A 144,179-nucleotide genomic window follows, 5' to 3' on the forward strand; every position below is an offset into this window, starting at 1 on the left:
CATTTAATTCTATTTTCATTATTTTCGCAGTTTCGTTCTCCTGTCAAGATGTCTCTCCAGACATTTACAACAACATCGAAACTGCTGCAAACTGTGCCTGAAATAGCTGAGGATTTACAGGAGGGAAGTGGACATTTCTCGTTTCTTCTGCTCTCACTAACAAAAGAATCGAAAATCAGCACAAAAGAAAGTAAATGGAAAGAGTGAAAATCGCTTCATAAGCAGCCACAAACTCATCCCCCAAACGTGCAAAAAGAAAAGAAAAAAAAAGAACATGAAACTAATGAGTTTCATGTTTTGTAATTGTGAGGTAAGTGTATAAAGCACAGGTTTGCATAAACGGTTCCTCATTTTATTAATGTGTGTCGAAAAGTATTACAGTCAGCATTTTATGGAAAACCTTTAATAGTGTGGCAGTGTATGTGAAATTGATCTGAAGTGGCAGAGAATGTCTTTCTTGTGTTTAACTTTAACATAGGCCTGTAGGCCTATGATTTAAACACTAAATTCTGCAGTGTTGCAACTGCAAGCAAGTCTCAAGATTAAATATGCAAATGAACATCACATTAAAAGCAGGCTTTGTCGGACTGAACAGTCTAAGATCTTTATATAGCCTATGTCATGCTGTGCTTTCTTGATCCAGAATATTTGGATTGTTTATCATGAATTGACTGATTCACAAACTGATTAATCAATATAGTTTGAATCATTGGCAACTTATATTTGTTGGTTGTATTTACCTTTGAGTAACAAAGAAAAAACAATTAAAGTCCCCTTGTAGTCAGTAATTTTAACACTTAAAACTCATCTTTGATCACCAAAATTACACATTTAAAGGTTTTTTTTTTTCCTTAAAAATGATTCATGCCTTAAAATGGCTTGAATGTAACTCTACACCCTTGCCTCATTTAGTAAACGCATGAATATGCAAATTAGCCCCGCCTCCACTCACTCGCACTTGGTTACAAGGTAGTTTGTGACGTCAGAAACACCAGCGATTTTGAGACTGTCTTTGCTTTGCACATGGTTAGTCTTAAGCAGTGGTTAAATTGGGCCGGGGCTCTCCGGGGCTCAGCCCCGGCACATAAGCCTGCTCGTTTGTGCCCTGATGTGCCTGTTTGCAGTCAGTTGCCTACTGGAAATTATGTCACATAAAATTTGATGAAAGTGATGCCTTTGAAAACATATTTCTGATTATAAATGAAAGATTTTTGAAATGGCATGTCTATTTTGTCTCGGCGGAGCTGAGATGAGAACAATCGGAACACGGCCGTATTCTTGTTCAGCTGCTTAATCTCGTTGTCAGTCGACCATGATCGCGCACCGCTCGCGCATAACATGCGCATCTAGGTAGGTTACTACTCAGAACTCCGACCAGGATAAATGTACGCAGAAATATATAATGAATGTTCCTGGGAGATCCGTAGTTGCGCGGGATGTGGAAGCGCGCAAAAGTTCCAGAACCTTCTGCTGCCTTGAAAAAAAAAAACAAAAAAAAAAAAACGAGCTGCTGGCCGCTGCAGCAGATCAATTTTGTCAAGTTCAGCACAACGTTGGTTGTACAAAAAGTGCCCTGGCCTTGAATGACAAGGTAAGGAAAATATGTTTGGCACATTGTATGAGTCACAATATCATAACAAGGTAATACAATGTGTAATCAAGTGATGTCAATTCCAGCGTTATGGCATACCTGTCAACGTTTGGGTACCAAAATACGGGAGACCTGGGGGGGTTTCAGTTCAACCACGCGGTTTCATGTCATCTACACACCCCATCGCCAAATCATAGAAAAATTCAGTTAAGACAGTTGTCTTCATCTTAACAATACACAACAAATCAATGTACAGAAAAACAGATTTCTAAACTAAGGTGTAGGCCACAAATCTGTGAGTACAGTTTGAACAGGTGATGTTGTGTAATATTCAGTTACTGTAAGAAACTGTTCCAGCGGGTGGAGTTTACTGGTAGGCTACTGAATATTACACATCACCTGTGTATACTCCATTAACTGGAACAGATTTTCACTGGAACTGAATATTATGTCCAAATATTATGTAATCAATCACCATATTGTTGTGTAACTTCACCTATGGAACAGTATTTCACAATTTTTCACAGGAACTGAATAGCCTATTACAAACAACTATTGCAAAGAAACGATTTACAAAACAACGAATGTGAAAGCGTGCACGGATTATGAATTTGTTCACTGTTACCTTGTACGTAGTTTTTTTTTTTTTCTGTATAGTTTTTAATTTTGTTAATAAATTTTGCATTCTATTTTGGCTTTCTCGTGTGTCCCTATTTTTGTTGTGTGAGTTCTTTTTTTTAAAGTTTTATAAAATAAGTAAGATATGGCTTGAATGGTTTAAAAGCATTAGCAAGAATAAAAGCGCATCATATAATGTAGGCCTATATAATATTTGCAGTAAAGCTTGAAATATAAATTCTCAGAAAATGCATTTAATATTGAAACTGTTTATATATTCATACTCACTTAATAAAGGAGTCCAGACATTAGAAAAATATCAGTCTACACATGCGTTTTATATTTAATATGAGGGAAATGGGCTACACATGCCGTGGACGTGACTCAAAAAAATCTTTAACTTTTAGGTGGCAAAATATTTTTTTGTAATTCTGTGAATTACACTGCGCAAACCAAAGTACTACCCACCGGATGAAGAAGGGTCGGCTCTCCACAGAACATGACATATTCATTTTATTTTATTTTTCATGCTCGCATTTATGAGGAAAAAACAATGTTACGGACGGGACAGTTCTCCGTTACGGACATGACCGCTCTGAAAGCAGCACTAAAAGACTGTTTAAAACTTTCACTGAGACCAGAAAGCAGAAAGCACAAAGCCTTTCTTTAAAATGAATTTCGTTTTGTATTAATGATATCTTAATTTTAATCAATGTTTCATCAACCAATTGCCAGGATTTAATAATTAAGAAGTAAATATAGCAGACAATAGATAAACACGACACTGAGGCGCCGGCGCGTGAACTGGAGCTCATCTCATAAATGAACCGAAACTCAGCGTAAGGTAGCCTACTTGCCTGACAGACCTGAGAAATATCTATAGAAAGCTTGAAATGTCTTCTTTTAAACAGAACAATTCAAAACGAAAGAAAACAGACTGCTGCTTGTGTAATCCGTATGAAATGTGCATTTCTCTCTGGTGCGTTCACTACTGCGAAGATCACGAGTCAGCATTGTCAACTTCATCTATGCAGGGCACTGACACAGAAAACACTTGTTTATTAATAAACAATTAAAATGTCTCGTTGCTATATTTTACATATTCATAATCATTATTTTGAGGGTTCTTAGTGACAGCTTTTAGGTGCTTTATTGGCAGCGCCACCCTTACATGTTACATGAACGCGTCACCACCGCATCAGCACCCGAAAACAGGAGATTTTTTTCAATCCCTGTTTTGGCAGGGGAAAAACTGATCAGAAAATGTAACGAAAATGTAACGAAACGTTGTAGAAATTTAGTGGAGTAGAAAGTATAATAATTGCTGCAAAATGTAACGAAGTAAAAGTCAAAAGTAGGCCTATGCACTATTGATTCTACTTAAGTAAAGTACAGATAGGTAAAGAAACAACTACGTGAAAAATGTAGCCTACTTCAGTAAAGTAAACTCAATTTCTCCATTTCTTTGCACAAAACTCTCCAGAAAATGCCATTTAATGGTTTATTTTAAAAAAAAAACATTCCAGGGGGGCATACCCCCGGACCCTCTTAGGGAGAGCCCCCCCACATAATAAATCCCAATTTAACCCCTGGTCTTAAGCATATTAAAAACACCAAATAGACATATAAACAACTTTAAAAAATCGATTTTCACCACAGGGGGACTTTAAATAAGTAAGAACAATTAAAGATAGAGACACAGAAAGCGATTTGAAACTGAAAGCATATGAAATGGTCAACATGACCCATTTTACATTGAACACTGAATCAAATATTTTATTGTAACAAATTTATTTAAAAAAAGGTAAGTTCATTATTTAGGCCTAACAAAATATAAAACTAACATGAAAATGAAAAATGAAAATAAAAACAATAATTAAGAAAAAATGCTTGCACTTGTTCCAGTAGGTTTTACACTAAGAATGTGTCCAAATACTGTACTTATTAATCTCATTATTTTGCATAGTATTTTTTTATTGTTTTATTATTTGAAACCTAACTTTGTTTTCATATTAATATTCTTCAATATTAATTTTTAAAGTGTGATTATCATTTACAGTACATGTTATAAAGCAAATACCCCATGCAACAATATACATATGTTTAGGTCCCATCAGATTTATAGCAGCACGCATGATTTCTTGGAGCCCTGTGGCTTGGGGTGGAGGAAGGCACGAACCGCTTCCGTAAACACCTCCTTCACCCCGTCCTGGTTGAGCGCTGAGCACTCCATGTATTTACTGGCCTGGATTTGTTTGGCCAGCGCCGCCCCCTGCTGCTGGGACACCGCGGATAGGTTCTTCTCTTTCAGCTTCTTCAGCACCTCTGCATCATCTCTCAGATCTTTTTTAGTCCCCACCAGCAGGATGGGCACATGAGGACAGTGTTCTGACACCTCGGGGTACCACTTTAGCTTGACGTTCTCGTAGGACGAGGGGCTGGTGACGCAAAAGCAGATGACGAAGACGTTGGTCTGTGGGTAAGAGAGGGTCCGGAGACGGTCGTATTCCTCCTGTCCCGCGGTGTCCCACAGGTTCAGACTGATGACTTTAGAGTCTACCGCCAGCTGTGCGCTGTAGTTGTCAAATACAGTGGGAATGTATTCTTTGGGAAAGGCGTTGGTGGTGAAGGAAATCAGGAGGCAGGTCTTCCCAACGGCACCATCTCCCACCACGACACACTTGATGTTCTGCATTGTTGTTCTGCCTTCAGCTTCCAATAACTGAAATGTACACAAGGACTAGTTTTAGCATTTGCCACATTGTTCCAAACGTTCTCTGATTTGGAAGCTCCCACATAAATCATGCTTTGGTAAATCTTAATTATGACATAGGCTAAGTTATGATTATGACATAGGCTAAGTCATGATTATGACATATCATGCCAAGTCATAGCTATGGCAGACTAAATCATAATTTTGATATAAAAAGATATTTTTACATATAAAGTCAAAATCTTACTTAAAAAGTCATAAAATCTTACATAAAAATGTCAAAATTATGACACTCAAAATCATAACATAAAACGAGAAAATTTTGAAGGAAAAGTCAAAATTATGACATACTAATTGGAAATTATTACTTAAAAAGTAAAAAGATTTATATAAACAGTAATAATTATGAGATAAAAAGTCTTATAAGAAGTCAAAATTAGGAGATAAATGTGAAATTATGACAGTCAAAACACACTAAGTTTAAATGATTACTTCTAAAAGTCATAATTACGACATTTAAAAGTAAAAGGTATGACAAAAAAAGTCATGATTATTAGATTAAAGGTCTAAATAATGACATATTGGGTCTATCTTACACCCGGCGTAATGCGGCCCAAGCGCGATGCAAGTGTTTTTTGCTAGCTTCAGCCCGACGCAGTTATCATTTTCACGTCCTGCGCCACGTTGTTTAAATAGCAAATACATTTGCGCCCATTTGTGCGCCCATGGGCGTGCTGGTCTGAAGACGAGGTGTGTTGTGGCGCATTGCTGGCAATTTTTTTTTGTTATTTAAAGAGCATGTTAGTAATGTGTGCCTATAGGCGGGTCCACAACGCGCGTACACTCTGCTTATTGAACACACAGGGACGCACAGCAGCACACAAACATGACAAATATTTAAAATAAAAGGATTACAATGTAAAAGATTATTATTGTGTACATAAAGATATGATGAATCCGGCTTGTCCCGTAGATGGTCTGCTTGCGCACTTTTACCTCGCGCACGAGCAGATCCGTTTGCGCTCTGGAGACGCGTTCGGTCTTTCCACTATCAAATTCCGTCATGTAAATAGCGAATCTGCCATGCCGTGCGCGCAGCTGGCTTTTAAAGGGAATGGGAGATGAGACTCTGATTGGTTTAACGCACGTAAATCCCAAAACACACCCATTACTCATTAAGAGAATTGGGACAACCCTTTTAGACCATTTTTCCCGTCGTTAAACTAGCATAAGTGGATTCGGACACGCCCTAAGTGAACTTGCGCCCTGCGCTTTAGACCATGCGCTTAGATTGTTAAAATAGGGCTCGTTAAGTCATTATGTAAAAAAAAAGAAAAAAAAAAGGTGAAATTATGATTTAAAGGCGCAGTAAACTATTTTTGAAAAACGCTTATGAAAGTGGATCAGACTGAGTACCACAACACACTATTAGCCAATCAGCAACAGGGGGCGTGTCCACTCATTATGCGGGAGTAGAGAGAGTGAGCAAGAGGGAGATTTGACGAAAGACTGTAGAAAGAGAGATGTCTAGGAGATATTACAAAAGAAAAAATGTCAGAGGAATATCACTGGAAAAAGAAGGGTTATGATCAAAAGCTTTAGGACCCGTGTTATAAAAGCTTCCCAGAGCTGGAGAGATCCAAGCGGGAAGGCCTGAAAATGGACGCCGGGGTTTCATTGTTTCTGCTCCATACATGAGTATCATTGGCGACTTACAATGAATTATTGCTAACTATACTCATGTGTACTGTATGTTAATTTTTTATACTTCCTTGTCTTTTGTTCATCATCTTTGCATTTTTTTTGTGAATATTTTTTCTTACTTCTGCTATGATAAAAGAGATGATTCATGCATTTTGGGGGTGGAGCAATGAATGGATGGGTGTGCTTGTTTGGGTTGATTTCAAATGCCAACACTGTTTCAACAATGATTTTGAAAAATTGCACACTGCACCTTTAATGTCACAACAATCTCAATTTAGTCATAATTTAGACTTTTATGTCATAATAATGATATTTTAAGTCAGAATGACTCTTTTTAAGTCATAATTTTGACGCGGTTTTTCATAATTTCTTTTTTAAATGTCATAACTATGACTTTTTCAGTCTCACTATTGACTTTCCATCTCATAATAATGACTTAGGATGTCAAAATTTCGACTTTTTATGTCATAGATATTTAGCAACTGCAATGTTGTGTTCCATGCGAGATTTGAAACAACATACAAAACTGTGAATATATCAAACTTGAGTTGTCAGTATTAGAAAAAAACAGTCATACCCATGCTAGAAGACCATCATGGTTGTGTAAATTATGCTTGACTCAGATTATCACGTGCATTTGAGGTCAAAATGACCTCCCTTAATACCCAGTACCCACAAAACATTACATTGTTGTCAATGACCTTTATTTATATCTTTCTGAGAAGAACAGTTGCGCAGAGCTGATGGGGAAGTAATTCATCTCACAAGGGTGTGTGTTAGCCTCTTCAGAAACAGTACAGTAAGGTAATAATCTTGCAATATTCATCATAACATAGATGTGCATTCTCATTAGCTTGAAAAAATCTACACTTTATAAAAATAAAGGTTCCAAAAGGGGGGGTTTGTATAATGCCACAGAAGAAGCATTTTTGTTTCCCCAAAAGTGGAGTGGTGGAGGAGTGAGTTTGACTTGATTAAACTCGAGGTTCTGTGGGGTTCGGACTGGATTGATCCCATTCCTAGAGCTTCCGAACAAATGGGTTTTTGGGGTGCGGACTGATGAGGCAGTGAACCCGAGGTTACCCCGTGAGTCAGTCCTAGAGCTCCTCCTGTCCGATTTTAGGGGGAAATCGGGTCCATTGGAGACGTTCAATAGATTTCTTAGTCACAGACACAGTGTAATCACCATGGGAAAATCTCAGAGTAAAACTGGGAGTTGTTAAAAATATGATACACTGATGTTTTGCCAGATAAGAAGTTTATCTATGTATCATCTTTTTACTCTTTTAATTCATTTTATAACTGTTTTAATATTCCTTGCTTTTATTTTGTGATTATTTAAATTCCTTTCTGTAAAGCACTTTGAATTGCCATAGTGTATGAAATGTGCTATATAAATAAACTTGCCTTGCCAAATAACTTTTCATTGAATAGTTCTTAAAAGAACCATTTTTTCCTAGTATGTACATTTGGATGTAATGTTGTATGGGTACCAAGGGAGGTCTTGAAATGTCAGTTTATGGCTTTTTACTGTAAATTATAAGATTTTTTTTTACATTTAACAGTATTTTACTGTAAAATTGCACAAAATGTAAGGTTACAGTTTTTATCTGGATATGGTACAGAAAAAGGTTTTTACTGTCGCATTGTTACAGTAAAAATTACAGTATTTTTTTACAGTAGGCCTATATATCATATAACAGGTTTAGGGGTCTAAAATAACTTTGCTGCCAAGAAGACAGTTCCTTTTTTAAAGAAACTAGACGAACTTAAAACTGTACTGCTCAGTGTTGTAGGAGTCACGGACCGCCCACAGTCCATTCACCTATCGTTTGATTCAGACTGCACAACTGGAAAGTGTTAGTGTGAAAATCTTAGCTCAAATCAAATCGACTGCAATGCAAATTCCGGGACTCGGAGTGTATTTGTTTTATAATTAGTAAAATTGGAAGTTTTCCAGATGCATGTTACATTTTTTGAGATATTCACTCCATACTGGTATAGGCCTGTATTTTTTGGGTCAGTGTATGAGGCACTTTATAGCAATCATAATAGATATTCACAAAGATATTCGCTGAATGCCACATAGAAAGGAACTGTGGTCATCGCTTTACAGTCTCTGTCTAAGAATAAACTGCAAAGTGTTTCAATGTGCCACAGTCATCAAATCAGTTTATGTGCATCTCACCATTATTTCAGCTGATGCTTTTCACCCTCAAGCTGTCTGATCTAATATTGTACTTTATTATCTAATAATTAAAATAACGCCTGTTTGTTTATACAAATGCTACTGTATCTACACTGTAGGCTTCACATAATGTAGCTTGCACTACAATTTTAAGTAGCACAAGTAATGTGTGTGATTTCATTAAAGTTTTATTTTATCATTAATTGCATTTAAAACATATAAAATGTAAAATACCATTACATAAATATTATTCGGTCAGAAAGCTCTATTTTAAAACCGCACTGAGCTCCATTTGCATATAGCAGAACAAAAAAGACGTAACTGTTTCCAAATGACATCATTGCATTCTTATCACTTATCAAATGTTCAAACCAGAGATTAAATCTGCTCCCGTAAGAATGGAGGTTGACAGTAAGTTTGGGACAGATCATCAAGGGCAAATACGAAATAAAACTCACCGTGCATCATCCAAAAGAGCGTCCAACTGTCTATAGTAGTCTGAATGAAACTGTCCCTAAAAACAGTGGCACAGGGACTATAGGAGGAAGTGAGCACAACCTAGTGCACTGAGAGGAAGTCAGTGACACAAAAAGGCAAAGAGCCAGTGGAGAAGTTCCAAGATGATGTAGGCCATAAATTAATGGGGTGTGTTTAAAAAAAGACACTTGTACACTGTAAAAAAAAAAAAAAGTACAACTTAAAATGTAGTGTTTTTTTGTTGAGATGACTCAAATATCTAATTTTAAGGCAGCACAAATATTTTAAGTTGAAACAACACATTATTAGTTATTCTAATGCTGAATTTGAAATGTTACAACTAATTGCAATTGCTGCAGTATTTTGTCACAAAAATAAATGTTTTACATATTTACGGTAGGAAATTTACAAAAATATCTTCATGGAACATGATCTTTACTTAATATCCTAATGATTTTTGGCATAAAAGAAAAATCGATAATTTTGACCCATACAATGTATTGTTGGCTATTGCCACAATTTATATGTTATTTATATGCAACATGTGACTGGTTTTGAGTATATATATATATATATAGAGAGAGAGAGAGAGAGAGAGATGTCAAACTGAAACTGTAAAATGTGAACACCCATTAGAATAACATTTTGCAGTGTCATTAAAAGGCCACTAGGGGACAGTGTAATCTTTTTTTACAGACACAAACACACTGCAGTCCCTTTGCACAAAGAGGTGAGTAGAAAAAAGAAAAGTGTCAGGAAAGCACAATCACAGCAGATGTCGACGTTCAACCAAACAGTCAGTGCACATATTTCTTTGGCAGCAGTCAAAGGACCACTTCCATATGTCCTTCTGTGCACTACTGAAAAAAGTATTCAAGCTGTGTAATTATTGACTATTTATTGTTGATGGATTAGGCAGAGTGATAGTGCCTAGGCTGTTTTATGGTGATTATTAAAGGCCCACTGAAGTGCCTTGAAAAGCGAAGCCCTTACCACCTATATAGTGCACTATGTGCCATACACCATGTAAATAATAGTAAATGTGTGAATAAGAGACTAATTTCAGCCTTCAGCGTCTATGTATAATGAGGGGGCGTGACGCTTCATTTTCTAGAGAACATTTGATTGGACAGAAAATCTTTTTATTTATTATTATTTATTTTTTATTGCATAACAGAACAATAACAACATACACATACAGAGGATCACAATGTATTCAACTATTATCTATTACATTCATAATAGCGATTGCACAGAAAATCTGATCAGAAGCTGAAGTGCAGAGTGATGTCATCAATTGCTTATATCATCAAAATGCAAATTTTGTCATTGGTTTGGGGCACACTAGCTAATAGATAAGGCTATATTCATACTAAAAGCAAAAACAAAAAAACCCCTTCCATTTTGATTTATCATCTTTATCAACTAAAAACAATTAAATGTAAAACAACACTAGTATTCACTGTATAAAATAAATATAGATTAATTATATTAAGTCCCCATGAAATCAAAATGGAAGTTTTTTTGGCTTCTATTTTCTGTGGAACTGTAGAGTTCTGTGGAGTTTTTTTTTTTTTGTTTTTTTCTGTACTGAGTTTGTGGGAAATCTGCAGATTACAGTTATTGAAACAAGCTGAATCAACTCTAAGCTGCTTTGCATCACTGAATCATTATTTCCCTTTTTAACCCTGTAAAGCTACTTTGCAACAATCCATATTGTATAAAGCGCTAAATAAATAAAGGCGACTTGACTTGACTTTATTCAGAAATCGGTGTAAAAAATGCTCTACAAGCCCCCATAAAAGAAGAAGGTTAGATAATGAGGTTATAGTAAATGATTTTCTATGATTTAGTTATAGCACAAACAGCAGAGCATGGCACTAAACACCAACATCAAGGTCATGGTTTGATCAGGGAACGCAGCAACTAATAAAATACGTAATTTGTAAGTTGCTTTGGATGAAATTGTCTCTTAATGCATTAACGATAACTCTTAGAAGAACAGTAAATAAAAAGTTAACACATGCAGTTTTTAAAGAAACATATTTGATATTAATAAAACAAATATGCCTAATATTAATAAATGTAGCCTATTTTTTTAATAAAAATAAGTTATATATTCTCATATTAAAAGTGTTAAAATATTAACTAAATTAGACCATTATATCATCAGCATGCACCAATGCTATATTTTCTAATGTCATAATCATTTGTTAACAAACAAGTATTCATTACTTCAATGAGCTCATTATATATGCATTAAATTATTACATTGTTTAAACTGATAAATTTTTAGCTAACTGTGACTTTGTATTTACATTTCTGAAATACTTAACTAAGACAGTTACTGTGGACTCATGCACTTTCTGTAAAGCTGCTTTGAAATTAGCGCTATACAAATAAATGTGAATTGAATATCATAATACTAATAAATGTATAATGCATGTGCAAATATCTGATAAAAATGTTATACAGACTAGTCTCATATTAAAATAATTAAAATATTATAACTAAATTAGACCATTATATAATTAAAATTATAAAAATAATTATATATATATATATATATATATATATATATATATATATATATATATAAAATAACAAATATATGTAACAACCTCCACAGTAGATTGTGGTAAATGGCTAAATAAACATACTAAATAGTGAAAAATATCTACTTAATGAAAAACTACAATAAACTTTAATAAACAACAAAGTTTACATTTAGGGCCAGGAGATACAAAATATAATCAACTACATTATAATATAACTAGCTACATATATTATAATACATAATATAAAAACAATAGAAGTCAATGTAAAGTCGACACCATTAAATAAGCGTGTGTGTGTGTGTGTGTGTGTGTGTGTGAGAGATTATGATAGTGAGGTGGCAGGCTATCATAGTGTGATTAGCAGGGAGTGAGTGAGTGACTGCGCATGCGCCGCGCCGCAGATCGTGAGCCCGGCTTGAAACGAAGAGGAAGCGCAGCTCTTTCGGCCTCTGCTTCTGTCACTGACAGAGGACGAGCAAACCTCCGTCCACCTGCCGTATTCTCTCACCGGCGGGACGGGGAACCGTGCAGAACCGTGTGGTCGTGTGTTTTTGGAGTGTTTCAATACAAAAAGCCTCCATGGAGTCTGATGGGAGGAGAGAGCAACTGAAGACGAACCTCAAACACTAGGACGGTCTAGCACGAGGACCCGAGGTAACACAGCTCATTTTAAACGCTTTAACATATGGATTTGCTGTGTTTTACATTACATATGTTTTTTTTCAGCAATTGATTTGGGTGTTTATAAAGGGGGAAATGTGGGTGTCAGTGGCCTCGTGCCGCTACGACGCCAGCTGCGCAATTCAGCCGCATGAAAATAAAGATAATACAGTGCCGTTGGTTATGAATCAGCTATTTATGACTGATTTTTGTTAAGCAAATGTGGGTAATGCAACTCATACTAGTTCAGATCTGCTCTTGAGCTATTTAAACTCATACCTGGCTACGTAATAGCCTACATAGGTTAATGTGTTAATTATTCAGATTATTATTATGTGTTAGGTTTATGCTAACCTTAATATTGTGCATATAAAGCTATACATTCGGACCTTTTAGATGTACAGTATAGTCAAGGAAGGGTTGGTTTACATAGTTTCAACTTATAAGTGTTTACTAGTTGGCAGGTGAGTTGATGAGTAACTTGATGACATTTATTACACGTCATTGTGAAAAAACGTTGCATGCCTCTTAGCCTATGTCTGTGGAGTCCCCAGATAAAAACATGAATACAATAATAATTAACATTTTTTGTTTGGTGTTTACACTCCAAAATTGTCAATTTTGTGTTTTTGTTTTACTGGGGGTCAAATTAACCCCAAACCAAAACAGCAATACTATTTTTTTTAAATCAGAAACCTTTGAACAGTGCATGTAGCCTATACTTTGAGATCAGTAGGTCAGAAGAACGTGATCATTTGAAGGCAAAAAATATCACTTTTCAGGTTACAGAAAGTGATTTATAACAAAGTATCTCAACTAATTGCCTCAAATGACTTTGAAAGCAAAAGTTTAGGTGTGGCCTACGTTATTAATATATTACAATATATTAATATACTTTTATTATACCATAATTTAATACTGAGCAATAAAAAATAGGGACTTTTATCAGTATCTAAAGAACATACTGAGCATGTGCAGATGCAGAATAAGTGTCATAACTAGTGATTGAAGAGGAATAAGGTGCATCCCAATTTGCATACTTATGCACTTTTCTATGCTGCTTTTTAGTATCAATCAAAAGTGCAAGTTTTCAAAAGTCAGAAAAGAAAAAGTGTATTTTAAATGCACTTAATTAAAACTACGTGTGCGCTCAACTGTCACATCTTTCTTTACATAGCGGAGGAGAAGAGGCTTTTAGTCTCTAACTTTGAATGACAAAATAACCTTATAAATGAGAATTCATACTCTACACTGAGTGCACAGTGTACAGGCCTTATTCAGAGCAGCGGTATGACAGGTATGAAAGAGGCTGTGAGGGATAGACTTGCTGTGTTTTCAATGGCATCCGCTGTAAAAAAAAAGCTGTATAAAGCTCTTAGATCACTTATAATTTTCCACTGCTCATGCTCTCTGGGCTTTTTGTCTACTGAAATTTCTCTGAAAGATATGTTTTGCAGCGTTTCGTCAGAAGAACAATCCAGAAACACGGTAAATATCAGTACAACCCACTGAAGAGATGTAGCTCATGTCTATCCCTCACAGCTTTGACTCCTGTTATGGCGCTGCTGTGAATAAGGTCTAAAGTGCGTCATTTGGGACAACACTGTGTAAACCAACCGTGTGTTCCATTTGCCAGCATTCTCCTCTATATTATCTCAGGGTTAGGTTAATACTTGACTTGACTTGACATGCAGGGTTGGATTGTTGATTTGGTGTGTTGTAGTTGACAAGATTTCTCTCTCTCGTATCTAAAACCAGCTCTCCCACTATGGAGCTCAGCAGACTGGTGACGTACTGGACTGTATGTATATGCTTCTTGTTGGAATGTCGAGCGGACAAACTCAGTCAAGTAATCCCAGACCCCTTACCAGCGGACAACGGTGTCTCCGGTGAGTATATCCTGGAATTGCGCTCTTATATTGGGGAAAAGTAGCTGTGTCATCATAGATGAGAGCTGACGGCCATTTCTACAAACAAGATACACTTCAAAACGTTCTGTGCTTTGCAGCCCCCTTTGCCAGTGCCGAATAGACTTATTTAGAAATTGTATGGGGGTCTAAATGTGGCCCGGCTGAGAATAGGAAGGGAATGCATTCTCTGTTAAGCGCTGTGCTCGCTTGAGCTGTGTCAAATAAAGGTGCCTAGAGCATCATAGCGTGTACAATTTCTTCCGTAATGTGTTTTAGGCCCTAAAAAGGTAGTCCTTCCTTAAGAGTTCATCTGGGTTTAACTTGAGAGAAGATTGGGATCTGTTGCTTCTTGCCCGGATGCCTGATCTATGAATCAAACCAGTGAAGAACTAACAAAATTTCTCATAGCTTTCCTTTTATAATTTAACTGTGTTCTGATTTTGGCATGACGTTTAGTTAAGTCATGGATAACCAGGAAACCACAGTCTTTTTTTAATTGTGTGGTTTTTTAGGCCTTTACAATCATGAAATAGTGAAAATATTTACGCGCAGCTTCTAAAAAGATATAGATAGATAGATAGATAGATAGATAGATAGATAATGTATATATGTGTGTGTGTGTGTGTGTATATGCAGGGCTTGACATTAACACTTGTCTAGACAAGTGGATTTCTTTTTCAATTTGACTTGCCCAACCTGACAAGTAGCCTGAATAAAACGTCAACAACCACAAAAGCTAGGGAACGACCAAAAATGCGAGAACGATTCTGATTTTATTTCATTTATTGTTAGTGGCGACTGAAAGTAAATAAGTATAATGTACTGACGGTAACAAAGTTGCGCTGTTGAGGCTTGCGCAGCCTCTCAAGGAGAAATCAAAACAAATGAGCGCAGCACAAAGAAACTCAGTTAACATACTGCGGTAAATTAAGTCACTTACATTTTAGACGCAGTATTGATTGTTTTTGTTCTGTTTCAGCAGTGAAAGTAGTTCCAAACAAAGATCACCGCAGAAAACCATAGCGCAGGATCACTCAACCGTGTTTCATTACTGAATGATTCAACGTTTTGAACGAATAGGTTGAGTCAAAGTTTCAGTGACCCATTCATAAACAACTGCCTCATGCTTCTTGAATGAATCAGCCGTTTGAACAAATATGACTGGCTCATTTAGACAGTCGGTCACCTGCCGTCACCTGCTGGCAGTTTAGTTTCTTCATGTTTAAAAGTATCATTTCCAACATTTCTTATTTTTATATACAAAAAAAATTCAAACAATCTCATAACCTTATTTAATGCATTTGTATTTTTTTCAGTGTAATTGATTTAATTTGATTGATAACAGCCCTATAGTGTCTTATTATTCTAATTCTAATAAAATTCTATTGATCAAATTTAAGAATTTAAAATGAAAGATGAAGCGTACATTTAATAAGATTAAGAAAAAAATTCCATTTATAAAGGTAAAAAAAAGAAAAGAAAAAAGCCCTTGGGATAAATATCACAAATATGCAGATTTAAATATGTCAACGCTGATAGAACACTGATGAGGATATTGCTTCAGAATAAATGTTTACAACACAAAAATACTATTTTTATTCCAGACAAAACAACAATACACTTGTCTCTTATTTGACATATCAATCCACTTACCAAAGAAATGGCTGAAAACTGCAGAAATGTGTTGATTTCTGAAGGGTCCCGAAGCGCCAAAGTTTTTGGGTGTCTTTTTGTGAGGTCCCCTGAGACAGCATGCACATGTGTGGGGATAACTCAGCATTGCCAAATATGATTGGTATGCATTAAAAAATGTCAGGGAAGTAGCGAATCACTGGATTGGTTAAAATAATGAGCAGCATAAAATATGATTTGAGTTGAAAGTGGGTTTAATGAGTACGCTTACAACAAGTAGCGCTGTCCCACTTTTGGTACGTTTAAGATTTCTCATACGCAACTGAAATGGCAGCTTATAAGTCATCAAATTATCACACACAGTTTACTGTGCTGTTACCTTGTGTTGACATTGTGAAACTGCATGATTTGTAAAATATTCGTGGCATGACACACATAATATATTTTAATGCCCACGGGCCCAACTTTGGACACTCCTGTTTCATAGTCACGACTGTTTATAGCAATCTATTTGAGGAGAACAACACAAATGTTAAGTGGACAATTTTCTTAATGCAGTTACTGTTTACATAGCTTGTATTATTACATGTGAACCTGCTGATGTTAGCGTTGGGTTTGTCTATTATCAGTCATGTTCTGGCTGAATTGCTCTTGCCTAATTCAACTTGAAGATGTAAAAGTTGTGCTTTACAATGAATAGCGACGGCCTTCTGGTGGTCTTGCTTTTTCCGTGTTATGTTAACGAATCAAACCATCTGATCTTGATGGCAGCATAATGACATAAGAGCCCTTTTGGAAAACTGCCTAAAGTCCACAGTGTGTTTCAAAGCTTTTGTTGAGCTGGAATAGATCCCAGTCATGAGGTGATACTACACCATTCGACTACTGGCTGAACGAGTTGTACTGTATGTGCTCACTATTTTTCACACTAAATTTCGTGCTGAATTGACCTGTGTGGAGAGTTGCATGCAACTTTGCAAAGTAGTATCTAGGGCTGTCCCTACTAATTATTTTGGTAGTTGAGTAATCGGGCGATTATTTTGGTGATTAATCGAGTAATCAGATTTTTTTTTTTTGTGGTAATAAAAACAGACCTAAGCAAACAATAGCCTTTAAAATTACTTAAATACACAAATAAATAATAACAATGAGGCAATAATAAGTGTTTCAAATTTTTTTTAAATCGAGTATTCAAATTTAATTGAGGAATCGTGACAGCCCTAGTAGTATCACATTAATTCCATGTGGTGTCTTGAAATTGTTTTGTATCTTTTAATACATTTTTGTGTTATCATACTTTAGTGATAAAGATATTTAAAATCACAGTTGGTAATACTTCCACTTCATTCATTCACACTGGGAATGAAAGTTCAAGTCGAGTGCTTTGCATTGTGGGATAGAGTTACTTGCACTCACAGTGTGCACTGTTCTATACTGCACAATCTGGTAAAGGTAGTAGATAATCTGGGTATCCCGTGCATACAGAGAATTTGCATACTTTGCTCGTAGTTAGAGTAGCAAGTTTGCATGTTTTTTCAAATTCGAACATAGCCCTGTTCTGTGTCTGATCCGGGTAAATTATGTCACATGAAACTGGTTAATGTAAATATTTCATAAGGGTAAGAAGTTTGCAAAGCAAATTATCATGTACGCAGTGTGTCTCCTTCCTGACAGTTTATAATGTATATTTTGTGGTTATGGCATATTAAAGGTGAACTATGCATAATTTTAGTCACTCTGAGTAAACGCGTGTTGGTTAGATCTGTTCGATTAAATTTTTTTGTTTAAAATAGTTGACAATTCTTAATAGACACCGAAACAAAATAACATGTAACATGTTCTGACTAAATGTTAATTGCTGCAGTCCATTTAAAAATATTTAAATTGATTTAAAATCAAATGAAAAAATTGGTTTGAATGCATGATTCTGTGACTCGCTCATAAAAATAAATCACTTGTCGCCACCTACTGGTGTAACGATGTAATTGACAGTCTTTTGAAGCAAATACAGTTATTTATAACAAAAGGTGATTTACTCTGTTTTGATCTACCAGTGTTTATATCTGATCTATAAACTTTTATCCCAGTACTTCTGTGATATGAATTATTGTAAGACAGAAATAACAATACTGTGTGGTTTAAAAGACTGTTTGTGAATCTGTTTCATACATATACAGCACACATTTACACAGTAATTGTTAATCAAATGAATGCTGAAATATTATTTGGGGTGATTTTCGACTGACCTCAGAATCATGTGTGGGTGTTTTACAATGCTTTAATAGCTGTATTCATTAAGATGTTGTTACTGTTGTTCTTATTCTTTGCATCAGGAACATTTTATTTGTCACTGAGTATTTAACATTTTTCGAGCGCGCTGAATTTGACAGCATTAAAATACCAGGCCGAGTTGCATGATCATTTAGAAAGATTTTTTTTTTTTTGAGTGGCTATTATGCTAGACAGGATGAAGACATAAGTATTAAGAAGTAACTGAAATTAGCCTTAGATAATAGTGTTGTTCTAGCTTTCCCAGCACTTAATAGGCACATGGGAAATGTGGCAACTTTGCCCCTTTTCAAATTTGTTCACAAGCGTTTAAGGAAGTTTGGGGTTGCAAGATTTCCTGTTCTTTTTTTCCTCACCATAACGTGGCTTCAAACTCATGACAAAATTAACATCAATTGATGAACAACCATTTGAAATGTAATCTACTGACACCATCAATTATATCTGGAGGAAGCCATATGTTGTGTTGTCTATGAGCAAAATGTTTGGGCTGTAGGTTTTATTTAAAAATAAATTCTGCAAGTGATCAAAAGCGACAGTAAATACATTTATAATATGCTACAAAATATTTCTATTTCAAATAATGTATTGTAAATTGTAAATGTAATTCCATCAAAGAATTCTGAAATGTATCAGTTTGCACAAAAACATTAAGTAGTTTCAACATTAATAAGAAATTCTTGAGCATCAAATCATCATATTAGAATGATTTCTGAAGGATCATGTGACACTGAAGACTGGAGTAATGATGCTGGAAATTCAGCTTTGCCATCACAGGAATAAATTGCATTTTAAAATAAATTGAAATAGAAAACAGTTACAATGAATTGTAATAATATTTCACAATATTACTGATTTTACGTAGCCTAGAAATCTAGACGCACCCTAGCGGCAGCAAAATGTATTTTGCAGCCAGGGCAGTCTAGCAACTCTCCATTGACTTTCGAGCTGCAAAAACCTAAATTGGGTCAGGCCAATCACGTCGTGTATAGAGTAGGCGGGGCGGGCTTAACATAATGACGACAGAGTTGCGACGGTTCCCTGCTACTTGAAAACAAAGAATGGCGGCTGCTGGAGAACAGTCTTTCGAATCGGCTTTTGCCGCGACTCTGGAGGACTTGGAGTTACGTTTTTCTTTGAGAAAAGAGCAAAGAACGGCACTTAAGTCATTCTTAAAAAAAGGACGATGTGTTCGTAGTTTTGCCGGCCAGATATGGCAAAAGTTGAATCTATCAACTAGCTCCGCTGTTGGGAAAACGCTCTGGTTGGTTTAAGCGCTGTCCTATTGCGTGCAGAGGGAATTTGAAAGACAGCCGTTTATCCCGTCCCTCGGATTGAGCCGTGTCTATGGTGAGTTGCCAGACCTAACATCTTGATGTAGGTCTGGCTTGCCAGGCTAGATTTTACGGTATTTTTGCTCAAATAGATGCAGCCTTGGTGAGCATAAGAGAATTCTTTAAAAAACATATTAACCTCAAACTTTCTAAGGTTGTGTATTTCCTAAAACTGCAGCTCTTATCCAGCCCTTATTAAACATCCTCCTATGACCAAAAAGTCAAGGTTCAGCGGAGAGCACCTGTACCCGCCACGCCTCCACAGGGCCTTGATCTTTGGAACGCCCTGTCTGTGTCAGGTCTGATAGAAGCGCACCGCTAGAGCTCAGTGTCTCCTGAGGCTGCTGGTCGCGCTCCACAGAGCAAACAACACTGATGCCACTGGCCTGCTTTTGTTTGCAGCCCTGTTGGAGAAGACAATGTACCATTTGGTGCACTAGTTGTCAGACTCCCCCAGAAGGTCTGTTATATAACAGCAGATTGACAGAAGATAACTTGTGGCTTGCTATCCTCTCTCTTTCTTTCTTTTCGAGATACATACGTTTAGGTAATCTGTTATATGTAGTTTGTGATGCAGGTTTATAATGACATCTCTTGACTATCCGTTCTGTAGTATTTGTAATGAAGGGGACTGAAGCATTACATAACACTGTATTCACTGAACCCTGATTTGATGGAGCGAGCCATGTTTCATACAAAGGCGCTGTCTATGGCTTTGACTTTATATAGCTAGTACATCAGTTTGTAACCGAAAGCCAGGAAGATGCTCTTCACAACAGTATGCAAACGCAGTGCAAGTGCTCTGTCCCATTGTATGTTCTTGACAAGCATTCTTATGATGCTGTGTGACTTTACTCAGGGAGGCGATAGTTTCCTTGCTGTTATTCTGGTAGCTAGCTATAAACATGTCAACACTTTATAAACTGTTGCTCGCCATGACTGTATTAGACCTAAAATGCAGAACTGACAATTTACGCTATTTTCTGTTGTGGCAATGATTTGTGTTATGTATCATGATGGAATGCAATCAAGCTTTCGATTTCTTTTGCTAGGGTAGAGTATGATTTGGACCTAAAAATTAAAATGATATAGTGATGATGATAATTTTTATTAGTGGTAAACCTGTCATTTTTTTTCAATTTCTGCATCGGCCGATCAGTGTTTCTGTTTGGAAGCAGGGATTTTATTTTGATAGCGCTGAGAACACCAGCACTTGAACACACAGCGCTGTTTAACAGTTATGTCGGTCGATCCGTGCTTATTAACTGCAGAGAGGAGAGTTCTGCTGTCACTGGACAAGCACTGTTGACAAACTTTAAAGGTGCAGTAAGCAATTTCTGAGAATCATTGTTGAACACTGTTGATATTTGTAATCAACCCAAACAAACACACCCCTCCCTTCATTGCTCCGCCCCCAAAATGCATGAAATTCAAGAGTGGATGTCTCTTTATAATGGCAGAAGCGAAGCAAACAAAGGAACATATAAGGAACACAAAATGAACATACAGTACACAATGTTACTCGCAGAAACAATGCACCCTCTACGTCCATTTTCTGGCCTTCCATAAGAAAATCTTTTCTAATATTAATGCGGGTCCTAAAGCTCTTGTCTGATCATAACACTTATTTTCCCACTGATATTCCTCTGACCTTTTCTCTTTTTATAATGTCTCTCAACCATCTCTCTTTCTACAGTATTTCTTCAAATCTCCCTCTTGCTCACTCTCTCTCCTTCTGCATCATGAGTGGACACGCCCCCTGTTGCTGATTGGCTATTAGTGTGTTGTGGTACTGAGTCTGATCCACTTTCAACAGCGTTTTTCAGAAATCACTTACTACACCTTTAAACCCTTGATTTCAAACTATACTGCACTAAATCCAGTTGGCCACTGTCATATTCATGTCATTTTCACAGTGTGCTGTATGTAAAATCAGTGTTACCTGGTCTTCATTTACAAAAAAAATAGGATTCCCAGTGTGCACAAACTTACCAGATTACTGGTAACAGAGTGCTCTGTTGGTGACAGTGCTTACATCCTTTTTATTCACTTATTTTTTTTTACACAAATTTCTTTATATGTGAAAAATACTGTAATATAATTACAGAATCAAGTTGCCATAATCTATTTATTTCTAGTTTATTAAATACCAAGTAAACAAAATGCCATCATGGGAATAAATTACATTTTAGAATGTATATTTGACAATATTACTGTTTTTACTGTATTTTTACTCTATTCAAATAAACGAAGCCTTGGTGAACATAAGAAGCTTCTTTCAAAAATGTGTAAAATAAATAAATAAAAATTATCAGCTCCTTTTTGTTTTGCAATTGTTAAAAGCAATTGAGAAATGCAATTGAGAAATGTATAGGTATTGCTCAGTTTCTTAATAGTTTGCTCAATTTTTGTTGAGTAAAGCATGTTATAGCCTATAAGATGATGCATTTAATATCCTCAAAGGTTCTAGTTCATTATACTTGATAAGTGATACTTTTCAGAAACCAGATATGATTCTCTTCATATCCCTTTACCATCTACCAAGCCTTCAAGGTGACTTTGATAGACTTATGCCCAATCCCATTTCTCTGTCTAACCCCTTCCCCTTAGTTTTGCACGTTCACGTGGATTACCCCTTACTCTCAAGTGAATGTGCAAAACTAAGGGGAAGTGGGAAGGGGTAAGACAGAGAATTGGGATTGGGCCTTAGACTTCTCTGTGTTTTTGGAGCGCTTTAAGAGAAGTGTCCTCTTAGGTTTCGAAATGGCATGCTTGTGTTATGAAAAGACAGACGCCAAGGTTTATTTTTGGAGCTCATGGGTCTCTTGGACAGGTGCCTTTGAGTTATAATCCTCTGATATACACAAACACAACCGGATATATCACAGCCTACATCAGACTCCCTAGTACCACACACTCTGATCTGATGAAGTTCCCACTTGTGAATGTTCACACAAACTACTTCAGGTTCTCTCACTGCTTTGTGCAGCACACACCATAGCTTTCTTAGCCCTCAGAACCTCGAGTGTGGTAACACAACAGCTGTACAGATTTGTATCCTAAAAATAGTTGCTTGCTAGTTTTAGTTGATACCACAGCCAGGTCTATTTTTAGCCCCCCCTCAAAGTTTGAGCTGGAAACCTCTGCGGACACAGTGGGATTTTAGGACAGCTGTTTGGAAGCGCCTCTGAATTCTAAAATTGGATCTGGTGCTATCATTTTGAACACAGACGGTCTTCATTAGCACACAATGTTCTCATTAAAGAGTGCTTTGTGACCCCTGGACAGTTAAATTAACTATCACTACAGCAACAGTTCATATTGGGTCTTTATCTCACATTTATTTCCAAAGATTGTTTTCTCTGTGTAATGCCAATAAAGCCTCTAGGATTGTGTGATGGCCAACTGATTGTTGGTTTGACCACTAAAAACAATGACTAAATAGCTAGTGGTTATCATTATCCAATAGCCTGCATGGCCTTGGTTACATCATAGGAAAGGACGTTGTTTCAAAGAGAGTAAATTATTATAGTTTGATTAAAGATCACGAAGATCAGGAACATGCGTTATAAGAATAAATGTGTTTATAGCCTGGTTTGTTTTAGTATCTTGCTAACTCTGACTGTTTCTTTTCTTCAGAGCTTTGCCGCATCGACGAGCTGCTATGCCTGGACGAGATCGCCATCCTCAGTTTTGAGGCCATCCGCAGCATTCACAAGCAAATGGACGACGATGCCAATGGAAATGTGGATGTTTCTGAGACTGATGGGGTCAGTGAATTACTTTTAAAGCTAATTCTTAAGTGGTTAACATTTGGTTAACTAGGCAGTTGATATACCTTTGTTCTCTTTTAAAGTCAAGTGTTTGATAAATTTTTCTCATAGCATTAACATTCAAGTCAGCATGACGGTAAATGAGTAATCTGGAGCAGGTTAATAGAACTCTAATACTTGTCACCGCTTGTGACTTGTGTGTCATTTTACATGTTGTCTGTTCATTTACCCTAGGGGCTGCTAGAGTGACTGCCTTGGTTTTGGAAGTATTTTTTAAATATATTTTCTCCATAGGCATTCAAGTCATGAACCAAGACAACTATCATTGAGATTAATCAGAAAATTACAAACTTTGTTTTAAAGCATAAAAATATTTATAATATAGCTTAGTGCTGCACGATTAATCATAGCGCAATCGCGATGTCAAGCCTATGCGATTATATGACGCAAAATGCTGCGGTTTTATGAAATTAATAAATGCATGTGTGGACATGACGACCCATTCTTTCTGAGAGCTGTTTGCCCATTTTCTACACCACTAATAAAAAGAAGACCAGTCAGTTTCAGTTTAGGCAGTGGCACGTGTGGCGCGTATGGTCACGTCGTGACTTTTTCCGGTGTGCAGCGCGGAGAACGGGTGACGATGATGCCGAGCAGACGGACACTGAAAAATTCTACCTCTGTTATATGGCGATATTTTGGCTATAAGATAAGCGACACTGAGCAGAGAGAGCAGGGCTGCCAACTCTCACTCATTCAGCGTGAGACTCTCGCAATTGACACTTTTCACACGCTCTCACACCACACATCCATTTTCTCACGCAGAGAAAAATCGCGAAGCAAAGAGGACACCGACAGACAAGAAAAAAAATATATACAAATTAACATGTATCTACTGTTAGGCTACCTAATATTTATCCAAATGAATCGATATTGAATCAAGATCGGAATCAAATCACAAGATTTGAATTGAAATCATGACATTTGTGTCAAGCAATAATAAAAACAGTAGCCATCAAGTCATTGTACCATGTAAACATTGTAACATGTTGTCAATAAACTTAACAAAATTCTGTTTAGTTACCAAATGTTTTTGACAATCAGACAATACACTTACACCAAAAATGATCCACAGACTGAGTTTAGACAAAGCATATATGTTACATCCTGCTTAAAGTCCCTGCTTGTCTGGACAGAATGCTCAAAATAACTTATTTTCATAAGCATACAAATGTTCTTATTTATTGTTCTATTTATCTTTGTACTATTGAGACAATAACAAGTTTGCAGTAATGCAAAGATGTCCTTATTTAATTGTGTAAAAAATAGTATTTTAATTTGAAAACACTGCATTTAGTTTTTGTTGCTAGTTTGAGTTGAGAAATACACATTTCAGCACTATCACTAATCTGTGTGTGCATTTTCCTTGAGAACCAAGCAAGTTGACTCATGAAACCATTTGTTTATTATATCGTAATCGCATATCGCAATTGCAATTGCAATATTGACCTCAATAATCGCAATGACATTTTCCCCAAATCATGCAGCCCTAATATAGCTGTATAAAATATAAAAACTATATATGTATGAATAAACAGACTTCTTTTTATTAGGGAATTAAATACCCCATGATGTATTGTGTAATGTAAAGGAGAGTACAATAATACTATTGTCTTTAATTGTTTATTGTTAATGGGATTTTTAGAGCGAACAGTCATAGCCTCAAAACTCACAGTTTCACTAAACACTAATGGCGCTTTTCCATTACCAGCACCAGCTCGACTCGGCTCGCTTTTCGCTCCGTTTTCCATTGCAGATAGTACCTCCACAATAGTACCTGGTTGTCATGGCGACGCTGCAGGAAACTGCCGTGACTTAATCTTCTACGCGAGACGCGCGAGACACACCCGCTACCCACACACACAGGACAATGGAGGAAATCGAGTGTATGCTGTTTTTGGATGTTTTTGTTTTTGCTGTTTTTTTATTCAGGATACTCCGTCTGGCGCGTGCAATGATGACGCAGTGAATAGTGACGATTCTCTCTGACCAATCAGCAATCTGTCGTGTTTTCACGTCACATTTTAGTATCGCCTCAGCTCGCCTCAGCCCGCTTAGAACCTCGCCGGAGGTGGTACGAAAAAAAGTACCTGGAAGCAGGTACAGGTACAACTTTTACACAGTGGAAAACCAAACAGAGCCGAGGCGAGCTGGTACTGTGTAGTGGAAAAGCGCCATAACAGTCTCTCTGGCACGACACTATATCCTAATCAAACTATGACGAAACAAACAAAGGTGACGGGAAACACCATCAATCAGGATAAAAGTGAAGCACAATGGCATAAAGCACAAAGTCAACGAGGCACGAAGGCAGTGGATGAGTGTTTGGGGTGATCCTTATAGCAGATTAGCAGAGGTAACGCCCATCTGGAACACAACACAGAGAGATCGTAAACACACGAGGATAGTTGTATAAACACTAAATATCTCATGGTCTTAGCACAAGAGTATCGTGCTCAAGTCAACTGCATCCTTCCTTCCTCCTCTAAGGATGTCTGTAAATAATAAGATTTGGCTAATTCATCCTGTCTAATGCTCTTTCCAATGGTCTGGGCTTGTTAAAGCATTAGTACACGATGGGTTTTATCAGCCTGTGTGACATAGTTCAGCAATGTGTGTCATGGTTAGTGTTATCTTGCTATTTGTGCTGCAAGATGCAGGAAACCAGAAACTATCTCACTATGGTATTCTGAATCAGGTGGTCTGAAGAGGCCAAAACCGCTAGTGTAGGCCCGTGTGGAGGTGTCTCGCAGAAATAATGCTCACAGGGTCAGCCTAACCTGTTACTAAATAAAACCACTGATTATAAGGGATAAAAAGAGAGGAATTTCTGGTCAAAATCTACACTTGTGCATGTCATCTGCACAAGCTTAGAAAATCATGTTTTTGTCCCTCATCTTAAAGAACTTTGCCCTACTGGTTCTGAGGAAATGCAGTGGTAAGCATTATACCGCCTAAGGAGATGACGTGTAGAATAGTCTTATGACTGGACGTAACTATGCTCATTTTCTTTACAGTTATCATTAGTCATATCTCAGATGTCATTGATCCATTCCCAGGAGGCTTTCAGTAACAAATAAATGTGAAGCAGTGGTTTCACAACTATTTAGGAGAAATAATAAGTCAGGATGGTTATGATACTAGTCCAAGAACCAAATTATCGATTAGTTTATCTAGATGTTTTTGGATGTGTTTAGATGCATTCATTTAGCTTGCTATGTAATATCTGTTGGACCATTTGCATCGTATTCACGTTATTTTTAACTTGAATGTGCAAGGCTTCCATTATCAGCTGCTACTTTATTTTAGCTCTGCTGCTTGATGCTGCAAACCTGTATTTATGTTTCAATCCTTTATCATAATCGTAATCACACAGGTTTATAGTTTTACTGTTTACTTCCACTTGTGATTCTTCTTATTTACCTAATGGATTGAGAAAACCCTGTCAGTCCAATCCCAAGTACAAGGTTTTATTTAAATTTCTTTTGAAGCGACATTGTCACAGCCATACACTTTTTAGTTGTTAAATGACATTGCATCTAGTGATGTTTTTGAGCATCGTGCCATTAGCACTTTAAAGCCTACTGTATCATATTTGAGCCTACATGCCTTCTGGCCCCTTATTGATATGTCATACTTAGTAAGTAAAAGGCCTTTTAATAAACTAAATGAATAACTTTTATATTTTTAGTACGGCTGTTCTTTTATTTCAAAAATAATAATCATGATTATTTTGATCAATATTGAAATCAAGATAATTTAACACTATTATTGGTGGGAGATATGATCAAAGTCATGATATGATATGAGTATTTCATGATACGAGTAATTTTAGATATCAGTAAAAATTCACAATTATCGATAGGCTTTTTCAGCAATAATTAAATGACACAATAATCGTTTTGCCTCAATTGTCTAGTTTTCATAATCGTTGGAAGCCAAAATTGAAATTGAAAATCAATTACGATTAATCGCACGGCCCTAATTGTTAGTTATATTTCAAGATTAACATTTACTGGACTGAAGCAATTTAGGTTTACGTGATTATCCATACATTACTTTTTAACAAGTCAAATATGATACAACGAGCTTTTGAGAAGCATTTATTTGTACATCTCGTAATCATTATTGTATTGTATTGCATTATATGTTTTGCGCCCCACCCCATAATTAAAACTACAGAGCTTTGTTAAACTCAGCAACTAAATGTCTCAATAATGATATTTATATATGTATTTTATGTAATTATTCTTCTATGCTGTTTTAAAAAGCTCATTGATTTACAAGTTATCAGAATTTAATCTTACTTTTTGGCCATATAAATAAAATCTGCACCAAATTGAATATTTTTATTTTTACTCCATATTTTACTATCATAGCCTACTATATGAGCTGTAAAGCCTGATGTATCAAATATGATACAATCATAAAAAAAAGCTTAAATATTTTGTCTAAAGGTTAAATAAACTGTACCATCTCAAATTAGATTATTTCATATGTTCGTCTTTACAGGGTTAAGTTTGTCAGGTACCATTTTGTTATTAGAATTCTGTTTCACCCACATCGAGTTAGCTTAGCCACTACAAATTTGAATTACCCCACCAGTTAATGTTGAGCAACATTAGCCAGCTCAAAACCGCAAAGAAATTCCCAACAGACCAGGCCTGTTCATTCTTGCAGCAATAAACTCACACATTTGCCTTTTGTACCATCTCTCTTTTATGAATGATGTCGAACATGATACTGCTTGTGATTGTGAACCGGTGGCCGTTTGCCCAAGGAAAGCCAGTCACCGTGTTCGTTGGATGTCGTTTTGGAAGCATACGCAGCGGAGCAGAGCCTGCCCCTTCCTGGCATCCTTTCAGTCCAGCGATATGTTGTGTAGGCGTTCTGTCCTGCCGCCTCCAACCTTCTCGAAGCAGCATCAAGGCAAATCTGATGAAATGGCATCCACATATTTGCAAAGATCCTTGTATTCTTGTGAGAGTCCAACATTTAAAAACTATGATTTGATGGCATACGATGCAGTTTGCAATCGCAGAATTGAACCGTTAGATTAGGTTGCGCTACTTGCTGTGTTTGTTTCCACACCGCATAGACTGAGTGCTCGACACTTGTCTTTGAGTGGGCATGTCGAGGAATATCTTGGCCTGTGTCTGAAAACTATGACTCATTTACATTTATAAAGGCATGGGGAAGTGACAGCATTTCCAGTGAAATGTTTGCTGCTGTGACATGTTGTGGGGGAAAAAAAGTCAATCTTGTCAAAAAGCCAGTTCATGTCTTAATGTGTCAGTTGTAACAATTTGTCAACAGCATTTGATTTTTAGAAAGCAGGTGTGATTGGTCTCCATCTAAATATTTACACATTTATGACAAGTCTCTCACAGTGGTTGCAGTTTAACCACAGTTTGAAGCTCTTTACCATCTTAAATATCCCTTGAACTGCTCTCTAACCTTCTGTTGTGTTATGTTGTGTAATCATTGTTGCCATCTGCTGTGTCTGAGCAAACCGAGCCTTTGCTCCGCTAGATGTTCACAGCACTCGACGGCATTAATACACCCAGAATATCTTAAAACATTACGTCTATAAGATAGACTTTGGTTTGGCTCTTAAATGTTCCCTAGGGTAAACAGTTTATTGTCATTTGAATTCAGTTCTGGTCATTTGCTCATAATGGGCAAACAAACTGTCAGTCCAGTGAGTTTTGGGTACGGCTTTCCGCCATGGAAACCAAGTGACCGATAAAGTGCAGAATATTTGGATGGATGGATGGATGGATGGATGGATGGATGGATGGATGGATGGATGGATGGATGGATGGATGGATGGATGGATGGATGGATGGATGGATGGATGGATGGATGGATGGATGGATGGATGGATGGATGGATGGATGGATGGATGGATGGATGGATGGATGGATGGATGGATATACAGAACAATATATATTTTCATTTATTATTTTTTATTTTAAATTGTATATTTTTATTTTTGTTTTTATTTTATTCACTTTATATACATGAATGAATGAATGAATGAATGAATGGACAGAACGATGGAGGATATTTTATACATTTTATTTTACTTTTTTATTATCATTTTTTTTATTGCCATCTGATACCATCACTGTACCATGGTACCACTATAGTAATTTAAGGGCTGCGATAAATGTCTGCTTGAGTTTGTGCAGACCTTGAAAAAGAGTACAAGAATTTGCACAGAGCTCCTGTACAACTTCATAAAAGAGAAAAATAAATGTCTGCTTCATCAGCTAGTGGAGAATATAGTGATTGCATTCAAAATCTTCATTTTCTCCTGATTTCTCTGGGATCCTTGAGCTGCTAATTGGAATAGATTTCCTTTTGTTCCCTGTTATCTGACAGTTTTTAAGAGAGGACCTCAACTACCATGACCCCAAAGCCAAGCACAACAGTTTCCACGGTGACGACCAGCTCATCAGCGTGGAGGACCTGTGGAACGCCTGGAAGAGTTCAGAAGGTGAGCGCGACTGTTTCATAATGAGCCATTAGCGCAAAAAGCCGTGAGTCATGGTTTTCTCACATGCACAGTGGAATATGTTGTAGCTTTTAATGAAAAACGGCTTATTGGTTGACCTTTGCTAATGCAGACTTACATTCTTACAAGGTTTTGCTGACTTTAAAGGGGCATTCCACCCATAGGAACATTGTTTTTTATTGAAAGTGGGTCATATATGTAGTCGAAATGTAAAATAAATTTTGAATTTGGTGCCTTCGTGACTGAGGAAAGACAAAAAATAACTTCAGGACGCATTTGTATGAAAGACAACAACTCCCACAATGCACCTCATTGCACAGCTCCGCAAGCCACTCCCACTAATCCAGAACAGCGCATATCTGCCTATAAGAGAAATCACTCTTCCGTCTACAAGGCTAGCTACCACCAGAGCTTGAAATTCATTTCACACAAAATGTCTAGTTAGTTGGCGAACTCATTAGTGCATTACTCCTCGTTTGTATTTCTTTCGAAAAGGTGAATTATTGCATGGTACCTGGATGTTCAGTCAGAACATATGCGGTGCGAAACTAGGATAGTTCACAACACAAACGTCCGTGTCCTCGTCTGATTCAGAGATTTCGTCCAGGAGAAATTGTCATCGTTGAAATTCTTTGCCGTAGACGGACTCTATCTCTGTGTTCGTAGTTGCATAGTGAGATCACCGGCGCCACCAGTCCGCCCTAACTCGAGCCAGTCCGGGCTCCTCGTCCGCGGCAGGCAGGTCTTCTGCCTCGGCTGCTCTTCGCTATAATGCGGCTTGTAAAGGTAGCCACAAACACCTGATTCAAGCATCAGACTTCCGAAATCCTCTTCTATATCATATTGAGTACTCTCCTCCGCTATTGTCATAACTTTACATCTGTCTCCACAGCGCCTGTTAGCTTAGCTTCAAACAAGATGGAGGATATTGCTTTCAGTTTCAGAGAGTAAAGTCCCACCCACTGATCTGTAATAGGTCTGTAGCGTGAGCGGGTCCCGCCCCTGGCAAAGAGTGGAGAGATGAGGAACTAGTGCTTGTAGTCTCAACAGAAATCCCCCCCCTCTTACACTTCCTCCGACAATGACGCAAAATGACGATTTTTGCGTCATTGTGGGAGGAAGTGTAAGAGGTAAATAACGTATTTCTCCCGTCTCAGGGGAAAATGAGAGAGTGTTGCACGACCATTCAATAGTATGACTGGGTTTCTAACAATGCAAAGCTTAGTGCAAATGGGTGGAGTGTCCCTTTAACATCAGGGACAGATTTTTTTTGTAGGTCAAGTTTTTTTAGTTGACTGCACAATGTGCCTCAAACTATCCAGCTGGATGAAATACTGCATAAAAAATGGGTTAATTATTTAAAATCTATCCCAAATTCATGATGATACCACACACTGTTACCAGGGCATTTTTGGACATCATAGTAAGAATATATATTTCTTTTAAGTTACTACCTCAGTACCATGATAATACGAAGGTAAATGCATATAGAAAATAATTATATATTTGACAGTTTTGAAACAAAATTATCATATTATTTTTTAAAATACTTTTTTCACAGTTATTTTCCAGTTAATAAATAACAATAATGAATCAGTCAGTCGTCAATCAATTAAAGTAACATGGTATAATCATAATACTAGTACATTGTACTTTTTGTAGGGCATGTGTTGTGTTAAGCGGTATCTTAAATGGGCCTCTTAACAGCGGAAGTGTGTGAACACTTATGGAGGCGATTTCACGGTTTTCAACACCTCCTCTAAATCCAGATAATGTCCAGATCCGCTCCAGAACACTCAACCTTCTAAGTCCTGCTTATGAATGTACAGCTGTGAATGAGATCTCGGGAAAACGAATGCCATGTTCAGAAGGGAGTATAAGGGTACTGCTTTTGGGCCAAAATGTGTTTCAGGTTTGTTTCTGAACACCCATATATTAGTGTAATTTTGGACAGCACAATAAATTAGTTCAAGTTCAATTTTATTTATATAGCACATTTACAATAGCCACTAGGCTGTTAAACAACAAGATTAAAATAATTAAAAGAAGAAAAACATGCATAACAAAAAATAAAACAAAAATAAATAAAAGCAACATAGCTAAGAGTATCCATAAAACAGGAGTAGCAAAACAGTATCAGACTCAAATATAAATTAGTAAAACCAACCGAGGAAAAATAATCAATATACTAAACAAAACAGGTCGGTTTTAGCCTATCATGTTTCATAAGGAAGGATAAAACGCTTCCCAAATCTTTTGTTGATAAGGTCAGCAACAAATTTGTATCAGCCCTCATCCTCAAATCATGAACAAAAGTATGCAAGGTAAAAGAAAATATACTAGTTATTCAACAACTAGTCAGTTAATATGGAAGTGGCATATTGTAATGTTTCCTCCCATTATAATCAATGATGCAATGATAATTTAGTGCAATAACAAATTATTTATACTACCATTCAAAAGTTCAGGGTCAGAGATTAAAAAAACACTCAGCAATGATACATTGAATTAATCAAAAGTGACAGGAAAGACATTTATAATGTTACAAAATATTTTTTCTGTTCTTTTGAACTTTCTATTAATCAAAGAATCCTGAAAAAAATATCCCAAACTTTTGAACAGTAGTGCAGGTTATAGTTATTTAGCCTATTTATATGTTAAAGCTGTTAGTTGTACTTTTGAATAATAAAATATATTTTAAAAATGGGTTTGCGTGAACAGCTAGTTTAACACAAATGAATGAGAAGTCAAAGTCACACTTATTACTTGCACTTCATTCATCTGGAAATGAAAGGTCAAGTCAAGCACATTGCATCATGCTTATGCTCTGAGTGTGCACTGCATATTTTGGCAAATATTATATTCTTGGATCTGACCATAATGCTCAGACGACCGAACAATGTCTGTCTTGGGTTTACTCATTTTCTCCTTTCGCTCTTTGGTCAGTTTTATTCTGCATTGCAGCTCTTCCTCAAAGCACAGCTAAAGAGCCAAGGTTATGAAAGCTGATCTGTCCCAGCCAAGACACACACACACAGAACAGTTTTGTGCCAGGGTCAGGCGAGAGATATACCCTTAGTGTTTTCTTTGAGAGCTGGCAGCGTCTGCTTTTTTCAAAGGTGGTGTGACAGTGAATATCTGTTATTTATGCCAGTTTATACCATGGTCTGGGTGAATACTCGATTCTGATTGGCTGCAGGGTGTCCGTTAAAAAGAGATAATGGACACCTAGGAAAGGCGTCCCGTCAATTTGCCTGATGACAGTTCTAAATGATTGCGCTGGCTCAAACTCACTGATCAACTGCTGTGGTCGGGTCGCTGTGGCCACGTTGCTTGGCAACGCCTGTATACGGGAGATATTAAATAGTGCGCTCGACTTAATAAATAAAAACCCTCACGATTTTTACTCTAAAACACATTAAAGTATTATTAATTGATTAAATATTTCTTTCTTTCGTAAGTAACCATGGTATAAGCGGGTTAATGCCCTTCGAGGTGTCCATTATCAGGTTTTAATGGACTTCGGCGGAGGCAAAAGCTGCGCGCCGGACGGTTCACGCCTCGCCGTCGTCCATTAAAACCTGATAATGGACACCTCGTCGGGCATTAACCCTTACGTAATATTTATACTCCTGTAAAATTTGATGTCTATATTGGATTGTTATTATGCCAGCTGTCACTCTGCTTAATATGCTTTATTTTTGTTTGGGGGTGGGGTGAGGTTAATTCAAATATCAATGGCAAATGTATTTAGGCCATGTTTTTGATGTCTGAGACAAATTTTAGTAATCGTTTTAGATTTCTTTCATCATGGGCAGTTTTGATCGCTTGGTGTGTCATTCTCAATGGCAGCTGATTAATTGCGATGATCCAGTGTCTGCTATTTACTTGAAGTATCTCCTGAGATTTTAGGTTAATATTTCAATAATTTAACAACACACTTGCTTGTTCACAGTTCTCTGATATCGGTTAATAGTCATGTGCCTTGCAGGTAAACAAATAAAATATTTAATCTTTTTATTAGGAGTTTTATCTTGCCAACCCCATGCAGTTGCCTCATGAAAACCAGTTTGAGAAACCTTGTTCCAAGTAGGGATGTGCCAATCAAGTTTTTTTTGTGCCTCCGATCAGAGTTATTGAATATTGATCCAATACTTGCAGTTTCCTAGTGCTTGGTGCATACTTCAAGTGCATTACAGTTATTCAAATCAATCCAATGTATACAGGGATATGCAGAGTTTCTCAGGGGCTCAAAAAGGGGTGTAGCCTATATCACTACAGAGTAATTCCAATATAACAATTACTACAGTAATATTTATAGGCCTGTGTGTGTGTGTGTGTGTGTGTGTGTGTGTGTGTGTACAGTTGTAATTGGAATTATTCAACCCCCATTGCAAATCAGGTTTATTGGCAAAAATGGTTTCAATTGGTTTCCCCAAATTCAACTGAAAATGCAAACAGCTGAAAGTAATTGAAATAGCTCAACACAACAAATGTTTCAACTGGTTTCCCCAAATTCAACTGAAAATGCAACTTGTAATGACTTCTGCAGAGACTTCTGAATAGAATCCCTCACAACAGCACAACTCAAACACAACTGCAATAGGGCTGGACCCGAATATTCGTTCGGTGGGTTGGTATTCGATTTGAAAATTTGACATTCGAATATTATTTTTTTTGTATTTTTTATTTTTTTGCACACCTGGGATCCCCCGCGAAATGGTTCTCATTCGCGCTTGAATAAGTTCTCGAAATAATAAAAATGCAAACGGACATACCGACACATAGAGATTCCTGCCTTTATTAGAGAGAATAATATGTTCAGCCCCCTCTCTCCGAAGCTTCGAATATTCGATGTTCATTACTACCGAAGCTTCGAAGCTCAAAAAATGGTATTCGGACCAGCCCTAAACTGCAAATCAGGTGTTGTCAAGCACACCTGATGCAACGAATCAAGGGCTTCATTACTTGCACCAGGTGTGCTTGAGCTAGAACACATGCAATATCTGCTGTTATATACTACTGATATAAACTTGTATTTTATATGTACAATGAGCAGAATAATTGCGAAAAAGAAAATGCCATTATGCCAGTCAAGGCCGAAGCAAGACGCAACTTATAACAGTGTGTTATGGCACTGACATCTCAGATAGACTGACGGCAGATGCAAATAAACAGTAAATAAATTACTTTTGAGTGATGTACTAAACATGGATGCTCAAATGTACGTGTTACACTAGAACAGACCTCGTTGATTCTGGCGCATCATGCATGCACATTTGAGCTGCTTTTCTGGCATTCTTTAATGGCAGAAAGCTGCATACCATCACCTACTGCATGACACCTGCGTGACAGCTGACGTCAAATAAAGGATTGGGCTGATACTGATCAGTTAAAAAATAAAAAAAACTTTAAAAAAACAAATACTGACACTTTTAGTCACACTGCCCTTTTCCCAGCAGACCTCTGATGATGTAATGATTTGTTTTTTAAAAACAGTCACGATTCTTACTAAATTAAAAACTCCATTAGTATACTCATTTTAAGTCAAAACCACCCACTTTTGGTCGCTCATTGTGTTATACAGTGTTTTATTAGCTTGTTTTGAAACATGTATTTTGATTCATGATGATGTTAATGAGGTTGGCCTTTGTGTTTCTGTTCCCCAGTGTACAACTGGACAGTGGATCAGGTTGTGGACTGGATTATCAACTATGTCGAGTTGCCACAATACGTGGAAGCCTTCCGGAAGATGAATTTCAATGGTACCGCCATGCCCCGGTGAGTAAGTTAATACACACTTACACACACACACACACACACTTACACACACACACACTTACACACACACACACACACACACACTTACACACACACACACACTTACTTACACACACACACACACACTTACTTACACACACACACTTACTTACACACACACACACACACACACACTTACTTACACACACACACACACACACTTACACACGCTTACACACGCACACACTTACACACGCACACACTTACACACGCACACACTTACACACGCACACACTTACACACACACACACTTACACACACACACTCTTACACACACACACACACATACACACCGAATGCATTTCAGAGGGCATTTACACCTGGTCTTTTCACAATCGGATAGCTATCCGATCACAGAAAACGCATGAAGTGGCCAGGTGTAAACAGCCCCATAGTTACAGGCTAACTTCAGCACACATTACACAGTAATAACTTAGCATTGAGACCAGGCTATGCTTGAGCAAACAGTTTATGAATAGGCTACTACAAATGATGGCCGTGAAAGAGACTGTCAACGCATTGAGTCGGATATGTATAGTTGGTGAATAGCATAAGCTACTATTAGGCCTCGTTTACACTGTCAGTGAAATGTGACCGAATTCTTTTTTTTTTTTTTTTTTTTTTTTCTTTTTTTGCTCATTTGAGACAGATCGGATGTGTTCTATGACCATGTAAACAGGAAAAAAACTTGTGCATTCGGATATTTAGAGATCGCTTTCAGGCCTCATTCATATGTGGAAATAAATCAGATATAAATCAGATATGTGCTAATGCGACTGTCATGTAAACAGGCAGATCGGATTTTCTGAGGCATCAGGCAAATATGTAAACAGAATATGCTCCCACCAGTCCTAAAAGTCTCTCGCACACAATAACTGAAGCATATGTGCAGGCTTCAATGATGGCACTTTTCGTCCTCCTCCACCTCAAAATCATGGTGATGTTTGACGAACTTCGCATATCGCAAAGCTAGCCTCAAGCATATTTTGCATTTGTCCATCTGTGCAAGAACCCCCTTTAAGCATGCACGATGTTTCAGATAGTATGGCAAGTGTAAACATATGAATTGGATATTGGTCACAATTCAAAGAACGTGTAAACGGATGGTCTAAAAAATCTTAACGGTTATCGGTTAACGACCGATAAAAGATATAATATTCAGAAGTAAACAGTGTTGCTGACTTACAGATTCAGTTAACATCCACAAATGCGCAACGATTCAGGGAGCAGGCTCCGCTGCTTTCTTCGACCCTCTCTGTCTCTCAGTGTGAGAGGGGGATTGGCCAGCGGCTAGAGCGGCAAAAGCCAATGTGTGCTGCTTTTACCAATATATATTTAATGATATCTTTTGCATTTCTAATCAACGTCAAACTTGGCACTGCACTTACTCGTACCCGTAGCAAGACAACTGTCAAGTTTGAAATCCATTGGAGTAACGGTTCGAGAGATATGCGAATAACACACACACACACACACACACACACACACACACACACACACACACACACACACACACACACACACACACACACACACACACACACACACACACACACACACACACACACACACACACACACACACACACACACACACACACACACACACACACACACACACGGAAAGACGTTCCTGTAATTGATGGATGGATGGATGGAATTTATTCCTGTGGTCAAAGCTGAATTTTCAGCATCATTGCTCCAGTCTTCAGCGTCACATGATACTTCAGGAATCATTCTAATGATGATGATGATGATTTGTTGCTCAAGAAACATTTCTAATTATCAATGTTGAAAACAGTCTTCTGCTTAATATTTTATATTTAAAACAGCATTTATTTGAAATTGAAATGTTTTGTAACTTTGTATATATCACTGTAACATTGTATATGATTTTCTGTCACTTTTGAGTTCTTTAAAAAAATCACTTACAGACAAAATCACAACTGGTGCAACTAGCTTGTGTTAAGTACATGAGAGACTGTGTGCTCTTTGCTTCTAACATACAGGTTAAATTAGTTTGGTCCGAGTGTGACCAGAAACACTTTACATTTGTCCTAACCAAGCATTTATTCCACTTTTGGTGAGACAAGAATCACTTGACCCTCAAAACTTGACCACTGTGAGCATCATCCTTGGATTAAAAACATGTTTATTATGGTCAAATGTTTAGCTCAAACTCATTTTTCCATTTGACTAGATTGATGAAAACCTGGCCTCTTATTGAGTGCCCATCTGCTGCACTTTTGCATGCATTTATTTATTTATTTATTTATTTATTTATTTTTCCTTCTAGATTGGCAATGAAGAATGTCACTCTGACACAAACAGTTCTGAAGATTCTGGACCGGAGTCACGTTCAGAAACTACAGCTTAAAGCTCTGGATACGGTTCTGTTCGGAGCCCCTATGAGTGAGTGTGATTTTCCCTCTGGTAGAGCATCATGCTTAGAACAAATGTCATAAATCTAAAACATTGTACTTAAATCTTTCATATTTGGATGTTTAAATATTTTCTAGATTTTTAGAGTTCTGCTCCACCTTATGCCTGCTTAGGTGGAGTTATGTTTCACAGATGTAATCTTATCTTCTCTTTTAAACACATGTATAGTGTGTTGTCTATTACATCAGATGATTGATAGTCCAACAATGCAAATAAGCTCAGAAGAACCTGCTTAACCTTTTGGTCTTCAGATGTCTTGTAGTGAACCATGAGCAGTTGTTGCTTCATATGGGAGGAGCAGTAAAAAAAAACATGGCGTTTCCTCGGATTTGGGTTTGCCATCTGAGAAACAGACAGCTGTTTATTTTTGACTTCTCTGGAAACCTCTCTATCATCCAAGATGGCATTGCCATGGAGGATGTATCTCTGTTAAAAGCCTTTGTATGTGAGAAGGTCAAAGAAGGTCAAAAAGTTGTGGTTTTCACTAGGTAGAGACTGGGTAGCTGCAGTACCATTCAAAAGTATGTGGTCGGTAAGATTCTTACTTTTTTTTTTTAAAGTCCCTTATGCTCACTAAGGCTGAATTTATTTGATAAGAAATATATTAAAAACAGTAATATTGTGAACTTATTACAATTGTATTATATACAATAAAATTCAAATAACTATTTTTCTATTTGACTATTTTAAAATGTAATTTATTATTTATTTTGTATAAAGTTATTATTTATCCTTTGATCAAAGCTGAATTTTCAGCATCATTACTCCAGTTTTCAGTGTCACATGATCCTTCTAGCTGTTTGTGAATGTAAAAGGTCTGCAAAGTGTTAAAGATCAAAGTGCAAATAAAGTTATTGTTTAACAAAAAGAAAGAAACGATTCTGAACTGCCGAAACGTGTCATCAGTAATTCTACTGTTACTTCCTGCTCAAACCTATGTAGGTTTTAAGTATGGTAATGGACATTTCTTTTCCGATGCGCATTGTAAGCAGTAGACCAATTACAACAGACTGGACCGTCTGACCAATCAGAGTAGACTCGGAAAGGAGGGGTTTAGAGAGAACGAATCCTCGAAGGATCCGTTTTCAGAATCTTGCAATGTATATTATTAGAGAATTCTTTTTTTTTGACCTTGGATGCATGTAAACCTATTGTAAGAGACAAAATTAGGAAGCTTTAAAGTGCCCCTATTATGCTATTACACATTTGAATGGTAGGATAGAGACCAATTTATTTTTATTAGTTTGGTCCAGCTGGTCCTAGACCAAAAATACCTCAAGACATTGCCAATTTTCTGCAATATTAATTAATGCAATTTCTTCCATTTTCTTCTTTTTACCGTGGTCCGTCTCCTCCTTTTTAGATGGTCTCTGAAACCAATTAGCCAATATCCACAGGTCTTGAGGCTCGTAGTCATCTGCTGTAGGCCGAGGGGAAAGCTCCAGGGGTTGGACAGGGAGGGTGTAGACGGTTACTCTGTATTCTAAGCACACGTCTTTGGCGCACTGAAACGGATGCAGCTAGTGTCTACCCCTCCAATATGCTGGTGAACAGGTTCAGCATGTTTAGAGATGTTTGTAAAATGCGCAGGCTTTAAAGAGAGACTCTCTTTTTCTTTTTCTTTTTTTTTCCATTGGCTTCCTTTTGTTTCAGCAATGCCTTTTTGAATTTACCCAAACACCTTTTCCCAGGAACACATTCTCAGACAATCTGATGCATTCCTGGCAGCGTTATCTGAAGAATCTGCCTTGACCTGGAAACGGGTTCAGTCTGTGATCCATCAACCTGTGTTGCATGCCTCAGCTCCTACAGTAACGCTGTGATTTGATTTACGCCCACATCCCAGAATACACCGGGGCTGACATAACCGTGTGCTTCACATGCCTTTTGTTATGAGAAAGGTCCTAGAAGTTGTTTTTGCACTAGAGTGAGGGTGTTTGACATTATGGACGTGATATAGCGCAGCACTAAATGCCTCGTTCAGAATGCTGTTCCAAATCTGTCCAAAGAGCTTGTTTTTATTAGCTATGTGACAGGTCTTTCCTTCTTTTATTGGCATTGTTTATATTTATTATGAATTGGATGAAAAAAGCTGGATCGACCTGTCAGAGATGTTGTGAACAGTGTGCGGCGTTCTGTTTTTATTTTATGTATATGTTTCTTATAAAAAAGCTTGCTCTTTTGAACTTCTAGTTTGTTGTATACTATGTAGACAACTCTTAACTCTCGCAATGTGAACCTAAGAAGTTTAAAATGTGTTGCATCCCTAGCAAAAATGTCTCAGAAATTCTCATGGAGGTTAATGTGCAGTTTTTTTAATGAAAAAATATATTTGTATTCTGCAAGAATGCATTAAATTGATCATTAGTGACAGTAAAGTATCATGTAACTCTGAAGTAATGATGCTGAAAATTCAGCTTTGTCATCACAGGAATAAATATTAAAAGAACATTTTTAAATATATTAAAACAGTTATTAGTTATTTTAAACAGTAAAAATTGAAATTATCAAATAAATGCAGCCTTGGTGAGCATTAGAGATCTCTTTAAAAAAGAGATTTCATTAGATGTCCTTTTTTTTTGTATTTAAGACGTCTGTCTCTCTATTTGTCCGAGGATGGAAAACTTTCAAGTTTTCAGTGCAAGAGCCTGCACTAAAAAAACTAAAATGCTACAAAATTACTTTAAACCCAGCAACCTTAATGTTTGTTGGCATTTGCATTTGACGTTCTCTGGCTTCTATTAGAGAATGTTCTGCTGTCAGCCATTATTGAGACCATCTTCTCAGAGGTCCTAACGGGGAGTCAGGGACAGACTCGATGCTGAACAGTGTCTGTATGTGGCAGGTCTCAGTGTGTGAGTTGACTCTGAAGAGGTCTAGCTCCAGGAAACCAGGGAGAGGGTGCATGCTGCATGTGACAGCCCAACACCCCCCTACCGATCTACTGACACCCGATTCCAGCTGCCTTGGTACCTCGGGACAATACCTCCATCAGAAACACGACTCTGTTTTTTGTTAAACCGCTGACATGGTTGACAGGTTATAAAAGCCTACGCTTCAGTGTTTAACAACAACATTTGAATAATCTGTGAATAAAAGTGTTCCATTAAAGCCTTCTGCTTTTGAGATTTGTTTTTAATGTTAAAGCCATGGTGCAGCTGTTAGCGCACGTTCTAGATATTTAGCTTGTGGTTCGCATATTGGTGTTGCAGGTTTAATCATGGTTTAACTTTGCAAAAAGTGTTTTAGGATGTGGCTTTTGGTTCTCAAAGCTTTCGATCTGATGCAGACCAACTTTTTGTTGTGCTCCCTAGAGGGTGAGGAGTTAAGTGTTATTTTCCATCTCTCAACGAAGACTTAATTATCTTTAATCATGGATATGTACAGATGGAATAAGAAGTTGAGTCAGCTAGGGTCTGGACTGCGTGGTGTCCCCGGGGCGGTTGTTAGGTTAACTGTCTTACCCAATGGCACAGCAGTGGTAAGTATTGCAGGACTGTGACCTCAGAAGCCAATGCAACCCTACAGTTAGGGTTGTGAAACGACTGATTTCTGCAGTACCAGTAGTACGGAGTACCAGGTATATTTGATAGACGCTGCTTTCAAAACCCCCTCGTTCATGTTTGTTTGAGCGTCAAAGGTTCTATTTACAGCATGTTTTTATAAGTGTTGTATAATCATATCTGCTGAAATTTTGGTATCGTGACAACTGTGTATGATTTTTTTTTTTTTTTTTTTTTTTTTTTACTGAAATAAGCTGTTCTACCTCATTATGGGCTTTCGCACCAGGTAGTTCTAGGAAGTAGCCACCAGGGTGGTTCCCAGAGAAATAATGGTTCCCCTAGGAACGTTTTCCTGGTTGCAGTCCTGTCTAATACGTTATTAGATAGAACTGTTATACATAGATGGTAGACAGTATATGAAAAGGTATTAGCGTATGCCGTGTGGTTGATGTCCAGTGTTGCTAGCTGAGCAGAATTACATTATCATGCGTCTCTTGGTCCCCTCAATGTTGCGCTGGATTTTCTCCTCAACGTAAAGGTTAAGAGGCCCATCTATCACTGTTTTCCATGTTCGTAGTGTTAGTTTCTGGAGTAAATATATAGACTATAATCTCTGTTTACAGTACTAAAAACACTACTTCCACCAATAGTTCTAGGAACTATGAAAAGGTTCCTCCGGTGCGAAAGCCCCTATTGTGCAAAATGCAGACAGATACTACAATCGACAGCTCAAATTCACACTCTTAAACAGTACATGGGCTTTGTTCCGAAAGCTGTTGAACTGCCTACATGGGTAGCATTTTAAAGCATCATAGACACACTCTTGATGTGAAGGCTTTTGCTGAAGGTATCCTTTGTAAATATCATTCAATCCTGAGAAGTATCAATTCCAAAAATATTGTCTAGTTTTCAAAGGCTATTGTACTAATTATTTGTGTGCTGTATTTTCATACTTTTTAGAGTTGTGTATCACTAACTTGGCAACATGCTATAACAGCTGACTCTTTGTATGTACATCTGCCTAAGTAGACCGCTTACTAGGTTTTGGAATAGAGGCGTTGTGCACTGATTCATTTGCTAAATGAGTACTGAAGTATGTACTGGTTTCTGTCTCTCACAGTGAACAGACATAACCATCTGAAGGACTTCATGCTGGTGGTGTCTATAGTCATCGGAATGGGAGGTTGCTGGTTCGCTTTCATCCAGAACCGGCACTCTAAAGACCACATGAAGAAGATGATGATAGACCTTGAGAGCCTCCATCGGGCAGAGCAGAGCCTTCACGACCTACAGCAGAAGTGAGAACCTGTTTTGCACTTTCTTTATTTTTAGATTCTTGAACAAGTGTGAGAAACTCTGTGGTGGCTTTAAAGCACTTGGCTCAGGTGTAAGGCATTGTGTGGTCAGTCGACTTGGTCGATGCAATGCGTCTAATGCCATAACCACCACAGTTTCAAGTTGCATGATGTTAAACTAATTTTTTTTTTAACTTTTGGAAACTTGTGCAGCTTGCTTTGATATTTAAAATAACCTGAATAAAATTTGATCTCCTGTTTATGGTGGACAAAAATACTGAAATATGTATTATGCACAGGAGCTCATAAAGTGAGGATGGTATTGCATATGATTTGTAGTCACTGTCTAAACTTAAGTGCCTATGAGCTTTGATGTCAGATAGATTTGTCACAGTTTTTACAGTGTTTAGTGAACCAGGCCTTCCCTTCTGAGGGAACAGGATATGGAGCCGCATGGGAATAATCTGCAGGAGAGAACATCTGTTTGAGAAAGAGAGAGAGAGAGGAATGGCTAGAAAAGGAGGAACTTTATAACTACAACACTCTTTCTGTTTAAGTTACATTTAAGATGCCAATTTCTTGAAGCCTCTGATATAATTGTATACTTCTACCAAATGGATTTTGTTCCTGTCCATCCTTTAAAAAAAAAAAAATGTTTTTGTTCATTTGTGCATTTTCTCAATGCATTAAACATAGACTAATGTCACTTTTTTTCCCTTTACTTTTATCATGAGAGTGCCTTTTTTGGCTGGCCTTCACCCATTTTGTTTCTAGGGCCCTGTTTCCACCTGGTATCAAGATGCGTTTTGGTCGATCGGATCACAGGTAGACGCGGGAGACTCGTACCCGTGTACACCTGGGGCCCTATCTGCGCAATGCAGCGCCAAGCGCGATGCTAGTGTTTTTTGCTAGTTTCAGTCCGACAGTTATCATTTTCACGTCCTGCGCCACGTTGTTTAAATAGCAAATGCATTTGTGCCCATTTGTGCGCCCATGGGCGTGCTGGTCTGAAAATGTAGTGTGTTCTGGTGCACTGTTGGCGCGTTGCTATTTTGAGGCAACAGAAATAGACTGCGCCATTGACTTTAGACCAGGTTTCAGTTGGTCAATGGCGCAGTCTATTTCTGTTGCCTCAAAATAGCAACGCGCAATCTTTTTTTTTTTGTTATTTAAAGAGCGTGTTAGTAATGTGCGTTTATAGGCAGGTCCACAACGCGCGTACACTCTGCTTATTAAACACACAGGGACGCACAGCAGCACACAAACATGACAAATATTAAAATTAAAATGATTACAATGTAAAAGATTATTATTGTGTACATAAAGATATGGTGAATCCGGCTTGTCCCGTAGATGGTCTGCTTGTGCACTTTTACCTCGCGCACGAGCAGATCCGTTTGCACTCTGGAGACGCATTCGGTCTTTCCACTATCAAATTCCGTCATGTAAATAGTGAATCTGCCATGGCGTGAGCGCAGCTGGCATTTAAAGGGAATGGGAGATGAGACTCTGATTGGTTTACGCACATAAATCCCAAAACACACCCATTACTCATTAAGAGAATTGGGACAACCCTTTTAGACCATGCGTCGGGTGTGCAGACCATTTTTCCCGTCGTTAAACTAGCAAAAGTGGATTCGGACAATCCTTAAGTGACCTTGCGCCCTTTGCTTTAGACCATACGCTTAGATTGTTAAAATAGGGCCCCTGGTGTTTTAATTGGTCTCTTTTGTCCACTTTGGACCACTTCTGTCATGATTTCTTCAAGGGGAGGCTCACGGCATTTACATATGAACGCAAAGGAGACGTCGGAAAAACATGCGCAAAACTTTTGTCTGGCCAGCGTGCCTCCCATAATGTTTACGCATTAGGTCAGTAGGCCGAGAGGCGGTCATTTGAGGCTGTTCGAACGCATTCGACTGCATGAGCATTTCCACTATGAAAGCAATCCAGTCAAATGAGTTTTCAACTACCTCTGGAAGTGGTCAAAAGTGGACAAGCTCAACCTTTAGACACCATTTACATGTCGTTAAACGTCTTTCTCTTATTGGCGAAAATGCTGCTTTACACCAGGTTATGTAAGGGTTAATGCCCGACGAGGTGTCCATTATCAGGTATTAATGGACGACGGCGAGGCGTGAACTCCGCCGAAGTCCATTAATACCTGACAATGGACACCTCGAAGGGCATTAACCCGCTTATACCATGGTCACTTACGAAAGAAAGAAATATTTAATCAATTAATAATACTTTAATGTGTTTTAGAGTAAAAATCGTGAGGGTTTTTATTTATTAAGTCGAGCGCACTATTTAATATCTCCCGTATACAGGCGCTGCCAAGCAACGTGGCCACAGCGTCCCGACCGCAGCAGTTGATCAGTGAGTTTGAGCCAGCGCAATCATTTAGAACTGTCATCAGGCAAATTGACGGGACGCCTTTCCTAGGTGTACATTAGAGACAGATGCGCGGATGGGCTATTATTTCATCCGCAACCGCATCACAAAACTCATCATCCGTCCGCCATCCATCCGCACCAACGTTTTTGACCAATTTTCAAAACCGCACCCGCCCGCCGTCCGCTGTATACATAATATTTTTCATTCGATTGGTTCAACCGCCCGCCACCCGCCCGAATTGAATTAAAATATTATTTTTCGTCACATCATCCGTCCGATCCGCGGTTTATCCGCGGAGTCCGCGGCTGTAACCGCCAACCGCGCATCTCTAGTGTACATTATCACTTTTTAATGGACACCCTGCAGCCAATCAGAATCGAGTATTCACCCAGACCATGGTATAAAAACAGGTCAAAGTTTCTTGCTATATTAGCAAATTAAGTTTTTTTTATTAAAATAAAATTGGTTATTTTAATTGATTATATTCTGAAAGACTTGAAGTTATGTTACCAAGCTCTGATAATTTTATAGTTTTGTATGGTAAACTGACAAATGAAAAGTGCATATTTGTTGAAATATTATATTTTGCACATTTGTAAACATTAAAGTAGTACCTGTGGTACTTACATAATTATATCCCAACATATATACAAATATTTATTTTGATATGGCATTATGCAATTTATTAACACTAGTTGTTTGAAAGACGTCTTCCATTCCATAGAATGATAATTTGCTCTCTGTGAATATTTACCAGCAAATGTTGAGTACGTCAGATGGCTGTGTTTGCTAACCGTTACGCATACACTGAGGAATCTTTAGGAATGTGGGAACGCAGATAATGCTCTGATCTCTCAATACCAACCGTCTTCCGCTAGCTTCCTGTTGAAGTCCTCATGCAAACTCATAGTCTGTCACCTTTAAGAGAATGACACAGGAGCCTGTGTGTCCGGAGGGGTCTGTGTATCCCTTAAACATGTGAATGAAGTGTGAGCGCGTGTGTGAAGGGGACAGGGCAGTGGAAACTATGCAGAGTGTGTTTGTTACAATGGAGGGCATCCAGCATGTTGTGTTTTGACAAAACCAGGCGAGTCACCGGGTCACGTCTCTGGTGATTGGTGGGTGAGAGGCCTACAGTGCTCCGGTCGCCCCTGAGGGAGGTGATTAACCCCCGGATACTTCGAATCATCTCAGCTTAAACTCAAGGATAAAAATAAAATAAATGCCAGTTATGTCACACATGAACGCTGGACCCTGTGGGCTGTCGTTTCAGAAGTTCATTTTATTTGATGTAGGCTTGTTTTGGGAACATTTTGAGATGAAACGAATGTCAGTTCGCCTTTTAAGGGAGCTTGGCCGTTTGTTTAGGCTTTTTTTTTTTTTTTTTTTTCTCCATTTGAGATGTATTGTAAATGCTTATCAAGGCTGTGGCAGTTGAGTCAGGCTTTCCAACAGTTTAATGTGTAGGTGTGCTGATGCATTTCGCCAACAGACAAACCTCTTCTCGAACACTGCCAAATTATCTCATGCGCAGTCCCTGTCCATTCACTCTGAGTCATAAATGAGAAGTAATGTAATCTGCCCTTTCTACATGCAGTTAACTATTCAATTTGATTAGAATCGCATGTTATAAAGCAGAAGTTTACATTTGCGGAAGAAAATCTGTGATGCTTGCCCTACCTTGTGAGTGGCATTGCTTTCCAGCCGCTTTAGTGCGTCACTGTTTTGTGAGGTTGTCAGGTCATTCTGGGTAGTTGCAATGGCATTGGTAAGTTTAGATCGTTATATTATTTATGGCCCAAGCCAAAAGTCTCGGGCGTTTATACACCACCGTTTTCAACTAAAAATGGAAAAAAAATTATGTTTTGGCCGTTCATTTATTAGATGAAAACAGCGTTTTGGTGGCCTGAAAATGCAAACTTTTGAAAACTGTTTCAAAGTGCAAGTTTTTGAAAACAATACTGTTATTGTCTCTGTGTAAACTACAAAAATGCGAATTTGTGAAAACAGTAACATCATGTGCATGTGTATTATGTGTTCAGTTTATAGGCATGTAGTGTTTCTTTACAAAGAGCCAACTAGTGATGCATGATTTATCAGCCGTTACATGTTCATTTTTAATGTTATCATTATGGACCCGATAAGAGAATTTTCAGTTGTGCATTCATGTCACTTTGTGCAGATATAAGTTGTCACATGATCTGATTAATCTCATAGGTTTTAGTTAATTAACCGGCTAACAAAGATTCCCGTTGTTCATTCAGCTCATTAATTTTAGATGTTTCTTTTTCAAAAACATTGATGCATTATTAATAATAACTAGCACTTTTATTCTCATATTATTTTAATTAACACTATGGTTTTATCAAAATCATTTCATTGTTGTCTGTGCGGAGGCTATTCCATTTTATCAATGCTACATGCATTTTGATTCTTTTTACACAAGTAATGTTGTCCAGTGATTTGTTTGCATTATTTAGGCAGTATTTTATTTCATTCTAAAGCAATAGATTTTATTTATTTATTTATTTATTTATTTATTTGATAAAGAAAGTTGGCCATAGGAGCGTAAAATTAATTGTAAAAGTTCAGGAATCTTACACTGGCTCAAACTAGGCTACTGTACTGTATGTTTGATATATGTTAAAGTGCTTGGGACATGGCTTTTAATGGTGAGACTTTGTTTTTGTATTAAGGCTCTCAAAAAATGTCAATTTAGATTTATTGGTCAATATATCGGTTATCGGCTTTCAAATATAAAGGATTATCGTTTATTGGTATCGGCCAAAATCCCTATAACTAACTACTGGCTTGGCGTGCATAAAAAAAACTTTATCTGTTTTAGTACATTATTGTGTAAACGCCCTCAGATTATGCACATTCTGTTTTCACATTTTTACTTAATTGAGTAAATAGTATTTATGATAATTGTTTTTGATATTTATGTATTTTTTAACTTAAAGCTAAAAACTATTGTAAACAGAGCTGAATAGAAAAGTACTGTCTTCATTTCTGTCTTTACTGTGACTGGTACTCTCTTGACAAATTACTAACTGACGTTTATTACTTAGTTTTAGGGCTTTTAAAAAAAAAATGGTATTGAGAATGAGTCATGTGCGCTTGTCTTACATTCTTAGAGACCATCTCGTGTTCTCTGCCACATCTCACATGCTTGTTTTTCCCTCGTAAAATCAGATGTGAGAGAAAATGTTCTTATGCACCCGACAGTTACGGTAACCGTGCTTATCTGAGGTTGCAGGTGCACGTTTGTAGGAGAGGATGAAAAGTTTAATTAATCATTGCATGCATAGTCTAGTCTATTGTTTGTATTGTCTTTTGTTTTCGTAGTCATACTTTCACCAGCACAAAGGAATGTGTTTTTTGAATGCGCGAGTTAAACAAATAAATGGCGAGTCAGACGAAATGTTTTGAATACATAAAAGCTGGTGAATTGAAAAACAATTAAAACTTTAGATCTCCGACTATACAATCATAAAGAGCCTTGCTAGATATTTGTTGTTGGCTTGTAGGGCTGAGGTTCCATTACTTATTTTGGAGGATGGTGAATGGCAGAGGTCAGGTTTGGGGATATTAGATTTCCCATCTTAGCTGTAACTTCAGATCACCTTACACTAGTACTTCACTCAATGAAAAACTTCTCCCCCAATCCACCTGTTTTTCTTTCCGTCAGGCCTCCGAATCCTTCTATCTGCCATCTTCTGGGTGCCAACAAAACTGCAGGAGCCATTCAACAAGTGTATCTATTCTTTTCTAGTCAGTAGGGTTCAAAGAAAAAAATCCCATTCATTTTCTCCATAGACAAATTGATTTTTAACAATAAGATAAGATTTTCAAAACAGAGCTGCCATGAGTTCAAACAGCAGGTGTGATGTATGCTTCTGTAAGTCATCTGAGTCAAGTATGCTTTTGTAAGTCAATTTGATTTAAACTTGGTACCCATAATCCTGGAGGGATACATATCACGTCTTCTGAGTCAGGCCAGTGTCCCCTAAACCGTTGTCATTTGATATGCTTCAAGCGAAGCCCTCAGACAGATAAAGCCTCTTCCTTTAAGTGAAGATTGATCTGGGGGTTATATAGACATGACTGATTGAATCGGGGCCCCGTGTTTCCCCTCTCTTTCGCCAGGAAAAATCGTTAATCCTGTCGTAGCTCAGGAAAGCCTAGAGTAGACTTTGGTTGCGGTTATTTTTCCACTCCCCCGTCCTGCTTGTTACATCATCATTATCTTTTTGATGACGCCTCTGTTTTGCAGTCAGACTTTCCTGTGAATGTAGTTTCCGGCTGAAGGTGCTGAAAATGCGTACGCAGCAGGTGAACATAAAGGATCATCTTTAGTTCTTTTATCCTGCTAATGGGCTGTTTATAATGGATTGTTATGGTGTGACTCTTGTTCTTGAGTGTAATTACCAAAATGGGTAATTGCAGTTATTTGATAGGCCAATATACTGTGCAAGCCAGGCCTATTAATCGGACAATAGTTGAGCTTTTTAAGATGATAAATAATAAACTTGCACTGGCTCCAGATTTATGCACATTTTATTTTCATATACATTTTTTTTTTATGTATCATTTTAGTGTGTTTTTTCCCCCCAGTTCGTTTCAGAATTATGCACATTCTGTTTCCAGATGTTGTATTATTCAAGTTATTCTGAATTGAGTAAATGTGTATTATTATTATTATTATCATCGTCATCATCATCATCCCTTTTTTCAACTTTTCAAAATCACTAACTTAATTGTATTCAAAACAAAAACAGATTCTGGACCCCATTGTATATGTAGCCTGTTCTCTATATAGCAGCCATTAATAACCCATACTGGTATGATATGGTTCAGTCCTTAATCATATAAAGCTGTCCAGTTGACAGACTGCATCAGTGATGACTTTTTTTTTCTTTCTTTTTTTAAATATACTTGTATAAAGCAGTCATATTTGTCTTTATTGTGCTTAAATCCTGCTTTTGAGTTTTGAACCTCTTCGAGCCCTCGGTCATGACCCTGAAGCTAAAGAGAGCACAGCTGGGTTTAAAGTGTCCGCCGTGATTTAGTGTCATTTGTCTGACAGGAATTTTATCAAGCGTGTCTTAGTTTCCCGTCATCAGTTATGTTTTATTTTAGCATCTTAATCCTTGCATCTCTGTTATTCGACTATCTGTTTTGCTGAACTGTAGAGACAATTTAATTGGCACAAAAGGAGTGAGACATCATGTGATTTGCTAAGAGCTTTAATCTGCTCCAATTACTGATGCTGAAATGCTGAAAAATTTTGGTTCTTAGTCACGTAGTTTAAAACTGAACTTTCTGTGTATGCGTGCTCTGGTGTATGTGTATACATTATGTGTGTGTGTGTGAGAGAGAGAGAGAGAGAGAGAGAAAAGGGGGCAAGTTTTGTATTGTTGTTTATTTACAACAGTGTATTTACTAAAGTTCCCGACGGGATCAGTAAAATCAAGGTCGTAAGAACATCCAAAACAGGGCTTTAAATAGTAACGGATATACTGAAATAGATTTTTTTTAAACGGTCAGAAATCACTCTAGAAGTCACGTTAGCTATTTGGTCATAAGTTTAATGATTAAGCCTTTGTTGTGTGCATTTACATTTGGCGGACGCTTTTATCCAAAGCAACTTACAGTGCATCGAAGCTGCACATTTTGTTAGTTAATGCATTCCCTGGGAATTCGAACCCATTACCCTGGTGTAGCTGACATCATGCTCTACTGTGACTGTTCTGTGACTCATTTCTTTGTTTTTTCTTTAATTTGTCTCCTCACAGGCTACAGATTGCTCAGGAGGAGCACCGTTCAGTGGAGGTGGAGAAGGTAAACCTGGAGCAGAAGCTGAGGGACGAGATCAACGCTGCCAAACAGGAGGCGCAGAGACTGAAGGAGCTCCGGGAGGGAACTGTGAACGAGCTGAGCCGACAGAAATACGCGGAGGAGGAGCTGGATCAGGTAAAATTCAATCCTCATTTATTTTATATAATGCTTTTCACAATACATATCGTTTCAAATCAGCTTTACAGAAAATGCATGCGTCTACATTACAATTTAGAGTGATCTGTTATCAGAGGTGATTCTGTCCAAGCAAGGGATTTCAGAAATGTACATAAACAAATCATGCAGTTAGCTAACAATGCATTTATTTGAGCAATGTATTCATTTAAGGCGGAAACAATGAGCTCATTGAAGTAATGAATACATGTTGTTAACTAAATGACTAGTGTCGGCCTATATATAGAAAATTTTGCATAGGTGCGAATTTCGCGTAGGTGAAAATTCCCCTAATAAGTATGCAAGATGTTGAAGTGTGGTTAGATGTCACTGGTGTTAGTGGTCTAGATCTCTCAATATGCTGCTATATGTTGATTCTAATTCTGGGCATTCTTCGCGAAATAACGGTAAGGAAGTGGGTGGAAATGGTTGTTAGATGATCTCAAACTTTGAAGTGATGTGACGTGAAGGCCAAATATGGTAACCCATACTCAGAATTTGTCCTCTGCATTTAACCCATCCAAGTTGGTGCACGCACATTAGGAGCAGTGAGTAGAGAACACACACACACACACACACACACACACTGCGGCCCCCAGGGAAAAATTGGAGGTTAGGTGCACCTCAGATGTTTCCTACCAGTATTGAGAATCAAATTGTTGCTTCAGATTACAATTTGGGTTACAAGTCTGACTCTCTAACCGTTAGGCCACGACTGCCTCCTCGGACGTCTACTGATAAAACTTTATCAAACGTCATCAGTACAGGAAAATCATGTTGTTGATGCCTTTGAGTATATTCCCAGCGCAGTGTCCAGAGCTGTGTACCGCAGTGCTGTTGCATAAGGGACAGATTAACACTTCAGATTTGAAAGGAGAAAAATCTTTGCAGAACCTGATCAGAAAATTGTAACAAGCTCTCATGTGTCATCAACAGCAAAGTGGGTTCCTTTTGTGACCATATTTGTTTTCAGTTTTTTTTATATAATGTGTACGGAATCCACAAGTGGCATCTCTGGAGAAAAATAGACCTGAATTGGATTAATTGTTTTTTTGTTTTTTTGCATATGTTGGCCTATTAAAACCCAGGCGCTAAGTGGGTATTCTGGGTCAGAGGGCGGCACAAATCTCTGTGGGTTTGTAGCTCATTAGCGCTGTTCCATAAGAAATGGGGTCTTTCAGCTCTCCGACCCATCAGCCCACTCCCCAAGACCCTTGCTGGATGAGATCTGTGTATTTACCACAAATGGAGCTGTTGATTAATTGTTTATCTTAGTTAGGTTAGGTTGTTGAGCTTATTTGTGGCTAAATAATTAGCATCTTGTCGCAACAAAATGTTTCAGGCAGTGTAATTTATGCCGTTTATTCGCATTAGCTTGCCAAATTAGTCATTCATGAGTCATGTAAATTAGCTAATTGTCATAATCACACATGCAAATTAGAGGATAAATAGAAGAGGTTGAAAGGTTAAATGCTATCTTGCAATTTCAATCCCCAAGCATTTGGGTGGTTGTTATTTTCTAGTGTTTACAGATGTCATAGGGTTATATGTGAACTAAAATAAAATATAAATAATTTTATTTCAGCTAGGTGCCAAAGAAAACATTTCTCATTTTTTTTTCAGTTTAACACGAAGTACTAAAATAACTACAATTAAAACTGAAATAAATTAATAACTCTTTAGACATAAAAACTAATACAAATGACAAAAATGTACAACAAAATTACCATTCAATTAACATTCAAAATATTAATAACTATAATAGTATATCAGTGATCCTAAAATAACACTGCTATGTGGACGGTATTATTAAGTTCCTGTTTTGTAATTGTATTATTTTATTTTTTTTTATCAACAAAGTACTTTCTTTAATTGTCTGATTAAAAAGTGCTTCCATCCTTATGTGATTTGCTTTGTATCTGCTTTCTTGCTCTCTGACCTGTGTCTGGCGCCCCCTGCAGGTGCGTATGGCCCTGAAGAAAGCTGAGAAGGAGCTGGAGTCTCGCAGCAGCTGGTCTCCTCCTGGAGCCCTGCAGAAATGGCTGCAGCTCACTCATGAGGTGGAGGTGCAGTACTACAACATCAAGAAACAGAACGCAGAGAGACAGCTGCAGGTGGCCAAAGACGGGGTGAGCAGCATTTGTTGCAGTCGTTCGTTTAGCTAAGATGGAACAATGGTAAAAACATGACGGTACAACCTCAGAATGTGGTAACCAAGACTGTAAGATAGTTTTAGAACGTTTTTAAAGGATAATGAAATGCTACTAATTGACAGTTAAGTATATATTTTAATGTCAGAAAATATATATATTTTAAATATATTGTTAGGTTTGAAAAAAATCTTATGATTTGGTGAGACAAATCCTTTGTTAGATTTGTGATAGATCAGTTGGTGGATTTAAAATGTAATATAAATTATATTATAGATTACGTTATTATAAAGTATACAATAATAGTAATATAAAATTATAGTTTTCTTTAAAAATGTGACATGGTTTCTTAGGCAGAAAAGATTAAGAAGAAGAGAAATACTTTATTCGGGACGTTCCATGTTGCACACAGTTCTTCACTGGATGATGTCGATCACAAAATACTTGCAGCCAAGTACGTCACAAACATTTCTCCTGGCGAATGCCTAATTATAAATAAATAAATAATAATAATTGGAATAATAACCCTAACACTTATGTCTTTTAATTTTGTATCTCTTTCTCTCCAGGCAAGCTCTGGGTGAGGTAACCGCAGCTCTGAGAGAGAGACTCCATCGCTGGCAGCAGATTGAGATTTTGACCGGCTTCACGCTGGTAAATAACCCAGGCCTGCCCTCTCTGGCCTCCGCCCTCAACTTGGACCCCAGCTTCATGGGCGGCCGCAGCACACCTCAGCACTTCTTGTCCGACGACATGGATGACATGGACGAGGACATAGTGGCGCCTGGAACACTGCAATGTAAGGGCTTGCCGGACATCGATAGGGATAAGCCACGGTCAGCTAAAGGCCAGCAAAGACCTTGTGACCTTTTGAGCAAATCCAAAAATCCCTCGTTTTGAGCCATTTAATTTGTCTATAAGCACTATCTGTCAGAAACGGTTGTATGCACTGAGTGTGTTTGCGCAATTCTTATTAATCTTTTAGTTGGAGTGTTTCCCCCACCCCCCTCATCTACTGGTCTGTATTACACAGAGGGGGAGTAAAGATCTGCACTACACATTGGTGTCATATGTTTTTGAAATAGCAGATATGCACTCTTTGTACAGATCTTTTTTTTTGTTTGTTTGTTTGTTTATTGTATTAAATTTGATGGAGGGTTACAGAGTTGGCCAGAAGAAATGTTAATATTATCGGTCCAGTGGAAGTCTGAGGTTGATTGCTGTAATTGTAATGCTCCATCTGAATGTATGAAATAATGTTAAGGAAGCTCAAAGAAGCCCACAAATAGTTGTCTTCCCAGGTGCAAAGCATAAAATAAAATTGGTGTTTATTGGGTAAAGTGTATTCAATTTGATATTTGCATTGCTGATCACTCTTTCCACAATATGTCTGAATTGTCGTTGAAAAAATATTTTCGTAGCCATCAAGACTATTTGATCAAGGATTTACATCCTTCTAAATCCTCAGCGTTTTTTTTTTTCATTGAGCAAACGTTTTGCAAGCAAAAAAAAAATGTGGACGTCTGTTCTGTAGCACTATGTTGGTAGTAAAATGATTAACAGTCGCACCCTACCCTTGCCCCTTACCTCCTCCAGATGCAGCGTGGCAAATGGGCCGTCGAGCAAGTGATCTCTGGTCTTTCAATTCGGATTGCCAGTCGTTTTGGAAGTACTCTGGTGGGCTAAACTACCATGCCCTTTACCCCAACCACTCCTCTTACTTCCTCTTGTTTTCCTGAACCACTCTCTTAAAGCGGTATTCTTCCCATTACCCCAGGGGATAGGGAAACTGGACAGAAAGAACCATTCCCCGTCTACACCTCTCAATCTTGTTCTTGTCCACAGCTGTGAAATGGCTTACTTTGAAATAGTTTAGAGAACAAAACAGGCTAAACATTTTTTTGTAGATTCTTACATGATACTGCTTTGAGTTATGCAACTTTATTGGAGTCAATATGAAATAAAAAAGACCCTTTTTTACTTCCTTAATACATATATTCCTGGTCTTATCATGGACAATTCATTAGTTAGCATTATTTAGAAGTTTAAAAATATATTCAAAATGTAGTATCTGCCTCTGATGACTTTAAGTCCTTTAATTTTTCACAATCCAATCAAATCCCGTTGAATAAAACAATCTTCTATGATACATTTTCTCACGGAATATTCTGCTTTGCTCTGAAATGTGTTATGGAAGTAAAATGGGTCATGGACAGCATTTCATGTTGACTTTAATTTTCAAAAAACATACATTGTTATTGGACAGTTTTTTTTTTTTTTTTGTTGCAAAGTTTAATAAATTCCTCAGCGTAGCTAATACGGAAGCATTTGGATCTTACAGTAACATTAGGCATTCATCACCTTACGCAATTTCAACAGAAACAGGAAATGCAACATGAAGACATTAACAAATGGTTGGTTAGTGTCCGCAACTTCCCTTGTGTGTCTATTTCTGAGAAAAGCCATTGAACCTGTACACACCTGTACATTTTTCCTTCTTAGCACAAAGTGTCTTGCTTCACCTTCTCCAGCCTGCCACCCATCACGCGTTATTTCAATGTCTGCATGCTCTGAATCGTTTCTCTGAGTGACCTTATTGTTATGTGCCCCTACAGCTCCCAGTATGATGTCACTCCGGCAACGCCACATTGACCCGCAGCTGGCCCTGGGTTCGCAGAGGTTGGTAGAGAGTTGTCTTGCACTTTGTGGGCAGGAAGGGGAGGGTAGCTCATACTTGTCCAGACCTAGGACATCGCTACGCCAGGCACACAGCCAACCTTTCGGGCAGTTTGACTCTATGGGACTGCCTCCGCTTTCCTCAGCCATGTCTCATCCCTCTATCTACTCTGCCGCCTCATCCCACGGTCCCCACTCCTCTTCCGTCGCCAATGCCCCTCATGCATCCCACTATCACTCTTCATATTTCCAGCCCATGGACACCATCCCAGATCTCCCATATGATGCCAGCCCAGAGCGCCCACACCGTTGTGCCAGCTATGGGTATTGCTTCATTCTGTTGTGCTTGTTTTGTGCTTTTCACCTGGCATGATCCTGGGACTACTTCCAAATCACTGAAGTCTTTTACCTCACACTTTACATTTTGTGGTGAATCACTACTCGTAAGGTTTGTTGCTGTAATGGGCTATACTCACTACAGTTCATGACACTGCAGCTTAGAACTTGGCTGTTACTTCCTGTGACATTCTATCTGGTTGCTCAATCTGTTCTTACACTATTTGCACCTTATTTTGAACCATTCTCACAATGCATGCCCTGGTCTCTTTAACTCCAGTCTTGGAAGGCCGGTGTCCTGCAGACTTTAGTTCAACCCTAATTAAACACAATTGTCTGTAAATTGCGAGTAAATCTGAACACTGACTGCAATAAGCTTGTGTTGGGTTAGGGTTGGAACTTTAGTCTGCTGGACACCGGTCTTCTAGGACTGGAGTTGGTTTAGCTCCCAACGTGCCACAACACACCTGCCTGGATGTTTCTGCTAGTCCTAAAAACCTTGATTATCTGTTTCAGGTGTGCTGATTTGGGGTTGGTGCTAAACTCTTCAGTACCCTGGCCCTCCAGGAGCAGAATTGGACACCCTTGATGTTGGGTGTCTCGATGTCCAATCTTGTTCCTGGAGGACCACCTTCCTGCAGAGTTTAGCTCCAGCCTGCACCAACACATCTTGCTGGAAGTTTCTAGTTATCTGGAAGACCATAATTGGCTGGTTAAGGTGTGTCTACTTAGAGTTGCAGCTAAACTCTGGACACCCCTGCTCTGTGTGTGTGTGTAGCTTGCACTTCTTTAGCTCTGGGTAGTTGAGTCTTGGCATGTTGTGCTTCAGTTTGGACAACTTTTGAGCTTGATAATGTTGACTTGTTTGCCTGCTTAACTCTCTGAGGGTTTTACAACAGATTTTGGACTGGTCTGATATCTCACTTTTCCCAATGCTAATTTCATCGTTTCCTTCACAGGGACTTGAATCGCTCCGACTCCGATTCCTCTTTGTGTATATCCCAAACCGGCGAACAGCTACGCTTGTCCTACAGTTCCAAAAACTTCCCCGTGAAGCCCACTTCACTCCTCTATGGCCCCCACTCGCGCTCTGAAGAGGGAGCCCACTCTCACAGCCATAATGGAGGCAACAGAGTTCACGATGGGGGCGTATCTCTCGACGGAGTCCCTGATAGTCCCATATTAATGAAGAAGGTGTATGGCATTGAGAAATCTGCCAGTATGAGTGAGATCCTTAGCTCTCAGGCGGTGATGTCTATGTCAGAATCCTCACGCTCCTTAAGCCCAAACTCCACTGAACCCGACACGCCGTCCCCCACTGGACTGACGGAGGTGAAGGCTGGAAACCGCATACCCCAGATCTCCTCGAAAAAGAGCCCCCCAGAAGAGGACAGCGGCTCTACGGGTGAAGACACTGACTCTGCTGCCAGTCGCAAGAAACACACCTTCAAGATCTTCAAAAAACAGAAGAAATAAGACAACTGGACAACCGTTTCATTTTTCCATTACATTTATTTTTGTCATATTGTTGATATAAATGTTTTGATTTATTTCCTCCCCTTCCGGTCAGAAGTTACGGCACAACCTTTCCAAGGTCTTTATTGTAATGTTTGCTTTTTCAGAGGAACACTTAGGAACAAGCATGATTTTGGGGGCGGGTGTGAAACACCAGTGGAAACGGGGTGGACTATTTTTTGGGGAATGTAACTTATTTATTCAGCAGGAGAAAGTGCCAGACTTACAAAGGAATCTTCACTCTAATGGAATTCTTTCCTTGTATAATCCATATCAGTTTGCATGTATTCACCTTTGTTTGATTGAACTTTGAATGCTCCTAGATGTTTGCTTGGTTCTTGTTCTCTTTTGCTTAAAAACGCAAAATAGCCTGATTATTTCGTTTCAATAAGCACACTCATTTGTCTTTTGAAGTTAAAATGTCAGCTGAATGTTTAACGGTACTTCTTTGGTCAGTGTTTGTTGATGGTCAGAGAAACTGTAAAAGGGCTGAAGTATCAGTGTGAAACTCCCCTCAAATATTTTGCACTATTTCTAAATGTTGATTTGTCGGTTTTGTAAAGATAATTAAGAATATGCTGGAAAACGCACTAAAACGTTTACACAAATCAAGACACTGAACGTATCTCCAAGGCTTCAGGGATTTCTGGGATGTACAATAATTAAGCGATTAGATTATTTGATCTTTGTGGATCATTCCAAATCATTTGGCAAATACAAGGTGGCTTATGAATAAAGGTGGCACATTAATGCTTTTTGAGCTTTTACAAGTAACCTTGACCTTGTCTGCTGACTGTTTCTGGTGGCATCCTCCAAGATCCCAAGAGATCACAAGGTGAATGCACACCTCACTTTGTTCCAATTACATCAAGTCAAGAGATCTTGTCGTCTTGTATTCAAAGTGCCAAACTAAAGCCGCTGTCCAGGAAATGTATACACTTCCCGAAGGTCAAATTTCACTTTTGCAACTGTTTTTGGACAGTCTTGCAATAAGGTGCATTTTATCCAAATTGTGGTGGGATGGTGGGAGTTACTACTTCTGACATGTTTGAGAGAGAGCTTGGATATGTTATGTTCCTTTTATTAGGTCATAAAACTCCCCTGAAACCTTTTGAAGCAGGCTGGACCACAAGCAGTTGCTGTTATAATGGAGTGACTTGCCTTTAAACAGAGAGATGTTCAGGCAGAATGATTTTACCACTGTGCATTTTCAGAGGAAGTGGAGACCACTCTCTGTTGTTCTTGTGGTTTACATGAGGTTCACTTTAAGATAAACGTTGTTTTTATCCCAGAGCACTGAAAATTACAAGCACACTTTCTGAAAAGAGAGGGGGTTAAGAATAAAAAGACTTGGTGAGGGATGTCACTATGCATTTTATTAGTTTTTACCCACAGGCTTCGAAGGTCCAATGTATCCACTAACCTGGAGGCAAACCAAAGCAGTGCTGCACAAAACTTCTTCGGCATTTCTTTTGTGAAAGATGGTACAAGACCACATTCTAATGTATATCAACCAGTCAGTCCTTAACAGGTATTAAAACCATGCAGATGTATCCGTTTCATCTGTGCCTCTTTTGCACGAAGAAGCTCTTTTGTCAGTGTGTATGTCAGTGCGCACGCGTCAGTCCGGTCCAGTAAACTGCACTTCACTGTGTTGATGCATGTTCTCAACATCAGTTCTCAAACACGGAGAGGGAGGAGACAGGAGCTGTTTTAGACTTTGTTCCTATTTAGATATCCCTGTTCACTTCTCCGTTTGAGCTATTTATGCCTATACTGTACAGAGAGAGGTGAAACAAAGTAAAAAGGATAATTTTGCATCTTCTGTAATGTTCAAAACTGTAGTCTTCAAATTTTATGGCACTCCTGCATGTAAGCAATAAAAAGTTTTTAAAATTAGTGAGATCTCCGTTATTCATTTTATTGTATTCTATCTGTCTGTCTGTGTCTGTCTGTTGAAACTTTGAATAATTTTCTTAAAGGGATAGTTCACCCAAAAATGAAAATGGTCATCATTCACTCACCCTCATGTTGTTCCAAACATTCTTTAAAATACCTTTTGTGTTCAACAGGACAAAGAAACTTGTCCTGTTGAACACAAAAGGTATTTTAAAGAATGTTGGTAACCAGACAGTTGACGGAAGCCATTGACTTCCATAGTATTTTTTTTCCCTACTATGAAAGGAAATCGTGCTGTCAGTTGTCTGGGTACTAGCATTCTTAAAATACCTTTTGTGTTCAACAGAAGAAAGAAACTCATACAGGTTTGGAACCACTTGAGGTTAAGTAATGACAGAATTTTGGGTGAACTATCCCGTTAATACAGCCTTATCTGAAAATTTACATGTAAAATTATCTGTTGTCACATGAATTTGTTTTTAATCTCACAACAGATGTTCACAACAAAAGAAAAAAAAAATACAATAAATAAAAAATGCCTCATCAGTCCTTTTTTTATACACAGCATGGAAAACTATATTATAAAAATGCATACACATTGTTCACATTCAGATGGATTTTAAGTCTTTGACGTTGCTGGAAGTAGAAATAATAGCTAAATAATATTTAAAATCTTTACAAAAAAAAAAAAGAATAAATAGGGGCTTCACAGACAAAAAAAAAAAAAAAAAGCTAGAAAAGTTATTTATCAGAAAATACTTTTTTTTTTTTTTTAAATGTGTCAAAATTATAAATGCCAAATAAAACATCCTTGTATAACAAATAAAAACTAAGATGTGTACAAACAAACATTTTTCCAAAAAGTAGCTACATGGCCACAATCCCCTAAAAGAAAGGTGGGAGACGGACTCATCTATCACTCTGAATTTTAATTCAGTAAATTCCACTTTCTTCTTTTTCAACTTCCGGTAGGGTGTGGTCAATTTAATTAAAATAACAACTCTTTAATTAAACGGTGCTAATTCTGAAATTTGCAACATTCATGAGCATGTCTGCATAGGTCACAGTCATAGCATCATTTTAATATTGCATTGGGAGTTTATTCTCGGTTTACACTTGGCTACATACATTCTAATTCGAATTACAGGCAGGCCAGAATCACAGCGCTTAAACACGAGAAATATTCATGAGTAGCCTACGCTAGATTTGCATTAGAGGGTGGAACTGTCCCTTCTGTTTGCTTAAATTCTTCCACCTGCAGCTCGAACAGGATGTTATCCCGGGATCAGGTACCTGCTTTGGTATTTGATCACGTGAAATCCTGCACTTCAACGGTTATGGACGCGGATGTGGAAACCAGCCGTCTGTGTTCATTTTAATTAAATTATTTCGTTTAATCCAAATCTTCTGATAGCTGCTGGGTTTTTTGAAGACGAATGATGGGAGATTTGAGTTTTTATTGGTTGTGTTTACATGTCATTGTTTCTGTAAGTAGCCTATACATTTCAAATGCAAATTAGAGGTAGACCAATAGTTTACATCCATAATTAAATGTGTTTTATTTGTTTATAACCAGGTGCCTTTAACTGTCTGTCTGAGCCGATCCAGCACAGGTGTTGTGGCTTTCCTCGACGCACCTGACGCGCCAGTCTCCAGTTGTCATTTACGCGTTCAGTACACCTGTTATGAGTCGTCCGAAGTACACGTTCAGGTTCTGGTTTCGTTCGATTCTGGATCTACCTCAGTTGTTTTTCACAAATACTGGACCTGCGAGCCCGGTCGTGGCAGAACCCGAGTGGTGGTCGTGAGTTTTCCTGACTGGCTTGTGTACCGGCCCGACTGGATAACACGCAGTTCTGACTGGGTTCTCAGCTGTTTATTGCGAGGTTGGATCGGCCCTGATGAATCCACCGGACCGGGCAGGCTTTTTAGAGCCAGTGTCACGGTTCCCCTCGATGTTCACTCACCACTGAGTCGACCCTTCAAACAACACCTGCTTTGTGCCAACTGGGACACAGATCTGCTTTGGAGAGTCAGGGGAGATGGCATGCCACAGTGCGCGGAACAAAATGGTATTATAGTATGGTACTACCATTGGACATGTACCTGGAAATTGTAGTAATAGCATTGTTGTGGTCCTATTTTAAGTACCTTGGGGTTTCATGTAAATTATATATTAATCATTCTGTATCATTGTGCACAGTTGACCCAAATGGTATTTGGACACTTAAGCAACAATGCATCAATGGCACTATAATGTCCTTTTTTGTGTGTGTGTTTTTATTTGCAGGCTTAATCATTAAAAGTTTTGTTTTAATGTATCTTATGTTTTCACACTAGAGGTGGCGTCTCTTCTTTCCACATTGTATGCCTCTACTGGTGAGCGTTATGGCATCACCAAAACCCTCCAGCCATTCAGAAATGAAGTTTTGGAAGGCCTGAGAATCAAATCTATCTATTACCCCTGGTGAGAGCTTGTGCATTTCTACTTATTTGCCAACCAGGCTTAAGTTTAGTAATTTAATCCACAGAATAACTGAGTTATTGTTGATTCTGACTCTTTAGGTGTGCCATATCTCTCTGGGTTTTGCTGACAAATCCTTGCCGTGACCGTTTATGTGGACTTCTGCACCACATTGATGTGAAAAATAATTATGCCACCCCTACCTTGTTCCTCACTGACATTGGTAAGGCTGTGACGGTCTCGGACCACTCTCACTCATTTCTGGTTTTGATCAATTACAGAATTTACCTTTGTCCGATTCGTTCAGGTAAGATTCACGTCCAGGTGCATGGAGATGTGGGGCGCTCATCAGCGTTCCTTTCATCGTTTAAGGTTCCTCTTCATCAGTGGTGTCGTATCAACCTGGAGATTCTGGGACGAATGGTGAGCTTGTGATTGGATGTGTGTGTGTGTGTAATAAAATGTGTGATAACAGTGTCGTTGGACACTGTGTTAAAAAACCTCCAAGAAAGCTTTAATAATATACAACATTCCTTCTGTTCCCTTCAACTGCTTCTAAATTCTAGCAAAACTAAATGTATGCTCTTTAATCAATCTCACACTGCACCTGTCTGCCCAATAAGCATCACCACACTAGATGGGTCTGCAATAGAGCAGGCAGACAACTATAAATACCTAGGGTCTGGTTCGACTCCTCACTCTCTTTCCAGACCCACATTAATCAGCTCCAAACCAAAATTAAATCCAGGATTGGCTTCTTATTCCGTAATAAAGCCTCTTTCACTTTCCCAGCCAAACTCGTCCTCGTGACAATGACCATCCTTCCAATTATTGACTTCGGTGATGTTATTTCCCGCTTCAAACTCTCTCCTTCGAAAACTAGATGTCGTATATCATACCGCCATCCGTTTTGTCACCATTGCTCCATATAATACCCACCATTGCACCCTCTACAGTCTAATCGGCTGGCCTTCATTACATACCCGGCGTCAAAAACATTGGTATCATCTCATTTACAAATGTCTACTGTGTAAAACCCCACCTTATCTAAGATCATTAATCTACAGAGCTACCCCCTCTATGAACCTTCGTTCAAGCAGGTATATCACTTTGACTGCTACTAAAGCCCGTACTTCCTTTGGCCGCCTTTCCTTCCAGTTCTCCGCTGCTAATGATTGGAATACACTTCAAAAATCTGAAGCTTGAATCCATTGTCCCGTTATCCACCTTCAAATTACTATTAGCGAATCTATTGTCTGACCATTGTACATGCTAACCCGACTCACACTTTTGCCATTAATACATTTATTTGTACATTCTAATCTACCATGGCTGTCTCTGTTTTTGTTTTTGTTTTGTTTTGATATTTTTGCATATTCCCCATCCAGCAATGGTCATTTGCTATTTTGCCATTTGCCACCTTTCATATTGTTCTAAGCATAGCCACTTTGTACCCGACAACAGTACCTCCTTATTAGACCTCTACACTTACTTCATCCATTGACTGTATGGCAGTCACCAGTTTATTTACCAATCATTTACCTCCATATATTGACACCTTTTGCACTATTTGTATAAATCTGTAAATATTTGATCTGCTGACCTGCATACTGCATTCCTATGCTTATTGTGTACTACTTTGTCTTGTAATTACATGTGTAACTTTGTTCTTTTGTACCTCGACGCTTTTATCTTGGCTAGGTCGCCATTGTAAATAAGAAAGTGTTCTCAATGTGCTCACCTGGTTAAATAAAGGTTAAACAAAAATAAATAAAAAATAAGCACACAGTACTGAATGATTTCAGTTGGTGGCACAAAAGGGGCCAGTTATATAATGGTCAATTACAATGACATTTGTACACCTCTCTACTGTGGTTTGGCTCACTGTTCTAGTGCCTGTTCTTTCATATTTGAAACTCATCATGTTTCTTCTCCTGTAGGCAAAAATTTCTATTGCATGTACCAATGGACAGCAAAAAACTGATATGAAAGCTGATGAGCACATGTAAGATTCTTAATTTAAAGCAGTAAAATTGAAGTTTCACAGTTATAAGCTATTGCTATAAGAAGGATCTGGTGTTTTGTGCAGATTTGGTATGAACATCATGTTGGATGACACGCATGGCTATTTTGTGATTGGTGGAGGTAAATTCATACAGGGGATTGAAGGATATTACGGACCAACTACATTCTATCGCATACAGGGGCTCCCTGCTGACCAGGTAGAATATGACCTTTTTTATGTTTTTATATTATATAAAGATTATTTTATCCAAAGTGACTTGCATTGGATTCACAGTATACAATTTTAACAGTTGATGCGTTCCCTGAAAATTGAGCGCAGGATTTTTGCATTGCTCTAGCAACATTTTGAGTATATACTGTATTCTATTCCCCTGGACTAAGCATGATATTTTACATCTTCACAGGCTGAGATTCACCTTCCTCATATAATATCAAAGGTTAATATCACTGGATGGTTCCAGTCTTGTCAAAATTTCAAATCAGAGCTTTTCCTCTCTGTGCCAAGTCACCCACTCACTTTAAAGAGACTGTCAGGTAAGTACCACATATGTCCACTAGTCTGCGCTAGAGATCAAAATATGTATTTTTGTCATTGTCTACAATTATGTATGTATGTTCACATCCAGACAGCTGTTTGGACACATACACAGAACTGCTGCTGAATCACAGTACAGGAAACTCAACAGAGCAATGCATGTACTTTGAATCTCAGACAAATCCTTACAGACGCCAAGTTGCACAGTTGACCAAACTACTGTCACAGAAATATGGTAAGATTATATTTTAACAGTTTATTGATGGAAGATCAAGTGTTCATATTATGTACACTACCATTCAAAAGTTTGGGGTCGGTAAGAGGTTTTTTTTTTTCCTTTTTTTTTCTAGAAATTACTCATTTTATTCAGCAAGAATGCATTAAATTGATCAAAACTGAAGATTTATAATGCTACAAAATATCTCTGTTTCAAATGAATGTTATTTTGAACTTTCTATTCATCAAAGAATCCTGAAAAAAAAATGTAAGGATATTTATTTTTATATAAATATAATATTTATTTATTTCCTGAAAAATATCCAGCAGCATGTTTTCAACATTGATAATTATAATAAGAAATGTTTCTTTCTTATTCACATATTAGAGTGATTTCTGAAGGATCATGTGACACTGAAGACTGGAGTAATGATGCTGAAAATTCAGCTTTGCCATCACATGGATAAATTGCATTTTAAAATATATATTATGATAGAAAACAGTTGTTTTAAAGCGTAATAATGCTTTACAATATTACTGTTTTTATTGTATTTTTGATCAAAGAAAATCATGAGCATACAATACTTTTTTTTTCAAAAATATTTTTACTGACCTCAAATATTTTAAAGGTAGCCCACTATATCATTAGTGTTGATACATTTACAATGGAGGAACCCAAGCAATATCTAGAAATTAGAATATTATCCCTGGTGAAAAAGAAAAAAGCTTGAAGGTCTAAGGTAGTTTGAAATGGATTTAGTTGTTTTTTCCTAGCCCAAATCTCCTCTAAAACCAGTCTACTGACCAGCTGGAACTGGGGGACCTTAGACTGATCTAAGATGTTTTTTCGGCAGGCACAGACTCAGATCCCCTTAGAAACTGCGTAGCACTGATACATACTGTACACAGAACACCTTAGCAATCTTATAGCAATATTCTGGCAACCACCAGAGCATCGACTGCACTGATTGGAGTGTTTTGAAGATGGAGCCACTGATTTCAGTGACATGTGCATTCCTACCAGGAATAATTCAACATATAACAACGATAAACTATGGTCCATTGCAAAAATCAAACTGCTTCACCAATTCAAAGAAGATGCCTATAGAAGTGGGGGCAGAGTCTTGTATAAACAGGCCAAAAACACTGACAAAGGACATAAAAGTAGGCAAGAGAAGCTACTCTGAGAAGTTGAAAACAGGTTCCAGCAAACAATCTCTGCCCTTTTCTCCGCACAACCATCAACACCTGCTAACCCCCGTCTCTGCGCTCCTACTACACAACCTGCACTTAGAATCTGTGTAGAGAATGTATGTTGGCTCTCCCGAAAACAGAAGATCAGGAGAGCACCAGGCCCAGACAGTATCTCACCCACCTGTCTAAAAGTCTTTGCAGACCAGCTGTCATCCATCTTCACCCAGATTTCTGGAGTGATGCAAAGTTCCTTCATGCTTCAAATGCTCCACTGAAAGAAAGAAAGAAAGAAAGGGACTCCATCCCAAAGAAACCCTAGATCACAGGAATGAATGACTACAGACTTTAATGCTTTAATGTCTGTGGTCATGAAGTCATTTGAGAGACTCGTGTTGGACCACCTGAAGGACATCACTAGACCCGTGCTAGACCCCCTTTAGTTTGCTTATCGGGCAAACAGGTCCTCGGATGACACCGACAGCATGGGACTGCACTACATCCTGCAAAATCTAGACAAACCAGGGACTTTGGACAGGAGAAGGTTTGGGATGATAGTGTTGAAGGCCAAGCTGAAGTCCACAAACCGGATCCTTGCATGATTAACTCGGCTCTCTGTGCCAACCTCCATCTGTCAGCGGATCACCAACTTCTTGACAGACAGGCAGCATCCCTAGAGGATGGGGAAAATTCACATCCAACACCCGCACACTGTGTGTTTTCTCTCCCCACTGCTCTTCTCCCTCTACACAAATGACTGCACTGCCAAAGACCCCTCTGTTAACCTCCTAAAGTTTACAGATGACGCCACACTCATCTGCCTTATCCGAGATTGTGACGAGTCTGTATAGAAGGGCGGATGAACCGCTGGCTGTCTGGTGTGGGTCACAACAACCTGGAGCTGAACATGCTCAAAACTGGCCCAAATGGAACCCTAAGCCCTCACAATATTCCTCCTAGTCCACACTTTCGTGACGTATTTCCACTTTGACTGTTGGGTAGAAGTCTGCTGCGGAGCTCGCGGGCTTGCAGGATCGAAAGTGAGCATCAAGGGCGCACATCGGCCATAAAGGGGGCACGCGTGAGCACCCTTTTGAAACCTAAAATGACAAATGGGACACCTTACGGTCTTGTGGACTTAACAGACATGCGCAACCAGCGGCCATTGTAAGTCCACATACTGCAAGTGCACATGAAGTGTGCCATTTGGGACAGGGCCAGTGATGATAGTGGACTTCAGGAGGACGACCCCAGCACTCCTCTCCTTTCCATCATGAACACTCCTGGGCTCTACCATCTCTCAGGACTTAAAGTGGGACACTCATATTTGTGAAAAAGGCCCAGCAGAGGTTGTTATTCTTTCACCAACTGAGGAAGTTCAACCTCCTACAGCTGCTGACACGTTTCTACTCGGCTGTCACGGCAAATCCTCTGCATTTCAACTGTCTGATTCAGCTCAGCTACCAAATCAGACCTCGGAAGACTATAACGGACAGTCTGGACTGCTGAGGGAATAATCAGTACTCCCCTTCCCACATTACAAGAACTGTACTCATCCAGAGTGAGGAATAGGGCTCAAATCACTCTGGACCCTTCACACCATGCAGGCCACGTCCTCTTTTGAACTGTTGCCATCTGGTCGGCGCTACAGAGTACTAGAACAGCCAGACACAAGAAAAGTTTCTTTACCCAGGCCATATTTTTTTGGATTTACTTATTTTAGTTTTAGTTTGTGTCTTGTCATTTTTGTCATTCACTCTGTGCACTGGAGCTTCTGTCACCAAGACAAATTCCTCGTTTTTAAGCATACTTGGCAATAAATCTCAGTCTGATTCTGATCTTCGAAACGTGCCCGTCTGTGCAAAAGCCGCTGCCACAATGATAAGTACTTTTGTGCTTTTATTGTTTCCTCTATTGTAGGCAGGGTGAATGCTACAGCAGTGGGAAGGGTGCTTTATGCACTAGTCCTCCGTAAAATCAGTGCAGCTCACAGTGTGGAGGTTATAACCAGGATGATGCCTTTCCTGCTGCAGTCTGGCTGCTTGGGAGACTATAGAGCTCTGCATCTGTCCTCTGTGCTCTTCAGCAGTGGAATCGGAGTCAAGAGACAGCCATACAAGGTGTGTATTTTGGGGTAATGTGGTGATCAGGTCACTCCGGCATTAATCTTGCGTGTGTAATTGTAATATGATCTCAAGCATGGCTGTATAACACAACAAAAAGTGAATGAGAATTAGCCGATTAAGATGTAACCTGATCTGTGGCACTGCAGGCTTGGCTGTTGTCCCTGTTGGCAGCTCAGAAGGACTGGAGATTGGCACTTCTGCGCTTAGGGCACATGCACCATATTGGTGACCTGGAGATAACCCCTGACCGTGACCTTTCCTATGCTTATTACATTAATATTGCAAGACAAACCAGCATTGATCAGAAGAATCCCACCCCACAGCAAGTAAGAGGCTTTTTTGTTGTTGTTGCTTTTGCTTTGTAAAGCCCAATTACAAACTTTTATCTATAACGAGTCCCAAATTTCTATGGAGCCGCTAGGGACTTGATGGTAAAAATACATTTTTAAAAAGATTGGATTGAAATATGTTTTAATGCGTTTGCGTTCTTTTGCAAAACATTTGCATTCCCTGAGAGATTCTGTTGTATTGTAAAACTTGAGAGAACAGAAAGTTTCTCGGGGGAACACATTAACACAATTGTTTTGCTGAAATGAAATCCTTTTTCCAGAGAATGCAATGTTTCTTGTGGAATGGAAATTGTTTTGCGAGAGAATGCAATGTCTCTCAGTGGAACGCAAAAGTTCCTCAAGAGAACACAATCTTTCTTGGTGGAACGCTGCTTTCTGTTTTGTGAAAGAACGAAATACTTTTTGCGAGAGAACACAACAGTTGTTGTCCCAAATGACGCACTATACACTGTGCACTTATACAATCTGTACTTATTTTGTTATTCAACATCGAAGTTTGATAGCCCCTTCCCCTCCGCTACGTAATTAGAACTGCATCAGTTGAGTGCATGCATGGCCAATATTCCACACTTCTGTTTTTTAGACTAATTATGTGTATCATCTGGGTATTTATTGGCCTTTTTCTTTTTTGAATTTTCAATGTGAACGTACTCGCACCATTCGTACTACAAAACGGCATAGAATAGTGCATAAGTACGCAAATTGGGACACTTCTAATGTTTTTCAGTGGAATGCAATACTTTTCCGAGAGAACGCAATGTTTCTTGGAGAAGTGCAATACATTTTGCGAGAGAACCATAACATAGTTTTCTTTTTTTCAAACACCATGTTCCTTAAATTTCTCCATAAATTTCATCCAGTATTATGGGTGGATAAATTAAGTTGTCTCCTGTATTAAAATTTAATTTAACAGATAAAAATAAGGCTGTGAGGCACAACAAAACATTGAAAATGTCTTATCCAGTAGAAATTTGTATAAAGACTTTAGACTGATTGGATGTGTAATACCTTTGTAAAGGGTTAGTTCACCCAAAGATAAAAAGTCTGTCATTTATTCATTCATAAAACTGAGGTCAATCCACTGGAGTCACATGGATTACTTTTATGATGTCTTTACTACCTTTCTGGTAGCTGTGCAAGGCAGTTTCAATGGCTTTCTAAATAACATTTCATCTTCTCTGTAGACTTTTGTTGAGTTGATCCGTTTAAATGATGAAGAGACCCTGAAGGCCCAAACCAATGAAAACGACGATCTATTTCACTGGCTAAAGCTGCAGGCACGAAGTGGAGTGGCTGAGGCTGAGGTACTACAATTCACATCCAACAACAAATCAAATGCACAGAATCTTAGCTGAAAAGGTTTGTTTGTTTTCTGCTTCAGCAAGCAATGGGTCGTATGTTATTCTGGGGTCAGCAAGGTGTGTCTCCAGACATTCAGACAGCAGTGAAGCACTATGAAAGAGGAGCCACCAAACTCAATGACCCCGTGTCCATGTACGATTACGCCATTGTGCTCCTCACGGTCAGTGACCTTTATATCTTTGTTATTTCTGATCTTATGTGCAATCCTGAAGATTTCAGAATGTGATGGTTCATAAAGAATATCTGATTTGGCCAACAGAGGGCAGTCTTGCAAAACATTTAAGGTGAATACTGCTGAAGAGAAAGCTAAACCAGGCGTACTAAATATCATATTTTCTTGTATTAACAGGGTCAAGGAGTTCCAAAAGATGTTCAGAAAGGCGTTAAATTCCTGAAGAAAGCAATAGAACAGGTGTGTCTTGCCGGTGTCGTACATCTAAATTTGTTTAGACTGCGGCTTGGTGCATAAACTTAGTTACTATGTTAAGACTGCGTCTTAAGATCTACCCTAGTGAAAAAAACAAAACAGTACTAAAATGTATTTTAAATACATTTATGTCAGTTAGTTAGTTAGTTAAGAGATAATCAGCCTTACTTTTCCAATTCAAATTAGACCAATTTACCTTTTAATTGTCATATCTTGAACTATTTTGGCTTTTAAAAAATAAACAGTTTGATTAGTTTATGCACGCTGTTTATTTGTTACTGAATGTAATAGATGCTCATGTATTTCTTTAGTTTTTTATTGACATTGACTGTATGTCACTCAATAGACACCCTTTAAGTGATGTGCCATCCCGCAGGGGTCTGTTCCCGCTCTCACAGCTCTGGGCTGGTACTTTGAGCAGTACGAGAAGGATTACGAGAAGGCGGTACATCTGTGGGAACAGGCTGATGCCAAAGGTCACCCCGATGCTGCCATGAATCTGGGAGTTTTCTACTCTCAGGGCCTTTATCCCGGAGAACCTGCCGACCAGGTAGATCCTCACACGCCGATGTGCTTTTAAACCTATTATATTAATCAAATACAGACTTGTGATATTGTTTTTCTTTAACTATGATTTTGCCTTTTCATCAGTTTAAGGCATATAAGTACTACTTGAAGTCAGCCCAGAGAGGACTCTTAAGCGGTGGCATTGAATTGGCTGACATTTGGATTCATGGGATCCCCAGCCAAGTTGTTCAACGCCCAGCAGACGCTGTTCTGTATGTAACTCAAAATAATATTATATAACATTTTTATTGTAGATATAGACCCAAGCTTTATCAACCCTTCATGCAACTTAACATAATTGGCTGAGTGTGCACGTGTGAATGGGCATGATGCCTCTGCTACCCATAATCCCCTAGTGGCATTCTTTCTTAGTATTACTAGTTGACATTTTGTCTTTGTGTTTTAATTGAACTCTGTTTGCGTCATTGAATCATTATTTTCCTCTTGATCACTGCTTTGAAACAATCTGTATTGTATAAAGCGCTATAAGGATTTATTTACATAATTTTTTTTCTCTCTCTCTTTGGACTTTAGTTGGGTTAAATGGGCATCTGAACAGAATGGATATCTGGGAACAGTCTTGAGGAACGGGCTGAATGCCTATTTCAAAGGAGACTGGTAAACCTTTTTGTTTGAGTGCAGATATTAATGTATAATTATCATAATATTAAATTACAATAAGAAAATCCTTTTAGATTTAATTTACATTAGAAAAGGAAGTTGCAAAGGCCACTTTCTATTGTTTACCCCCCTCTCTCTCTCTCTCTCGTACTGTTGCAGGATCATGTCTTTGATTTATTACCTTAGTGCGGCAGAGAGTGGATTTGAAGCCGCTCAGTTTAATGTGGCGTACCTTTGTGAACTCAACTCAGTGAGTCCGTTCTAAACACTTGCTTTAGATTCAGATGAACATATTCACTCGATTGGCTTTGATAGATGTTTTATATCTTTTATAGGGCTCTTTGGATCCAGCACTGGTGACTCACTGCATGTTAAGATATTACAACATGTCGATACAGAATCAAGTTCCAGCTCCTTATGGTAATTTAAACAAATTTACTAATAAATGTTTTCATTGTACGTGTATACACATGAGAAGTGTGTGTATATGTGTGTGTGTGTGTGTGTGTGTTATATATATATATATATATATATATATATATATATATATATATATATATATATATATATATATATATATATATATATATATATATATATATATATATATATATACACTCACCTAAAGGATTATTAGGAACACCTGTTCAATTTCTCATTAATGCAATTATCTAATCAACCAATCACATGGCAGTTGCTTCAATCCATTTAGGGTTGTGGTCCTGGTCAAGACAATCTCCTGAACTCCAAACTGAATGTCAGAATAGGAAAGGTGATTTAAGCAATTTTGAGCGTGGCATGGTTGTTGGTGCCAGACGGGCCGGTCTGAGGATTTCACAATCTGCTCAGTTACTGGGATTTTCACGCACAACCATTTCTAGGGTTTACAAAGAATGGTGTGAAAAGGGAAAAACATCCAGTATGCGGCAGTCCTGTGGGCGAAAATGCCTTGTTGATGCTAGAGGTCAGAGGAGAATGGGCCGACTGATTCAAGCTGATAGAAGAGCAACTTTGACTGAAATAACCACTCGTTACAACCGAGGTATGCAGCAAAGCATTTGTGAAGCCACAACACGCACAACCTTGAGGCGGATGGGCTACAACAGCAGAAGACCCCACCGGGTACCACTCATCTCCACTATAAATAGGAAAAAGAGGCTACAATTTGCATGAGCTCACCAAAATTGGACAGTTGAAGACTGGAAAAATGTTGCCTGGTCTGATGAGGCTCGATTTCTGTTGAGACATTCAGATGGTAGAGTCAGAATTTGGCGTAAACAGAATGAGAACATGGATCCATCATGCCTTGTTACCACTGTGCAGGCTGCTGGTGGTGGTGTAATGGTGTGGGGGATGTTTTCTTGGCACACTTTAGGCCCCTTAGTGCCAATTGGGCATCGTTTAAATGCCACGGCCTACCTGAGCATTGTTTCTGACCATGTCCATCCCTTTATGACCACCATGTACCCATCTGATGGCTACTTCCAGCAGGATAATACACCATGTCACAAAGCTCGAATCATTTCAAATTGGTTTCTTGAACATGACAATGAGTTCACTGTACTAAAATGGCCCCCACAGTCACCAGATCTCAACCCAATAGAGCATCTTTGGGATGTGGTGGAACGGGAGCTTCGTGCCCTGGATGTGCATCCCACAAATCTCCATCAACTGCAAGATGCTATCCTATCAATATGGGCCAACATTTCTAAAGAATGCTTTCAGCACCTTGTTGAGTCAATGCCACGTAGAATTAAGGCAGTTCTGAAGGCGAAAGGGGGTCAAACACAGTATTAGTATGGTGTTCCTAATAATCCTTTAGGTGAGTGTGTGTGTGTGTATATATATATATATATATATATATATATATATATATATATGTATGTATGTATATGTATGTGTATGTGTGTATATATAGCTGTAAAGTAGCTGTATAGCTGTTAAGTAATCCATTTAAACTTTTTGCAAATTATATTTTAAGAAAATATGTACAAATTCACTTATTTGTATATCTTATGTCAAAAACACAAAACGAATGAATGCATGGATCTGTAAATGATAGCAAATTTTCAATGCAAAATGGCAAAATTCCATAAAAGTTGAGCAGTTTGCACAGTATATTACTGTTGGTCATTGAACATATCTATCGTAAAACAAATATTAAATGTGTAGTTACTTGCATCTTATACACTTTCACAAGTGTCGCGTTGGAATTCTCACTCGTCGTCAGTGAACAATAAGCCCCGCCTTCTTTAATCTGATTGGCCGTCTCAATAATTTTGACATTGACAAGCACTGTAAGACTGCTGAGGTTGACCAGCCTTAAATGTACATTTTTAAACCGTTTTTGTCATCCTAACAAACAGAGTGGTGTGTAATGGAGTGCAGCAGAGCAGTATCAAGAATATCAAATATTGGGAGGGGCAATTTAGCCATTTTTAATTATTATTAATACAAATACATACCTGCAGTATAATATAAAAAGACGAATCAGGGCGGCAGTCACGTGTCTTCACAGTGAACTGAAGTGCTCCTCTTGAAGGACAGCTGAGGTTGGATGGCGTGTGCTCTTTCTCATGCTCCCTGTGGCTTAAGCTTCAGTGACTGCATGTGGTGATGAGTGTCTGTTTTCCTCTCAGCTTTGATCAGAATGGGAGATCTGTTCTACGGTGAACAGGCTTTGGGCAGAAAAGAGGTTTCTGATGCCGCAGAGATGTACAAGCAAGCAGCTCTCAAAAACGAACCACAGGTACCAGTGTCAGCTAATGCTCTAAGCTTGAATGATAAGGAAATGTAGTTTTCGAAAAATCTGAAGTCATTATTTGGGGAAAGGATAAGCTCACTCACACACTATTTATTTATTTATTTATTTATTTATTTATTTATTTATTTATGTATGTATGTTTGTTCTAACAGTTCGTTTCCAAACTGCTTTTATTTATTTGTTTATTTATTCATATATATTTTTTTATTCTAACACATAACAAGCTTTATCCTAACATAAGTATTTATTTTTTATTCTAACAAGCTTTATTTATATAACAAAAATATTTTTTATTCTAACAAGCTTTTTTTATATAACTATATTTCTCCTAACATAAATGTTTGTTTTATTCTACCAAGCTATATTTGTTTGTTCTAAAAAACGTTATTTACTCTATCAGAAATATTTATTTTATGTATTCTAACAGCTATATTTGTTTTTTTTTTAACAAGCTATATTATTTTATTCAAAAAAGTATTTGTTTTAAATTAACAGACATATTTTGTTTATTCTAACAAGCTAGATTTATTTTAGTTTTTTTATTAGTTTGTTTTAAGCTATATATTTTTGATTTAACAAGCTATACTTATTTAATTATTACAACAGAAATATTTTTTTTATTCTAGCAAGCTGAATTCATTTGTATTTATTATTTTAATAAGCCATATTTGTTTGTTTGTTCTAACAAGCTATATTGAAGTTATTTCCAGGATTTCGTTATTTTCAGTTTACTTAAAAAAAAAAAAAAAAAGAAAAAAAAAAGACTTTTTTTGTTTAGGGTTGTTTTCTCTTTGGTCCCCCCCCCCCCCCCCCCCCATTTCAATTCATTAATTTCATATTTGATATGTTCATATTTTAATATTCACATTTGTCTCCTCAGGGTTGGTATAATCTTGGCCTGCTCGTCCAAAACGGAGAGTCTCTGCCGTTCAGTGTTCTCACTGAGCTTAATTTGCTCCACCTTCACTTAACAGACAGACAGAAGCTTCTCAGCACCCTGTACCAAAGGTAAGACATCTCAATCACCCTAAAACATTCAGACTGCCATTATACACTTCAGACGACTCCATTATACTGTTCTCACAAGCTATAGAGCGGTGCAGGTACAGTATGACGTCAGAACCTGGAAGTCTAATTGGCCGCTGGTTCCTTTGAGATTTTCCAATGGTCTTTTATAATGGGGGTTTTCGATTTATGGGTAAAATAAATGAGTATCATCACGTTATGTTTACCACAGGCTTTATTTTACTCATAAATAAAAAAAAACCCATTATAAAACCCCATAGGAAAATCTTGAAGGAACCAGCGGCAAATTAGTCTTCCTGGTTCTGACGTCATACCTGTTCATACCGCTCTATTACATTGTGTCATATTCTCCATGTTTTTTCCGTAGATGTAGAGAGACCAATAGCACCGATGCATACCTGCCATGCACACTGGCGCTGATCAGTGCACACCTACGATCTTTCCAAGTTCATCAAGATACTGCTATAAAGGTCTGTGTATTTTTTGTCGTTAAAGGGATAGTTCACCCAAAAATGAAAATGGTCTTACTTACTCACCCTCATGTTGTTGCAAACCTGTATGAGTTTCTTTGTCCTGTTGAACACAAAAGAAGATATTTTGAAGAATGCTGGTAACCAGACAGTTGATGGACCCCATTGACTTCCATAGTTGGAAAAAACAAATATTCTTCAAAATATCATCTTTTGTGTTCAACAGAAAAAGAGAAACTCATACAGGTTTGCAAATACGATGAGGTGTAATGACAAAATGTTCATTTTTGGGTGAACTATCCTTTTTAAAGTACAAATGTTGACTGAATGTGTGTTCAAAAGCATACTGTATCATGGATAATTTAGTGTAATTATAACACGAGTCAGTCAGTCAACAACAAAAAAGAAAAGAAAGAAATAGCCTGGATGGGCTCTTTGTTGTTTAATTTGTTTAATAGTGTATAATTGCATGATCGCCTCATTGGGACGATACAGTGTTAACATCATAATGCTTCATCTCTTCATGTGTAATGATGAGGGACTCATATTTCCACAAGTATATGTTTACACTAGCCGTCTCTGTTCCTGTAGCTCATTGCCACAGTTTCAGCAGCAGCAATAGGAACCCTGTCTTTTGCATTCGGACTCTTTAAATGGAGGACAACACCACTCCACCAATCATCTGCTTCCAGCCAATCCCAGGAGGAGGAAGAGGAGGAATCCTGACGGAAACTACTAGATCACAGCTCTTACCTTTGCTTTTTAATAGGAATATTTGGTAACACTTTACTTTAAGCCTTTATATATAGTGCATTAAAAGTATTTTTACACCTTTAGAAAGTACAATGCATTAAAACACATGAAAACCAATTTTAGATGTAACAAGGAATCTGTAAATAAAATGCATTTTAATTTTGGTTACAATTATTTATGAAAGGATACATTTAGAATACCTTTATAATGCGTCATAAAGGCTTCAAGTAAAGTGTTACCTTTTTTTTTTTTTATCCTCGTTTTTGTCATTGAGAGATAACTTAATGCTGTCAAATCAATTATATATTTACAAACTTATGTTAGATGTGATTAATCGATTTGACAGCACTAAAAAAGCAGGATAATTTGACATTTCTTTATAAAAGAAGCACATTTGACTGCGTAATGCTGTTTAAAATGCAGCGATCTCTATTCGGGTAGACTTAAAACTTTTTAGAGCAAACAACAGTCTTATTTATAAACTAGTGGATATAATATGAATTTTTGTTGGACAAGTGCTTTTTTGAAAAAAAGTTACATTTTCTGCCTCATTTTTGTCACTTAAATCATCAGTAAAAAAAAAAAACATGACAAGTAAAATAATTATTCTTAATAAAGTAATATTTTTAAGTTTAATTCCCATTGAACTTGTTGGCTTCTTGTTTCTGACACGTAATTTAATCTGACTGCACCACTTTGGTGTCTCAAACTCTCAAGGCAAACTCCTTGTACCCCCTCTTGGAGGTACGGTGTCCCAGCGGGGGCCACTCTGCCTGAGAGCGAGGACTCCCCAGGCTTCTGCTGCAAACAGCAGGTGTGTAGCAAGCTGCGATGGCCACACACACACCGAAGCTCACGGTTAATTAAAAACAACACCAAAAGCTGACTGATCCCCAGTGACGGGGAGTGTCAAGTGCTGAATCATCAGGGGACCGGAATCTCACTGTGTTCACCTGAAAATAATCTCATGCTTTCTGTGGGACACCCTCATTCTGGAAGCATGGGTCTCCTCATAATGTATGCATTTCGTGGGCTAATTCACAGTATACATAATGTGTAGATATTTTATTAAATGGGTTTTTTAAACTGCTCAGGGAATATGTTTGACACTTCACACGGTTCAATCAATCTAATAGCTAAAGAAACAAGTTTTAAAGCCCTCAATCATTGTGAAAAATTGCCTCTGCGCTCTTTGTCCCTTGCTGGCTTTTATATATAATTGCTGAACTTTAGATGATGTTTTTGACTTTGACTTTAAAAGGCACTAAAGGAGCAAGTAATATTTGATACTTTCCACAAAAGGGGTACAAAATGGTGCTTGCAACTCTTAAATATTAGCTTTTTTGGTTACACTTTTCAATAAGTTAACTACTTTAGTTAACATGACCTAAGAATCCTTCTACAGCTTTTATTAATCTTAGTTAATGGCAATTTCACCATTTACTAATACATTATTAAAATCAAAAGTTGTATTTGATAACATGAGTTAATGCAGTGTGAACCAACATGAACAAACAATGAACAGCTGTAATTTGTAACTAACATTAACAAAGATTAACAAACAGGCTACAGTAACAAATGTATTGCTCATGGTTAGTTAATATAACTAACCATGAGCATATATATATTAGTACTAATATATATATATATATATATATATATATATATATATATATATATATATACACACACTAATGTTAACAAATGAGACCTTATTGTAAAGTGTTACTGCTTTTTATTTTATTTTGTATTACCAACGGTTGCTTTGCTCACTGTAAAGTAATATTTTCCCAAAAGTAAAAAAAAAAAGAAAAAAAAAAGTAACGCTTTACAGTAAGGTTTCATTTGTTAACTACACTAGTAAACCTGAACTAACAATGGCCAATACTTCTACAGCATTTGTTAATCTTAGTAAATGTTCATTTTAACATTTTAAAAACAAAAGTTGTATCTGGTAACATTAGTTTATGCACCGTAAACTTGAACAACATAACTTAAACTAGTTGTCATAAACGATGGAGAATTGCATTTTTATTTATTTTTTTAACTAACATTAACAAAGGTTAATAAATGCTGCAAGAATATTGCTCACTGTTAATTAATGCATTAACATTTACGAATGGGACCTTGTCACTTATTTATTCATCACTTATTTTTTAACCATTAACTTTGAATTGGAACAAAATAACAAATGCTTCAAAATATTTTAATTTCAAATAAATAATGTTCTTTTAAACTTTCTATTCATCAAATAATCCTAAAAAAATAATAAAAAAATAAAAAAATATTAACTCTTTTCAACATTGATAATCTTGAGCATCATATTTGAATGATTTCTGAAGGATCATGTGACACTGAAGACTGGAGTAATGATGCTGAAAATTCAGCTTTGATCACAGAAATAAATTACACTTTACATACATATTTCACAATGTTACTGCTTTTACTGTATTTCTGATCAAATAAATGCAGCATTTGTGAGCAGAAGAGACTTCTTTCAAAAACATTCAAAAATATTACTTAATTTATATCTTTTTTTTGTGGAAAGTGCTTTTTTGTCATTGATAATCGTAATATAACACAGTGTGGTCATCTATCAACATGAATAAATTTTTGGTGATTTTCGTTTAAGGTTATCGAGGTACTTGCGTAAGTAAACAGAGCACTCAGCAAATGTATTAATCATATATTGTTGCCATCATCTAAACCTCATTAATCTTATAAAAAAGATTGATCTGTCTAGGCGTTTTAATTCAAATATCAGTTACGATACAAAGTGCATATTAAACCTGACTACAGTATGTCAAATTTGATCAGTAATGTGAAGTGTTTTGAACGTATCTAGAAACTTCTTACTAGGTATTTTGCCAGGGAACGGCAGTGCAGTGTTTGTTTCTCACACATCAGGAGTGCTAGCAGTCTCAAAAGCAGTTTCTTCTCCTGGGACGGGCTCCACGGGGCCCTCAGACTCGGGCTCCTCCCTGTCCTCTGAGGCGATCTCTTCTTTCTTCTCCTCCTCTTCCTCTGTGAGCTGCGTACTGATGTGCAGACCTGCATTTTCACACCCCATGGCCTCATTCCTATCAAAGTCACGGAAATTGTTTCTTGCCCCCATGATGTATTTGCCCAGAATGTTGGCCTGGTCTGGCTCGCTTTTGCGCCGCCACTGAAGCCTCTGGTGGAAGTCCTTCATCTCGGTGTGCAGCCGGCCCACAACTTTATTCAGCTCGGTGATTCTGTTCCCCACATCTGAGCATCACAACAACACAAAGACAATGGCAAGGTTCATAATAGCATTCTACTTGCTGCATGAATAACACGCATTTTACATGCATGAAATTCCTGGATGATAAACTGCAAAGTGTTGCCAAATTGTTTTTCCTCTACGCTTTCTTGCCTCATTTCATTAGACTGGAAGTTTTGAGTTTTTTTTTTTTTTTTTACACAAAAATGGATTAAAAATATGAAATAACCACTTATTTCTGAGATACACTAGCATTTTGTTTTTAAACAAATCTCCTATGCATGGCTGACCAAAAATACAGTAAAATAGTAATGTTGTAAAATATTTTTACGAATTAAAATAACTTGTTTCTGCCACAGAGTAGAATTAAAAAAGGAACCATCGCACAATTCACAATGTTTCATTTGCAAAAAAAAAAAAAAAAAAAAAGTATCCTGCCATTCAGACTTTTATTCTCTGAATTGCAAGATATAAACTCGTAATTGCGAGAAAAAATTGCAAGAAAAAAAGTCTTTTATTTTTTTTATTCCATAGTGGAAACAAGCTTCCATAATTTTAATATAGGCCTATATTTAAAATGTAATTTATACTTAGAATGGAAAAGCAGCCATTTTTTTCAGGATTTTTTTCAAAAGAACAGTTTATTTGAAATATAAATCTTTGAAATATCTAAATAATTACAAATGTCTTTATGGTCACTTATTGTGTGTTAACTTTTGTGACTAAAAGCCTAAATTCAGTCTTTTCATCATATAAAGCGATTGTGTTTCTTCAGAAAATTTTGGACAAAACCGCTCAATTCATATGGATTCGTTTTACGATCTCTTCATGAACGTTTTGAAGCGTCAAAGTGGTAGTTGCGTGGACAGTCAATGGAGGGACAGAAATCTCTCAGATTTCATCAAAAAGATCTTCATTTGTGTTCTGAAGATGAACAAAAGTCTTACGGGTTTGGAACGACATGAGGGTTGAGTTGAATTTTTTGGGTGAACTATCCCTTTAACTCTTAATCATGCAGCTCAAACTCTTGTGCCTACCTTACAGACCCACCATTAAATCATTCATTCAGATCAGTTTGTTCAGAAACGTTGATCCATTCAAGAACTAAACATGTTGCTCACACAGACATGAAACATTTCTGATGTGGCTTTGTTTGGAACTATTTTCTTTGAAGGAGCAAAAACAGATAGGTTTGACAAAAACACATTTTTATATGTAATTACTGTACATTACTTAATATTAACTTCTTGTTTGATATGTTCTATAAAATCAATTTCACATTTGCAATATGCTGTTCAGGGGAAAACTGCACTATAAAAAAAGTTGCTGCCTTAAATGATTAAGTAAACTCACCTTGGTTAAGTCATTTCAACTTAAATTACATTAAACTGACCTAAAAAAATATAACTTGTATAACTTATTTGATGTGTTAAAACATGTTGTCATAACTTATTGATTATATATTTTTTTACTGTGCACTCCTGTTTGTGTGATATTGCTATATATATAGTTATAAATACAAAAAGAAAACCTCATTGAGGCTTGTTTTTGCCCACATAACATTAGTTTGGAGGCATTTTTGTCATTTTTTGTTAGCATTTTTGCCACTAGCCCCTGTTAATTTCAGCCCCTGGTGTGTGTCAATCAAAAGAATAATAGACTATTCCAGTTTCAAGAAAGTAAACCGTGTAAAATTAAAATCTAATACAACACTTGTAGCCCACTTACACTTTTATAATTAAATTCCTTACCGAAGGTTTACTGATTTAAAATGTCTTATTTTTTCTTGATAAATCAAATGCGTTTATACACCTGTGAAAACACCGCCCCTACTTCCTGCGCCCTGGCTCTAGTATGCACTACAGAGTGTTTACTGAATTACTGTATGATACTGTATGCATTCCAAGTGTTGATCCCAGATGATCAGAAGTAGCCTGTCTTAAAACAAGATCAGACACTTTTATCCATTTTGTATTCTAGTACACTTATTCCATTCTTTAATTACAGAGACAGTTCCTCTGGAGAAACTTGAGGTGAAGTCTTTCTGAAGGATCCCCTTCTGGGGTTTAAATCCACAACCGTGTGGTTACTAGAACATATCTTTGACCACTAGGCCACAGCACCCTGAACAGGTCATTTTTAGGTAGTCTAATGCTGTATGTGTCACTCTTGTGGCTTTTCCTGAAATACTGCATGCTTTTGGATTATTACCCAGAGATGGCGAAAATATGACCTACCTTTACGCTTGCTCTCTTCAAACTCTCTGCGTGCGGCTTCAATATAGCGGTGCACTAGAGCCTTGGTGACCTGCAGGCGGTATGGCACTCTGCCCTCACCTTGACCTCCGCTGTTATTCAGGGTATTGCTAGACTACAAAAAAAGTATGAAAAACACCTCATCAGCCAAATTTAACCAAGAATTATAGAGGATCCAGTGATAAAAACCTCTTGGATATTCACCAAAGATGTGATGGGAGGATATTCTGGGGCTTTCTTCTTACAGCAACAGCAAATCTTTTGGAAGATCCTTCTACATAAAACAGCGAGGAACATGAAGGTTACATCTGGTCCTGAAGGTGAAGAACCTCATAGACATTCACATACTCTGGGATATCATGCAGTCACTATACAAGGTTTGACATTGCTTAAGTTTTCCTACCTTAAGACATAAAAGAGAGCCTTTGGAGATGGGATGATATTAAAGGGAACTGGCATAGTTAGACCCTCCCTAAAGTAACTGAGGTAGAGTTTAGAGCGAGCAAACTTCCACTCGACATCTGCATCATCCTGTGAGGAAGAAGCGTTTTGAACAAGAGATACGTCAATCTTTACGTAAATCTATATTTGGAGCAAATGAGCTGTTCCTCTGAATCCTAAAGTCATTTCTCTTTAGTATGCAGTATTTTTATTTCTTTTTTAGTGTATTCCTGGTTCAAGTGCTACAAAAGTCATGGGGTCTTGGACCACTCCGATGAACACTCAATTTAAAAATAAAATAAAATTCCGGGTCAGGTTAAAATGTTTTCCACAGGTTTGAAACGACATGAATTGTAAATGAATGCAATTTCTGAGTGCTAAAACTACAGTGTTTCCTACCAAATCATTTAAAATCATTCTTCATACTATACATGCTCACCTCAATCCTCTGAAATGAGTTTGAGATCATGGCAATCAGCATGTTCAGGAGCACTATTACGATGAGCAGTGTGAATATCCCGTAGAAGATCCTTCCCACAAACTCAGCCAGAGCGTAATCATGCATGTCTACATATTCTTGGTTTGCCATTCCAAACATGGTCCAGAAGAGGAAGTTAAATGTTTCATTAAATCTTAAAAGGAATACAAGTGACAAACACATTTATAATTCATCTCCAACCAAACACGTGAAATTACATGCAAACAAGTTATTAATCACCTTCCAAGATGTGCAGACTCAACATATGGGACGTATATGTTGTTTATTCCGCACAAAAATGCTGTTCCTATAATCATGAGGATGAACATGAACCTGTAGAGGAAGAAAAACATTTGATGAAAGCCACTCTTCCTCTTGTAAGCATATCAGACGTGCGATTGCGAAGATCAAACCCTGAGATCTGACCTCATCATGTCATCGATCATTCTTCCCATGGATATCTGCAGGGTTCCCAGGGATTCGTGGGCCGGCAGAATGTAGGCGAGACGTGTGAAACTCAACATGCTGGTCACGGCAAAGAGAGTCTCTGCAATCAGCTGAGGATCCTCCTGTTTCCAGTCCTCTCGTACTGTTCGGAAACATGATCAAAATATATGCTTTAATTATTATAATTATTTTCATTTTAAATTGATTTTTAAATGCATAAATATTATTATTATTATTTTAAATGTACAGTGAGGAAAATAAGTATTTGAACACCCTGCTATTTTGCAAGTTCTCCCACTTGGAAATCATGGAGGGGTCTGAAATTGTCATCGTAGGTGCATGTCCACTGTGAGAGACATAATCTAAAAAAAAAAAATCCAGAAATCACAATATATGATTTTTTTAACTATTTATTTGTATGATACAGCTGCAAATAAGTATTTGAACACCTGTCTATCAGCTAGAATTCTGACCCTCAAAGACCTGTTAGTCTGCCTTTAAAATGTCCACCTCCACTCCATTTATTATCCTAAATTAGATGCACCTGTTTGAGGTCGTTAGCTGCATAAAGACACCTGTCCACCCCATACAATCAGTAAGAATCCAACTACTAACATGGCCAAGACCAAAGAGCTGTCCAAAGACACTAGAGACAAAATTGTACACCTCCAGAAGGCTGGAAAGGGCTACGGGGAAATTGCCAAGCAGCTTGGTGAAAAAAGGTCCACTGTTGGAGCAATCATTAGAAAATGGAAGAAGCTAAACATGACTGTCAATCTCCCTCGGACTGGGGCTCCATGCAAGATCTCACCTCGTGGGGTCTCAATGATCCTAAGAAAGGTGAGAAATCAGCCCAGAACTACACGGGAGGAGCTGGTCAATGACCTGAAAAGAGCTGGGACCACCGTTTCCAAGGTTACTGTTGGTAATACACTAAGATGTCATGGTTTGAAATCATGCATGGCACGGAAGGTTCCCCTGCTTAAACCAGCACATGTCAAGGCCCGTCTTAAGTTTGCCAATGACCATTTGGATGATCCAGAGGAGTCATGGGAGAAAGTCATGTGGTCAGATGAGACCAAAATAGAACTTTTTGGTCATAATTCCACTAAACGTGTTTGGAGGAAGAAGAATGATGAGTACCATCCCAAGAACACCATCCCTACTGTGAAGCATGGGGGTGGTAGCATCATGCTTTGGGGGTGTTTTTCTGCACATGGGACAGGGCGACTGCACTGTATTAAGGAGAGGATGACCGGGGCCATGTATTGCGAGATTTTGGGGAACAACCTCCTTCCCTCAGTTAGAGCATTGAAAATGGGTCGAGGCTGGGTCTTCCAACATGACAATGACCCGAAGCACACAGCCAGGATAACCAAGGAGTGGCTCTGTAAAAAGCATATCAAGGTTCTGGCGTGGCCTAGCCAGTCTCCAGACCTAAACCCAATAGAGAATCTTTGGAGGGAGCTCAAACTCCGTGTTTCTCAGCGACAGCCCAGAAACCTGACTGATCTAGAGAAGATCTGTGTGGAGGAGTGGGCCAAAATCCCTCCTGCAGTGTGTGCAAACCTGGTGAAAAACTACAGGAAACGTTTGACCTCTGTAATTGCAAACAAAGGCTACTGTACCAAATATTAACATTGATTTTCTCAGGTGTTCAAATACTTATTTGCAGCTGTATCATACAAATAAATAGATAAAAAATCATACATTGTTATTTCTGGATTTTTTTTTTTAGATTATGTCTCTCACAGTGGACATGCACCTACGATGACAATTTCAGACCCCTCCATGATTTCTAAGTGGGAGAACTTGCAAAATAGCAGGGTGTTCAAATACTTATTTTCCTCACTGTATTTTAAATATATAATAATGTTTTTAAATACAAATAAATAATAATGCTAAAATTATGACAATTATACTACTACTATAACTACTACTAATAAGAATATTTGTTATTGTAATAATAATTATTATTATTATTTTATTCTTTAAATTAGATTACAATAATTATTATTATGACAATTATACTACTACTAAGAATAATTGTTATTGTAATAATAATTAACAATAATACTATTATTTAAATTAAATTACAATAATTATTATTTTAATATCATTTAACATTATTATTATCTCTTTTAAATATAATAATAATAATAATAGTTTGTAAGATTAGTTCAAATGTAAAAATAATAATAATCATTTAAAATTTAATTGTGTGTGTGTGTGTGTGTGTGTGTGTGTGTATATATATATTTTTTTTTTTTTTTTTGAGATGTCACCTGTGTTGGTGAAATAGTCACACAGCTCTTGTGTGCTGGAGTCCTGACAGAGGAAATGTCCCTTTAGCACGATGAGAATGCGCAGTGTGAAGGATGCCAGATACATGCTCAGCACCATCATATCCAGAATGTTCCATAAATCCAAGAAGTAACTCTTCAAACCCTCGAGCCAAACTTCCTTACACTCAAACCAGAAGAAACCTACCAATATAGAAAAATGAAAACGTTCATTTTAGATAATAATCATTCTCATTCTCTCCATCTCAAAGACAATTATTGATTAGACTCAGAGATTTAAGTGACTTTAAATGATTTGTCAACATGACCTACCTGCAACCCATATCATGTGAAGAGAGTTATGGAGAATGTTCTGCTTCCGGGAGGCGAAATCGCTACGGTAGATCTCCATGAAAATCGACTCCGTCAAAAGAGTGATGAGAAACCACATGTATGATGCAGAGTGTAACAGGAACTTAATCACGGGAACCTTCAGCAATTTACCCAGCTGGTAGAACAAAAATAAATAATTGAAACCTGTATGAATGCTGTTTACATCAGCCGTGGCATTTGATTTCTTGATTATTATGATGTTATTGAACTATTATCATTCACCACGGACTCAAATTTACCTTGGACTTTGGGGCGATCCAGTAGACAAGGCACAGAACCGGCATGGTAATGAAAATGCCCAAAGACACCAGCAGTTTCCAAGCAGTTCGACTTCCCCTCCAACCTGACAGGCTCCCGCACCAAATGGAGGAGAGCACTTGCTGGCAGATGGGATGAGTCACAAACTAGACAAGGAAAACAAACAGTCAGGCCTCCCAGCCAACTGTCAATCAATCAGGCATCCCATACGGCATCAACGCAGGGGTCAAACGACTGTGAGCTTTTGAAAGATGAGAATCACATGTCCTGTGTTTCTCCTCAAATACATCAGTCTGTGTGGGCAGTGTGTTACCTTAACCAGGGTTATTATATTTTACTAAAACTAAAACTCTTGTCATCACTTGAAATGAAATAAACGTTAACGTTAACATTAAAAGAAAAAGAAAAACACACTCACACACACACACACACACATACATATATATATATATATATACAGTGGGGAGAACAAGTATTTGATACACTGCCAATTTTGCAGATTTTCCTACTTACAAAGCATGTAGAGGTCTGTAATTTTTATCATAGGTACTCTTCAACTGTGAGTGACGGAATCTAAAAAAAATCCAGAAAATCACATTGTATGATTTTTAAATAATTAATTAGCCTTTTATTGCATGGCATAAGTATTTGATCACCTACCAACCAGTAAGAATTCCGGCTCTCTCAGACCTGTTAGTTTTTCTTTAAGAAGCCCTCCTGTTCTCCACTCATTACCTGTATTAACTGCACCTGTTTGAACTCGTTACCTGTATAAAAGACACCTGTCCACACACTCAATCAAACAGACTCCAACCTCTCCACAATGGCCAAGACCAGAGAGCTGTGTAAGGACATCAGGGATAAAATTGTAGACCTGCACAAGGCTGGGATGGGCTACAGGACAATAGGCAAGCAGCTTGGTGAGAAGGCAACAACTGTTGGTGCAATTATTAGAAAATGGAAGAAGTTCAAGATGACGGTCAATCTCCCTCGGTCTGGGGCACCATGCAAGATCTCACCTCGTGGGGCATCAAAGATCATGAGGAAGGTGAGGGATCAGCCCAGAACTACACGGCAGGACCTGGTCAATGGCCTGAAGAGAGCTGGGACCACAGTCTCAAAGAAAACCATTAAAATTAAAGATTCAAATCCTGCAGCGCACGCAAGGTCCCCCTGCTCAAGCCAGCGCATGTCCAGGCCCATCTGAAGTTTGCCAATGACCATCTGGATGATCCAGAGGAGGAATGGGAGAAGGTCATGTGGTCTGATGAGACAAAAATAGAGCTTTTTTGGTCTAAACTCCACTCGCCGTGTTTGGATGAAGAAGAAGGATGAGTACAACCCCAAGAACACCATCCCAACCGTGAAGCATGGAGGTGGAAACATCATTCTTTGGGGATGCTTTTCTGTAAAGGGGACAGGACGACTGCACCGTATTGAGGGGAGGATGACCGTGGCCATGTATCGCGAGATCTTGGCCAACAACCTCCTTCCCTCAGTAAGAGCATTGAAGATGGGTCGTGGCTGGGTCTTCCAGCATGACAACGACCCGAAACACACAGCCAGGGCAACTAAGGAGTGGCTCCGTAAGAAGCATCTCATGGTCCTGGAGTGGCCTAGCCAGTCTCCAGACCTGAACCCAATAGAAAATCTTTGGAGGGAGCTGAAAGTCCATATTGCCCAGCGACAGCCCCGAAACCTGAAGGATCTGGAGAAGGTCTGTATGGAGGAGTGGGCCAAAATCCCTCCTGCAGTGTGTGCAAACCTGGTCAAGAACTACAGGAAACGTATGATCTCTGTAATTGCAAACAAAGGTTTCTGTACCAAATATTAAGTTCTGCTTTTCTGATGTATCAAATACTTATGTCATGCAATAAAATGCAAATTAATTACTTAAAATGTGATTTTCTGGATTTTTGTTTTAGATTCCGTCACTCACAGTTGAAGAGTACCTATGATAAAAATTACAGACTTCTACATGCTTTGTAAGTGGGAAAACCTGCAAAATCGGCAGTGTATCAAATACTTGTTCTCCCCACTGTATATATATATATATATATAAGTGTATTATAAATGATTTATCCGTGCACGTTGTTTTTTTTATTTTTTTATTCATGTGTCTTTGTAATCTTTAATCAAAATAACTTCCCCTCCCTCTTGCAGCGACATCTCTTCTCTTCTGTATTTACTGAAAACCTGTTACTCCCATGAGATCGACCAATAGCAAACCACAAACATCCAACCATCCAACCATCCAATCAATTGCCCCTGGACAAAATCAAGTCTCTCCCTGCGTTTTTTCTTGTTCAAAAAGCCGTTTCACTCTGATATACGTTACAATAGGGAAGAAAAGACTATCTCAACTTCCATTTTATGCCAACTTTAACTTGATGTGCTAAAACTAAAATGCAAATAAAATAGAAAATAAGAGATTAAAAGAGATTATTTTTGTTTCTCAGAACCAAGATATGCTGTTGTAATGTTAGCTAGTAACAGGACAATCTGTTACTATTTTCTGGATGCTATACGCTGGCGACTAACAACCAACTCTTGCTTGTATACTTTTGTGTAGCTACTGTTTGTAACAGAGGCCAACCAGTAAGAGCTTGGCGAGTAAACCTCACTCCCCTGGCCTAGCGAGAGGCATGCTAGCGACTGATGACAGAGACTGCAGTCTTTAGCATCCTTGTTAGCACGCCCACCTCCCATGCCAGAGACGCCTGTTAGAATCCCGCTTGGAGTGGGTTGAGTTGGACCGGTTACGTGTATGTTCATTTTTTGTTCTCACTTGTCATTATTTTTTGTGATGCATTACTTTGCTCTGCTTCAGCTTTTGTGGGCGGAGTAATGAAGGGAGAGGTGTGCTTCTTTGGGTTGAATTTAAATATCAACAGTGTTTCTCAGAAATCTCTAACTGCACCTTTAATGTAGGTTTTTAGATTTTTTATCTTTTAAATTGTTGTTTATATCACTTTTTTCAGTTATCTGCTGCAATTAAACCAATTTGACTTGCCTGTTTTTGATTGTAGTTGACCGCCTGGCGAAGACGAGCGAGGTTGGGGATGCCTTCCTCAAATGTCTGTTCATCTAGGCCTAGTTCTTCATCCTCGCTGTCCCCCTCAGCACTGTTGAGGATGGTGGAGACTTCACTCTGGTTCCGGCACATTCCCAGAAGCTCCACAGCAAACTCCTGACACAGCTGTTCCAAAGCCAGGTACTGAGGCTAAACATCAATAAAGAGTTTTGAGAAAGAAATGCAAACAATCAATTAAAGTGTGCAAGAGATTTGAAATGGAGTTTTCTCTGGCATGATTTCAAAGCACAAACAGACATGCTCACAAAGGTTTATCTGGCGGTAATGGCAAAAATCAACAGATTTCTTTGCTTAAAATGTTTTTACCTGATGAAATAACACCATTAAATAATTTACATTACTTTATAGTGTATGTTAACAAATTATGGAGCATAATCTGCGAAAGGACATGCATGTAAAAACAAGAAGTCAGTTACTGGTAGCAGATTGGTTCATGAAAAAGCACTTTGACTCTGACAATTTGTCTTTTGAATTTGTTATTTGTGATGTTTTCAGAAAATGAATGACCCTTTTTTCTGAGCTCACCTTAAATTCTGGTTCTTTCTTAGACAGTTTGCGCAGTTCTCGGCTGTGGTGGAAAGCGCTGAGCATGGCGTCTTCCGAGGTGATCGACAAATATGCGCGGCTGGCAATGCCTCTGTACGTATTTATACGGGACAGCGAGAACTTGAGCAAGTCGTATTGCCGTCCGTTACGGCACTCCAAGCACGCGCACGAGATTGAGTGAGGCATGGGAATATCATGGCCTCTCTGGGTCAGCATAGTTACGATCTCATACAGGTCCTTCTGGCAGGCCAGCGTTAGTGGCGTCACTCCCGGAGCGAACTGAGAATCGTCGATGGAGTGGTCGAAGATGGCCATGCTAAAGGAACGAACGTCCATCTTATTGCCTTTTTCCTGATCCAGGCGGTCCAGGAGGTGTTTGACATATCGTGGCTGGTTGGTGTCGACAGCCACCAGTAGAGCTTCATGGATCTGCCGGAAGTCAAACTTGACGCCCACAAGAAGGGAAGTCATGATGTCTTCGGCGCCCAGTCGGATGGAGAGGTTCAACGCTTCCCTCCATAACCGATCCTCAGACTCTTCCAGTTGACGGATGATCCCATCACCAAGGGAGAGGAGACTGTCCACCCAGGCCATGTTGCCCTCTTGGATTGCAGGGATCAGCTCCGGTGGAAAGTGAAGCTTTTTGTTCACAATCTCCCTCCAATTGTCTGTCTGCTCAAAGAGACGGGACACAGGAGGTGTTAAAAAGTTTCTATGCAGCTTGGAAACCATAAATGGCCTACAGTTCGTCTAATAAACTACTCAGCAGAGTTGTTTATAAACTACTTTCAGAATGATTTCAAAATGTAACTGTTATTAAACATTGCTATATTTTACCATACTGCCACAGTTAAAACCAATAAGCCACTCAAATCCATCACAGTTATAGTGATTTTACGACTTTTAGACCCTCCACTTTGTGATGTGCCTACAGACACACTTTATTTGTGATAAAAAATTTCCCTTTTGGAGCTCATTGCATTTAATTTAATTGCATTTAATAATTGATTCATTCAAATCTAACTCACCGTAAGGTTTTCCATATTCTTTATAAGAGCACCTCAAATCAGGCAACTTCTCTTGAGAAAGACGTCAGACCAAAATAGCGAGGAGCTCTGTCATGTCAGCTTGAAAGGTGAATCCAGAAAGGAACAATGTGGTTGTGTAAGACCCGTTTAGTGATTTTGTGTCTCTGTAACAGCCTTGTTTTCGTTTACTGATGTATCATCTTGTTCTGGGAATAAGCCTGTACCACCCACTCAGCACCAATAACAGAAATGCTCCCCAAGGAGAACACTCATTAGCACACAGTACTGTTGCATTTCATTTGGTTAATTACAGTTCAGGTTCTGCCTTTACATTGTGACTCTAATAATGTTTAATGATTCAAGCTATACCTTGAAATCTTGGGGGGAAATGGGGAACATTACTATGAAAAGTGATGTTACAATTAGTGCTGTCAAATTGATTAATCGAGATTAATCGCATAAATTACATAAATAGATAAACATAAATTATTGTGTTTATATATATATATATATATATATATATATACCATATAATTGTTGATATTTTTACATTAGGGCACTATAGTTAATTTATGTAAGTGAGGATAGCAAAATAAAGTAAACTGTGACATATTACACCCCAAAATTCTTCATACAGTGGACTACCAGTAAAACTTATAAAAATTTGGGACCAAAAATTATTCAGACCTGACCATGTTTTGCTTAAGTGTTTTTTCTTTAATTGCTAATGCGACCTTTTTATACCACAGACTGAACAAAATTAAGCATTGCTTGGTAATTGGTTGACCTATATTGGTATTATCCATTTGTGTACTTAAATTTAACAGCTGACAGATATATATATATATATATATATATATATATATATATATATATATATATACACACACATACACACACACACACACACACACACGTGTGCGCGCACACACACAGACACACACACACACACACACATATATATATTATATAAACACAAACTTTTATGTCAGATGTGATTAATTGTGATTAATCGATTTGACAGCACTAGTTATAATATGGTGTTACTCCCTAAAAAGAAACTAATTAAATTACTTAGTTACTTTTTATGGAAAATAATGTTGTTGTTGTTGTTGTTGTTGTTTTTTTACTTATAAGTTCTTTTTTGCAAGTGTTCAACACAGTAATGCATTCAACAACACAGTCTATATAACATACACTGTCATTTTCTTTTAAAAACACATTTAGAATATAATCATATTCTGAACACATTTCATGACCCTAGAGCTATGGATGCCATACAAAAAAACAATTACCTCCTGTACAAAACTTGTTCTATTGAAAGTGGAAAGTAATGTGTTTTGCACAACTTGCACGAATGAGTACTTAGGACTACAAGTGTCTACATTATGGAGAAGAGAGAGTATTTCCAAAATATTGAAAAGTAATGTGCACTAGTTTTTTTTTTTTTAAGTAACTAAAATTTGAATGTGTAAATGTATAAAGTAATGAGTTAATTTACTTGTTACATCAAAAAAGTACTACATAAAGGACAAAAAGGACTACATAATCGGACTACATGCAATGCATTTCCCCAACACTGACCATCAATATATAGTACAAGACAAGACAGCATATTAGGTTCTCTGCTACCACAATACATGTGCTAGCATTGCTTTGCAGCTTGTCAAACTTGGTTTAAGCTAAACTTATCTGGACTTGATTAGCATTGGAAGGGTTTCTCTGAAAGCTCACAAACAAAAGCATCAATCATTAAAGAGCCATGTTGCCTCCATCTCAGTCGTCATGATAATCAATTGATTATGACCCTTTGCCACTTCTCTTACCGGCCTAATTTCGAGAAGTACACCCTACGTCCTTTAGAATGTGGCAAATTAATTACCCCGATGGAGTCTGGTGGCCCTGTCAAACCCCGTCTGGAACCACGCTCCGCTGCGGCAGCTGACAGCCTTTGCAATTCTAATGAGTGGTCATTCATCAGCCTCTGACGGCTGGACAATCCACTAGATGTTTAAATCTGCTGATAATATCAAAAACATGCACTTGCCGTAATCCGCAAATTATTACTTAACTGTCGATCACATTAGTTTGAACGTAAACAAGATTTATAGGGCTACTCTGCACAGTTTTCATGTATTTATTAAAAAAAAAATCTTCCACAGAGATTTTACAGAGATTTTTCAAGTAGTTAACGGTTCATTTTAGAGCAATTCTAGTGGTTTTCGCTTTAGGACACAATGGTTTAATGCAATTTCTGCTGTTATTAATTGGTTTACATTTACTTACATTGCACTACCATCAGTCTCGCTCGGAAGGTAATGATGACAAATGCATCGGCTTGTACAGTATGAGACATGTAAACCATGACTTCGTTTTTCATAGTCGTGTTTCAGTCTCTCATGTTGGAGAGATTGATTATGGAGTTGTGTTGCTGTTGATGAATTGGGGATAATTGCTTTGTTTCTGATTAACATTGCAACTCAAGGAAGGCAAAGTGGAGAATGGAATAACGTGGTGCCCTTATTATGTTATTTTAAAGGCTCATAATGTCGTTTTGGAGTCTCCTATAACGTTTACATGCTTCAAAAGTCCAAAAACAGTTGAATTTTCTCATAATATACATTGCACATGACCACATTTTTCAATGATTCTCAAATGACTCGATGGATGAATCAGTCTCTCTAAATCCCTCTTTTCCGAGAACCTGCTCAGCTCTGATTGGCCAGATGGCCCAGTCTGTTGTAATTGGTCTACCACGTAGAAGCTACATGCCCATTACCATAACTGAACATCAGCTCTGTCCAGAGGCAATTGTACACACTTTAAAGACAGTAACGATGACGTCAATTTTACCATATCAATCTGAGCTTGAGTCCGATGATGAAACATTGGAAGAACTAGTTATTCAACCCGAACCTCCATCGCAAGGACGGCTCGAGCAGGACTCAGTGTTTCTCAGTGATACGCTACTCAGTTTGATGGACATTATGAGATGTTGCAACTGTAATTCCTCACCATCAGCATTAACAAGAGTATGTCCATCAACAAACCAATGTGTATTGTTCTAATTTATTGTGGTGAACATGCGGGAACTGTACCAATAACTGTATCAATAACGGTGCATATGTTTGCCCAGCACTAACGTGAATGACTGATGTAACAAACGTTTGTAAAACAAATCTTGCTCCATCCTTTATCTTTTCTCATAGTAAGAACAACAGACAATCTGCATTAAAGGTGGGGTATGTGATTCTTTTTTTGTCCATTTTTTCAAAATCACTTGAAATCCTATTCCTAACCCACTTACAGCCACTGAGTTAGAAGCAGTGAAATGAAAATTAAGCAATTTAATCATCTGTGGAACGGGCAGGACTCGAAAAACTCCAGCCAATCATTTCCAAGACCACCTAGAATCATTGGACAGTAAGTTCGTCAATCAAACGGTTGTACCATACCCCCCTCCCCCCATCCCACTCCCTCCACATGAATGGGTGGAGTCAGGGCCAGCATTGAAGGAAAGAAGGTAGGACCATTTGAGTTGTGTATTTTCAAAATCCAGGCCGTTTTGCAAATCCCATACCCTACCTTTAATAGACAGAGTTTTAGGTAATAGTGGCCCACAGCTAATTAGCATAAGTATTTCAGTAAGACAGTAATAATGTGATTCAGCAGGTTAGCTGGAAACTTACACAATATAAAACACTGAAGTATTTTGAACACCCGGTAGAAAATATATACATCAATAATTATTCATACTTACAGGTTGTGATTCTGAAGAGCAAGCTGGTCCAAATAAACTGGGTACTGACCCATCTTTCAAGAGCAAGCGGTTTGCGAATCCCACGTTGAACTTTGAGAAGCAGTCGTCAATAAAATTACATTTGAGGGCTGTTCAAGTTGTTCGCGAGTGGACAACGTACATAGGCGGGCGTTATGCAAATTAATATTCTAGTGACGTATAACCGTAAATCATTTGGATTCGAATGAAAAACGACTTGTATTGGCGGTTCAGATGGTGCGTTCAAGTCATCTCGTAATTTCTATTTCTATTCGTAATTTCTCGATCGTATTTACGAGTTGAACGCACATGAACGCCACTTCAATGTCATAGCTCTTTATTTTATATAGGCTCTTTTATATAATATTAACTTGTTTTTGTAATGTAAATGTGGGCTTATTCAAAGTTCCAGATATTAGTGATGAAAGCATTTTTATGTTATGTAGGCTTATTTACATAATAATAACAAATTATTTTAATGCATCTCTTTTTAAATATGGCCTTGTGTAATTGTGGCACTATACACTTTTTTTGGCCAGGTATAAAATGTAACAGTTTTTATTTTGAAAACAATATGTACCAGGTCTCTGCTCCACCTCTTTATCCATCAATAGTTAATTTTCCTGAAAAATGTTGAATACCCCCGTTTTAAGACCTTACAGGGTTACTGATGTCATATTTTCTGTCAACATTAGGCAAAGCTACATAGGTAAACATTTCCCCCAGAGAATCAAACCCATGACCTTGATGTTGCTAGCCCCATTATGTAACAGTTGAGCTTCACTTCACTCAAAGAATAGCAGTTTCACTTGAATGGCTCCCCTCCACCGAACCGTTCCAAGCAGGAATCGTGTAAGTATTCAAGCCAAACATTAAATACATTTAAAGGCAAGTTAATTTGAGAGTGAGACAGGCCGGCACAAATCCGAAACAATGAGTCTGAAGGAAGCTGTGCAGATGCGGGGCCACCTAATCAAATTGCTTTCATTAAGTCTGTTGAAATGACAGAAGCTTTTACTTCACTTCTATTGGATTACCAGGAATGCAGCTCTCTTATGACAATCTGCATTATCGAAACGATGTCTCTCCTCCTCCTTTACTCTCTTTTGCCTCATCCTCTCTCTCTCTCTCTCTCTCTCTCTCTCTCGTGAGCTCCATCTCTCCCTCGCTTTGCAGATGGGATGAGCCTGGGAGGAAGGCAGAGTGCTTTGCCAGTTGTGTGTGAGAGAGGGCAGGAATTCCAACCGTGCGCAAACTATTCCGAGAGCACGGGGAATAATACATCGCAAATGCGTTTTCAAGCTATGCTTTGAAGACACCTGCTGATAGAGGTAAGCTAGACGAGAGGAACTTCATCTATGTCTGTGCATGTGGGTTAGTGTGTTTGTCACATGGCGTGTTGATGGAAGTCAGTCACAGTGCTCTCACATTAGTCTTACATTACTGTTGAGTGCACTTTAGAGTGTATATTATGTGTTATTCAATATCATTCATACAGTACGTAATGTGGCAGTTTTTTGCTTTGGTACATATCAACTTTCACTGTTGGACTTTATGCAAATCCATTGTCAGTCTCTGTAGGGTGAATTCAGGTTGAATGGGACACAACCTGAATTCCTATGAAGACAAAGCATCTTGACGGATCTGGTGTGTTAAAGAACCAACTGTTTTCTTGAATTTCAGAGTCTTGGCCAGATTCTTCCCACCTCTGTGGTTATACTAAGACATTTGCTAGTTGTTGTTTTTTCTTTCTTTATAAAACTCTCGCATAGGGCCAAGAATTGCAAAGGTTCCAGAATCAGTATATACTTTTATACTTTATTTGTCCCTTTTAAGGGAAATTTGTTTTGGGCAAAAACAAGATACGCACACCAATAACAATCACACAGTCCAACAGTTTCGCTAGAGTTTAACAGCCAAAGGAACAAAATCATTTTTATAGTGGCTGTATCTATACCTTGGGGTACAACAACGTCAACCAGATGGAAGTGGTTCGAATTCTGGATTGAGCCCACGAGAAGGGTCCAGAGTCATTTTCCTTGCCTGTTTAAAAGTAATTTTGTTGAATATAGACTGTAAACCCCCAGACCAACCACCTTCATTGCCGTACGCACCAAAGGGTTCAGATGAGATTTAAGGATAAATGTCAGATAACCAAACCAGGCCGCTATACAGTGAGATGGATTTGATACAGGCATGATAAAACAGCAACATGACCCTCTGAGCAACTCCAAAAAGTCTGAGCCTCTGTAAAAAGTAAAAAAAATTGTTTTGCACCTTTCAACACAGATGCACCTCCCATGAAAGTTAATTATCAATAAGTAAACCTAAGTATGTGTATGAAGCAACCTGTCTAATGGGCTCATTGTTGATCATGAGGTGGTTTTCTACAATCATTTCCTCTGTTTTTCTAACGTCAATTACAAGACTGTGTTCTTTACTCCATGTAACAAAGTCTGCAATCTGCAGTATAATTTTGAATGTGCTTATCCTTATACAGAAGACCAAGAATGGCAGTATCATATGAAAATTTGACAACAGTATTGAAAGGATGGTGACTCCTAAACGTATTGGCGTACAGTGTAGAGTAAATAAGAGTGGACCTACACTCAGAAAGAGTCTGCTTGACTCTAACTTGTTGAGTCCTACCAGTAAGAAACGCATGGAGCCATTTGATGCCATATGGATTGACAGCAAAACAATTTAATTTGGAGAGCATAAGGTGTGGCGGCGCGGTATTAAAAGCAGAGCTCAGATCAAGAAAAATATGCATGGTTACAGAGCAGTTTGTTGCTTGGAGACACGTAAGCCTTGTCGATTTAGCTTCTTTTGGAACTATTTTCATTGGTGGAGGGAGAAAAAAAGGTTGCTGATACTCACTCTCACTGATACCGCTTAACATGGCTTGTCTGGCTTCTGATCTGGCTTCAATATAGTTATGACACAAAACATCTGTTCACCATATGCAGTGATTCATATTGTGTGTATAGTGTATTTTTTGCATGGTCATTTTCTTATGTCAGAGACTCTTCCAGTGGAAGGAGACCTCTTGATTAATTTGCTTAAAGTAACATTTGAAATCATTTTAATTCTGTAACAGGTTTTAAAGGCCATATTTTTTTTGGCTCATTCATATAATATTGGCTTGTTTTTCAAATATATCTATTTTTAATGTGGGCTTATTCAGATATTAGTGATTAATGCATTTTATTTTATTATGTAGGTTTATTTATATAATATTATCTTATTTTTGATGTATCTCTTTTTAAATGTGGGCTTTTTCAACATCCCATATTAGTAATGAATGCAGTTTGCATGAATGCATTTTGGTTTTGTTCTGTTTTGATTTGTAGTTTTATTTATATAATATTAGCTTATTTTTAATGAATCCCTTTTTAAATGTGGGCTTATTCAACATCCCATATATTAGTGATGAATTCATTTTATTTTATTTTATTTTGTATTATTTTATTTTTATTTTACTTTATTTTATTCTTCTCATTTTTACATGTATCTCTTTTTAAATGTGTGCTCATTTAATGTCTCAGTGATGAATGCATTTTTTTTTTTTTTTTAGGTTTATTTATGTAATATTAGCTTAATTTTAATGCATCTCTTTCTAAATATGGGCTTATTCAACGTCCCAGTGATGAATACATACTGATACCTTTTATAGTTTACTGCCTTTAAGACAACTTTTTAAAGATGCTTTTAATGCCTGACTCACCAATGCAAGGAAACAAAATAAAACTAAAAATAAAATACCAAAAGAGACATTTCCATCAGCAGGGACGTGCAGAGAGTTCCTCAGGGGCGGGAGCTCAAATGTAAAAAAAGGGGCATATATATATATATATATATATATATATATATATATATATATATATATATATATATATATATATATATGAAGACATCAGATGCAAAAGCCTCTAAGTCCATCTAAACTTTTTGTTTAATATTAACATTTTTTTTATCAGGCTCCTATGTATAGGTTTCTACCCAAGTACCGGCATTTCTGAATGGGTTAAGGCTGGGATTTAGTGAGTTTGAAGTGAAAGTATTTGATGAACGTATACTATGTGCGGAGAGCATTCACTCAATATTATTATCTCATTTTTGACAGAGGTGGCTTTTAGAGGCTTTTGCATCGGGCGTCTTCATATATATAAGTACCGGACAAGTTTGGACACTACTATTTTTAATGTTTTTGAAAAAAAGCCCTTTATGCTCATCAAGGCTGCATTTATTTGATCTACAATACAGAAAAAAAACAATTATATTGCGAAATATTACTACAATTTGAAATAATGGTTTTCTATTAAAATATACTTATAACCTTTGATACTTTTTTTCGGGATTCTGAGTAAAAAAAGAAAAAAAAAGAACATAATTTATTTAAAATATCAATATTTTGTACCAATATACACTACCGTTCAAAAGTTTGGGGTCAGTATTTCTTTTCTTTTTTTTTAAAGAAATTAATTGGCTATTTTTATTCAGCAAGGATGTGCTAAATTGATCAAAAGTGACAGTAAAGACTTATAAAATAATTTCTATTTTAATTAAATACTGTTATTTTTTACTTTTTATTCATCAATGAATCCTGAAAAAAGTATCAAAGGTTAAAAAAAACTGTTTCTAACATTGATAATAAATCAGAATATTAGTATTATTTCTGAAAAAATCATGTGACACTGAAAACTAGAGTAATGGCTGTTGAAAATCCAGCTTTGCATCACAGAAATATATAAATTTTTTAAAAAGTATATTAAAATAGAAAACCATTATTTTAAATTGTAATAATATGTATAATCTGTATTTTTGATCAAATAAATGCAGGCTTGATGCACATAAGAAACTTCTTTTAAAAAAACATAGTAATGTGTCCAAATTGTTGACCAGTGGTAGGCTACTGTACTATTATACTATTGCTGCATAATTATCAAGTCCTTTCATGACACCATTTCGCGTGTTGTTGTCCGCCTACACTTCACATAATAGGCCTGTAGGTGGCGCCTGATGAGTTTCATTTAACCAACTATGATAGTTTGATCAAATGGTAAACGGTGTATCAATGTACTAAATAAAAAAGTGACTTTAATAATACTTACCATTAATGCGACTTTTAGTGCTGGTTTTGTGCAGTGCTTTGTATTCAATTAGCATCCATTGTTTAAACGACGAAGATTTAGATCGCTTCATAAATGTAAATTCGTCTGTCCATCTAATTTTCAAACGATTTATGAATGACTGGAAAATTACCGCTCCACTTCACATTGTCCAATGAAATTTGAACTTGTGCCCACTGATCTATATAGAATGACATTATATAGATAAGTGGTTGTGCCAGATAACGATTGATCGGTGTATTATACGACAAATTATGTAATATTTTAAAATATGTGATATGTGGATTTTTAATTGAATCGACACACTACCTTTTATTATTGAAAAAGATTGTTTGGTTTGTTCCTTCCTGCCGTCGAGCCATATATTCACTGAAATAACTATATTTGGCTCGATAGCATCGGTTCCTGAGCAGACTGTGGAATACACACTAGTGCATTTTCATTTTAAAACGCATAACTTTTGCTACGGTTAAGCCTGCCGTCCACACACACTGCTCCGGAGTTTTAGACCCTCGTCCGAAGCAAGACACACGCAACTTGACACACGCAACTTGACGCAAGCTATAGGCCTAGCCTACGCAACCTGTAGGCTAGGCCTATAGCAACGACACCGACCTCAGACTGACAGAAACGTAAAAATAAACGTGAATTTAGGCTACTTTAGTTTTGTACACATTGTCATGTTAATTCTAATCAAATGCATTTTGTTTTATTGACCACGATATTATCATTGATATTTGTTTGAGAAGGGCACTTTTGATTCATTTTGAAAAAGGGCAGGGGCTCGAGCACCCAAAGCCGATCACAGCATGTCAAGCTTACAGCAGAGGAGAATTTAATTGGTTTGTGTCAACATTACCATTGAAGATCTCCTCTCTGCTGAGCGAGGCGCCTAACGGTTTTGTGATTTTGGCAGAGGCCTGCCACGCTCAGGGGAGTTTGCTGAAATGTTTGCCGAAATCCACGGTGGCACACTTGCCCTCCAAGACCTCGACTGTGTTTTTTTTTCTTTCTGTCTTGGCACTCCGAGGCTCCCACATAATTACATTCTGACAGGCCGATGGACAGCTCGTCTCCTGCGTCCACACCTCCACAGCGTGAACCGATCCAACAGCATTCAGAACCACGGACAGCTCCTTAAACATATCCTGACGTGACGAGATAAAAGCCATGTAATTGTGGATGCCTGTAAGGATGTCGTTATGCAGAGCAGCCCATCCGATGGCTAATCTCAAACAGGTTGTTGTGTTTGAGAGCCGTGGCGCATGTTGATCTAGCAGACAGAAGGAGGAGGAGGAGGGGGAGAGGATGACAGGAATCCAGGCGCCTGGCTGTAGCCGTCCCACTCTTCACCAATCTGTCTCTCCTGGGCCTGTGTCCAGCACTGCCCTGGACCTCTGAGCAAGAGTCATTGACCACTGCCATCCACGCTGAACTCCAGCCCAACGTGGAAGTAGATATTGATCAGGGGAATTAGTCTTCTCTGTGGCGCCTACTTTTGTCAGTGTAGATGCAGGTTTGAAACTGAATGGTTCTTGTGATGTCGACTATACTAGGGCAGAGTTTTAAAGGGTCAGTTCACTGAAAAATTTAAGTTCTTCAAATTCTTCAAAATCAAGTTGTTTGTGTAGCACTTTTCACAATACCCGTTTCAAAGCAGCTTTAAGGGAAATCATAATGTTAATGTTTGTTATATCTTAATATCTTACAGTTATTTAGCAGATACTATTGTTTACATTTTAAAACAATAGCCTACATGTAATCAGGCAGTTGAGATATGTTAAATATATATCGCTCTATGCAAGTATACTGTCAGGGTTTTGCCCAGACAGTCTTGTCAGTCTCATCTCCGTTCAATGTTTATTTGTGTGTCTTGTGCCTGAGCACATGGCTTTGTCTTTGTGTGTCTTGGCCATTTGCTCCTCTTATATGGCCTCCTTGTTTCCCTTTACCACGCCCCGTTGTTTAGTCCTTGTCTGGACCTAGTTTCACTAATTATGCTCACCTGATCCTCATGTGCTCTGGTCCCTTTATATTGTGCTGCTTTCCCTGATGTCTCTGCTGGTTTGTTGCATGTGTATGTAGTGGATGATATTCTTGTTTGTCTACTGATCTTTTAGACAGTGTGTCCTGCCAGTTTTAGTGTTTGCACCTTATTCTTTTGAGTTTGCTTTAGGCTAGTTCCAGTCTTTTACTCTAGGTTTCTCAAGCCTTATTTTTTGGTTTCTATTTTGATTTGGCCTTTCTCTGTTTGTAGAGTCAGTTATTTATTCATAGTATTTATTTCATTTTTATTATTTTCTATTTTCAGTTAAATTAGTTTATTTCTCTTCTGTAGTCTTGTTGTGTTTGTTCCTGTCCTCCATCCTGGCTGCTGCTTTCAAGACCAGGCAGTGTGACTGATACAGCTTTGGTTGCAGCTCAAAGTTTTCAGCCTCTGGTTCCTCAAGCTACTGATCTCCAGACATTATCTGGTGCTTCTCCATCTCCTCAGTTCTCCAGCATATCCTTGCCCGGGTCGGATCTCATCTGTCTTCCCTTTCCCCTGTTGACTGCCCTGTCCTACTGTTTGGATCATCCTCACTCTTAACCATCCCTATTGTGCCTTGTCTTGTCAATAAAATTCTATATCGCTTGGTCATTCTGCGTCTGGGTCATCTTTCTCCATAAGACTGCTGTGACAACCTGACACTGTCAGGCTGACACACATCCATCTAGCTGGATGGTAGGCTAATGTGCTTATTTTTTGAAAAATCAGGCATGTTGAGATTTGCTGTCTATGTTGCTTTATGTGAGTATGTATGGAAGTCAAAATGATTCCAACTTTACTTTTTTTAGCATTTAAAATAGATATGAATGGACATACTTGTTATATAGGCATATTTGTTATTAATTTTATGAACTGGAGTTATTAATTTATTGTGGCCATACTGAGAATTATGAAACGTGTGTGTTTTTTTTTTGTGTTTTTTTATTTTTATTTAGTGTAGTCATGACAAGCTAATTACTATTTGGTGATCTGTGTTAGAAATGTGAAAACACATCGTTATCAGTGCTGTTTTTTTTATACTGAATACTCAATTCTGATTGCCTGCTGCAGGGATTGAAATAAAACAGGTAGTTCCAAGTCAGTTCTATCGCCGTTCTGTATTAATGCGCTGCTTTAATAGCGCGCGCGCGTACGTATACATCACTGCACACAGAGTTCGGAGACAACAGAAACGTCTTGTCAACGCTGCCCCGCGACTTTTATTAAGAGATTAAGTTCACTACTGAATCGCTACATTATATTACTCAGCAAGGGGGTTGTAACATCGACTTTTTAAAATAATTAAACTCACAACTTCAGCGGGGGACACACGTCATTGCTAGTAGAAAGACGCTGCACTGTGCACAGACACAGGTAATTCTCTCTCTCTCTCTCTCTCTCTCTCTCTCTCTCAACAGGCAAATTAATTCCAAAACATTTTATAATATAATCAAATAAATGTAACCTTACCGCACTACTTTATCTCTGTGTCAGTAGACAGAGGAGTGGTAGCTGAGAAGACAAACTATTGTAACATTTCCAGTCTAATTTAACGCTGCAAACTATGGCAAGCCGTTTTAGCTTAAATTGTACTCAGCGTTACTCGTCATAATTGCATTTTTACTAGTAAGAATTCAATTTGAGAGCTCTACAATTCAATTCTTACTAGTAGCAATTACAATTAGAGAGCTCTCTTATTCAATTATTACTAGTAAAAATTACAATTACAAAGCTCTCTAATTCAATTCTTACTAGTAACAATTCCAATTAGAGAGCTCTACAAATTAATTTTTACTAGTCATATGTCTCCATTGACTTCCATTCATTTTTAATTACGGAGCTCTACAATTGTAATTGTTACTAGTAATAATTGAATTAGAGAGCTCTCTAATTGTAATTCTTACTAGTAACAATTCAATTGTAGAGCTCTTTAATTGGAATTCTTACTATAACAATTCAATTGTAGAGCTCTCAAATTTAATTCTTACTAGTAAAAATGCAATTACGACGAGTAACGCTGGGTACAATTTAAGCTAAAACGGCTTGCCATAGTAAACATCATTGACAGCTTTAATTGATGGTATAGAATAATCCACGGCTAGTTGAATGCACTCCGCTTTGCATCTGGTGGTTATTTGCCTCGATCGTGGATTAAAATCGTTTAATGTAGCCTATACTGCTAGCCGTGGATTACACCTAATTATTAACAATTGAAAAGAAATAAAAATAAAAATATTAAAATAATTGTATTATTTTTAAATACAGTTTAAGAGCAGAAACTTTCAAACTGCAAACTGCAACAAAAAAAAAAGGACAGAAAAATGCCATAAAAGTATCACAATATCACTTTGTTCTGTTTATTTCAGTATCCTGACCAGCCCAATATCGAATTATACAATGGTCAATCGAAGCCGTTACCCAGGTCTGTTAAAGATTTTCCCAACAGTCTCTGACAAATGTGCAAGGTTTTTTCTTTCTTTTTCATTTATTTATTTATTTATTTTATTTTTGCTCTGGCCAATTTTACAGTGGTAAAACACACCTAGCAGTGTGAATCTGATCTATAAAAGCCACAGCCTAATTGTCGGTTATGATGTCACAGTCATGCGCAATTTGCAGTCAGCCATGAAAGATTCATTCTGTGACTGCAACTGTCCAGTTAATTAGAGGTTATAGAGATAAAACATACAGTATTATGCTGGTCACGTGATCTCAACAGCAGCTCCCATGAGGCGAACTGCTTTATATAAAATGCAGAAACCTTTATTAAAGTACTAAAATACATACTGTATTTAGACAGTCTTTTAGACATATTTTTACAAGTACCATTATTATTATTATTATTATTTATAATATTAATGGTGTTACGATATGTTTAATGCACATTCATTCAATGGCGGCTACGTTCTAACTGTAAAAATAGTCTCTTTCATTTCTTCATTCTCAGTAATGCTCAGTCTTGACTTGTGTATATGCAAATGCCTGTGCTTTTAATTCCAGCCAAGGAGCTATTGATGGAGAAATAAATTAAATAGTTGTGATGTGAAATGGAGGCTTATTGATTTTATTTACCCTCTGCTACAAGGCAAACATGTCGAGAAGTGTAAGGGTGAGTGATGGCAAAGTGAACCAAGTCAGGCATGATACATCACTGGTCTGACTGACCCAGACTGAGCATCTGTGAAAGAGAGAATATCTGAACAGACTGACAGGCTTATCAGACAGCTAGTGGAGAGAAATCAATAAAATCCATAAATGAATCTGTGTTGCATTTACAGTATGCTATTGCTTCTTTCATTTGCATTGCATTAATTGCAATCATTTGAGCATGTTAGGGACTTTAAGAATTGTGTGTCACTGCCACAGCCGACAATGAGGAATGTCTCGTACATAACGTGTAGTAACCTCCACTTCATATTGTACTGAGTAATAATTGTGAGCTGCAACTTCTGCCAGTTTTTCACTTAAACCGCACTCCATGTCAGCTGGGCATGTTTTAGTTATTGGCATCATAAAGACATGATACTTCATTAAGTGTAATGGTAACTTCATAAATTTAGGCCTGAATGCGCCTCTACAAACATATCGTTAAAATTTGATGAATTGTTGGTTCATAAAAGCTTTGTGTTTAATGAGTGGGACATTCCAGACCGCGAGTTATATTTCATAGCAGTCGTCTTACTCTCAGTGAATTAAAAAAGAAAGCTTGGCTACGTCTTGCATGGCGGGAATGTCGCCTCTGATAAATTGTGCGCGGCTTTCTTTCAGAATTAGTCCTTGGATATTGAAGTAATCACATATTGGATGTGTCTTACTAAATAAATGTTTTGTAATATCAGAACATGTCTTGACTTTCAGATATCCTTTGAGATATTAAGAAAAATGGAGAATTTATCTTGTAACGAGTCTCGGTTACATTCATAAACTTGTGGTTTTTACATGTTTAACCACTGACACAATGTTCCCACAACACAAAAAAGAACTGTACTCTGTTTTATTTAGTACTTGAAATATGAACTTTATGAATGTCAGGGCAGGGTAGTGCTGAGGGTACCAGTTTTGGGGAAAGTAACTTTTAAAAGTAATGCATTACAATATTGCGTTACTCCCTAAAAAGTAACTACTTGCGTTACTTAGTTACTTTTGTGTTACTTTTTCTCATCTGAACTGGGCTTGCTTGTTTATTTTTTAACAACAATAACAATAAATACAACAAAAAAAGTTATATTTTTGGCAAATGTAAAGGCCCTTTCACACCCAAAGTGAAATAAATAATTTTTAGGCTAAAGGAAATGCAAATTCACACCTGTACAGTAGAGAGCGCAGCTCAAACAAACCTTTAAAAACCCAACAACAACACGTGTACCTAAAGTAATTTTTGCTTATTCGTATGGTTGAATTTGATCATCAAAGGCAGCAAAGACAAAGGTTAATCAAGTGAGATTAAAAAATACATAGTGTATTTGTGTTATTTAACATAATCACTGGAAGTTTGCATAATATTCTGAATTTGCATTTCACAGTTTTTTATTAATTTAGATGAATACTGAAATCTGTTTTAGTGCGAGTGAGTAAATGAGTAAATGTATGTTCACATTTAGTCTAGATCTACAATAATCATCATGTTCACTTCACACACAGCACACACACTTACAACACGCTTACGATTTCTTTCAACATGAGGACAGGAGAGCTGTCAGTCAATACATGAGAAAACAAAGTAACATGCGTTACTTATTGTAAAAGTAACATGTTTTGTTGTAAATTTTAAAGTAATGTGTTACTTTACTAGTTAAATAATCTGATTACATTACTATTTAGTTACTTGTGATGCATTGACCCTGTAGAATACTGTTTGTTTATTTTGCGCTTTTATTAATTTATTTATTGAATAAAAGACTGAATTAATTATTTTCAAATTACCGTACAAATATGCACTTGACAAAAATCTTTCAATCTTTCCTATCTGGCAGTAACCAATGGTGTCATGGCCGCCAACCCAGACCGAGCGAGGTGTGCTGGTGTCCTAGCTGGACCTCCACTCCTCCTCATTACCTGTGTCCTGTGGATCCTGTGCACAGACTTAGTGGATGCTCAAGGGCAAGGTAAGAATTCATATTTCTTTATCATTCACGGATGCTGGTTCCTCGAATGTTACAGGCACAAATGCCAATGTGAATGTGGCAAGAGTATGCCACTGCTTTTGTGAAAGTTTGGTCAGGTTGACTAAAATGACTGGAGTTGTGTAGTGATGATACTCGAGTGTCTTTAAGGGTGATTCTATTCATTATTCTTCAGCTGAAGGTTGAAGGTCATGTAAAAGACTTTTGTTGTGTGTGAATAGATAAAAAAATGCAAAACCTAGTTTTTTGCTACCTTAGCTATAAAAAATTAGACATGCACAAAACCTTTCATTTGTTTTCACACCAGATTTCTTTTTACATTGTCATCAGATTTTGGTTGTATGTCATACTGTAGTGTATGTCAATTTGTTTCTTATGATACAGCATGTCCTGGCAATCATTTATGGTGAACTAAAACATACTTGAATGTCATTTCTGTTGAAACTTGTATTTAAATATATTTTAATATTAGGAAAATATTAGTAATTTTACTTATATATTAGTACTATTAGGACAATATTAGTTTGTATTGTTAAAATATATTATCTTTTAAATGCAATATCAGACTAACATGACAAAAGATTATTAAAACATGATTTAAAATGCACTTTGAAGTAAAACTTTTAATGTGATATTATTATAAAGTGCACTTTTTAAAAGTTAGTCAACACATCACAATAAGTGTACTTTTAAAGCATGACAAAATATTAAGTCAGTTATTTCAAATGCACTTTAAAGTAAAACTTTTAATTTGACATTAAAGTGTTTTAAGAAACATAACCATGAAAGTTTACTCTATTTAAGTACACTTACATGGCCTTTTATTTCAGTTTTTTAATACTTTTAAGATTTGAAGTACATAAGTGCACATTCAATACATTTAAACTCACTTCTTTTAATACCATTTTAATATCGTAGAGCAGTAATGTGTACCCTACTATTATGGGTAAATAGAGTACAAAGATGTCCCTTTAAGGTCATCCCTTATAGGGAAAACAGACAGAATAGCAGTTTCTTTCAGATTTTTTTCTGCTCCGTTTGGCCTAAAACACTGTGTTTCTAGTCATCCATGTTGACTAGAAATACGGAGTTTTTTTTTTATTTTACGCTGTGGCTTTCTCTCCATATTTACGATTCTTTGCAGCTTTTATCCACTGCCTACAACGCACTGGATCTTTCACTGGAAACCAAAAGTAACTCACTCCCACTAAACATTTACTCTTTGAATTCTTGCACCCGGGAACAATACAAGTCAACTAAACCATTATGACTAAAAGTTTGCTAAGAAGTATTTCCAACTACAACAAGGCAGTATTTGACTCTGGTCAAGCGTATCCATAGCAAACTGATGGGAATGGCCTTGGGACGGCAACATGCCCAGTGCATTATGGGTGTTGAAGTTTTCATTTGGCAAAAGGGAAAACAACAGCCTTTTTTCAATGTTTTCTCTGGCCAGGAAGAAGTGATTTCAACAATTGTTTTGCCTTTCTACTGTATTGGCAGCCGAGTTTTATTGAAAGCCCATTTTGCCAGTGGTGAAGTTGAATTACTTTTACTTCTCATGTCATTGAATGAAATACTGTATAGACTACAGAACAACTCTATAAAACTCTATATAAAACAATACTGGATTTAACATCAAAATGTAACATCTCATGTTAAAATATATGTTTTTAATGTAAACCTTCTAAATTTACCTTTAAATATTTTGGCCAGTTCAAGAATCATTTATGCAGTTTTATATTATTTATTTAAAAGAATAAAAGAGCAGTTTCATGTCTATATCCTTTTATTGTTCAACTGGTCTGGGTTGATATGGGATTTAGAAAGTAATTAGTAATAAGTAATGCAATACTTTTTAGAGAGAGTAACTGATATGGTAATCTAATCTCACTGTTGAATATGTAGCCTAATTAGTAGCTAGTAATTACTGACTTTTTTAGAGTAACTTACCCCACATTAGGAGCAAGTTATTCTTTACTCTTCAGCAGTGCGTTGCTTTTCCTTGTTAGCACATCAGATAGCCTGTATTAGCAAATACTCAGTGTCATTCGTAGCTGATCATCAGCAATGGGATGTCTGCCACCCCAGAAGATTTTAACTCTGCTGTTTGACGCCACACAAGCTGCGTGTTAGAGATTTTTCAAAGTGAAACTCCTTAAATGACTGGCTGACATCTTGCAGCGCCGTTACTTCGAATCTGCTCCATGCCAAAACTCATTTCTCATTCTCTCAAGTAGTTTGCACACTTTGGGTTTGGGTCCAGTTTTAATTGGCGTCTCCCAGTGAGACAAGGCCGTGTTGCCCTCTACTGTCAGTTCCTCTGCAGACTTCCACCTCTCCAGCAGCCAGGCTTATTTATAGCGAAGCCGGGAACCGCCACACACACACACACACACACACACACACAGACCCGTTCGCTCATGCAGCTCAGGGCTGGAAACAATTTGAGAAGTTCTCCTTTTCCCTTTATTGCCAAGTACCGTGGATGCGCGAACCGTCTCCATCTACAAGGTTAATGCCGGGACTGTTTTTTTTTGTAGCTTGGATGGTTTAACATTCAGCTCTCATACGAGCGGGGACTGATTAATGGAACTCAACTGTGGCATATGCCAAAGTAAAATATGCAGGAGGGCGATAGAGACAGGCTTGAATGAATGAGTGAGTGAGAGCGAAAAGAAGAACAAGTCGAACATAACGCATAACAAATCCGCTGGGATGTGGTGAAGCTTCACTGGGCAGAATTCTTTGACAAAGCCGACATCGGGTTGCGCTGGTAGTTTGTGATGCGTGGCTGAGGGTTTATTTTTAGTGTGAGGCGACTCGTAGAAGAACTCATCTGCCATGTAATCGTTTTTCTTTTCTGCTTCTCCCATGAGCTCGAATATCTTGCCTGTGCAACTTTGATATCATTGAACGGAGATGTTCAATTCAATGGCTTGGGAAATTCATAATTATTCAAAAGCAAAACATTTTTCCTTGAATTTTGTTATGCATGCTCTACAGCTGTGGCAGGTGTTGATTTCTTTTTCACCCCATTTTCATATTTGTCGCTTTGAAAATGTTTACAATTATATAGTAATCCACAATATAGTAATTCGTCTTTAAAGCTGCCTCGCAATGATTTCGAATTTTGAAAAGAGCTATAAAAAAATAAACCTTGATTTTGCCACTTTTCAGACTTTCTTCCTTTTTATTCCTGTAAAATATGAAAATAAATAATAGCCATACATTTTTTAACAACCATCTAAATAAAGAGTGAAATAAACATACAATTGAAATATTTTATGTGTAAAAATAATGTACACTACCATTCAAAATGTCTGAGATATTTATACTTTTATTCAGCAAGGACACATTAAATTGATCTAAAGTGACAGTACAGACTTTTAAAATGATTCAAAATGTTTATCTTGCTAATAAATGTTGTTATTTTAACCTCAATTCATCATAGAATCCTGGAAAAAAAAAAATCACGGTTTCTACAAAAATTCTTTTCAACATTGATAATAACGAGTATTTTTTTCTTGAGCATCAAATCATCATATTAAAATGATTTCTGAAGAATCATGTGACACTGAAGACTGGAGTAATGATGCTGACAATGTGCCCTTGCCATTACATGAATAAATTGCATTTTACAATACATGAAAACAGAAAACAGTTATATGAAATATTGTAATAATATTTCACAATTGTACAGTTTTTTTTTTTTTAATCATAACTTGTGAGCATTAGAAACTTCTTTCAATACTTATGAACGGTAGTGCATATGGTCTCCTGTAGACTAAGTGAGAAAAGTGTTTTAAGGGAGTTTCATTTCTAAAAGTCTACATGCCAGAAGTTCTAATTTAAACACCACAAAAAACACAGACTGATGACTGTCAGTACAGTTCAGGGTTACGAGGGACAAACAGTGCTTTGCTTTAGTGCCACTGAAGTTTACCTTTCCCAAAGAAACTCAATTATAGGTGGAGGGAGAGTAAATCACATTTTTGGCTTTTTGGAAATGACTTCCTAAATCGAATTATTGCTCCATTATCCCAGAAAACAATGTTTCCAGTTTTGTTGATACCCTTTGAGGACGTCGGCAATCAGTTTGAGGCAGATCTCCTATTTGTAGTTGCTGGGGAGTTTTATGTTGGGATGTTCAGCTACGAGCGGATTCCTTTCTCCGCAGCAGCCGCAGGATAACTGCATTACAGGACATCCATCTTCGTTACCTGGGCTCTCTGGCTCCACTGTGGCTCTGTGTCAGGTTGCAGCTCTTTACCGGAGGAGAGAATGTAACGCCCCTCATGTTTGATCTTGGGTCAGTGGAGATGTTCTCCGCTTGTGATCGTCAGCGTGGATAACGTGCTGAGGGTTTTGAGCGCGTGTATTCCTATACTGTAGATGACGATTGGATGCATTGCATGTGTAGCAGGGCGTTAGTTTACTCTAGCACAATAAAGCTGCCAAAGAGCATCCAAACCTTTTTACTATAGTGGATTATACAGTATGTATGTATTTTGTCTTTTATTTAAAGATGCATCCCTATGAACACTGTTTCATGAAGACATGCACTTACCACTGCACCAAAACTCAGAAAATGTGGATATTTTAGCTAATGAATAACAATTTGATTTGTCCACAAAATAAACAGCCACTTAAGTGTGACTAAGGTTTGCATGCTTAGTTTTTGAAAAGCACATTGCAAACATGATGATTTACCAATTTTCCCCACTGATTAAGCCGTCTTTGAAGTTTAAATTGGATTGAGACCTTTAAAACTCATACTAATCCTCAGAGCTAATCATACGCTAAGATTTTAATCCTTACTAAAAAACAGTTTCTCTGCCAAGGCAACTAGATTTACAGAGAAGAAATCATTTAATACAATTATTTAAGATTTCGTTCATGTCTGTAGCACAAATAATGAGGCTTTAGGTGTTTGTTTAAATCTCTCGACCACTCTTAGAAGAATAGGTTCTACATAGACTCTTAAATGGTTCTGTCAGGAACTTCATATATAGATGGGATCATTTTATGGATTTAAGTTTAATTTATTCATTTTGTTTAAATTTCCTGTTTTGAAAAATTTAAATAACCTGTTAAACATGAAAGTGTTATGCAATCATTGACGATATTTCTCCTTATATTGAACCTTTTTGGCATTCTTTAAAATTGAGTCAAGAACCCTAGAGTTCTTTATAGAACCCCATTGAACTTAGTATAGGCAATAGTAATGATAGTTCTGATCTAGAAATATTACGCATGACATAACATTAACTGTTTAAATGTATTCATTTAGAGACAAATTTGTTTCACGCAGTTGTCACCGTCAAGTTGGACACATTTAGACAGTTGTAGCTGTGTTGTGTGGATAGGGTCATTGATTATTCAACATTCATTGACAGTGCCTGAGCACCTGCACTCACAGGTATGTTGGTGCGCTTTCTGCAATGCTGCAAAGTCTGTGATTTATCATTCTTCACCGCCGTCAGTATACTCTTGTACGCAGCTAACAGCTGTCCTACCAGATGTGTTCTCTCCCCAGGGACTCTCCACATATCTCTCTCTCACACACACACACACACACACACACACACACACACACACACCCATATATGCCCACACCTAAGTGCATGTACACGATTTTCCCCATTCTTTCTCTCTATTTTATCATTATCTCTTTTTCTTTTCGTTCCACTTTGTGCTCAGGTAGCCAGCTGCTCCTGGCATTTACAACACCTTGATAAGCCAGTTGTTGTTCATATATGTATACAAGACCATCTGTATCCCTGTCAGCCTTCTTTTACTGCCTGGATGAGCTAGTGGTCCAGAGAGAGGGACCTCCAATAGAATCAGGGCACTGCTGTGTGCCAGCTTTCTTAGCAGTAACTAATGCTATATCAAGGTTTTCAGAACAGAGACACCTTGGCAAGGGAGCAGTGTTATTTTAGCATTATTTGTATACTACAATAGAATATTTTAAAGGTTCAATTCGCATTTAATTTTAAGCCAAAGGCACACCAAGCCGACGGTCGGCCGTTGGGCAACGTCGTGCCAATTTTGAGCGTCGGCCGACCTAGTTTTTTTTCCGCCACAGAATAATAATAATAAAAAAACTATTTCTCAAACTCAGAATTGCATGTTTATATCTCGCAATTCTGACTTTATAACACGCAATTGCCAGTTTATGTCTTGCAATTCTGACTTTATAACTCGCAATTCTGGGAAATAAAGTCAAAATTGCGAGATGTCAACTTGCAATTGTGAGATAAAAAGTTGCAATTATCTTTTAAAATGATTTGTTCTGTGGCGGAAACAAGCTTCCATAGTTGGCTCTAGTCGGACGGTGTCATTTTTTGTAGAATCGGCGTCGGGCCGTCGGTGAGAGCGAGAACTCTGATTGGCTCTTCATTTTAGCGAACGAGTCAGTGCTCGAGAATAATGCCGCGCTCCAGGCAACCTGTAACCCGTGTGTTTCCAACTCGTAACTGGGAGTACATCGATCTAGTACGAGTTCACGGGTGGGAAGTCACGGGTTTGACTGCCGTTCCAGTGCACTTTCACGGGTATAAGGTTGGAAAAACACGGGTTACAGGTTGCCTGGAACGATGTACTCCCAGTTACGAGTTGGAAAAACACGGGTTACAGGTTGCCTGGAACGCGGCATAAGAGCAAAAGTGATGAAAGCGAGCACAGAAGTCGGGACCGCACAGGCAGAAGGCTGTTCTAATTTTACGTCATCTTAACGGAGCGCTCCACTGCACAAATATTTTCATAATAACATGAGCGGACTGGAATAAAGAACATGATCAGCATGATTGATATTCAAAACAGTAAGCAAGCCCTCCTTTGGTTATGGTTTGTATACCCGCAGTCTTAGTTTCGCTTTCCCTTTTTAAATGATGAATATAGACAAATATATCTTCAGAAATAGATAGACATCTCCTTTACACGCAGGCGCAGAACACTCGTGCTCGTTGACAGTCGCCGGTTGACAGTCAGTGTGCTCAAGCACAGATTTGTTCCCCCGACGCGAGGCAACAACACAGTCGGCTTTCATCAACGCTAGTTCTTTGCTGTCGTTTTGTTGTGTCCCTACCTTTATGTTTTCAGTTTAATTTTAGTTATATTACTTTATATATAGTTTAGTTAATTACATTTAGTAATGTTAGAACTTCAACTTCAACAGAAAGCTATCAAATGGCTTCGGAAGACTTGGTAGGCCATATAACACACAAGCTGAATTTTTGCGATGCTTTTTTGATGCCTTTTTGGCCTTTTGGAGCTTGACTGCCCATGGTCACCATCCACTTTCATTTAATGGACGAGAGCAGCATGAACGTTCTTCAAAATCCGCTGGTGGTTTTGGAACAATATAAGGGTGAGTAAATGATGACAGAATCTATTTTTTTGTGTGAACTTTCCCTTTGTCATATGCGTTTTCCTCAGTTGAGCTTCGACAATAACTAAATTCCACCATGCACGAGACTGCAAATGACTTTACTCTTGTTAAACATTGCATCTGGGCTTTATTTACGCTTGATTTGCTGAATACAATTTTATAGATTTCCATGTGGGCTACACCGTCTTTTTCTTCAGTGTAAGCAGACGTGTAAAAGGAGCCAGTGAACTGTAATACGCCTGAATGCAGAGGAGCAGTAGAGGTGACAGCACCTCTGTGCACATGACACTGTTCCATCTGTTTATCAGCCCCTGTGGTTTAGCCCAGACACTCACTTCTGCGATACAACTGCCCGTCAAGGTGAGCTGTCTGCTAATTTGAGCCTGACACAATAACCTTTAGCACAAGACAACTCCTTCAGAAGCTGTCTCATAATCACAAACTTAAAATTATGACATGACATCTCTTTGAGATTTGGCATTTGGGTCAGCTTGTTGGATTTTATGTCCCAATGAAACAATACTGAATATTTTACATCAGATGTCAATCAACTTTCATGCCGCATGGTTTCCCATGCATTGATTTACCCCAGTTAACACAAATTCATAATGCCTAAGAGGAATAAGAATAGTCTACCCTGTTACATTGGTGCTATTTTCCCTAGGAAATCTTATCGTATGCACAAAATCACATGACTTGCTAGAACTGACATAATTTCCTTGGAGGGAGTGCAACTCCAAAGGTATGAGTCATAAACTTTTCTCCTTTTCCTTATTAGAAGTAGGGTTTGAAATTACAGTAGCTAGTAAATGTTGTTCTTAGCTAGTAATTGGCTTTATTAGCTTAAAAAATCCAACCCGTTACACATCGCATTGTAGAAATGTCATGTAACAAACAAATTTCCTTTAATGTTAATGTGAAATATTTTGGTCAGGATTATAAGGTGAGACTAGCCTGAGCTTGACCAGTGTGTTTTTAGGATAGACAGACATTTTCTCCCTCTGACAACAGAAAAAAATGATTGAATTTTAAAAATGTTTTCAACAAACCGACTCAAGATCCACTAAACTGCAACTCATTTGACCCTTTTAGAGGCATGCTATGCAAGATTTGTACCTTAAAATTACAGCTTGGAAATCATTTTCCAGCGAACTCTGGCCGCTGGCAAAACCAGCAATGCAGGTTTGAGAGGTGGCGCCCCGACAAATCTCGTGAGAATCACGACTTGCTTTACGGCACGACGTCACATACATCAACAACATATGAAGCAGCCTTTATGGAAAACACTAGCATGCATTTCAGACGAGAATCATGGCAGAGTCGACGAAGAAAACGAAGAAAGCGCGGTCGGAAGAGTGCAGAGACGGCTCTGCGTGAGTGGTATTTACGACAGTAACGTTAAATACAAGTACTCCACAGCGACTCTAGGGGTCGCTGTTTGAGAAAAACGGAAACTGCATAGTGTGCCTTTAAATGGGCAAAATGCCTTTTGAATTTGAGAAAAAACAAAACAAAAAAACAAACGCTATATAATATAATTACCCAAATATATAATAGTGAGAGAACGCAAAAACAATGAAATATATTTTATCCTCCTATCCCATATTTTTTTTCCATCACCATGTCCCTGTAGAGGCTCTGTTGAATGCATAATTTCCTTTCCGAACAGTAGTATTTGGCTTCAGGCACATCCCTACTGACACGTATTCTTGATTTTCTGATCCTAACTTGGAGTTTTGAGTGATAAAGTGTTCACGTGGTTAAAAATAGATCTTTAAGAATCAACTTTGTCTGCTATAGAAAAAAAAAAAAAAAGACATTGAGGGGTGCTGAAATAGATTTTTTTTTTTTTTTTGTGGTATGGATGTCCTAATTTCCAGCACTTTTTGACATATCTGGGATCAGCGTGACATAAAGTGTTGCTGCTCGAAACTGTGGAAAGTGGGATAAGAATGTGAATGAAACTATCATTCAGATATACTGCATTGATGTTTTGAAAAATACAGAACATTTTGTACTCATGTTTTAAACTCTCAAAATAGAATGAGAGCCTTATACAATGGTTGCTGCATAAAATATTAAAAGGGATAGTTATATACAGTAGATAGAATATTATGCCATCATTAATCACCCTCATGTCGTCTTGCATGACCTTTTTTATTCTGCAAAACAGATACTATACAGATATTATAAACAGATTATTTTTTCCCAATACACTGAAAGTCTAATAGGGTCCAAAAGTAGGGTTCTATATAGAATCCTAGGGTTCTTGACTCCATTTTAGAACCAAAAAGGTTCTATATAAAGAGAAAAATCTTTAATGATTGCATTATACTTTCATGTTTAACAGGTTATTCACATTTTTTCTACGGATAAAGTATGTTTACAAGCTGCTTAAATCATAACATTTAATTAAAATGAAAAATCAATTCAAACTAAATGGGAACCCCTAAAAGCAGAGCTTAATTTGCAAATCGGAAGGTGCCGGAACGCAAAGGTAACACTATTTTACAGTGTCCTTGTTACATGTTACATGTAGTTGCTATAGTAATTACTATAAATTATGAATAATTGCATGCAACTAACCCTAAACCACACCCTGATCCTAACCCTAACCTTCTAGTAAGTACATGTAGTTAATTATTATTACTCTGTTAAATGTATAATTACACTGTAACATGGACACCTTAAAATAAAGTGTAACCGAAAAACATTTAAATGATTATACAAAATTGGTTTTTGATTGCATTTGTGGGCAGTTATCATAATAAGTGCCTTCCCTAAACTGCACTTGACTGCAATCAAAAAACACAAACCCTTGCAAATTCTCCTCAAGGAAAGTAAATGGAGTACTTCGTATTCATTACGTTTCTCCACCATACAGCATATTGTTCTATATTGGCATGAGATATGTGTCAAAAATTGCTGTTGCTGCCACAAAGCAAAACCTCTAAGCAGACTTTTACTCATCTTTGGATGATTTTGAGAATTCATCACTGAAATGGCTCACAGTCAGCCATTAGACGGTGGCCCGTGCCATTTTTCCAAGATAAATGGAAGGGTGATGGATTTCAGAGCGAGGAACTGCTGAGCAATAGCAATTCAAAACAATCCGGAGTGAAAAACTCCGGACCCACGTTTGTCGTTCTGCACGGGTCAATTTGTAAAGTGTAGTGCTCTAGAGATATTAATGCCAGACAGAGACATGCCTCCGTGTGTCTGCTGTACTGATGGCTTTGCAATGCCAATACGTCTCAACTTAAAAATCTTTCTCTCACAATAGAAGGATAAAGGCTGGAAGAATGTCTGTTTATCATCACAAATGGCTATTTGTTTTTCTCTGAGCTTAGATCCGTTTTGTTCCCCATGGGCCGCGAGTCATATTAACTCAACGCATGAGAAATCTCTTGGAGATTTTCAGATAACTGGCCATCTGTAGTATGAATATGAGCCACTGAATTCAGCTCGATCCCAAACATAACCCAACAATAAGCAGACAGTCATTGAGTCTCGAGCAAGCAACTCACAACAAGGAAGAGGATACTTGTGTAGTTTAATGTGTTATTTTGCTGTGTGAATATTCAAAACCGCTCTTTTCAACAGTAAAAAGCAGAAGTCTGCACATTTCAATAAACAAAAGTTTAATTGTTTACATTTTTAAAATGCCATCCATCCATAATATAGGCTATTGTTATTAGGAAAAAAATAGATAGATAGATAGATAGATAGATAGATAGATAGATAGATAGATAGATAGATAGAAAGAAACAATAGGATGGATGGATGGATGGATGGATGGATGGATGGATGGAACAATAGATGGATGGATGGATGGATGGATGGATGGATGGATGGATAGATAGATACTGTAGATAGAATGGATGGATGGATGGATGGATGGATGGATGGATGGGTGGATGGAAGGATAGATAGATAGAGACAATAGAACGGATGGATGGATAGAACAATAGATAGATGGATAGATATAATAATAGATAGATAGATAGATAGATAGATAGATAGAGACAATAGGATGGATGGATGGATGGATGGATGGATGGATGGATGGAACAATAGATAGATGGATGGATGGATGGATGGATGGATGGATGGATGGATGGATAGATACTGTAGATAGAATGGATGGATGGATGGATGGATGGATGGATGGGTGGATGGAAGGATAGATAGATAGAGACAATAGAACGGATGGATGGATGGATGGATAGAACAATAGATAGATGGATAGATAGATAGATAGATAGATAGATAGATAGATAGATAGATAGATACTGTAGATAGAATGGATGGATGAATGGATGGGTGGATAGAACAATAGATAGATGGATAGATAGATAGATGGATAGATAGATGGATAGATAGAACTAGATAGATAGATAGATAGATAGATAGATAGATAGATAGATAGAATGGATGGGTGGATAGAACAATAGATAGATGGATAGATATAATGATAGATATAGATAGATAGATAGATAGATAGATAGATAGATAGATACTGTAGATAGATACAGTAGGTAGATGGATAGATAGAACAACAGACAGATAGATAATATGATGCTTTTGATTGAAGTGAGATCATAACATTTAAGGAAAAGTTATTGAACTTAAGCATATAAGTTGTGCGGACTATTATGATGCTTTTATTTGGACTTTTTAAATATCATTTATTAAAAAAAAAGTGTTCTGCATAAAAAATAACAGCACATGGGTTTGGAACAACATGAGTAAATAATTAATAATACTAAATTATGTAAATTACGGCAGAAGTTTTAAATATGATGTTCCTATAATTAACTCTTAGTTCTGTCAAAGGTAACAACCCTTCCTGATTTCAGTGTGTGTTTATCCACTCTGGAAGTTTCCTCAAGCATGTAGCTCTCACTGCCCAGCGGTTACGAGCCACTGCCTGCACTAATAGTGTTTGTGTTTTGGTAATTGCTGAGAATAAATGGATGGAAAGGCCCGGAGAACAAGTAGTCTACATCTTGGCAAAGGGCAGGCAATGTTTTTAAGCTCCTGCGTCAGAGAGTGCGGGTTGTCGTCTAGATTGATTCTAATAGCTGCTGTGTTTTTCATACTCTCGGTGGGCAGGTGTCAAGACACGACTGGAAGAGACAATGAAGAGGAATCGTTCCACCGGCATTGGAGTGTCATTCAGTATTCACCTCATGTTGTTTTTGCCTTCCATCCAGGTTATGTTCTCTTGCACCTATAGGCTATTCTATGAATTAATTTAAAGCATGCATTTAAGATGATCTTAAAATCTTAAAAATATCAAATGCATGGTTGCAAGAAATTCAATGCATTGTGCTTAGTTCCGTTTATACAATGGTGCAACAAAAAGTTCATTGAAAAGGATTTTTGTCGTTGTAAAGGCAACTATGCACTTATAAATGTATTCTGTTTTGTTGAATTTCTTTTTGAATAGACAGTAATTTCCAGGTATGAAACTCTTGAAGCGCAAGTGAAGGAAGTCTAAGTAACTGAGGCCCTCTAGTGGCCATTCATGGAAACAAATGGGTTACTGGCATGTATATAATGGGCAAATTCATTCCATCATCATTCTTATCATTGTGATATAGTGAGTCTTACTCATGAATGAGCAGATTTGCTCATTCTGTGGCATTATTCTATAGCAAAGTTTCCACTGGATGCACACTTGAGAAGTGGATGCAATATATAATTGTATATTGTATACTCTGATTTGTCCAGTCCCCATACCTCTTGTTTAATATACTACTTTTGTATCTGCATTTGTAAGGGACACAGGGTGGTACTGTAGTTATTCTCACTTCTGTAAAGCCATAATAAATGAATAATTCTGGTATTTTAAACAATACAAGAAACTTTCAGAAACCTTCTGTTATTTTAACTGCGCCTATTGTTTAGCTATTTGTTTTGATGACATTGGCACCTAATAAGTTACCACTGATTTATTTAATCAACAATAACTGTACAAACTCATATTGTTTGCAGAAAATGTGATTATTAATGCATGTTAAATTTTTGTGCGTGAGGACAGTTTGTATACATAATTTGTGAAGCTCCGCCTATTAAAGTTACCTCAGAACAACACGACATCGATTATAGCGGGAAAGCGCGGTAAGAACGATATTGGTGGCTATAATCATTGTAGCGATTACAGTATATTCATGATGTTTACGCAATATTTCGAGTTTTGGTTCTGTGTAGGCTAGACCTGACAAGATTACCTCAGAGAGAATAAGGCACGTTATAACAGTTTAAAACGGTATGGATGTTATTTCGAGCAGGTAGGTCAGGCCCTACAAACGTTTACCATAGTTTTCACCCAAAACAAGTTACAACAATTATATTTACTTCAGTAATACAATAGTAAATGTTTGATGTGGAAGTTTAAATCAATCAAACTAGTACAACTATTCTGAAAGCTTTTTGAAAGAGATATTGCACAAAAAAAATACGGTAGTAGCCTAACAATTGTATTTGGGAGGGAAACTATGATTACCTGACTAATTGTATAGACACCATGCAATTAAAAGTTTCTTTTAATCCATATGTTTTATAAAAGTGCCAACAGAAACACAGTTCAATAAGCAGTGTGTTTCTCCTCTTTAACACTAAGTGGCGCTATTGACATCTTTCTTGCTCGAAACACACAGCAGCTCTCTAAACAAAGCACTAACAGCTGAAAGAAACACAACCATAAAACTCACAAAAAAAAGTGCTTTGCTTTACTTTTCACTTTAGGTTTACTTGTTCTTTATGTTTGTAAATGCATACAAATAATTCACTGTTCTAGACTGTCAGTGTCCCTTTTTTTACTGTAATGGAGTGATCAGGCCTATATATATATATATATATATATATATATATATATAATTATTATTTTTTTTCCAATTTTTTTTTTCCACCTCTCACTTGTAATTTGGCTCCTTCTGAAATTGCTTCTGCGCTCAAGCTACCATGATGTATGGTTCAGTGCGTAACGGGTCTTGTCTGTCATTGCCAGACTTCATAAAGCAGACATACTGCGAGAAACATAACCCAGAGCAGCCACAAATGACTTTACGGCCACGTTTACGAGGTACTGTTTGGGCCAGTCGTTGAAGATGTCCGCCTTCATTCCTCCACAGGGACGACCTTGTCGTTCGTTGTATGGTGTCATGCTTGTCACTTCCTGGGCTCATGAAACATTATTGAAGCTCGCATCTTTTCATAGCCCTGTGCAGAGCAACCAAGCAGAATTTTGCATCATGCTGCAAGCCCCATTGACTCCTTCCCTTTCGTGTCTAATGCTAGGCTTGTCTTCAATAGGAATGCTGATGATCTCCATTTCCATATAAATGAAGAGAATTGAGTGTATGCTCACTTAAAAGGAATATCTGTTGGTTGGAAAATACTTCTTTTTGATGACCTTGAGAAAAACAAGATGTCTGATAGTTAATGTGCACCTTTCACTTCAACACAGACAATTCAGCATCGCATTGTATTATTTTTGTAATTTCGCTCTTGAGGACCTTGCTTTGCACCCCTGTGGCCATGCAATTTTCCCACTTTCTTGTAATTTGATGGCTCATTCGTTGGAGATGCAATTGCTTTTTGAAACCGAAATGGGGCGAGTTCCAAATGGAATTTTACTCCTGATGAGAGAGTGGCTTCCCTCTTGACCCAAAACGTGCTGGTTAAATCTAATAGGGGTTCTTCGATTAGAGCTCACGTCCTTTGCTGCAAATAAACACACAAAAGTATGATGGAGCAGGCTGTTGTTGATGTGACTCGCCCTCTGGGAAATGTTACAATTATACAAGAAAAGCGCCCATGTGACCTTTGGCCTTTGGAGTGTGCGTCTGAATGCTGCCCTGTCCTTCCCTGGAGATGCCTGAACTCCATGGGGACCATGTGCGAAACGTCTCCCGCCCCGCCATTCAGCGCTTCTGGAGCACCCTACAGGCTAATGACTCTCTTCCTCAAGATTACAGGCGATGTAGCTGCTATTATCGTGAAATATCTGACCTTTCACTTTGATTCATGATCATAAATGAGCTTTTTGTCAGGTCAGGCGGCAAGACGGATGAAAGCGGTGACAATCAAGCAAACGGAATTTGTTTCACACTGTAATGTACCGTAAAAGATTGCATGGATCAACTCAGCGCACACAAGTAAGAAAGTGGACCTGTATTTTTGTGCCTTTCTGTTACACAAAGCCTAAATAAACTATTAATACTAATACCTTGAAATGCTGATTTAACACTCAACTCACTGATTCTGCTTCTGATTCATACAGCACAGATCCTCTCAGGAAGCCGCGACTCGTTCAGGGTGACATTGGAACGGAACTGTTTTCCCCATGCATCACTCTCTCATCAAGAGTAGCGGTGGCTGTAGATTAATGAGCCTGAGAACTGATTATGCCGGGCTGTACATCATGTCTGTCTTCCTGCTGCTCGGCCTGTCAATACCCCACCCTCCCGTGTCTGCCTTTAGCCTTGTGCTAGACCAAAACCACTGGACCTCAACTGCTGGTGTGCCTCATTCACTGAGGTTTGTGTACTGAAGAGCTCCAGGACTGTCATAGATGCAGCTGAACACGAGTAACATGATGAAGGTGATGTAATTTATATATATATATATATATATATATATATATATAATATAAACAAACATCTTTGACCTTTTACAATTTAAAATAGCCCTTAAAGTTCTTGTTACAATCTCTCTGAATGCTAATAATCAGATCCTCTGACTTTTAATGGTGCCTTACAAAGGAAAGAACTTTTACTGCATCATTTAATCCTGTGAATCATTAATCTTTTATTGGACAAACTTGGAAAACAAATGTACATTGATGCATTTGGAATATGCTTTTATCCGAAAATAAGTTCAATTTGTATATTAATGGACATCTGAAACAAATATAGCTTAAATAATCACTTTTAGTCAATAATTCATTGCCTGGTTTTGCAATTCGTGTTCATTTTACTACTTTATTTTCTTGTGTTGCAGAAAAGACCCTCTCTACATGTCTCACAGCCAGCCAGTTATAAATGGAGTGAGAAACAGGTGAAAAATGAAGAAAAGCGTCGAGCTGTGAGCCACTTCCTACACACCTGGATGTTTGCGCTTAAAAAAACACCCAAGGAAAAAAATACCTTTTTTTTTTTTTGAAGATTCTAGTGTTTCTGTTGTTGTCACACTTTGGTGTTTTGCTACGGTGCTGCCCTAAAGCTTGCATTTTTATCTCATTTATCAGTACCTACACAGGTCTCATAAATCTGCCAGCTTGTTTGCCATTCTGCCCAGCCGTAAGCCCCGGGGTGATCCAAGCCTCTCGTAGGCGTCAGTGAGAACAACCGATCAGTGTCTGCCTGTAGCTTTAGGAGGCGCAGGGAATGCACAGCAGAATTTATGACATGTTATTAATGCTGTTTAGTCCGGACTCTGGGTTGTTCTGCTTGAAAAGGCTGAGCACGTCACCAGTCACCAGGGCACTGTTTCTGCCCGGTTTTGGAAAATTTGATACTCACATACACTGTTTATACCTACATATTGCCATATATATGTAAATATATTGCTTATTACTTTGCAACCCAATTACAAGGCGCAGTGCACTGTTTAGCAATGCAGTCCTGCTAAATAACCTGAGCAAATAAAAACTAATAGCCTCAGACCGACGCATTCTATTGGCTACTTTGGAATGGGGGCAGTTGTATCGTGTGGTTGATCAGATTAAAATGCAATTGTATTGGGTGCATCTGCTCCAGCGCTCAGTCCAGCTATGCTCATGGGAGCAATGTGTCCCGAAAGTTAGAGATTAAGTTAAGTTCAATTTACCGCTCTCCTAGTTCAGTGGCCAGCTGTGGCCCCCTGAACAGAACATTTGCAGATTTTTTTACACAGACCTTGAGCAGCACTGCCATGAATACGCCACAGCCGTTGATGTACAATGGTGAGCTTTCATTTTGAAAAGCTTAAGCACTAATTAAATGAATTGAAACAACTAAAATGGGTCTTTTTACAGCCTGAACTGCTGTGTTGTGCTAGCTGTGTGCATTAATTGCCTCACTCTTAAATAGAGTGTGCGTGTTCGTTACATTTGCGAGTTTGTGTGTATATGTTTTGATGGATTAATCTTTCCGGCACATTATTGAATGTGTTCTCTGGATGCAGAGCGGGCGATAAAATTGTGAGCACCACAATGGCCCTGCACCTGCTCGGTGCGGCCTTGGAAATATCTAACAAAGCTTCATGTTTATGCCGATAGTGCTCACGAGTCGTAAAAATATAGATGTATGAAACATAAACGCAAAGGAGAGTTACAGAGGTGAAGGAAATCCATCTATCCATCTATCTATCTATCTATCTATCTATCTATCTATCTATCTATCTATCTATCTATCTATCTAGTCTGTAAGCCAGATGCATAGTCATTTCCAGATGCATTTTGGAAAAGTTCACATGGTCTTTCTTCAGTGGCGCAGTGTAGAAAAAATGGCCCTGTTGACCTTTTCATGTGTGACTGGTAAATTTAATACAAATGGAGCATCTGTATTGTGAAGCTGCAATGATCTCCGTAGGGCCAGTGAATGGGCGTCTCTGTCTTAATGGCTTTCTTGTTTTATCCGTGGCAGTAGAATCAATGACTAAACAGTCCACTGAACTGAATTAGTCGGCCGCCTCTATCTGATACGTTTTAACAAGCCCCCTACACCACCCGCAACATGAATATTTTGCCCGTTTGACAGCAAAACAGCAAAATCAATGACCACTTTTTACGCCTCGCCCACGTTTGTGCACAAAACTGCGGCCGTGCTTGCGGCACGGTTTAAAAAACATAGTAATTATTCTTTGTGCCATAGTCAGTAGGGAACCCGCTCTTCTGCTCATATCGGTAAACGTTATGTGATAATTGCAGGGTTTGTGGGAGTGTTGATACCTTTCTCTAACTTTTCAGTTTCTCTCTCACTCTCTCTATGCTCGTAATTGCACGTTTAAACCATTTAGCCACCAGGGTTGTTGCCGAGGTGTTAAGTAACAGTTCACATCACATTTAGTTTTTATATTGATGCTGCCCATTTGATTGCACATAACATTTCCATAAACCAACAACAGTGTACAGTAGCTGCCCGTTCATTATACTTAGAGAAACAATTTTTATGTCTCATCAGCAGGGGGAGCTTTTACCCTTGAAATAGCCTCAGTTGTGTACACCATCATACCACTTTTGGCCGTCTGTCACACACACTCCTCGCCCCCATCTTTCGTTTCATTCCCTCCTCTCCTTTTCTTTTGTCTCTTGTTTCCTCATCTGTCCTTCATAATCTGTCAATTCCCTCTTTTCACTCTCCAATTATTTTTATGTGGATTTAACACTCACTCTCACAGCCTGCTGAAGTGATTGAAATTGGAAAATGGCTTTGTATCATCCTAATGACCACAACAAGGTAATCCGGAAGCGTTATTAAAAAAAAAGCCCTAATGATTGTTCGTCCGAATTGGACAAGCGCGTCATTCAACATGTTGTCATCACCATCATCCAAACATCTGTGCCGCTCGGCGTCCTTTCATCCTCTCCTTCACACTCCTCTATCTCCCTCACTGCTTCAGTTAGTCACTTCGTATCCCGCTATCATTCATTCAGGCTCTTGCCTTTCTCTCGTTCCTCTCGTTTCTTCCACTTCATCTGTACTCTGTCAGTCCCCTTCTCTCTTTCTCGGGGGTGAGAAGCTGACTCCTATAATTACCCAAGTGTCTGTGAAATGAATCATTGGGTGGGTGATTGAGCTGCATGATGGGAAACATCCATCCTGAGCCGAGCGAACGAGTGAGCTGTTCCTCCACCACACCTCTCGATCTGCTTCTCTCTTTCTCGTTCCCACTCTTTTTCTCATTTCTCCTTCCATCTCTGTGGCTGTTTTTACCACCGCCGCTGCCGGTACATAACAGGGTGTGGCAAAGCACAGGCCATTTGCTCCCGAACTTCCATTTAAATTGCACTCCCGCATGTCTATAGCAGACCTTTCGCGGGGGCTCGGCTTATTTTTCCATCGGACCGGCCATCCAAATCTGTTGTCAGATGATTGGTGAGATGGCATGTAAAACATACATCTGTCACAGGGTGCTGGTTGACAAATGTTTCTGGATATCGTGTGCTTGGCTAAGCATGTGAGCTAAGCATTTCCTGCTAAGGGGCAGGAAAGCCTCTCTGACAATGACTGATCCTCGGGCTCTGGTTCTCCAGGATGGTGTTTTCATCCATAGCACGTTTTTTGGTGTATTCAAGACTAACAGATCGATTGACACAAATGGAAATTCTTTGTAAGACTCTGAGAGATGGTCATGTTCACATGCTATTAGACCGTAACCCCACCCTCAATACATTCTTATTTGCTCTGTACTAAGCAAAACTACTGTGTTTTTTTTTTTTTTTTTTAATTTTTATTTTTGCTGTCTGTACTTCCTTTGTCCGTTATATGGGTTCAGGTGTCATTACATTTAATTTCCTACCTTACCTTAGGACTGAAATGACAATTATCCTTGGTTTTGTGCCTTACATGCAGCACATTTGTTGGGGAGCTGTTGTTTTTATCAGACTTCTCAAAATGTTTGCCATAAGGATGGGTACTTGAATACAATCCTGTAATAATGATACACAAAATTGAAAATGAGGACAAAAATGTGAGTCATTTTAAATCTTGTGATTGGTTATTTTTATTCGTATTTTATGGTCCAATTTTACAGACCACAGTTTGTTTTTACATTGTACTGTACATGGTGACTTTCAGCCTTCACAGCAACACAACACAAAATTAGAGACCAATTTCCTAAAAAAATAAAGTTGTATTTTTCTTCAGAATTAAGAGATATCAGGCCTGATTTACTAACAGCTTGCGACACACTTTTGGCGTTAAAAAACTACTGTCAGGATTTACCAAAGACACGCAGTGAAAAATTAGCGGCGATAAGACGTGGACCGTTATTTTTGCGAGAGTATTTAAATGAATTATGCAAGGTGATTTACTAAGGTTAGCGCTCGTCAATTTACTGGTATTTACACAATCTTTTACCGCCTAAAAAGCATGTCTTAAAGGTGCAATGTGTAATATTTCTGAGGATCTATTGACAGAAATGCAATATAAGATCCATAACTATGTAGTATAAAGTATAAAGACCTTACTTAATGAACCGTTATGTTTTTATTACCTTAGAATGAGTCATTTATATCTACATAACCGCGGGCACCCCCCTTCTATGAAGGTCGACATATTGTAACGTCATGTTTCTGCCGTAGCCGACAGCGAACAAACAGCGCTACAGAGCGCGTTTCGTCACTAACTTGAATGAGAAGCAGCAGAAAAAGACGCAGCAGAATACTCAGGTTGTCCCTGACTGCAAACGTGGAGAAAAACATGCTGTCTGAACGACGCCTCGGACATCGTAACGTTAGCTATTTCCCCTTACCTAGCTGCTTTGATGCTCTTATCCATAGCTCTTATACTAACTAGCATGGAAACAAGCTATGGTAAAGTCAGTGAATAAAAGACTAACACAATGATGAACAAGTAAAAATAACAATCGCAATAACGTGGTTTTACTGAATAATTAAGTAAATATAATTTAATATAAAATATAATATAAAGAAACCTCATTGCTTGACTTGCTACTCTCTGCTGACTCAGACTCAGACTCAGACATCTTCTGATCCTACGTCGGCCACCGTAGCTTCTCCTTCGAGTTTGCAATTTGAGGGATAGGCCGTGAGTGACTGGTTATTTGCAATTCACAAACCTCACCACTAGATGCCGCTAAAAATTACACACTGCACCTTTAAACCAGATGCTAATTTGTGCTACTCTTGGTAGATAGCGTTGGTCATTATGAAAATTATCCGTTTGCGTCTGTGTTCTTTAATTTGCACGTCGCAAGTTGATCACATGCAAAACTTTCTATTTCTATTTGCTCTGTTTAGTAAATCTAGCCCATGAAGTCACTATTGTAAAAGATGAAGTTGCAATTATAAAAACTAGGGCTGGAACGATGCTCTAACGTAATCGATTACGCTGTTTATGTTTATCCCTAATCCCCTGTTCACACAAAACAAAACTCTAGAGGAGATGCTAATGGCTAGTATGGCAGTGCCGCTTAATACGGTTGCGTTCATACAGAATTATGTTTTTTGCGCACCCGCACATTTTCAGGACTCACTGCCGCATTATCTACAAACCCACGCTGAATGAACGGAACCACACTAGACAAATAGTTGTCTGCCACGTCATATAATGTGAGAACCACCGTGAACTGTGTGACGGGTTTAGTTTACTCACAGACAGAGAAATGATTTGCATTCATCCGCAGATCCACCGGAGATGGATCCGCGACTTACTCTGCACTCGGTTGCTAAGCATTTAAAGTCCTTGCTAGTTGTTTAAAATATCTGATGGACAAAACTCACGACTCGATTGGACTTGGATTTATTTAATAACACGCTGCATGTCAATTGTGATAAACCTTCCCAATGTTATGGACATAGACGTTTATTATACTGTCGCTGAGTCCTGAAAATGTGCAGGCTCGTAGTAAGCGACAATGCCTTACTAGCCATTAGCATCTGCTCTAGAGTTGTTTTTTTTTGTGAAGCATGACAGGGGATTAGGGATGAACAAACAGTGTGCAGTCAACTTAATCAATTAAGTCACAATAAGAAAGAAAGTTGCAATTACCTTTTTATTCTATTTCTACTCGGACATGGGATCGGGCTTCCTTACAAAAAAAATAAAAAATAAATCTTAATGGTTTCTGTAGAATAGAACATTTTATGCTATCGTAGAGCGCCATTCAAAGAAAAAAAAAGAAAAAAAAAAAGAGGCAAATAGTAAACAATTATTCATGGTTCGTTTTTCCCATCATGTTCCTCTGTAATGTGTATGCAGAAATGTGCTTACCTGTGGTAACTTGAAGTCATAGACAAAGACTCATTCAAAGTTGTCTCCAGTAACTGCCTACACACAGCATCCATTTCAAGTTTACGGGTGACACATTTTTCATCTAGTTTTAACACGTCTTTGAGGCTGCATTTCACAATCCACAGCCCCCCATCAGAGCTGATAGCGCGCTGTGTCTGTGAAGCCAAACGGTAAATTACTGTGAAGCTGGCTCTCTTAGTCAGACACACTCAAGGCTTCCTGCTTTGATGTTGCTGCTTTTTCTCCTTTTGTGGAGATGGGCAGAGGGAAGGCGCAGGGGTTTATGGGTAAAGCCTCTCTGAATCCGGAGCCTGGAGAGTTGCTTTGTGGTGGAGACCAAGATGACTGGCATGACAAAGTCAGCGGGACAGCAGACGCAGGGCTCAAAGGGATGACCGTACAATGATTGTTTAATTAGCCTTTCTTTGACGCTCAACCAAAACACAACTCAGTACACTTTGTTATGATCGAACATTCATGCAGACAAGCACTGTCTTGTGGGCTATGTTCAGAGGAGCACACTAGCTTGCTCTTTACTGAATACTGTGCAGTATTCACTGTATACTGTGTATTGTTGGATAAAAATAGTAAGTGAAATAAGCATTTATCCAATGTTTCTGTTGATGAAACAGTAGAGCAGCGCTAGCAACACCAAGGTCATGGGGTTTGAATCCTAGTCAATCCATGAACTGATAAAACATGTACATTAAATGTAATGTTCGTCATTTTGGATAAAAGTCTAGCAAATGCTTATTTGTTGTCACATGACCTTGTTGGTGGCTAGTTATTATCCTGGAAATAAAATTATTTATTTTGCTGCTTTTTTTTTCTTTTTTTCTTTTGTGTTAAAATATCTTAAAGGCACACTATGTTTTGAATAAGCGACCTCTAGTGGCAAAAAATTACAAAGGCGTAGCTTGATGTCGCCTTGATTTCACGGAATCATGGGAGTTGTCGTCTTCACCTCTACAGCCAGTGGAGAATACGGCATGACTCGGGCAGAAATCATATTCATGGATGACCGGTAATATATTAAAGATTTATTAACGTTACGAAAGACGCTGGAGCGATTGCTAATGAGAGACGAGCACATCACTTTTATTACGCCGCAGACGCCGCTTCCGATGAAGTTGTTATAATGCTACTCTGTGCGTTCGCGTGGCGGCTTCTATACAAGACACTTGTTGCACACTGCAGTGAGCTAGATCGATATTAGGCATGGTAAATATGGTACTCGCCGTAAATCAAGAAAACGAGATTTAAACAAAAAGACTAACCGTGTTGAGCTGTGTAACAATGATTAGTTTCCTGTTGATGAATGTATCCAAACAGTTGCTCACCTGTCTAATAAAACACATAATATATTAGAGCGTCTTTGGTGTTTCCATTGTTTCTACAAAATATAACCGGAAATCGAGGGTAACGCGGGTATGATGTCATTGATAGGCGACGTATGGACACGATCCGTGTCCTTTAATTATCTGGATTTAAACATTCTTAGAAACATTTGGGATAATGTAAGTACACAAATCAACAAAATATATAACATTGTTCTAGTGGTTTTTGGATATTTTGATCCAAAATATTACATACTGTAGTGTGCCTTTAACATTTAGAACATATTATGCCTACAATGGTAATCTAATCTAGGTATTTCATTAAAATAGAAAGAAAATATATGTACTGTAATACTGCAGGAACAGTAACTACTTTGAACATAGCATGTATTTTCCTGTTTTTGGTAAAGATCTATTTTATTGCAGACATTCCACATGAATTTAAATGATATACATTTGTATGCAACTATGCATATACAGAAATGACTTGTATATGATCTATATGATCAAAATATTTGATTATGGATTGTGAAAACTACAAACTCAAATGATTCTTTACATTTACAGGCTTTAAACGTCAGCTGAGCACAGTTCATTAAAGTGCAGTCACTCCTGGAAACACTATCGTGGGATATCGCTTTTGATTACCAGACACTTCACCAGCTTGACGTCTGAAAGCCACTGGACTTTTTTTTTTTTCCACTGACTCCGCTGAGTTTAATTCACCTCCAGCGGCTGATTTATAACAGAATGGAGAGCCGTTCTCACCCGTCGACTGTGTGGAGAAAATTGAGAATGGAGGTTTGCTGTGACATCTGTGTTGCACGACCGTGAACTGAGTGAGAGCAGGAGCCAAGTCTTGATGGCTCTGCCTTCATGACCCTTTGAAGAGGTCTGGGTGAAATAGCCTTTAGCTTGATTTACTCTGTTGCTCTCGGGGCTTCGCACATAAACTCTCCTTCACACACTCGTGCACGAGCATACTAAAGCTTTCATACCAGAAGAGTTCTTTGTTGTGATGCTTGCTATTTGAACAAAGCCAAAACTATAAATATTCAACCTTGGCGCATAATTCATCTAGCAGCATTTGTATAAATCTCAGATTTTTTATTGAAGAGGGGACTAAGCAACCCTAGCTTAGACCCTAGCAACCACCATGAACACCATAAGAACCACATAGCAGCTGCCTAGTAACACCTATACATTTTTGTATTCAACCCCTTCCACCTGTGCTTTTCACCAGGGATTGTTTTTGGTTTTCAAATGAATGCCCAAAACCACTGCAAATATTATAAAACAGCATAAACAATGGCCAAAGTTGCTTTTGCACCAAATTATTCAGAGAACCTTCAAAACATGAAAAGCAATGACAGAAGGAAATGAACTGGGCCATTTATTTTTCATAAGTGCATCATTTATGAAACTATTATTGCAAATATCGTCAGCTATCCATTTATTATTCATTCCAGTTGTATATGAAACCAACCGTTTTATGAGTTTTATGCAGGACAGACCCAGAGGAAAACAAACACTGTATTCCAGACCATGCTTGAGTCACCTGTTCTTGTTGGTCCCGTTGCCCTCCTCTCAGGATTGTGTTTTATTGCCTAAGAGTGGACTTTAGCCGTGGGCAAGTTGAGAGTGTGTGGAGGTATTGTAGAGAGCTTGTTGAGGGTTTATTAAATTTGGAACAGGAAGGGAAAATTCTCACCTCATAACCAGGCGCCACAGGTTATTTTTTGAAGGGGCAGCGTTCAATCATGCCAAGATTGGGGTTGTGGGTTGGGGATGCGTGGGTTTGCTTTGTGACTCTCTGACTGCAGGAGGTAATTATGGGACGTGCCACATGCTGTCACTGTGGGCAAGTGATGGTGGTCAGGATCGGTCAGGTCAGCAGCTCTGCAAATCTGCCTGTCAATTGAGCTAAGCTTTTACTGCTTCAGCAGCATTTATGTGGATTTGAGTTAAAACGGTGAAATTGTGTATGTGTAATTTTTTCTCATTAATGATTTAACTTGTTTTCTTTAAATCAAGACAAACTTGGCCCCCCCCCCAAAAAAAAGCTAAATATATTCGGAATAGTTCAACTGTTCTCTTGTCATTCCAAACCTATATGACTTTTTCTTTTGTGTTGCTTTATGTGCGATGAACAGATTTTTTTTTTTTTTTTTTTTTTTTATGAATTCCAACACAATCTCATGGCAATTTGTGACTCTTTTACTTTTTGCCAAATTGATGGCTAATTCATACAGTCTAGTTTGTACATTTTCTTATGAATTGCTTACGCCCCACTGTTTGTTAGCTTTAGGGGTGGGGTTAGGGATGGAGCTTCATGCAACATATGCTTCAATCGCATCATATGACTTCAAAAAATACTTTAGTTTTCTCATGAGATCAGGTTAATTCCTGATAATCTTCCTATCTGCTGTAACTCATTTACATTTTTACAAATTCACATTTGCCATGTCAAAATGTTTTATGGCAGGTTTGACATCAATGACACTAAACACTGTTTTCAAACTGGTGTCTCGGAACCAAAGCTTGTAACTGAAAATGTGGTTATTTAAACTACTTGAATTTTTGTTTTCTGATTTTTTGGCTTCTTTTAAACTTCCTGTAAACCTCATTATTTAGTTATGCAATTTAGCTTCTCAGTTAAGCAAACAGCTTTTAAGAAAGTTGTGGATATAACTAGAAAATGAGACAAAGTTATTGATTAAGTACATACATTTGCAGTAGATCCTGGTCAAAATAATGTTTTTATAGAATATGACATTCTGTCATCATTTACTCACCTTTTGTTCAAAACCTGTCTGCATTTTCCTAAAATATCTTATTTTGTGTCCCACAGAAGAAAGAAACGCATATATTTTTGGAATGCTATTAGGGTTAGTAAAAGATTACAGAAACATCCAGCCGTATAGCGTTGATAAATATTTGATTGAGGAAAGAAAATGTCTTTGAAAAATGAAAAAGAAAAAGACAGACAAAGTTTTACTCTTGTCAGAGCTAAGCAGTGTCTTATATATGATAACATCTTTTCCAGAGCCCTTCCTGTCTCCGCTTTTATCTATTCCCATTCAGCACCACAAGTGTAATTGGCAGAAATTGATATTTAAAATGCCAAACCCTGCGCTTCATTACAACAACGTCTCCACTAGTTATAAATAGGCTAAAAAGGGCAGGGAGCAGGATTCAAGCTAAAAAAAAAGGCCTTCTTGTTAAATAATGACTTTAATCTAATTCCAGGGATCATATGCCTCCTTTAAAAAGTCATTACCAGGCCGCGAGTGGCATGCACCTCTTTGTCGGGAGGTGGCAAATGAGCAGCGGTTCTATATTTTTCTTAAGTGCAATATGAAGGCATTCATTTCCCAGAGTCGGGCTGACAGAACAGGGTGCTGGGGGTGGGGAGGGCGTGTTAATACAAAATGATCATATTGTCACTCGTAGTCAATATCACCAGCTGACAGTCGGCTCAGATTTTTCATCTGTTGCTGTACAAGAGCTGGAATGATATGTGGCCTCCCTCGCCTGGCGAAGGGTCCCTCTGAGTGACTCGGAGATGGAAATAGCATTTTTTAGCGAGCTATTGATTGGGGAAGGTCGTGCAGAAAGAAAGAGAAGACTGGCTTTAATATGTTATGGAAACGGCAGACAGAAAAATAGTCTTGTCACACATCCTGGAGCTTCAGTAAGCAACAAAGCAAAGGCAGGGGCCAAACAACTCTGCTGTTTACTAAACTTGACTGCTTGTCAAACTCTCACAGCAAAAGTGAGATCAAACCTTTCCCAGATAAGAGTTCCAAGTTCAGAATGTGTAGTCGACTTCATCTCAGTTTGCTGTTGATCTATGAAAAAAAGTGGATATGGTTACATGCCTAGATATGATGTAATGAGGCTCTCCTTATTCTTATTTTTGAAGTAATTAAATGGCAACTCCAGAACACACACACACACTCTCTCTCTCTCTCTCTCTCTCTCTCTCTCTCTCTCTCTCTCTCTCTCTCTCTCTCTCTCTCTCTCTCTCTATGTGTTGATTTTTACTGTGTCGGTTCTTAATACTTTAATGGTTATTTACATTTTAACATTATTAAGAAGTTTGAATTTAAAAATGTTAAAAATATATTAGTGTGTAGAAAGTAAATCAGTTTACAGTAACAAATGCTGTAAAAAGTATTGTTTATTATATTTTATGCTATCTATTGCATTACCTAATGTTAACGTTAATCCTTACTGTAAGTTTTTACAGAAACAAAAATATTGGCCTTTTTTTCTTCAAAAAATGTATACTTGCAATGAATCCTTGGCAGACTCCTAAATTTGAATCTTAATTTCATAAGGTATGCATTTGTGAAATAATAATTTACAATGTTTAATCATGTTTGACAAATCTAAAGGCATCAGATGGGTTTTTATGGACTTTTTTAATGAATCTTTCATTGTGCTTTTTTATCCTTTTAGTACTTGTCTTTTAATGTACATTGTGTGGAAAAGAGCAACTTGGACATTGTGCGTTCTTTCTCAAAAGAAATATATATGTGGTCGGTGAGATTCAGTAAATGATGACAAAATATAGATTTTTAGCCAAACTCTCCTTTATGATGGGTTTGAAGGTAATGTTTTTTATGGCACTGTAAGGGTGTTCATGGCACTGTTTTTCTGTATACAAATGTAACCATCACAGATGTACTGCACTGACAAGAAGAGGTTGTTCCAGGCAACATCAAATAGCAGACGATACGCACATAAATGTATCTGGAAGTCAGTTTGAAACGTGTCAGAAATGACATGGATCATACACATGCTCACAGACATCCTCAGCCTGTCTTTTTGAACCCAGAGCTTGGGGAACAAGAGGTTAACCAACACAGGTCATGCCAAGGGGAGCGTGTCAACGTCACACTACAGACTCTTCTAACTGTTTGCCTCATGACATGGATTGATCCTCGCTCACGTTGCACACGAGAGACACGAGGGGTGCATGGGAGGGATCTTTTCTGTCTTTCACAGATGAGAGGAGGGGGAGAGTGCTGAAAAAAGCGCGAGAGAGGGCAAAAGAAAAGAAAAGACGAGGGAAACAACATCCAGAATAACAGAACTGTCTAGTTGAGGGCAACAGGCCACAATGAGAGAAAGAAAAAGTAGCTGGAGAAAATGACAGACTTCTTTCCCACTCGCAAACTACATTTTATCTGCATTCTCCACCATCTGACAGCTGAGTTGTCCTTTTAGATGAGTTTTAGGTTTTTCTATTCCATTTTTATTTGTTACTGAGCAGAAATCTGGGTCTGTCTTAGTTCATTCAAATAAACAAAACAAAAAGAAAGATTCACATTCGTTCCAAATGACAGAATTTTCATTTTTGGGTGAACTATCCCTTTAATGCAAAACCTCATGTGCTCAGTACTATGGAGGGCATTTTCTGCCAAATTTAAATAAATAAATTAAATAATTAAAATGAAAATTAAAACCAGATTAACGATTTCATTACAGAAAACAGTACGCAAAATATGTGACAAAATTGAGAATGAAATTAAATGATTTCATTTTCACAGCATTATCCCTGTCAAATTGAAAAATAAAATGCAATTGGTGATTTCACATTTCATTTTCACTACAGTCTCGAGGCAAGACTGCCAATATTAAAATGAAAAGCCAAACGTGAAAAAGAAACTAGAAATGCAGTTTTTACAATGCTCTTTAGTAACGCTCACGCAATAATAGTGACACAATTGAAATACAAATGTAAATTTTCGTTTTCATTTTAATTCCTCTTTTATTTCACAGTTTTCATTTTCGTTTTCATTTTCAAAGACAACCTGCATGCAAATTCTATGTTAATGAGTGGGTGTGGCTTATTCTAGTAACAGCGCTGAGACACGCCTTCTGTAAAGCTAAGTCATCGACGTCCCGCATGAGTTTAATGTGTGAAACAAAATTATTTAAATAATATAGTAATCGAGACGACGAGATATGGCGAAATCTGTTAGTGAGATTTTGCGGGAAGCTGCCGCAGCATTAGAACATGGAAACAACCAGCCTGACCATGTTAGTTATGATGTTAGACTCAGACTAGACCATAATCGACGATGAGGTTCATTCATGTATTTAATATTGGCAGTCTTGCCTCGAGACTGTAGTGAAAATGAAATGTGAAATCACCAATTGCATTTTATTTTTCAATTTGACAGGGATAATGCTGTGAAAATGAAATCATTTAATTTCATTCTCAATTTTGTCACATATTTTGCGTACTGTTTTCTGTAATGAAATCGTTAATCTGGTTTTAATTTTCATTTTAATCATTTAATTTATTTATTTAAATTTGGCAGAAAATGCCCTCCATACAGTACGGATTATCTATTATGGAAGCTTGTTTCCGCCACAGAATAAAACCGTTTAAAAGATAATTGCACAATTGTACAGTATCTCACGTGATGTGATGTACAGTCACATTTGCATGTTATATAGTTAGAATTGCGAGATGTAAACTCTCAATTACGTGTTAGAAAGTCCCACTTTATATTAAGTGGCTTTAAGTACTATGTACTTACATTTAAATTAATAATTTGATACAATGTACTTATTGTGTAACTACATGTTTTAACATTGTACTTACATTTTAAAAATTCCTGCATGTAATTACAGCTGTAATTAATTTATGTAGTTGCATTTGTAATTACACAGTTGACCCTTCCCTTACACCTTAAACCTACCCAACCCACCACACCTGTCCCTAACCTTACCCGTATCACACCTCAATAGCAGCAAAAGTGTTTTGCAATACAACATGAACACAATATGTACATTGTACTTATTTTTTGCTGCAAGTACATAGTACTTAACGCCACTTAATATAAAGTGGGACCGTAAGATTTGCAAGATATAAACTTGCAATTCTGACTTTATTAATTCTGAGTTTATATCTTGCAATTCTGACATCTTTTCTCACAATTCTGACTTTATATCTCACAATTGCGTGTTATAAAGTCATAATTTAGAGTTTATAAAGTTGAGTAAAGTCAATTTTAAACATTGAATTACTAACTTTTCTGGGCCGGCAAGTTATCATGTAAGTTTACAATAACACATCATAGTTCTATGGAGGAGTGAGACAGCTCTCAGATTTCATCAAAAATATCTTAATTTGTGTTCCGAAAGTCTTTCGGGGTTGGAACAACATGAGGGTGAGTAATTTAATTTTTGGGTGATCTAATCCTTTAATCGTGATTGTTTCTGGATCCCTTCCATGCTTGCATGTAGCTACTAAAACCTGTGAAGTAACTGCTAAAGATAATCTTCATGTAGATTAATTTGAATTGCATTAAGTGAACAAACATCGATATAATGCAGTGTGGTATTTCACACTTTTATATGCTAAAATATACAAATAAATTAATATGTAATATTTAAATAGATACGTACATAATTTCTGCATTTTTAAATGGGTTTTCAGAAGGATATGCCTTGCTTTGTATGGTGTTGAAGCAATTGCTACTTGTTACAGTATGTGATGGAATCTGCTTGCTGTTGTGAAGTTTTACTTGATGAATAGATTCCTTTCCTCTGCTTGCTAATGAAAATAACTCAGATTTTCCCAGGCATTTCAATTACACATTTTATTACAAAAACATTATGTGAGCAGAAGGTTTATCAGAAATGTGGAGGTGTTTTCCAACAATCGAGATATCAAGCTTGGTGTAGAGCCAGGTTCAGACTGGATGATTAGATGCCAGGTGAAGAGCGGATGAATGTGTGGTGCTATCAGGGTAGTTATTTTCCTATTTGTCATCATTTGCGCTACATTTGTGATTGTAATTGTGCTGAAACGTTTGTGGACGCCTCACAGCGGTATTTCTATTTTCACAGTGCTCTACAAACTGTTGCGAACAATATCACTCACAGAATGATGGCTGTAGAGTGCCTCAATGATTGATGATGTGTTTTTGTAGGCCAAACCCCAGAAGTAAGTTAGCATTTTAGCATCTTCAAATGCTAACTCACTTATGGGTTTTGGCCTACAATAACACATCATTAATCATTGAGGCACTATATAGCCGTCAATCTGTGAGTGATATTGTTCGCAACAGTTTGTAGAGCACTGTGAAAATAGAAATACCGCTGTGAGGCGGTTTCATGGAACTAGAGGATGCTAAAATGCTAACTTCTGGGTTTTGGCCTAAATACATCTTAATCATTGAGTGTACTGAAGTCAGTTAGGTTTTTAATAGATTTTTTGGTAATGCCTGAAATAAGGTCTGTGGTTAACACATATTCATATTCTGTAACTTCAGTAACAACCCCTTGAGATTTTTTTTTAATGCTTTTACTTGTTGATTGCTAACAAGTGGCTTGTCAAGATGTTGTCAGAGACGTTAAGCTTCATCAGACGAACAGGTAAACTAATTTTGTGTTTAAAATCACTATAATTCAATTATAACGCAAACTTTCATGGATTTTTTTTTTTTTTTTTTAAATAAGGACTGTCGATAAGTCATCGGAACAGAAAGTTGTGTAGTTTATGTAGTTCGTTTGTAGCCTACGTTTAACTTTGTACTTGTAGTGATTTATATTTAGCATTTTAAATTCATAAAAGATGTAAAAATTGATAAAACGTGTAGGAATCACAAACTTTTGTTGGTCACAGAGCTTATTTTCTGCAATAATCCAAAAAACAATGGAAAAATCCTATTGGGTTTTTGTCGAGGGAACCAGGTTGATGCAAACTTCCGGGTTGGCCTACAAAAATACGTCATCTCTGCAGCGCTCTATTGAACAGGAAAAGAAAGTAGCTACCTGTCACTACTAAAATGACCAAAACCGAGTCAAGTACAGGCTCCAAAAAAGTACAAGCATTATGGGATGGCACAAGCTCATCTCGGATACCGTCATGGCACTCAGAGCAGAATGTTTACATGTTAACTGTTGGCATATTTTTGTTTACCTTGACATTCCCTCAGACAGCTTGGAAGACAGGCTTCATTTGAGAGGAGGGAGCTGGAGGACAGGAGAGATTGAGGGAGGAAGTGGAGCTTCTCTAATGGAACGCACATCTGTCGAGAGCTGTCCTTCCATGCTGACTGCAAAAAAATATTGTAAAAAAAAACACATCGCCCCCATAGGTCATTATATTCGGAGTGGAACCCCCACCGCGCACAGCCTGTTGTGCCAACCCGAGCCCATAAACGAAACATTGTGTGCCCTCATCAGCGGCCGGTAATGAGTGCTTGCCCTCACCTTAATTACTGTCGCAGTCGGGAAGGCTGTATCGATAGGTAAAATCGCAGGCGTGTATTTGGTTATGGATACAAATGTTCTGCACATGTTTGTTTGCAGAAGGCTGTAAACAGACAAATTAGCCTATTAGCAAGGCATGGAGGTTTTTGATAAAGTATCATCATTTTCTTTTTTGGGGAGAAGAAGGTGGTGATAAAGTATCTGGCAGAATAATAAAGCCGAGGCGGGGAGATTTCAGATACCTCCTTTTTTTCCAGTCTCACCTGCCCTGTCAGAATCCAAAACATTAGTTACTAAAATGTACTTTTGCGGCCTTGTAATCGCTTTCACTTGAAACGGAAATGGATCTGCCGTGAGATATTGGGTTTATCAGCACTCTTTAATGTTACGGTACATAAATTCTGCCACCACCAGGCAGTCATAAACACCGTCAAACTGTTAGCACCATGCCATATATTTTAATGACAGGCCATATGTTTCAAGCACATAGCTTTGTTGTTTGCCACATAGCTAATTCCTGGGATTTAGGTAATGCTTTTTCATCATAGAGGTTGACTTTAAATAACTATCTCCTTTATTTATTTACATTGTCCTACAGCAGTGTTTCCTACAGGATTTTCCTGTCTACTGAACTAGGGAGCTGATTGAGACGCACCATTAGAGTCTTTACTAACAAGCTGATGAGTTGAATCAGGTGTGTTTGATCAGGAGGAATCTCCAGGGCCAGAGTTGGGAACCACTGAGTTGGCTCATTCTGTATTAACAATTAACATCACAGTACTCATCAGAAGTGTCATATCATTTGATACAGATAGTGGGAGGGAAAGTGTGGATGCAGAAGTCAATCAGTTAGCAGTAGGCTACCGGCTAACAGCCAAGCTCTGACAGATGGACTGTTTTCTGGCTTCACCTGGATAAACACATTTGCTGTAAAGCCCCTTAAGATGTGACTGCCACAAAACAAAAAATCCAGTCGTTCGCTCCATGCGTTTGATTTGTTAGGGGGTTGTATATCAGGGGGACCATAAACAACCCCCTAGCAACCGCATAGCAACCTGCTAAAAACTACTTAGAACACCTTAGCAACTGCATAGCAACACCCTGGTAACCACCTTCAACATAAAGTACTATTACAAAAATCTATCTAACATTCGTTCATTCATTCTATCTATCTGTCTGTCTGTCTGTCTGTCTATCTATCTATCTGTTTGTCCATCCATCCATCCCTGTCTGTCTGTCTATCCATCCATCTATCAGTCTGTCTATCCATTTGTCTGTCTGTCTATCTATCTATTTATCCATCTGTCTGTCTGTCTGTCTGTATCTATCTGTCCGTCCGTCCGTCCGTCCGTCCGTCCGTCCATCTATCTATCTATCTATCTATCTATCTATCTATCCATCCATCCATCCATCCATCCATCCATCCATCCGTCCGTCTGTCTATCCACCTGTCTATCTATCTATCTATCTATCTATCCATCCATCCATCCATCCATCCGTCCGTCTGTCTGTCTATCTGTTTGTCCGTCCGTCCTGTCCGTCCGTCCGTCCATCCATCCATCCATCCATCCGTCTGTCTATCCATCTATCTATCTATCTGTTTGTCCGTCCATCCGTCCGTCTGTCTGTCTGTATCCATCCAGTGATCCGTCTGTCCATCCGTCTGTCCATCTATCTAGTCCGTATTGAGAGTTGTACATGTTATACGAACAGAGCGGCACACCAGAAGGTCTGCTGATTGTGTCCTCGATGTAACTGTGACCACAGAGAGTTCTGGTAGTTCTGTCCCTCGTCTCTGAGAACTGCTGCATGTGGAGTCCACACATGTTCTCTGCCTTTTTTAATTGGCCTGCATCGCTGCTTGGACATTGCACAGGGCCATGCGCAGTGGAGCAAATGTGCTGACAAAAAGTGTGTGTTCATATATCTGTTGAAGACAGCCTGTTCCCCATTGGACATGGTTGCTGGTGAGGGGATTGGCCTTCTCTCCACTGTCTCTCTGTAACAGTCTGATACAAGTGATCTGGCCATGGGTGTAAGGACAGAATTTCACCCACATGGACACATCCACACATGATGACACTACACTATTTTTGTTGCTTACAGACACACACGTCCACACAAACACTTTGGGGAGAGCATCATAATAATGGGCCTCCATATTCTGTGAAGCTGTGTTTCAGTGAGGAGCTGCAGTGTGGTGATAAAGGCCTGTAAGAGGTTTGGGATGTGCTAAAACTATAACAGTCACACAACGCTTCATTACTTTCTTTTACTGCACTGACTTTCTGAGGTCGACATTATGCTCTCCACTTTCTGGCTATATTACCCAGAGGCGCTGTGAAAAAGTTACTTCACTAAAGTTTTTCCTCAGGTGTCTTGTCATCCCAGGTTAGCGACTCTCGCATGACCACGAGAGTGAGAAAAAAAAAGTAAAGAGTGTGTAATTTTCATTGTTCATTAGTTAGCTAATTATGACTCCAACTGTCCTTCTCCTTAGGGAGACGCTGTATTGACCAAGGGGTCGCATCTCCAGCTGCTGTTTGATAGCAAATATCCATCTTTCTCCAAAATCTCATTAAAGTGGGCATATTTGTGTAACCATAGTTCACTTCCATGGAACATAACATTTCTTCTAGCTTGTCTCTCTTATAGTGGTGGAAAAATGATCACACAGTGTTTTATTTCGTTTCTTTTTTCTTTTTTTTCTTTTTTTAGCAGTAATATCATGATGGATCCTGTCTGAAATCTCCACTCACACCAGGCATGACACAACAAGCTATCAGCGTCATGTAATTTTTCTGTCCTTATTGAAAGCAAAAATTGTATCATATGGTGTTATGAAGTGACAAAACTTATAGCAGAGCTTCAGCTGGTGCACAGACAATATATGTACATATTGTTTGGGGTCAGTGAGATTTTTTTTTAAAATAAATTAATTATTTTATTCAGTAAGGATGTATTCAATTGAACACAATTGTGACATATTCCTACAAAAACATAATTTCACAAATATTTCATATCATGTTTCATATGAAATGTTGTTCTTTATAAACTTTATATTTATAATAGAATCCTGAAAAAAATGATCATGTTTTTCACAAAAATATTAAGCGGCACAACTGTTTTCAACATTGATAATAATGTTTCTTGAGCATCAAATCATCATATCAGTATGATTTCTGAAGGATCATTTGATTCTGAAAACTGGAGTTTTCAGCTGAAAATTCAGCTTTGACATCACAGGAGTACATTACAATTTACAGTAAAATTAAAAATTAAAAAAATTGATTGTTTTTACTCTATTATTTTTTTTATTTTTATAATAGACCTTTCAAAAACATAAAAAACCCTAACAAATCCCAAACTTTTAAACAGGTGGTGTATTTCATAGCTCTTAAATGTAGACCACAACCTCAGGCACAGTTTCTCTCTTTCTCAGTAGACAAACAGAAAACACTGAAGGGTGACGAGATGAACCTGTGGAGCAACACACTATCGATGCTAGCATTAACATCTTAATCAATCTTTCGTTCTCAGAAAACAGACAGTTCAGCACACTTAACAGCTAAGTTGTAATTGTAATTATTTGCTCAATGCTTGGCCAAACATATCCCTTTCCAAACAAATCTAGCTTTAGAACAGAATCAATCTTTTCTCTCTCTCTCTCTCTCTCTCTCTCTCTCTCTCTCTCTCCGTGTAGTTTTAGTACGCGGCCGCCTGCTTTTGCTGGCCGGCATG

At 37.9% G+C, this 144,179-nt stretch overlaps 4 protein-coding genes across 6 annotated transcripts; 2 read left to right on the top strand and 2 right to left on the bottom strand.

Annotated features, from left to right (window-relative positions):
- Positions 1–3,688: 3,688 nt before the first annotated feature.
- Positions 3,689–9,395, bottom strand: rhoga (ras homolog family member Ga). The gene is made up of 2 exons (XM_084125875.1): positions 9,273–9,395; positions 3,689–4,931 (listed from the first exon to the last, which is right to left on the bottom strand). Exon 2 carries the CDS (start codon positions 4,902–4,904, stop codon positions 4,329–4,331), a length of 576 nt encoding a protein of 191 aa, XP_083982001.1. The 5' UTR covers positions 4,905–4,931; positions 9,273–9,395; the 3' UTR covers positions 3,689–4,328.
- A 2,783-nt stretch (positions 9,396–12,178) lies between these two features.
- stim1a (stromal interaction molecule 1a) lies at positions 12,179–60,074 on the top strand. 3 transcript variants are annotated; one of them, XM_084126874.1, is made up of 14 exons: positions 12,179–12,503; positions 14,268–14,398; positions 23,314–23,444; positions 29,895–30,009; positions 35,697–35,808; positions 38,143–38,258; positions 42,912–43,089; positions 51,282–51,459; positions 53,460–53,627; positions 54,002–54,102; positions 54,218–54,447; positions 55,245–55,325; positions 56,264–56,648; positions 57,620–58,949. In XM_084126874.1, exons 2-14 carry the CDS (start codon positions 14,278–14,280, stop codon positions 58,134–58,136), a joined length of 2,433 nt encoding a protein of 810 aa, XP_083983000.1. In that variant the 5' UTR covers positions 12,179–12,503; positions 14,268–14,277; the 3' UTR covers positions 58,137–58,949. The 3 variants fall into 3 exon arrangements, with proteins under 3 accessions (XP_083983000.1, XP_083982998.1, XP_083982999.1); XM_084126872.1 differs by lacking the exon at positions 55,245–55,325 and having other exon boundaries at positions 57,620–60,074; XM_084126873.1 differs by lacking the exon at positions 55,245–55,325 and having other exon boundaries at positions 56,264–56,327; positions 57,620–60,074.
- A 1,271-nt stretch (positions 60,075–61,345) lies between these two features.
- On the top strand, positions 61,346–77,605 carry LOC311090387 (protein sel-1 homolog 3; the record flags this gene model as incomplete). Its single annotated transcript, XM_084125644.1, has 23 exons — positions 61,346–61,363; positions 61,651–62,146; positions 62,415–62,541; positions 62,640–62,761; positions 62,846–62,961; positions 64,479–64,543; positions 64,628–64,760; positions 64,968–65,097; positions 65,190–65,333; positions 68,426–68,625; positions 68,778–68,957; positions 70,166–70,285; positions 70,363–70,503; positions 70,693–70,755; positions 71,147–71,320; positions 71,422–71,549; positions 71,872–71,955; positions 72,118–72,208; positions 72,294–72,378; positions 74,598–74,707; positions 75,603–75,730; positions 76,116–76,218; positions 76,810–77,605. The coding sequence occupies 23 exons, from the start codon at positions 61,346–61,348 to the stop codon at positions 76,942–76,944; spliced, it is 3,093 nt and encodes a 1,030-aa protein (XP_083981770.1). The 3' UTR covers positions 76,945–77,605.
- Positions 77,606–79,315: 1,710 nt separating this feature from the next.
- On the bottom strand, positions 79,316–101,761 carry trpc2a (transient receptor potential cation channel subfamily C member 2a). The gene is made up of 13 exons (XM_084127633.1): positions 101,207–101,761; positions 90,389–91,081; positions 89,783–89,992; positions 86,751–86,915; positions 86,452–86,626; positions 86,122–86,322; positions 83,816–83,978; positions 83,630–83,722; positions 83,351–83,543; positions 82,874–83,001; positions 82,675–82,744; positions 82,453–82,585; positions 79,316–80,220 (listed from the first exon to the last, which is right to left on the bottom strand). Exons 1-13 carry the CDS (start codon positions 101,207–101,209, stop codon positions 79,868–79,870), a joined length of 2,580 nt encoding a protein of 859 aa, XP_083983759.1. The 5' UTR covers positions 101,210–101,761; the 3' UTR covers positions 79,316–79,867.
- Positions 101,762–144,179: the final 42,418 nt, after the last annotated feature.

Source organism: Abramis brama (genome assembly GCF_963993115.1).
Source record: "Abramis brama genome assembly, chromosome: 10".
Classification (NCBI taxonomy): Eukaryota; Metazoa; Chordata; class Actinopteri; order Cypriniformes; family Leuciscidae; genus Abramis; species Abramis brama.

Coding starts and splice junctions, on each gene's coding strand:
- rhoga (XM_084125875.1), bottom strand. CDS start 4,904: ATGCAGAACATCAAGTGTGTCGTGGTGGGAGATGGTGCCGTTGGGAAG.
- stim1a (XM_084126874.1), top strand. CDS start 14,278: ATGGAGCTCAGCAGACTGGTGACGTACTGGACTGTATGTATATGCTTC. Junction 35,809..38,142: donor AATGGTACCGCCATGCCCCG/GTGAGTAAGTTA, acceptor TTTTCCTTCTAG/ATTGGCAATGAAGAATGTCA. Junction 38,259..42,911: donor TCTGTTCGGAGCCCCTATGA/GTGAGTGTGATT, acceptor TGTCTCTCACAG/TGAACAGACATAACCATCTG.
- trpc2a (XM_084127633.1), bottom strand. Junction 89,993..90,388: donor AGAAAGAACCAGAATTTAAG/GTGAGCTCAGAA, acceptor ATTGATGTTTAG/CCTCAGTACCTGGCTTTGGA. Junction 86,323..86,451: donor TCACATGATATGGGTTGCAG/GTAGGTCATGTT, acceptor CTATATTGGTAG/GTTTCTTCTGGTTTGAGTGT.